The sequence below is a fragment of the Sceloporus occidentalis genome, unplaced genomic scaffold (assembly GCF_023333645.1).
Source record: "Sceloporus occidentalis isolate IW3139 unplaced genomic scaffold, rSceOcc1.0.p SCAF_32, whole genome shotgun sequence".
Taxonomy (NCBI): domain Eukaryota; kingdom Metazoa; phylum Chordata; class Lepidosauria; order Squamata; family Phrynosomatidae; genus Sceloporus; species Sceloporus occidentalis.
Window position 1 is genome coordinate 3,082,171 of NW_028317012.1, and position 144,179 is coordinate 3,226,349.

The 144,179-nt window shown below is 41.0% G+C and overlaps 4 protein-coding genes across 5 annotated transcripts; 1 reads left to right on the forward strand and 3 right to left on the reverse strand.

Annotated features, from left to right (window-relative positions):
• Positions 1 to 1,174: 1,174 nt before the first annotated feature.
• On the reverse strand, positions 1,175 to 44,476 carry LOC149298476 (uncharacterized). Its single transcript, XM_089487297.1, has 11 exons — positions 44,418 to 44,476; positions 43,563 to 43,595; positions 43,398 to 43,472; positions 42,876 to 42,958; positions 42,323 to 42,449; positions 39,688 to 39,887; positions 37,553 to 37,905; positions 36,583 to 36,591; positions 36,111 to 36,216; positions 35,076 to 35,213; positions 1,175 to 1,338 (listed from the first exon to the last, which is right to left on the reverse strand). Exons 1-11 carry the CDS (start codon positions 44,474 to 44,476, stop codon positions 1,175 to 1,177), a joined length of 1,347 nt encoding a protein of 448 aa, XP_089343423.1.
• Positions 44,477 to 47,827: 3,351 nt separating this feature from the next.
• LOC149298477 (TIP41-like protein) lies at positions 47,828 to 48,649 on the reverse strand. Its single transcript, XM_089487298.1, has one exon. The coding sequence runs from the start codon at positions 48,647 to 48,649 to the stop codon at positions 47,828 to 47,830; it is 822 nt and encodes a 273-aa protein (XP_089343424.1).
• Positions 48,650 to 49,875: 1,226 nt separating this feature from the next.
• LOC149298478 (nuclear envelope phosphatase-regulatory subunit 1) lies at positions 49,876 to 53,059 on the forward strand. Its single transcript, XM_089487389.1, has 6 exons — positions 49,876 to 49,900; positions 50,558 to 50,629; positions 51,266 to 51,339; positions 52,246 to 52,355; positions 52,478 to 52,532; positions 53,018 to 53,059. Exons 1-6 carry the CDS (start codon positions 49,876 to 49,878, stop codon positions 53,057 to 53,059), a joined length of 378 nt encoding a protein of 125 aa, XP_089343515.1.
• A 17,454-nt stretch (positions 53,060 to 70,513) lies between these two features.
• On the reverse strand, positions 70,514 to 123,445 carry LOC149298479 (low-density lipoprotein receptor-related protein 5-like). 2 transcript variants are annotated; one of them, XM_089487267.1, is made up of 23 exons: positions 123,439 to 123,445; positions 122,133 to 122,526; positions 120,189 to 120,386; positions 116,297 to 116,493; positions 114,403 to 114,534; positions 109,246 to 109,642; positions 108,298 to 108,469; positions 93,864 to 94,080; positions 91,980 to 92,269; positions 91,657 to 91,883; positions 91,148 to 91,332; positions 86,899 to 87,222; positions 86,452 to 86,654; positions 84,045 to 84,256; positions 80,350 to 80,540; positions 77,048 to 77,257; positions 76,565 to 76,690; positions 75,109 to 75,345; positions 74,191 to 74,311; positions 73,879 to 74,159; positions 71,695 to 71,834; positions 71,261 to 71,358; positions 70,514 to 70,775 (listed from the first exon to the last, which is right to left on the reverse strand). In XM_089487267.1, the coding sequence occupies exons 3-23, from the start codon at positions 120,380 to 120,382 to the stop codon at positions 70,514 to 70,516; spliced, it is 4,416 nt and encodes a 1,471-aa protein (XP_089343393.1). In that variant the 5' UTR covers positions 120,383 to 120,386; positions 122,133 to 122,526; positions 123,439 to 123,445. The 2 variants fall into 2 exon arrangements, with proteins under 2 accessions (XP_089343393.1, XP_089343394.1); XM_089487268.1 differs by lacking the exon at positions 123,439 to 123,445 and having other exon boundaries at positions 73,879 to 74,128; positions 74,196 to 74,311; positions 122,133 to 122,518.
• Between the last annotated feature and the right edge of the window lie 20,734 nt (positions 123,446 to 144,179).

The following is a 144,179-nucleotide window of genomic DNA, read 5'->3' on the forward strand; positions in this document are numbered from 1 at the left end:
TACAAGTGCAGAATGTTAGCATGTGTGTTAATGTAGTGTGTTATTGTTTGTAAGCATAAGATGTTACCATGTGCCTCTTACTGTATGGTGTTAGAGAGTGTAAATGTATGTTAGTGCATGCCAAGGCTTGACAAACCCCGGGTGCTAGGTCGGGTAATATATAAAAATAAAAACATGATTGGGGAAGAAAAGTTTCGTATTACCAGTATATTCTGGCCTTTGTCGACTTGGCCTAAGACAGCAGGTTAGGGAGGCAGCAACTCTGTAGCGCCCCTGTTCAATCTGCCAGTTAAAAGGGAGATCTCCCCAACCAGCCTACTAATATCATGTAGGACTGTGCCGTGTCAGCAGAGCCTCCATAGTTCATTTCCAACCAGGACTGCACATCCATAAAATGGGGAGCGCCGTGATATGACATCATAAGCCAGTGCTCAGAAGTAAGCATGGCAGCACAGAGGCGGCAGCCGGTGGTACTGCCCTGGCTTAGCCAAGGGTAAATATGTCAAAGTTTTTTTTGTTCCTATCAAACAACAAAAATCGATTAGGATGGCATCTAGTACACTTTCCTGTTTCTGTTTGCTGTCCCTGTACATTCTCCTAACATAGGCTTTCCCAGGTATAATAGGCACCCATGGGTAATACTCAGGGTTAATTTGGGACTAAAGTAGCAGAGAAAAAAATTAAGCCAATTGAATGGTTATTTAACAAAACCAGAATCTTAAACACAATATGTGGAAACTTTTTACATGCTAAACTAATTTTTATGAGTTCTGGTTGTGAGGCTGTTAAATCAACCCTCAAAACTGCCGGTAAATTGTTTTCTTCTGTTCTGTTGGCAACGTACGGTAATTATGCAGCCACGATTAGACAGATACACAGAGCAGTTGTTGATTCAGACTAGAAGAATGATCCTGTTTCATAACATAATGTAAAATTAGCATTACACATTTAGCTACCCCACAGGACAAAAAAGGGTTGCCCAAGGCCAAAGTTATGATACTTGATATATCTATGTTTTGTTCGTGCACAAAAGGAAAACGCAGTCCACATCTGCTCTAGAAAGCAGTACAGAATTCTCCAACTGATTCTTTGAAAGTCATTGTTGCAAATGAAAATGTGCTGCTCACAAATCTTAATATAGAAGGAATTTCGATCATATAACATATACATTTTATTATTTGGAACACCCATCGTGGTAGTGAACCTCAGTAGCAATAAGGCCATCTACTAAATGTCCCTCTTTGGACATCAGACCCTTTAGAAGGTAAGGGGTGAAGATGATACCTGTCTGGCTCACGGCAGACTCCCAGTTCAGGCCAAAGTCTTCAGAATCTTCCACTGTAAAACAGAGATGGAAAAGGGCATTAGAATTTTCTTCCATTTACAACATATAGTAGGTTTCCTGGTTGCAAAGACATTCTATAGGTTTGAAAGACAACCCTGGCCATCTATGAACTTTAAAGGTTGGTTTTCAAAACTTTCAACCCTATATGGGCAGTACAAAGCAACATCACTATTATCTTAAATCGGTTGTAATAGTTTCCATATGTTTTGGAGGTTAACCTTCAGACTCTGCAAGTCAATTTCAGTAATATCTTATAAACTATTGAGGGAGAACCCCTTTCCAGTTACATGGATGGTCTGGCTTCCGGTTCCCTTGTTTCATGTTCCAGAATACAACAGTTTTTTGACGTACACAGATTTACATATGGAAACAAATACCCAAGGATCACGTTATGTGGAAAGTGTTGCTATGCTACGGCGTGTGCGCGCGCATGTTTCCATTTAATTGCCTATTCCATTCTGATTATAAGGATATCAGACTCATTATTACAGCAGGCATGCGTAAGCCTTATAGGACTAAAGTCTATTCCCAGAGATACAATAATCTAATATATTTTCTTTCTTTTTAATGCAGTCTACAGGATACATTAGTGTAACCATAGTGGCGGGCAACATGTGGTCCAGAGGCCAGATGTGACCTGTTTTGACGCATATTCCTTTGTAGATCCTGCAAAGTCTGAATACTCATATATATATATATACTGGAGTCGGATAGACTATCATATCTGCGTTTACTAGTGACATGTTTACACCTTGCAGTTTTGTTCTGGTTGTTAGGCAAGGACCGCTAACCAGTTACCAAAACCCTAATAAATATGAGCTATGGAACAGTTGGTAATTTTATGTGCAAAGTTATTTATTAGTATAAATCCATGAAACACTCTTATGCCTCAATGATTAAACTTTCATACATTGTTTCTAATGAAATACACATTATGGAGTAATTACTAAATATATTTCAGTATCATTTATTTGACAAACGAGTTCAGACATTTGTTAACACTGTTATTTTTTTAAACAGAATAATACTGAACATGTAAAAATAATAGTTTTCTGGATAAGCAAAATAATTCCGAAATATGTAAAAGCAGACAGATAACTAAATTCTAAAAAAACACTGTCTACTACTCAACCTCTGTGATAAAAGGAAGTTTAGAAAAACCGACTTTGTCTACTGTTCTGCTCAAGAGCTTCTTGCAAACTTAAAAGGGTTAAGGTTTGCGACGGCGTGTTGCGGTGGATGTGAATTTCTGCATTGCAAACATAATGGACAACAGCTCTAATTGACCAGAGTGAAGAAGCGGACTCTTCCATGCACATGGACTAATTGCGGTAATAATACAAGAACAGAAATCAAGTCTATTGCTGTTGGGGAGCAGCAGGAAGCAGCGCATAATCAACCAGAGATATCGGAAAAACAATGTCCTAGAGTGCAGAGGAGCAGCTGGACCTCAACTGAGAAATTAAATGGCCGGAGGGGTGAAGCCTACGGATTTTTCTGAACCCCCCTTTTTATGTTCTTTGCTTCCCTTAGAGATGTAAAGAGTGAGAACATGGTCAATGGACACAATCTATTTCTCCTTGTGGACACCCTAAACATTACAAATAGTCATTCTCAGCAAGCTTCTTCTGCACAAAGGTATGGGTGGCCCTATACAATGCCTCAATATATTAGTGAGGTTCCTAATAATGTTATCTCACAGCTTCGACTATGAATTATCCCAGGCAAGCTCAAACATTCTTGAAGGAGAAACAACCATGAAATTTACACGTTTCAACTCCCGCTTTATTGAATAAACCCCATACATGTTGGTAGATTGAAAGTATGCCCGACACTGCTGCCATCATATATAATACTCCCAATTGGTGCTTTTGCTACCAGCATTTTATGGCTGATATCCCTGCTTGAATGACTTTGCCTCAATTAAGTGAATCTTTAAATAATGACAAGTCAACATTTCCATAAGGAACAGTATGAGAGTAGTTTGGTCAACACATCTGGCGAGTCGCCACATAGAATCTTTACGATGGGCTACTAAAGGGTAAATAAAAGTATCATAAAAGACTCCATAATATTTTACTTCTAAAACAAACTTTTCGGAGTGTTTAATGCATAGCTCTATGGATGAACGTCTCGTCTAGGTGGTAGATATGGATACGCGGCTCCTAAAACCCTACGACCATTCTGTAAATGTCCTTTTAGAAACAGATACCTTCCCTTCTATCCTGAGAATGAGAGCGGCCCATTCATGCTAAAGGTGGCTGATAATCCAAGCCTTACTTTCCCTAGAGTATTGTGGACTATACATAGACTGCTTCTAAGCAGCTTAAGGTCTGAGCGTCAATAAGGTGCCTTGTTCTCCATTAAGATAGTTTCAGTCCCAAAGTGTTAATAGTTAATGGTTATCTTTATCTTACAGGAGAAACGGCCGAAAGACCGAATGGAATAGTACTAACCCACATCTTATTCCGGAGATATGTGAAATCGATGTTTATTTTCATTTATATTATACTTTGTGTGAGGTTGCCCCCTCCGCAAGGATTACTTGGAACACTAAAGGGTTAACTGCCATTACTGTAAGCACAAGCAGCTATAGCGTTCCAGGCAAGGCTTCAAAGCCAAAGGGACAGTCTGCGTGTAACCAGAAAAAGTTAGATCAAGGAAACTCGCCACATCCTGCACTACATCCTGATAGAGTGTCACCGAGCCTCACTGAACTGCTGTCATACTCCAAATTTCCCTGTACCCCCCCACACGCAGACACGCACGCAGACACACACACACGCAGACACACACACCCAGACACGCAGACACACGCGCAGACACACACGCAGACACACACGCAGACACAGACACACACTCTCACAGACACACACACAATTGCCTTTGGTGAACTCACGTGGTCGTACCTTTTCATAAAGGAATTTGTTTCCTTAAGAATAAAGGTTCAGACTGGAATTTGTACTGTTAAAGACAAGATTATTGAAGACTTTTGTAACTAAGGAAAAAACATCTCGCAGAGCTGCGCGCTTCCCTGGGGATAAACAGCCTGCGTAGGACCAGAGTACCTGGGGAACATAATCTTTGGGGACAGATTTATAAATAGGAACAATAACACATTAAAGTGTATGATTCAGACACCAGAACAAGGACATGGCAGAGAACACGTGGTAGTGATGGTCATGGAAATATGGAATAAACATGGAGAATGCATTCTACTTCCTCTTAAACGGGTTCCAGGGAAAGCTACAGATTTTTTTAAAAACTTTACTTTTCTAGGACTCCGAAAATACTAGGTTAAAAAAATATATAAAAAAAGGGGAGCACACAACCTAAAAAGCATAAGGGGCATACACATTCAGATTCCAGGGCTGCTGCTAGAATAATAATAATCAACAGATCATTGTTAGGACAAGAGCTCATAGTTTAAAACTAGACGGTCAGAGGTTTGACTTGTTTAAGGAAGTTTACTTTACTGAGAAGGTGGTAGATAAATGGAACGACCTCCCAGTACAAGTGGCAGAGGCTAATACAGTAAGGGAATTTAAACATGCTTGGGACAGGCATCTGGATATCCTGAATACAAGACCAATGACTGATTAAGGTCTGAGTCTCTACATGGGGGGAAATGGGCAGACTAAATGGGCCAAATGGGTCTTATCTGCGGCCAGATTCTGGAATTACCCACATGTGTCTATCTTTGAGACAAAACAACGCAAAACACAGGGAAAAAGAATTGGGGGAAAAAAAACCATACACATTTAGTTACTAAATATAAAACCTCTTTGGAACTGTATCTCCCTTCCTGGGGTTTCATTATCTGAGCTGGAAAAACAATATCATGAAATATTTACATCGCCTAAATATTTACAGCTCATATTAGTGGGGATCGATCCGGCTAAATGAAGAGCTCCGGTGGAACAGGGACAACGGGATCAATTCTGCACGGAGCCGCAAGCCGAGGTGTACTGCGCAGAACTAGAGGCTACTACATGTGCATTACATACATAAAGCAATAACGGTATAGAGTTGTGCTGTGTTGTGCTGTGCTGTGTTAAATATGTAACGTAATAAAAACCCACCTCAAGTGTCTACCCTGGGGTCCACTAACCCCTCATTCTATAGATCTGCATGATGACGTCGCCCTGTTTCGTTATCTTTGCCCTATTCTGAAGTTGCTGATTGGTGTTGATTGGTTGGGGCAGCCCTTGTAAAGGGTAGGGTGACGAAAACTAGAGAAATGCATTTACTGTACACATGCTCGCCAACTTTTGCTCTGGGTGTCTAGGGGCATAAAGGCGGCGTTCCCTAAAGTAGGCAGTGTTATGTGGCGCTGGCTGACTCCACCTATGCTGCGTGACTCCACCCACTTTGGGTGTCTGGATCTCATTTACCAGCGTTTAGGCTCTGATGCAGTATTTTTAACCCAGGACAGACCATAATTTGATGGGACAGGACCCCAAAAAACAGGACTGCCCCGGCAGATTTTTATCATATAATGTCTGCAAATGTTTTTGTTTGTTTTTTTCCTGTTATAGGGACAGGTGGTTTAGGGCCGACTCTTAAATCCGGCTTTTTAATGTCAATATGAAGCTTTATTTTAATGGTACTCTCCAAGCAGTCACGTTAATAACCCGGAGCGAAGGCCTCACAAGCTGTTCATGTGCTGAGTCCAGCAACATTACTGAAATGATCCGTAAATATGTGTCTAATGCCGCCAGAGCTGCGTGCAGGTGGAGGGACAAGGCGTTTGCCAGATGCTGTCCAAAGACGAGACCCAAGAAAAGTGTTCCAGTGGGCTCAACGTTAAAACAATACTTAGAAATGGAAATAAGGTCAAATCACACATCCGAATAGATTTTGGGTAGAACAGTCATATTTAAAGATAAAACTGAATGTTTCCTAAGAGGGTGGTAGATAAATGGAACCGCCTCACATCAGAAGTGGTAGACTGAGGGAATTTAAACACTGGTCACTGACGACAAAGTACAGGACAGAAGTTTACTTTAAAGTTGGAGAAGTGTTAGAACAGGAGGTCATAATCTAAAACTAGGGGATCAGAGACAGTAATGTAAGTTGGTAATTTTAGGAAAATTGTACGAAAACAACAGAAAAAGCAAACAGAAAACATTCTTTAAAAATGTTATTTTCTTCAATAAAGCATGAGAAATAGTCATCCTATCCGGAATCTGTGGGTTTATATAAAATCCCGCACCACATCGTTGCTAACACATCCTCCTTCCAGAATATGAAAAAAATATTAATGTTTTCGCTGTGTCAAAGGTGCCGTCTACTCTTCTGAGTTTAACACTTTTTTAAAATAAATGCATTATTAGAAAATTCATTCCTATTACTACCAAAAGCCTCTTTCCAAAAATAGTTCTTTGATCATCAAAATTTTTGACAGCAACACTTAATCATCATGTGACAAAAACTATCCTGAATCTAAGACGAGATCAAGTAGTGATTAAGGCGTCTCTAGGTCATGAAAAATACGGGCAGACTAGATAGGCCGAGTGGTTCTTATCTGCCGTAAACTTCTATGTTTCCGCAGCGGTAGGATGACCAGATCTTCGTAAATGAAATCCGAGGCGATATATATATAGTATAACAATAATTGACATCATGAAGGGGCAACACTTATATGAGGCTAGCGAGGAAGAGAGAGAGCAAAAATATGCAAATATTATAATGTAACATTCTTTCGCAATGGTGCTCATTATTCACATGCATCTAACAAAGCCAGAGGTGTGAATGACACAAATTAAGCCCGCATTCTACCGCTGAAACTTCAATCTGCTTGTGACATCAAGGGGGTGACGGGACAGTTAACGATTAAAGCTCGATATCAAATCACAGCTTAATTAGTTGGGTTTTTTTACTTCATTCATTTACAGAGGATTCTGTTTACTACACGCTCCGTCCCACATTCTGACAGCAATTCATGCAGCTGTCATACATAATGTCTCCGCATGTCTAGGCTGTAGATTCTAGCCTTCTTTAAGCTGTAATTAAATTAATTCTTCCTTGATAATAGACAAAAGTTGTTTTTGCATTATGTACCTTTAAATGTTGTTACTGCTATATTAACAGGTGTTCTAGAAATTTTACTTTTTTTTATTTTTATTTTTTTTATTATTGTTATTGATTCGGCGTCCCTGTTTGTAGAGTCTCGGGTTATCTCTGTAAGTGCTTGCGTCTGACTCACTCACATGAAAGCATCACAATAGGAAACTGATCCACCAACTGAATCCAGCCTGGAATGTCACTTGGAGATCCATGAAATTAAAGCACACAATAGGCTAATTAGCAATATTGCCACCTTTTATCAAGGCACGCTAAAATAAACCTAAAGAGAGGTTTATCGAGGGGCGCAGCGGAGATAGGAATTGGAAACCCAGTGATGGGGAAAACGATTATAGTTAAAAAAAAAAAAAATAGGTATGTTAGCAAACTGCCCCTTGAATGAAGCAGAAAATTAACTAATTAACCTAAAGCTACAGGTAAACTACCAAAATAGGATAGCAATGTTCTAGATTGTAAGCTTACTTGCCAGGCCCTCTCTACCTAATGTATCGGTTTGTCTTAGTCTGCCAGTTCTAGTTCTTATACCCTTTGAATGTATATATTGTACGAAATTGATTATAATAATATCAATAACAATAGTAACTATAATTTGGGGAATTTAATACAAATATCTGTGCATTAAAAGAAGACAAAATTTTTTTAAATTTGCTGTTTTTATTTGCTATCAAGATAAGAGAAATTCATTTATACTGAATATTACAAATTGATGTTTAGATGAAATAAATATATTTTAGAACTATAAACGGAAGAAAACCCCAGGTCATTTTATGTTTATTACGGTGGGAGGTTACCAGCCCATTTATAAAAATATAGGTATTGTAAATAAGGACATATAATTATATCATAATTCTGTAGATATTAAGTATAAAATAGGTAAAGTATATAACTGCAATATTATTAATCTCTAGCAAAATGTTTGCAAAAACTATGAATATTATTATTATTATTATATTTAAATTATATACTGGCAACAGTTTCTGCAGCGCTTCTTTTGGTCCATACATTTAAAGGGTCTGACAAAACTAGGACTGACATTAGGTAATGAGGGCCCTGCTTTAAGGTTAAAGAATAAGATTAATATGAATTATCTGAGCTCTGGGTAACCACAGGCGGTCTGTTGTTGAGCAATCTGTTGCAAATATTAAACAGTGAAACAAAAATGTCAATATTTACGATTATAACATAAACAGCATCTATTTCCTTACTTCACTGCAATATTTTCACATCAAGAGCGAGGTCTTGTTGAAAATCCAGATATGCTAGCAAATTTTTTTTACCCCAACCCCCCTCTTCCCCATATAAACTGGACTGATTTACTAAAAAAAAGTAGAAATTCCATCAATTAACTTCAGGCAATAAAGACTTAAAAAACACACATGCGTTCAGAGCTGAAAACAAACACTGCAATTAGCTCACGCTGCCTTCCCCTGTAAAAGTGCCTTTGTGGAGTAAAATGATTCCTCTTTCATCTTCTGATGATTTAAGGAGTACCCTGTATCAATATAATGGATATCAAGACTCCTAAAGTATAATGGGTGCAATGCCTAAAACCGCACTTATTTCATGAGGACATATAAAAGAACTATCAGCCAACACACACACACACTATCCTTCAAAAGTTTGGGGTCATTTATAAATGTCCTTGGTTTTGAAAGAAAAGCAAATTGTGTCCATTAAAATGACATGAAATGGATCAGAAATACAGCGCAGACGTTAATGTTGTAAATGACTATTGTAGGTGGCTGATGGAATATCTTCATAGGTGTACAGAAGCCTTTTATCACTCCCCATCACTCCTGTGTTCCATCACTCCTGCAATCCAATGGCTCGTTGGGTTCCCTAATCCAAGTTTAAATTTAAAAGGCTCATTGATTGCTTTTGCAATTATGTTACAGCTATAAATTTCCATTTTCCATGAAAACAGCTAAGGGACCCCAAACTTTTGAAGGTAGTGTACGAATTTCTGTTATGGATGCAATACCGTCACATTTACGTGGATATGGAGGTTCATTTTGTCTACCAAAAATCTACATTCCGTAAAAATATGGTACTTAATTATTTAATTGGCGGAATTACTGCTTTATATACATTTTTTTCAGTTCTATTATATCTCAAACGCCTTTACCAAACGCCACCAGCCTTTGGCATTTATTGGAAAGGAGAATGAATTGGGATGAAACTTGGTTCTCTGCAGAATGACCCTGTTCTTTTTTTTTCAACGGTTCATAAGGAGTCGAACTTCAGCAACATCACAGTGTATATTCCACCATAAAAAATAAAATATGGTTACAAGTCCAGTACCACCACACTTCCTGCAGTATTTCTTTCTCTCATCAGAGCCCCTATAGCAAAGATAGTGCTAAAATAAATAATTCTTGCTCCTCGGGCAATAGAACATTCACAATCATATATTCTAAGATCAAAATATATAGGTTTTTTTTTTTTATTACTTCTCTTGCTAACATCAGACACACAAACAATTCAAAACCTCAGTGTGGGCCCTATGGTTTAAATCTTGCCATCACCATGGCAACTAGATGCTACCCTGGCACGACAACAGGCAGCATTTGAATTTACAAGCTTAGGATGGACAGAAGGAAAACCACGTAGGCCAGCCATCTTATACCATGCATTCGTCACCAGAATACCACGTCCAGAATCCATGCGAGAATTGTAGACATATGTTGCCACGTATTCACGTGATTCTGCAACGGCCATGGTTAGTGAAACTGCATAACTTCAGCTTTTCTTAATCACGTAAGACTCTTCCTGATTTATCATCTTTGAACGTTTAATTGTGATGTTATACAAATGCGAGCTCTGATAGATTGTTGCTGTTGAATGTTGTGTTTATGTAATCAAACCTTCAGACGGAAGAATACAACAACAGATTGACCAAGGTTCATACAAGAAAGTACAGTGAATGTTGTGTCTAAGTGGAATAGCGTCTTTAAAGATAAATACTATCATCAACAACCTTCAACCAGACAAACATAGCGACACAGATGTCTCGCTGACTGATCATGGGCTGAAGATTGAGGTCGGTAGGAAAGAATTCTAAAACGGTCTTCATTATGTCATGTCTGCTATTATGGAGGACACTTCTAGATGTCATGCCCCTTATCTCCAGAATGGCTTATGTACACTTTTGTTGAATAAGGTTGTGCTTCATAAATAAAAAGGATGGAAAGATCATTTAAAACTTCTCCTCCTTTTCTCTGAGATAATTTTTTTGTCCTTTTTGCCATAATTTCCAGTTGATAGTCATTGAACAAATTCACTACCAGCTAAGGAGTCCTACCAAGGTGAAAGCAACCGCTGTCAAAGAGACCTTGCCTTTCATACTATTTCAACTACTGTGCCGTATGAGTGGGCTTCAAGTGTCTGCTCTCCAAAGGATTGGCATTAAATTTGGCAAGATCCATCCTACAGAACGATGTGGCCAGAGGGCACCAAAACTGTTACCGAATTTACATTTGTGAATACACAAAAGCACCAACGCAATGTGGTTCCATAAGGCCAGATGATTATTCACTATGGCGAAAATTCACAAGTCAGGACTGAATTACTATTATTATTATTTGGGGTCATAGCATAGCCTCATTATGTTTGGTCATGAGATGTATTTCCTGCTTGTACGTAGCTATCCAATATTTGAATGCGTCTTATAGGTTTTTCATGTACATATGCTAATGAAAACCTCCCTTGTAATAATGTGCAGCATTTCTTAGGTACTGGATTTTGGGGAACAGTCTTAGGGGCTTCATGGGCTCAATAACTAATCATGACCCTAACAAAGAAGCTCGCGATGGGTCTGCGGAACAGAGGACTACAGGTAAGTGTATAGAGATACCAGGGGCAACATGACAAAGACACACCCGAGCAGAAGGAGCCTAAATACAGCTTTCAAAACGAGCTGTCAACATGGTGAAGCCAACCTCAGCTACAGTGAAAACAGTATGAATGTGGTATAGACCGGGAAAGGTGTTTATACTTCAGTATAGCTTCAAATAGAAAGAATGGCAATCATGATTAGTTAATACAGTCATTGTCACAGCACAGCTCAGAATTTCCTACAACATGGAAGATGCCAGACAAGAGAAATCTAGACTACAATACAGCTTGCTAGTGCACATTTTTTTCAGGATCATGTGTGGATAGAGACTAAATAATAATACACTTTCAGATAAACCGGGGAGATCAGAATGCCGCTAAACCCAGCGTCACGTTTGACGTTAGGCACGGAAACCCACAGAGGCGTACTGTAGCCAGACAGAGCCAACCGCTGGGCAGCCATGCAGAAAAGACATCATATATACTGAAAAGAAAACACAACAAAAGATTCCACCTGTAACATACATATATGTATACACTACTGTTTAAAAGTTTGGGGTCACAAAGCTGTTTTCATGGAAAACAAGGACCTTTCTAGCTGTAACATAATTGCAAAAGCGTTTTCTAAAGATCAGTAAGCCTTTTAAACTTAAACTTGGATCAGCTAACACATTGAAACACAGGAGTGATGGGAGTGATAAAGGGCCTCTGCTCGCCTATGAAGATATTACAGCTACAATAGTCATTTACAACATTAGCAGGTCTGCATTGTATTTATTTGAATGGAAAAAAATATGCTTTCTAAGTGACCCCAAACTTTTGAATGGTAGTGTGTGGATTAGGGATTCTCTTTAAGACTAACCTGGTAGAAAATCATATAAATATATGTATATATGTCCTAAACATACATCCCCTAAATATTTATGAAGGCACTTTATAGAATGATGTTCCAATGGCTTATCTGCCCATCAGCTTCCTTAGGAACATTTGATCGTATTTTCACAATATTTGGGGGGAGAAACAGTAGTGTTGAAAATGTGCAACTACTTATACTCTACAACATGCTGTTCTCTGCTATCAGGATGGATGGAGAGAAGGAGGGATGAGTGAACAGAGAGAGACACATGATGTGTAAATCCAGAACTGTTACTTTTGTACCATTAATAATCCCAGTAATTATGAGTAACTGCAGCCATTTTACCTTCCCAGCTGCAGTCAACGTGTCCACTTACAGCCTACACTGTGGACTTTTAACCATGTGAAGGAGGTTGTGTTTATGATCCACAGGTTTACACGCAGACTGTTTCCAACCCACGTGTCTAGCCGCAGCGCTGGATGCAGAGGAAGGCTACAGGCCGGGACTACGGTTCCAACGTCCGTCTAGGTCTTCCTCAGAGCACAGCGCTAGAGACAACGCTTCTATGTTTCAACCCAGTAAAGAAATCCTAGCGCCACAAAAGCCCAGAGAGACAGTGACCAGGAAACCATTCTATAGCAGAACAGCATGGCAGAGAGAGATTCCAATGCATTCCATAGTGTAATTATTAGCTCATATTTATACATCATATAGGAGATCGCTGATAAAGAAACTCGTGTAACAATGTATCTATCCACAATGTAACCCTGTGAGATGAATAAACTAAGGTTACAATGTGTTACAGGGGCTGATTGCAATGCATAGAACTGGCTGACTTTCCATCACTGAAAGCGTTACCGGGGTAGTTGGCATTACCAGGGCAGATCTATAGGTGATAATTTTATGCTTGGATATCAAGGATTTGAGGAGGCATAGAGAGCCCCTTACCTTTCACCGAGCGTGGCTTGGCCTGTTTCCTCCTGGACATCTCCACAGCTCCTTGAAACTGCCCTCTCTTGACTTTCAAACAACCCCCCTCCCCAAAATAAAGCCCCTCCAAGTGTGCAGATTGTGTGCTGAGGTTGAGCAGTTTGGGCTCCTCTCGCTGATACCTGCTGCTGATCCCTCTTGCAAACTCTCCCCCCTTTTTCTTTTCACTTATTGTGTTAAAGTTCCTATTGTGTGGGATTCTGGCTCCCTTGGGTGCAGAGGGGGTTGGGAAGAGGAGGGAGGAGCAGTAATGCCCCCCACCCCAAGCCCTAGGGGTAGCTACACAAAAAAAGAGTGCTGCAGGAAAAAAAATAGGCTAAATTCTATAGCCTGGGGAAGAGTGCTAATTAAATTAGTCCCTTTAATAAATAGTGTGTGTGTCGGGGGTCTTTGGACAGGGGGTCTGCAGGGCAGCCTTATCTCCCCCTGGTAATATGGGTGATACCCCTACTTTCTGCACTACTCAAAAAATATGACTTCTTCCGAAATGTTGGGATATCTTTCTAGATCCAGCGATCCCAATACTAGATAGGGGTTGTTTCTGGATCTGATACTATACGGTCCTACCCTATGATCTCTTTGGGAATGATGCTTCAGGATGTCTGTGACCTCCTTTTGCACTCTCTTTGCTAATACTTCAGGTAAATACTCTTTAACACCTAGATATCTGGGGGTCAGTCCCTGCCTTCTCTTAAATGACTATCCTTGCACAAGTAAATTTTCTGCCCCACTAGCCCTCTATTGGCAATGATCTCGCAGGGGCAATTGCTGGGCTGTGCTGTCCCTTGTCTCTCCTGACCTGCCCCTTCTCTTCCCCGCTCCCCGCTGTATACGCTGTATTAATGCCCCTACCCCTGGGTGCTATTCGATCCAGTGTAACTCCTTGTTTACGGGGGTATTAATCTCCTGCCTGACACTCTTGGGGTAGTATTTCTGCCTCTCCCGTTCTTTGTAGGGTACTATTCTTACCCCCTTCTTTTTGCCTCGGGTATTACTCCTGACCCTCTTCTCCTGCTAGGGGTAGATGTTCACCCCCTCCTCCTGTCCGGAGTAAGACTTCTCACCCCCTGTACTGTTTGGGGTAATAATCTCTTACCCCTTCCCCCCGGTGCGGGGTAGTATTCTGCCCCGGGGTAGTACTTGTGCCCCCTTCCTCTATCTGTCCTGCTCGGGGTCAGATCCCTGCTCCCGGTCGGGGTGAGGATGGTCAGTCTCCCTTCGATCGGTTCCCGGTACAGCTGTTCCCGGTGTGTCCCGTGCTCCGGCGCCGCTAGCTGCCCCCATGCGCCGCGGTGAAGCCGCCGCAGCCGCCCCGATTCCCTATCTCATGCCGCCCGGCCGGCTCGCTGCTCTTTGTCCCGGCTCTCTCCCCTCCTGCTCTCGCTGCTGCTGCTGCTGGGGCTGCACTGCAGACACACATAATAAAGCCAGGCTGGGCTGGGGATGGAGCGGAGTCCCAGCAGGGGGATGTGAGGAGTGGAGTCCCGGCGGGGGAGCGCTCTGATCCCGCAGGGAGCCCCCGCACAGCCTGGGCTCAATCAGACGGTGAGAGAGACAACAGCACCGAGCCCTGGACAGCGCTGGAAATACAGGCAGCGGGAGGAGGGGAGGAGGAGCCGGAGAGGGAGAGGGGGGCACGTACAGACGAGATCGGGGTGAAAGAAGGGGTAGGACGGCGAATACATGAAATCGGTGACGGTAAAACGTGGAAGGGAGGGAGAGATGAGGTCGGAGAGGAGGGATACGGAGATGCAGATGAGGAAAATGGTACAGAGAATAGAGATGGAGGGTAAGGAGCCAGGCACGGGGTGGAAGTTCACTACGGGGTTCATAGGGATGCAGTGATGGGGAGGAGAGGGACTGGAAGAAGATAGCAAGGTGGAGGTGGCGAGGCAAGGAGAAATAATGGGGACGGAGGAGAGCAGGGAGGGAAGGACTGGGGTAAAGGGGCAGCAGCTTGTGTGTGAAGCAGCATTACTGGAGTAGATGGAGGGACACAAAGTGAATGATGAGTGATGGAGGGGGCAATAGAATGACATAGGTTTCAGTCCCCCCTTTAACCTATACATTATGCAGGGCCAGCTCAGCCCTGGAGAAACTTGCCCGTATAATGAAAAGTAAAGTGAGGGAGCCGAAGCCACAGCTCTCCTGCCAGCTCTCCCTTTGGAGAATAAACCCCCCTTTTGCCTGATTTTGTGCTTAGCCCCCATACCCTTATTTTGGATCACTGGCTGCATATGTGGGAAAAGAGAAATAAAAGTAGGGGATGAAAGAGAAGTCGAGTGGATCTGTGTTGCGTCTCTAGATGTCTAAAAATTTTTACACAATAGAACAAAATAAATTGTATCTTTTGTAAAAACAACAACAAGACCTGGCAGCGTAAGAAAACAGGGTTAGAGTGTGTGTGAGTGCATGCGAATGCCTTCAGTGTCCTATAGTTAATGTAATAAGATTAACTTACTGATCTTAGTTCCCAAACCATACCTCCCAAGTGTCCCTGTTCAGGAGAGCCAGTCCCTCATCGGGTCCCAAATCCCCCCCTGCCCCTCCTTCCTCCTCTCTTTTGTAGAATGTTTGCTGGGTATGAGTGTATCACAGAACTAAAATTCACAATAACGCGAATAGAAGCAGCAGAAAATAGGTTGATAAATCAAAGTAGAATAAAACTTTGTTTTTTTTACTTTCAAGAAAACGATTAAAGGGACAGTGCAGCCGTAATATGCACTTAAATGTGTATGCTGGCTGAGAGGTCCCTTTAAATGTCCATGTGGTCTCCATTGTAAATATATATATATATCCCCATTTCCCATTATTTGCCTTGTTACACGGTGTACTTACCAGCAGTCAGCTCCAGTGCTGGCTCGGAGAACGTTCTGGGGGGTTTAATGAGACCCCCACCCAATGCACATTTATTTGAAAGAGAGCTCCTTCTTGCTACTGATTGGCTGCTGCAGCTTCTCCTTATGGTAAGTCCATTTCTACCTGTAGTAAATGCAAATGAAAATACTTTAAAATTATTTAGTGAGACTCCTTTTGTCCCTGTAAGCGAACCTTCCATACCTTAAATATAAGGTTTGCGGAATTGTTTCCTTGAGAATATCTGGCCTGGCATAGCTCACCCCCACCTGTGCTGTCTGTGACTAGCTTTTGCGCCAAAAGACTACAGACTGAAGTGAGAGCTGCTGGGTAAAAAAAAAGCTGTGGAAGGTTTGCTTAATAGTTTTCCTGAGAGAAAAAAAAGTTTAATACTACTTAATATTGGGTTAAAATAATGCATTTAGCTGAATCCCAAAAACATTTTGGTCACATGTACACCGGTGACCCCTCCTGACCAAAAGTGTCTCCCATTTAAACATTTAAAAGCCATGCTCTTTAAAGGGGCAGCTATGCCCAAATGTTTCATGCATCAGAGAAGCACATCAGTAAGGAAACATTTTCACCCGACCTATCCAGTCTTTGGAGTGATGGCGGCCCATGTGTGCCACTAGCAGGCTAGCCTTCTGACAGCCTATGGTACTGGTGCATGCAGAGAGGAGAGGCTACGGTACAGAGCATAGTGTTTATACACTATGTGACCAAAAGTATTGGGACACCTGACCGTCACACCTATATGAGCTTGTTGGATATCCCATTCCAAAATCATGGCCATTAAGTCGCAAAACCACAACCCCCCCTCTTTAATGGTTATAACAGCTTCCACTCTTCTGGGAAGGCTTTCCACAAGGTTTTGGAGTGTTTCTGTGGTAATTTTTCATCCCAAAGGTGTTCCCTATGGATTCTGGTAGTTAGTTGTCACGTCGGCCGTCACCTGGAAGCACACACACCAAGAAGGTTCTTGGGCCCTGAAACACCTAACAAGGGGTTGAGCCCCAAGTTAAGAGGACAAGGACTTGGACAATAACAACAGTGACGGGGCTCAGGTGTAGCCAGGTAAAGTTCAGCACTGAGTATAGTAGGCAAAACACCAGAGAAGGTGGATACCTGTATAGGTATGCTGCAGAAAGATTTCCTGGGCAGGTAACACATGGTTCCCGGGGGTTAATGCAAGACAGATAGCCAGACACAGCCATGTTCAGTTCATCAAATGGGTAGTCATACAAACCAAAAGTCAAATCACAGAGCAGGTAGTTATTCAAGCCAGGTATGGTACACAGGTAGATCAAACAGGAGCAGAATCACTATGCAGGAGAGTAGTCAGGCAAGGTAAGGGTCAATATCCGAAATACACAATAAAAACGCAGCAAACAGAGCAGGTCCGGATTTTTAAATACAGCTCCCAGCCTACCATGTCTCCATCATCATAGGTGCATGTCACAGGCGTGCCTATAGACTGTACACCCGGAATCAATTGAGTGCACCCTGCTCAGGACTCTGGCAGCAGCCTGTTTGCCGGTAATGGGTTCGACAGTAGCCTGTTTGCCGGTAATGGGTTCCAGGACATGACAGTTGAGTTCTGGCATCTTCCAAACCCGGGTTTTAAAGATATCCTGACTTGGAGTGCCATAGGAAGTGTGTAGAAACCTGGTGTTGGAGTCAAACAAGTGACACACAGTGAACCATGTTCATAGTATAACAAAAACATGAACATGCTCTATGTGCTCTTCACAAAATGAGCCAGGGATAGGTAAAACAGTGCCTGAGAATTTGAAAGGGTTTAGGACCTAAATTATAAAGTGTCTTAAACTGCCCAGGTGGCTTCTTGAAACAGTAGTATGGTCTTTTGTTTCTACAAGGAGTTGAAGTGTTTGGGGAACTTTACATTCATTTCTTTCAAGGCATCAATGAGCCTTCACCACATTTCCTTCCTTAGACCACTTTTGTTAGGTAGTGACCACTGCAGACCGAGAACACCCCACAAGAACTGCAGTTTCGAAGATGTTCTGACCCAGTTATCTAGCCATCACAATTTGGCCCTCGTCAAAGTTGCTCAGATCTGGCTGATTGATGTATATCTATCTATCTATCTATCTATCTATCATATATATATATATGTTTTGCGCCTGCTCCGATAGATAAACTACGGTATTTTAATGACTGCTTTAGAATCTTCTCTGGAATGTATAGCATGACAAACAAATCGTTCCTCCATCAAACTCCATTCAGCTAGACTGATATCTCTGGGAGATGACTAGTTAATGCCACAACTACAGTTTATTATCTATTAATTCTTCAAGACACAGTATTTGATATGTGTTTCTGCAAACAAGTTAAAGTCTGATATGAAACACTTCATAAATACCAATTACAGAATTATTAGACCAACCTGATATAATTACCTTTTGCATAATTAAATCATTACAGACTCCTATCCTCATACATTCAGTCTGTTCTATTCCTGTCTCTTGTTTCTAGTTGCAAAGCAAACACTGATTGCAGTTGATTGTACAGAGGATGGAAAATTTAATTCATACATAATGCTTTCTTTGCAGCGTATTTCTTCCTACACACAGAGATGAAAAAAAGATTCAGGCAATCTTGTGAGTGAAAATATTTTTCTTTTTTTATTGTGTTACACAATTTTTGCAGTTTGTGGGGAAAAATCTAACTATTTGTTAAAATGATTAATAGTAAATCTAGGTAAAGAAGCTACATTAATTCTCAGACCAGGGGCGGACTACTGAGACCATCCAGGGTCCTGGGCAACAAAATGTCAGGGGCCTCCTGTGGTGATGCCCCTCCCATAGCTTAGAGACCATGCCTCTTATTTGTTAAGCCCCTCCCTTGTGCCCCCATATCTATTTTTCAGTATTTGTAGTAAGTAAAAAAAGCTTAAAAGCCTTTTTAAACAGTTTAAACTAATTTTAATTTGTTGTTTTCACATAAATATAATTATTATTAAATATATATATTAAATAATATTGGCAGCAATTGAAAAATACAAGTAATTCTAATCATAAATATATATAAATACAGAAAATCAAAATATTTTAAATTCAAAAAATATAAAAGTAAATATATTTACTATAACATAACTGCCATCACTATTTACCGAGCCAAACATTGACGATGGTACAGAATAATTGCCATCACTATATATATTGTGTCAGACATTGACAGTGGTACAGCATAACTGCCATCACTATATATTGTCCCACACACTGAAGGTGGTACAGCATAAGGGCCATCCCTATTTAGTGAGCCAGACACTGGAACCACAATTAGTGCCTGGTCCAGTATATAGTGATAGGGTGGTTAAGGTGCTCCCATCACTTCATGCCGGGCCAGGCACTGATGATGGTATACAATAACTCCTATCAGTGATGGGAGTTACTGAGTACCACCATCAGATGGCCATCTGTCAGGAAACTGACGACTGTAATGACCCAGCGCGCCCAAAGATGGAGTTCAGGAGTTCGGCATGCAGTAGCGGAGTCTCAGGACAGGGCCTGGTGCAAGGCGACTGCACTCACCCGGGTGTTGAGCATCTAGGGTTATGCAGCCAGATACCAGTGCCCTAATATAGCAGCGGATGTAGATCAGAACGAAGATAAATCCTGCAGGCACCCTGGAACAGGCATGAGACATTGCACAAGACTCATGTGCGGGATGCTGCAGGCTGGGAGAGTGGAAGCTAAGCAGAGTTTATAGAAGAAACATAACAAGAAAGGGATAAGGGGACCAGGCAAGAAACATAACAGACAAGATATACATGATACAAGGCACAAGACAAGGAATAAACATAACCAGACAAGATATGCATAATACAGGGCACTACATGAAACAAGACATGAACAGGACAGGACACCCCTCTACCGGGGATACAGACAGGACAGGTCAGGACACCCCACAGGTTACATCACAGACTGACATACATAAATACAGAAACTAGCCTAGGACTGTTTGATAACTATTGGAGATTCCGTCACATCTTATGGCCATAGTATGCTTAGCCCACCACTACGCCAAAGTACTTCAATGATGGTGGGTCCTAACGCTAATCCCTGCTGACAGAGGTACGAAACAAACCAAACATGTAATCCAAACACATAGCACTGAGACATACCTTTAGACTGCAGACTGAGACAAACAGAACACAAGGGTGGGGTACACCTTATAAAGGAAACAGAGCTGAAGCAGAAACAAGGAATGGAAGATCAGAACAGAGCATAAGGAAATCCAGGAATGGATCGAAGGAAAACAGAGAAACTGAAGCAAGAGTGAGATATGCAGCTCCATAGCCTGGGTAGGACGTGACACCATCACACACATGTTTCAAGCTTTCTAACACTCACAATGTTTCCTTACCTTCCCTGTGTCTCTGTCTCATTTCCTGCAGCTCCTCTTTCTCTTTCTCCACCTTTTCTTCCTCCGTCAGTCTGTTTTGCCTTCTTCTCCTCCTCATCTTTTCCTTAGTAGTTTTCTATCTTCTTTAAGAAACGGCCTTCTGGTCTGGCAGTCAGCGTGGCTTGAGTGCTGGTCCCTCGGCATATGACATCAAATCCCGGCTCACATGCACTTATATATAGACATTCATTCACAAATACACTTATACAGGGACATTCATGCACAAATACACTTATACAGGGACATTCATGCACAAATACACTTATACAGGGACATTCATGCTCACACACACTTATACATAGACATTCATGCTCACACGCACTTATACAAAGACATTCATTCCCACATGCACTTATAAAAAGTCACTTATGCTCACACATACTTATACATAGATATTCATGCTCACACACACACTGATACATAGACATTCATGCTTACTTGCACTTCAACACAGATATCCATGATTACATACACATTAATGCTCACATGCATTTAAACATACATGCACTCAAACATACAAGTCTACCTCACCATTGCCAGTACGCCCCTGAATGGAACTACACTAATATTAGTTTATTACATTGTATTTTATTATAGTATATTGATTTTATGTAAATATACACTTCCTTGTAATGTGTCATCATTTCATTTATTAAACTACCTTAACAATTTTTCCAGCAGGTGCAAAACAGGCAGAAAAGGGTGGCATTATCTCTCTTGCTCCTTACTGATGATATGTACAAAATCACACTTGTGGCAAAATACTATGTATAAAGAGAAGTATCTGGTGTATCCACTTAAGTCATGTCAATGGTTTTCCAACCCTGACTTATTGGTACACATAGCAAATATATATTACATTAAAATGCACAATGGGCACCCATTCATCTGGACTAGTCTAGGGTAGGACATGTTTTTGTGGCAACAGAAGAAACATCCATACAAGATGTATGTATGTGTGCAGATATATCACATTCTAGTCTTAATTGTATGCCATCACCGGTATTATCTCGCTTGGTCCTCATTTATAAGAGATGTAACCATAGTGGACAATAGCTAGGCTGAGTTTTCATCATATATAGCGTAGTATCTGCTTTATACAACATACACCTCTATGTACCATTAAAGTCACAATTATTTCTAAGCAATTCTCGCACTACACTATTCTATTTGCCATGAAATTAAATCCACCTTACTCTATAACGATGTGGCCCATATCATTTCGTTATTACTCTTTTAATAGGCTTTCTGCAGTTTATTTTTCATTAACATCTTCTTGCCTCCTACCTGGCCGCCCTGCAGTGATTCACTGATCGGACATACCCTCTCCGTACGATGGTATAATTTTCCCCCATCCAGGTGCCACCTTAAAGTCCACACGCCTTGGAGCAAAGTGATCACCTAATATTTAGATTTTCCATTCCATGAATTTGGCAATAAAAGGCATCTGATAGAACATTAACCCTTCACTATCACATCTGTTAGCACTCAGCTGTATGTTACAGTACATTTCCAGATAAAAGGGTTGATCAGCAATTCATTTAATTGTAGCCACAAACCCAAAGCAGATAAATTATTTAAGCAATATGGTCTGACCCCTGGAATCAGAGTGTCTAATTTTTGGGATGCTACAATTAGCAAAACTTTACACAAGAAGATGCAACTAAGTATATATATATATATATATATATATATATATATATATATATATATATATATATATATATATATATATATATATATATATATATACATATATATATATATATATATATATTGATATACATATATCAATAAGTATAAAATGTCCAACATCTAAGCAGGGTATGGGCCACAATATTCAGTAAAGGGACAAACTTAGACAAAGTTTGTAATAAATTATCCTAACGCTCTTTTATTTTTTTAGGCGGAGAGCTGGGATATGATGTCATATCCCAGCGCTCAATAATAAGGAAGGCAGCATGGAGGGTGTGGGAGGTGGTGCAGCCCTGTTTAGGTTTACGGCACCACCAAAGATAGATAATCCACTGCAGAAGAAAATGGGTCCTTACGAGGAACTGTCCATTCGCAAGAGGGACACTTGGAAGAATTGCAGGCCAATGCAGCCCACTTAGGGTTCATGTTTGTAATTTGTATGTGATCGTTGGCATACAGATTTAAGCTAAAACCTTATCCCTATGATAAGAAAGTAATATAATTCACTAGTACATTTTCTGTCACCATGTAGACATTATATTCTGTCCTACTAAATGCCTCTTTTTTCGTGGACGCATGACAGGTGAATTTAAATACCTAAGTGCCGGAGGGATGAGTCTACACCTTCCTGTCAGTCAAAGATTTTAACCCATCTCATCTAGTGTTCAAACATAAATCCTCGGCTGGAGATTCAGGTGAACGGATTAAGAAACTGGCAGGGTTCATTTTTACAAGAAGCTCTCATCATAAATCTAGTCTAAAAAAATCAAACAAAACAGAAGAAGAAGAGGGCAAAATCTATATTTTGTGTAATATATGTGATGGTCTGTCTCACAAAATCACCCATTTCCATTCAATCGCTTGTTTAACTTTGTCAGGCCTGTAGCCGGGAGCAGTTTATGGAATCCTAACTCCCTTTTCCTACCATCGGCATTCCCTCGAGACGGGAAGCTATACAAGCTCCGAGGCATCTCTTCAAATCTGACAGATACAATTAGCAAATCAATCTTAGGGGACTTTTTGCCAGTCTCCAAACTGGTGATTGAGCAGTTTATTGTGAGCCATTTCACACAGCAAGTGTGTGTTAATTGTTGTATCAAAAACACCTTTTAAGTGTAAAGGACAGAAGGAAGTGTTGTCAGTAGGTGGTGATGGGAAAAATATTGACAAAGCCGTTAATAATAATAATCTGTAGCTCATCCATATGTCTAGATATTAAGAACCTAACTCATTTAAATTGTCCATTCCCATTGCATTGTCACTATGATATATACCATAGTCTAGAAAAAAACTTGCCTCTGGCTGCATTTAGCTTGACCAGAAATGTAAGTCCAGATAGAAAGTTTAGTTTGCCCATACCTGTGTAACCCATGTGTAACCCATTGTGGAAAACCCATGAAGGAGCAGAGAAAGGGTCAAGTGAGGGTATAATGCCTGCCTAAACTCCTTGGTATTCTAGATACCCTAATGGCTAAATGTAGAATTGCAAGTGACACACATGTAGTGGCTCAAAAACGTTATATCAGCTGTGACAGTTCCATTTGGCACGCTATGTTGCTAAATAGGTTAATGTCCCAAGTCATTAAAAGTAAAAGGGGTTTGGTGGTCATCACAGTGTTTCATCACAATTAAACTTTCTACAGCATGTGGAAAAAGCCAGGTGGACTTGAACAATAGCTGGAGCAGTCATGTTTCTAAACAATAATGAGATAACTGTCCCAGTGGCATTTTCTGACCTTGGGGGACATCTCCAGGAGGGCAGCAGCACCTGGGCCGCTTTAATAGGTGCCGATCATCCCTTTTGAGCGAATGGCTTCCTGACTCTCAATGAGATCATAGTTCTCCATTGAAACCACCCCATACCGCAGAGGTCTTTGCAGACCTCAGTAATATGTTTTCCACCATACCTGGGGTGCATAACAGGCATATGATGTCATATCTCACTGCTCTGCATGATGAAGCCCAGCATCTGCTCTGGGTCAGGCATAGACCACCATAAATACATCACTGACTGTTCCTTTAAAATTACATCTCAAAAGCTATTTAAATCTTAGCAAATGACTTTGTTCTATAAGTTCCCAATCGACCCAAAAGAATTAAAAAAACAAAACATAGAAACAATCTATAAAATTAGACCAAGAAGTAGTATTAGTAGAGAAAAGCAGTATAAAAAAGGAACATAATTATTTACATTATAAACAATTTATAATGTGAACAAAACATACATTTTATAACAGTTAATAATGTGAACAAAACATTCATTTTTTTAACTTTAAGCTACTCTATGCATCATAAAGATTTATTAAAATAGAAGTATTGAAGATTGTACATGAAAACATTACAAAGAAATTTGTCAATTTGCTAAATTCACTTACAACTACACATTAACCGTGTCATTTCCATAGCGGTAAACAGTGCAGCGCTGTTCTAGCAATTAAATGGGTAATAAATAATAATAACTTTAACCGCATTAACACATTGGGTGCTGAACACTAATTGCACAAATGGCAATACTTCCATTGCCCATATAGACCCTAAGGGGTTACAAAGTACGTTTAATAATCTAAAACCAGGAAAACGTATATAGCGTGTTTTAAATACCTTTTTTGTGCACCTGCCGAGCATGAGTGCTGAGAAAAGGAAGCAGAAGACAAGTTAATAATCCCCGTTGTGATAGTTCTAGTCTCCTAGGTATAAAATATAAAAAATAGGTGAAAATCAGTGATATAAAACAGGTCAAACACTATTTCACAAAATGTTAAATATATTTTCTCACTTTTCTATATGGTGCTAATTTATTCTTAAATATGTGGATGGTACACTTTTCAATGCAGCTCAGTGGAATATTGTTTCCAAAATATTTAACCTTTTAAGCATATTTATTATATAAAGCATTTAGCTTTTTAAAAGAAACATAAGTGGTTACAAGAAATGTGGTATTTATTGTAAGTTAGCCAAAGGTGTACGTGTTTGTGTTCAGGTTATTGAAGAATTTCATATATTCGGTATTCTGCGTAAAGCCCATAATACAGAGCGGTGATGTTTGGTTGGGTAGCAGCAGGTTGATACACAGACGCGTTTTTGTGGTAGGAAAGCAATAAACATCAATGAATCTCCTTGAAACCCGCTAGGAATCATATTTCACCGTCATGCGTTAGTCTTGTGTGTGAGAGTGAAGGCGCAACATTTGACCTCCTAAAAATGTAACCCGGTCTCCCTTTGCAAGAGGCATCATGACATCATGGATCATCCACTCAGTGGCTCTGCTCCTTTCCTTGCTTGTGAGGTTGTTTGTGCGTTTGTCAGCCATCCCAAAAAGCAGGACAATCTGGGAGACAAATAAATAAGCAAAGTATGATATATACTTCAAATATGTAATCTTGAGCCATAATGATGTTTGCAGTGCTAGAGTAAGAGTACTGGGGTCACTTAGACACATACTTCCTCCAGATGGTCCCCCCCCCCATTCTCCCTAATGAGAGAACGCCATATAATATCGTATACTGTTGTCACAAAGTGTGCATGAGAACCACAAGGGAATCAGAGCTGTAGAGATTGAAATGCTTCTGATTGCCTCTAGGTGTATGTCGCCCTCTCTGAGCTTAGGACCCCTAGAAGTATGTCTACTGTGTACAAAATAACTGTACACAGGCATTATGGCCAAGGTAAGCCTTACAATATAGCCAAACTGGATGGCAGCCTAGCAGACTGAGGTGGTTCCCCGCCATAAATAAAACTATATGGGAGCAGATCCTTAATAGGCTATAAAGTCCAATGTACCATCCACGGTATCAGGCTTGTCTTGGTGTGCATCCTCAGACAGCTGCTCTAATGAACATCTGCAAAGAAGGAAAGAAAGGAACAGCACTCTTGTAGCGATTAAGTGGCATAGGACGTGAAACGTGTCGAGCGTAATGTCTGTCTTACATTCCTTCATGCATTTTAAGCAAATGGAACAATAACGCTTGTGGTTTCTCAGAGCCTGGACCTGTCTCTGAGAGGGCCATCACTTTCTTTTCCTTCTCTGCGTTCTCTGGACCTCCAAGTTTCCCCTACACTACCAAGCTAGAGGATTCCAGGTGGCACCAGAGACTTGAAGGGCCTAGAAACTCTAGAGCTCAGGCCTGCTTAGATCCAAAGTATGCTAATAAATATATGTAAAGATCTGCTAGACTGTTTATTCAGAAACAAATGGAATATTAGTGTGGATGAAGGGGAATGTAGGATGAAGTCTCAATAACAGAGATTCACCTTCATATAAACGACAAACTGGTGTGTGTTGAGAACATAGACTGCTAATAACAACATGTCTCATCATATAAAATTTGCTGAGGCGTAAGATGAGAAAAGGTGATCCTACGAAAATTGTTTCTTAACAGAGGAAGAACTCACAGGGGACAATCAGGATGGTGACGAACAAACTAAAGGAGGCTACGTTCTGGGAAGAAAGGTCCCACAGGAGCACAGAGGTTTTAAGTCCATACTACACACGCTTTGTCGACCTTTGTTGTGACCGCCAGGGTCATCTTGCTAGGAGACGTGTGACATGATGAAGAAAAAAAAATCAGGTTATGTTTTCCAAGGCTCTGGATATTCTCAAGAGAATGGATCTCAAAAGCTTTTTATATTTGTTACAAATCTAAAAGAATGTTGAAAACTATCAGTATTAGTCTGAAAAGTCAGCTCAAGAATTCCATCAGTCTGTTTGTGAGAAATTCCCAGTGCGTCCTGTGCAGTTTTCAGAAAATTTCACAATCATTTTACATTTGCAATGTGAATCATGCCATTTGGAAAAAACACTGCTTTATTAATTGTACACCTAAGATCAGTGTAAGACTGAAAAAGAATAAATAATTAGTGTCTTTGTTCTCAAAGAGTACTTCAAATAATAGTATTTTCTTACCCAATGATGTCATGTCAATGGACCAGTTATGGCAAACATGTTTTCTACAATGATGAACCAACATAAATGAATACCATTAAATGTAGTCTTCTGAATTAAAGATTCTGTTCAGGCAAAAACCTCTTCCTCTCACAAACCCATCGTGCAGGGACATCACTGCCATGGGCATCTGCAGCAAAGGGCATTTGTTCCTCCATGAAATTTTGCCCTCAAGCTATTCTTGAGCCCCTCCTGCTCTTATCCTACAGTAGGTTGGAGGGGTAGAGTCAGCCTAAGGAGGAATCAGATGTGGATGTTCCTCTTTCTCCCACAATTCCTAAAAGCCAACACCAGTATTACTACATAATATAAAGAGATGCTTGGTGAACACATGTGTTGCTTCATCTTAGGTCTCCATTTTAAAAGTTTTATCAATGTAAAGAATACTTATGCTTATACTAAGAAACATGATATGTGTGATGGCAAGTTTGTTTTGAACAAAAATACATTACTTCTGGCTTGAAGAATATGTGCAAGAGGGCCCTTATGGTGAACATTCAGATTCCTGGGTTGCTGCTAAAGTAATATCCAATGTGTACAAAACAGAGCAAGAATTCAACTGATACTCAGCAAATGCCATCCAGAAACACCTATGTAAGGCATAAGTATTGTGGATTCCATCACACTATATGGCCATATATTGCTCAGCCCACCACCACGCCAATGACCCCCAAATTTGCTATCCTGACTAATTTTTCATGGCTACATTGCTTACCAAGTTGCTGAATCAGTGAGATTGGACTGCCTTTTAACCCACGGAGACTCCTGATTTGTATCAAATCTTAAGGTTCAGCACCTCACCTGCTACACCTGTGCCTCATTAATGGAGTACAGAGAGGTCTTTAAGTTCTTGGTAAGCAATATGGCTGTTAAAAATTAGCTAGAACTTGCCAAACTTGGGGTAATTTGAGGTAGTGACGGGCTAAGCAATAAATGGCCATATAGTTGGACGGAATCCCCAATATTTACCCCTTAGATAGGTACACCTGAATGGTATTTGCTGGGTGTGCGCTGAATTCTTGCTCTGTTAATCTGTATATTAGTACCACCCTGCAGGCAAGTTTTAAGGGGATTCATGTCTACATGGGGGCATTGTGAGGTCATGAAATCATAGACAGAGGAGTTTTTCAATAGCTAAAAGCTAATTTTTAACATTTTAAATGCTGAAAATTATCTGTGGAAAAAAAAATCTGTGATTTGAGGGGACTGGGAGATATCATAGTTTATCAATTTGAGAATAATTTAATTAAGAGTGTATTTTCTCCACTGGATGTAAAACAAATATGATAGTAAAGGCAGAAGTCTTTATATTTTAATGCATGTAGGTGATTACATGGCAGCTAATTAAAGCAGTTGCACCAAGAAATTATATACCAGATGCATGTGAAAATGTATGCAGAATGTTAAAATTCTGCATTAGATCATTAGCTACGAGAGATACATAATGGCAGATATGTGCCATGTTTTACTCAGCAGGAGCACAGTCTGAGCAAACACGTATTACCAAAAATAATTAGTGCAATCAAATATATTTAACAAGAAAAGGAAAATGAGTGGAACATATGCTTACTCTCCTCCAACCAGCTTGCTGACGATGAACATTAACCATTTCCCTGACCGCACACAATATAGCTTTGTTGTGGGTTAGTGCGGACGGATGCCATTTCAAAAAACCAATATTTCAATAAACAAATGAGCCCAATGCATTATATTACATACAAGATGTGGACAAAAGTTTTGGGACACCTGACCATTACACCAACAGGGACTCTTATGACATCCCATTCTAAATACATTCATTTATATGCAGTTGGTCCCCCCTTTGCAGTTATAACAGCTTCCACTCTTCTGTGAAGGCTTTCCACAAAATTCTGGAGTGTTTCTGTAGGAAATTTTGCAACATTTAGTATACCCCCAAAAATGATATATGGTTCTTAAGAAATTCTTATTTGCCCAAAAAACTGCATGTTTTGTGTAATGTTTCCAACTTTGCTTAGGTTTTTTCTGCTGGATAGGTGCAGTGGTTGGTGTTTCTATAAGATTAGGCACACCGGCATACCCCCTTCCCAACATTTTTTGGGGGATGGGGTGAGGAAAGAGACAGAGATGGGCATGACTGGTGCCAGAAGTGGCGGGCTACCTTGCACAGCGTGGTGAGGTGGCCACGTAGAAGCTCTAATAGATGTATTTGCCACAATAGTGAGACAAGCTACTCGGGACAGTACCTGAAAACCGGGGGCCATTGGGGGGTATATAATTAATGACATACCCTACTCTTCCCAGTATGTTTCTAAACATTTTTTAAATAAAGGTTGACATCGTTCCTCCCAAATGTCCCTCTTTAAGACCCGATATCTTCTGTCACTTTTTCCTGCTGTGATAGCCTTGCTTTCTAGGAGCTCAGAATGCTTGCTTCAAATGAGTGTATGACAGCATTATAAATGTAAATAAAATGTATTATCATTCTAGTAACATTAATGGTAGTCAATAGATCACGAATCCCAATAACAAAATCCCAACGAAGCCCTACACTATGGAGCGACAGATCGGGTGCCTATTGAGTGACGTTGGGCATTGGCCTGGTGCGCCCGATGGTCGGTCCGGGTCTGCCATTGGAAATGCCGGCAGATCATTACAATGCCAACTGAAGCCTTATCCGGACTTGCAAGGGTTATTTGCTAGGTTTCCAAATACCACAGCTGGTACTTTATAAATTCACAAACGGATATTTCTATGCGAGACGTGGGACATAGAGTTACAACAGGTTTTCTGAGGCAGATGCGCCACAGACCTGCACAAAGAAATTGCCTCGGGCACTTTTTTTTTTTATAGTAGGGAGAGGAGTCACATCTGAGCTAAGCCCTGAAAAGGAACGAATAGCCGAATTTGGAAGCATCGGGAATCTTAATAAGACGAGAAGGCAGAAGCTGGCGGTGACTGTGCTCCGGTGTTAGGTGCAGTCAGGGAAGATTGTAGTCTAATATTTAGTGTGGGATTTATGTATCCAGGGTGCACAGAGTGAGATAGGAGGATTAAGGAATTGTGTTTACGCTGAAACAGTTTCTGAATGTAATTAGCATCAATACCTGTCCTTGTATGAAACCGCTGAAGGAATATTATATGGAACTTTTAGGGGTAGAGCATTTAAGGGGCAATTACATAGGTTCTGTAAAAGCCCATAGAGGGAAATTAGAGAAACACAAACCCCCATCATTTAAGGTGTACAAACTGGAACATGTACGTCAGGATGTGTGGCAAGATGAGAGAGATTGCCTGATCAGTAACTCATGTACTATACAAAAAGGGCAGAAGTGAACATAAATACACCTCTGTACAAATCCATACATGAACTGAAACACAGCAGTGATTAATGCACAACTTGTAAAATAAGCAGATAGATAGATAGATAGATAGATAGATCACACAAACAGAAATATAAAAAGGGAAGCACACATGCTCAAAAGCATACAGATTTTGGGTGTTGCTGAAATGACCAATAGCGCACCCAATAAATACTACATAAAAGCAAATGCGGTATAAATATTTGGATTCCTGCCATATGTATACATATACACTCACTGGCCCCTTTATTAATTGCTTAACACAAAAAGCTAATCAGCCAATCACATGGCAGCAGGTCAATGCATTTAGGCATGTACATGTAGTCAGGACAACCTGCTGAAGTTCAAACCGAGCATCAGAATGAGGAAGAAAGGGGGTTTAAGTGGCTTTAAACGTGGCATGGTTGTTGGTGCCAGACGGGGTGGTCTGAATAGTTCATAAACTGCTGATCTACTGGGATTTTCATAGACAACCATATCTAGGGTTTACAGAGAATGGTCCGAAAAATAGAAAATATCCAGTGAGCGGCAGTTGTGTGGACAAAAATGCCTTGTTGATGTCAGAGGTCAGAGGAGAATGGGTTTGAGATGACAGAAAGGCAACAGTAACCCAAATAGCCACTCTTTACAACCAAGGTATGCAGAATACCATCTCACATTGAACCTTGAAGCAGGTGGGCTACAGCAGCAGAAGACCACACCGGGTGCCGCTCCTGTCAGCTAAGAACAGGAAACTGAGGCTACAATTCGCCCAGGCTCACTAAAATTGGACAATGGAAGACTGGAAGAACGTTGCCTGCTCTGATGAGTCTCGATTCCAGCTGCGACATTCAGATGGCAGGGTCAGACTTTGGCATAAGCATGGATCCATCCTGTTCAGGGTGGTGGTGTAATGGTGTGGGGAGCAATTGAGCATCATTTAAATTTCGACAGCCTACCTGAGTATTGTTGCTGACCATGTCCATCCCTTTACGACCACTGTGTACCCATCTTCTGATACTTCCAGCAGGATAATGCACCAGGTCACAAAGCTCACATCATCTCAAACATGACAATGAGTTCACTGAACTCCAACGGCCTCCACTGTCAATCAAATAGAGCACCTTTGGGATGTGGTGGAACGGGAAATTCGCATCATGGATGTGCAGCCGACAAATCTGCAGCAACTGCGTGATGCCATCATGTCCATATGGACCACAATCTCTGAGGAATGTTTTCAGCACCTTGTAGAAAGTATGCCACAAAGAATGAAGGCAGCTCTGAAGGCAAAAGGGGGTCCAACCTGGTACTAGCAAGGTGTACCTAATAAAGTGGCCAGCGAGTGTATATATATATACACACACACACAGTACGCTTTAAAATTTCTGTATATCAACCATTCTAAAAAAAATATCGGCCTACTTAATGATTCATTGGAATTAATACTAAGTGCCGATTGAGAAAATGCGTACGTCCTCCCTTTTCTGGCACCATAATGTTGACAGACAAGAGCCATCAAGTGCCAATACTGCGTCATGGGAACATGTAGAATAAGCATGACTTTCACTTAATCCATTGGCATCGTCAGGAGAATCCACTGCATTGCTGGCCTCATGTGACAGCGAAGTGTTTAATAAGAATCAGAGTACCGTCAATAAATAGGCTTTCTTCATAAACTACGGCTGTGGGAATGAGATTCTGAAAACACAACTATACAATCAAGAATATTGTCCCTAATCAGCATCCCTTTACTTTATCGAGCTCTGCTGCTCATACAAAAGGAGCAGAGCCAAGGCTCCCTCTGGAGGCAACAAAAAGGTTGTATTAGCATGAAACACTACACACATTTCTAACAGTATGTTCATTGGGAACACGTCACAATAAAAGATTAAACTAATGGAATAAACCAGTAAGTAAGATGAGATGGTCGTTCTGCGAAAGAATCTTTATCTGCCACGAATAAGAATTTCTAAAAAATCTCATTTGAAGTCAGATACTCCAAGCTTGGTTTCTATAGAAAGAAAAGAAAGTGGAAGAGCCATTCACCTCTATTCTAAATATTCACAGCAGCAACAGATTTATTGCTAAAATACTATCGCTAAAATACTTGTGTCAAAGGTGATCCACGGACAAATCTGGTTCACAGTATACAGAATGCGTAGTGACTGTATAGCTTCTTAAATAAGTTCCCTTTTGCTTGGGCCCCCTAAGAGCATTAAACAAAAGGTTTATATTTCATCATTTTTATATTTCTATATTTTGTAATAATCAGGCATGGCTTAGACAGCAATACAACAGACTAGAATAAAAATTAGTGCTATCTTACTCAATCCTATAATTATTTTATTGACATAAAAACCAGATTTTACAATGTGGCAGTGCAAGAGCATTATTCTGCACTAGCATTTTCTCTAAAGAAGCTGAAATATTAATTGAGTAAATCTGATATATAATATATATATGAATATTCTGAACAAAAAGAAAATTTATTGCATTCTATCTTTTAATTTTGAATGTGAAATATATTCAAGCATTTACCCATGTTACATTTTTTAAAAAGTCTAATTCTCTGTAGGTTGAGAAAACTTTTTTCTATGAATCTGCCTGTTTAAATGGCCAAGCATATTGGACGAGAAAAAACAGAGGCATGTAAAACAAAATGTTTATTCTCTTCTGAGAAAATAATATGACAAGAAAAGAAAAAAAAAACCTCAATATTTTGTCAGAGGGTTCACAACATCCCGAAGCTTGATTTGTCATTTCAATGAAATAGGAGATACTAATCAATGACTATTAAAAAAAAAATAAATACAAGTGTCTATGGGAATGTGGAGGGTTTCTCTTAGTTGTTGAAGTTTTGTTGCTCTGTTCTACGACAGGAACAACAAATATAATGAAAGCCGGCTGGGCGAAGCTGCTGTCCTTAACTGAGCAACGGTTTGGGCTTTGGGGGCCTTTGGTGTGCAGTGGGATTCGCAGAACCAGCTGTAATAAAGAAACAGAAATAATATTTGTAGAGCATTAAACAATATAATACACCGTATTTGCTTGTTTATAAGACGAGGTTTTTTCCAGAGTCTTATAATCGGGGTCCTCAAATAGGTCTGACTGTGAGACGACTAAGATCCAGATCCCCCGCAGCTGCAGGGGACCTGGATCCTCATGTCCCCCCCCCCCGCCCGCCCCACTTACCGGTGCTTCTGAATCCCCGGTGTGTAGCTGGGGCATCGTGTAGTTGTCTATGCGATTCCCGTAGACAACTTACGCTGCAGCCGGAAGGAGGTGTTGCTAGCAGCGGGGGTTGTCTGCGTCCGTCGCGCAGAGCTTCCCTGGCTGTCAGAGATCAGAGTTCCCCCCACCGGTACCGGTGTTAAATGGGGGGCATAAGGCATTTCTGGAGGCAGAGTGTTCTATGAAATGCCTTTTAACCCCCTTAACGCCACTCTGCCTCCTGAAATGTCTTAAACCTCCCTATATGTCACTCTGCCCCATAATATGCCTTTAAACTTCCTTAATACCAGAGTGGCATATAGGGGTATAAGGCATTTCTGGAGGCAGAGTGGCAAATAGGGGGTCAAAAGGCATATCATGGGGCACAGTGCATTTAGAGGATTAAAAGGCATTTCATGGGGCACCGTGGCATTTAGAGGGTTAAAAGGCATATCATGGGGCACAGTGGCATATAGGGGGTATAAGGCATTTCTGGGGCAGATGTGCATAACTGGGGGGCAGGTTGGAAAATAGAAGGAAATAAAACCAAAAAAATTTTCTCAATCATAGCTTTTATTAAAAAAAATATTTTACATGAATTTACTGGTAAAACTTTTTTCCTATAGGGTCGTCTTATATTCAGGCTTTTTCTTTTTTTTTTCCTAAATTAATATTCAGATTTGGGGGGTCGTCTTATAATCGAGCAAATACCGTATTATATGAAATTTTTTTAACATTCAATAAGCAGATCCAGAGTATTAAAAACAATGGATTTAAAAAAAATAATGTAACAAGTATTCGTAAATGTCCGCTTCACCTGTCTAGAAACCGGATGATGGATTGTGGAATTGCACTGAGCTCTACCCCATCTCACCCTCTCTCCTACTGGGAAGAAAGTCTGGCTCCCTCCACATCTCACCACTTACCTCCGGATTCAATGGCTGATCGTGGGAGATGTAGCACATGGTACAGTGTAGGGGATTGCCAGGTGAATGAAAATCACTCACTTTATACGTCATGTTCCTGGCTGTATGTTAGGGCATTGACACCGTACTACCGTTTTCATCTGTGATATTGCAACAGCTTGAAACCGATAGCACAGAGACATACAGATATGTACAGACTGGCTAGATGCCTGTTAGCGCCACCCATGTTGCTTTATGGCCATTCGGCAGCCGATTCAATGCTTAAGCGCGCGGCCGCCTATCTGATACACGCAAAAGTGTATGAATGTAGCACGCAACCAACTTTTTCTAGCAGGAGGTCACATGCGTATCACCTGTAGTTTGCTTCCCTTAAAGCCCACGGGCCGATTTTCATTCTCAGTATGTTGATGTGTGATGCAAAGCCTATAATCCCTACCATCTCACACGTGGAGAAACCATTTGTTTAAGAGAGAAACCATTTCCCAACTTATTCTACGGCTGACAAGATACTGAGCCACGAATCAAGAAACAATTGTCACAAATTACACATTAACATTCCCCACAAGCTTTAAGTTACAACACTTACCTGGAGTTGGAAGGAGACCAGGCTTTTCTCCAAGCAGCGGACGTTTCGCCTGCAGGTGTGGTGAAAACCCAAGCAGACCTGGTCTTTTGGAGGTCATGGCCAAAAGTGGGGGAGGTTTGCCTTTAGGGCCTATTGCTCCTATATATAGAAAAAAAAGAACACTTAAAAAAGCATTTTAGAATTTTATGTGCCCACATATTACAATTTTCAAAGAGCCAGAAGTGAATGGCAGCTCAGAGTGAGCCGTAGCTAAAAGATTAAAATTCAGATTGTTAAGGGATTACATACGTTGGCGATTTGCATTACGCTTTCAGTACAAATTGATGTTAAATAAGGTATTTGTTGCGATACCGCTACTATCACCACCTATATACTTGAGCAGTAGAGGATATTTTTATTTTCGTAAACCATGTACGTACCTGGGATGGGCAGTAATCCAATCAACGGTCTCTCACGGAGGAGAGGTGGTTTTCCGTGGCCCATTAACGGTGTCCTTCCAGGCGTTGGAAGAAGTGGGGGCGGTTTTGCCAGAATATCTGATGCAGGGCCACTGTTTTGAATACCAGGTTCATACAAAGCATTCACACCACCTTCAGCGAGGTCTGCCATTAGAAGAAGAAAAAAATATAAAAATATATATTTAATTTAAATTACGTCTACGTAAACAAACAAAAAAAATGATGCTACGATGATTAAAGCTGTGAACAACTCTCAGAGGGGGACAGATAAGTGGAACGGTAAAGGCGAAAACCGTGCATATGGATCCTGAATCTGAAACAAGACCAAGGACTGATCTTTACATCAGGAAAAAAGGGGAAGACTACACAGGCAAAAACAAGGAAAGCACTGGTAAAACGGTAGCTTCCCCTTCCTAGTAGCATTAAGGTGAAACGTAGTGCTACCGGGAAATGGACAAGAAGAGGGAATTCCCAGGTAAGCATTCTAGCTTTTCGGAGGATGGGGAGTAAATAGGACATGCTACACAAATAATAAGACACTGAAATTGAGAACTACATATAAATAATCTCAGCTAACCTGGCGTTGGGAGGAGACCGGCTGAAGGTCTGTCTCCAAGGAGGGAAGGCTTGGATTGTCCAAGAAAAGGATTCCTGCTGGGAGTCGGAAGAAGAGGGGGAGGCTTCTCCAGGTGCGTGGAAGAGGAACTAGCGTGAGTTTCGTATCGATTGCTAGGCTCCTCTGTGGTATCGGCTTCCTCAAACCCTGGTGTTCAAGATCGTTATAGGTTACACAAAAACAAAAATACAACAATACTTGTTTCGTCCACGTAAGACAGGACAACGTATACATTCCTGGCTGCTGGTTAGACCCAAGATGGCAGAGGACTATGGAAAATCTCCCAACTGGAGAGCACCTGGTTTTCCTATAAGCAAAATCAGATCCTTTTCAAACAACCCTGAGATGTCACACTTAAAATTAAAAACAAAATGCAAGAACACCTGATAATATACACAAAAATGTGCGTTGGAATGGAATGTTAGTTTTGGACTAAAAGGGTCTGAAATAAAAGAATGCAGACTTCATTTAATAGTACAAAAAATATTCTGTGCAGCGACAATAGTCATTCAAACAAGGTTTCACTATTGTCGTCACAAACAATTATGGTTCGCTTCTAGTGCAGATGAACCTGGATGTTTAAATGTATTAAAAGATGAATTTGTGCACTCGGTTAGTAATGCTATTTAACAATGTGACTAAGTCAAGTAAGTAAGGTATATTCTTTAAAATGTTTTATATAGGCTTGTAGAATGGAATTATACTGTTTTCATGTTCTACAATGTTTCTAAAAGCAAGATTTTACATTGTTGTTTACGGTTTCATTATTCTACAAAATAACTTTTTTTTTTTTTTTTTTTAATATGTTCATTTAAAAAAAGATCCATTATGTCTAAAACCATGGCTTGGGATACCATAAAAAAAGGATTTTGTTTAAATATTTCCTGAACTTGTCCCTATTCCATGAGCTTGAATAGGATCACATTTATTAAACTTAGATTCGGCTATGACAAAACTTTATTCTTTATCACAGTTCCATAGGACAAGTATTACGATTTTGCTGTAGGATACAGAGTTTAATCTAAGACGCACCTGACGGCCATCATTTAAACATGGGGATTTATGGGGAGGTTGAATGGAGATGTTTCAGTTTTGTTTAAATGTGTTGTTGGCTCAATATTTTACATTGAAACCTATGACGTCGATTAATAACACTTAAGAAGGATGGATGAATTCATGCATCAGTCTTGAGAATCAAGAAGGCTGGCAAAGAGTGGTCTAGGGCACAACAACCGGGCAGCTTTGAATGATAGCGTTTCCCTAATTTTGTGGAGACACGACATGAAAAGGTTATTGTGTAATGTACATGGAGAATTTGGGCAATTTTTGGGTTTGTTTTATGTAACATCAAGTACAGACAGTGAGAAAAGTATTACATTTGTTAAGTTGTAAAGTCACTGGACACGAGGAGACGGTTGGGTGGTGGGGGAGAGTAGGGACGTGTGTGTAGTGGGGTTGTGATGGCAAATATCAATTATACCTTCCAGCTCAGTTATCCTGGTCTTCAGGTAGACACTGATTGCATTCAGCTCTTCGGAGTATAAATATTTGCCTTCGCTTAAGAGGAAGAGAAGATGCCTAATGTCCAGAGGGACAGAGTAAGACTCATAGAGCTCCCTCTCCAGGTAGTCATCCGCCAGATCAGCTGCTTTGTGTGAAATCTCATTACGTTCCTGCTGTTCACGCTCGCCAAAAATTTTCCCGAATGCTTTAACTACCAGAGCCAGCGCGTCCTCCATGGGCATATTACGGTGTACTACAGAGGAGAGACATAACTTGTGTGTCAGTCAGGAGCTCACATTGTTAAAATCATCGAAAATAATGAAGGGTAAAGAGTGAACAGAGCGAGGGTGCAAAAAGTGAAATGTGTTTATACAGTGTTAAAACAGGGTGACCCCTGCTGCAGCTCTCTAATGGACATGCCCTCGGCTTCTGGAGACTTATAACGAGAAGGGGAATCGTTACAGATATATGTTGCATGCGATGCTGGAGAAGACAATTTTGGTCAAGTACCAATCCCTAACGAAGTACCATGCTGGCATGATTTGTAGGTTACATTAAACCGACCATGACGGCATGGTGAGCATCCTTGGGCAGTGCTACCAGCTGGTTCCTGGTGCAGACCCTTGTCACGTGATTCCTGTGATTAGGGAAAAAACCCTACCCCGTACATTATATTTCACTTGATCAGTTATGATCACGTAACTAATTACTGAAGCTTTTGCACTGATCTTTGATGCATTGTATTGGTGAAAGTGTTTTCTATGTCCATTTATTCGTTTATTTTTATACTAAATAATGTGTCAAAATATAAAATATGCAAACGAGCCTCTTCTGTTCTGGAAAACAATATATGGTATCAGTGTGTAATATATGGTTAAAGTGTGTAAGCACACAAAGTTTTTTCTTAAATCATTTCTATATGCATGTGATGTGTGCTCAGTTCTTCCTAAGGGTTTTTATACAGACTTTACCTTGGTGAAAGTGTAAATGCGATACCACAACACGCTCCCTAGCTGTGCATCGTAATTCTGGTAATTAATCCTTTTTCTATTTTTAATCTGTGTCTGTTTATGACCTAACGGTTGGACCTTTTCCCCAAGGCAGGTACAGTCGCCAGATACAAGTCAGTATCAAAAGAGTGGCACGTCCAGTAAAAATCTGCAGCAGGAGGAGGAAAAATTAAGGTGGTAAGCTTCCCCCCCAGCCCCAAGAAATGTAGGTGACCTACAGACAAGTAATTATAAATACAATGTATTGGGATACTTGACTCTTATACTGTGTGATTTTAGAGCTGCGATGTGCTTCTCTCTTTAATTAGCTAAAATGTTCAATCATTCCAAAAGCATGACATTAAAATTTGAGCATTTAAGGAACATTATATATGGGGCGTATCCACTAAACCAGTACTTCACTACGTATTATGAAGGCAGAACTCCATTGAGCTTCTGCTGTGAGTGCCGCCATGCTGACGCTGCATGATAACGCCTAGTTAACGTGGGAAGAATTGAAAATCAGCACACCAATATGATATACATTATCAGGGCCAGCTCAGACATTCATACAGGGATGCTCCCGGGGGTTATCCCTTAATACACAGGCAGCGAATTGAAAAGATCATTGCCCAGTAATAAAACTCTAAGCATGCCATGCACAAATGCTATCGGAAGCATAGATAAGTCTGGGAAGTGACTGGGTCCTTCGTGTGCATTTTTATTTAGTTTAAATGGGAGAATAAAATGTGAGGGTAAGTGATTACTTTGTGAGTAGGTGTCTGACTATGAGTAAAATCTTACTCATATCACTCAAATATTATGTTTGGTTGCAGGCTGTGCCACCTGGAAACAGATCGGCACTTCCCATTCAAAATATATAATGTTGTCTCTAATGTCCGCACGGAGTGTAAGGCCAGTAAAGACTACAATTGGCTAGGATGACACGTTTACAAGTGGTTTTGTACGAGCGTCTGCGTGTGGGTTTTCTCCAAGTAGAGTGAGTGTGTGTGTGTGTGTGTGTGTGTGTGTGTGTCTACACTTACTTTTGATAGAATCATGAAGAATGATAGCGGTGCAAGAGGACAGAGCTACATTTGATTGCTCAACTAGTATGCAAAACGGGGAACCATCATTTTTAACCTCTTGGAGAGCGCGCGTGAGACCAGATTCTGACGTCAAGTAAATCATCTCCACCACAAGGCCATGATCCTGTAATCGATGGCCTATGGCGGTGGCGTACTCCCTTTAAAAAAAGAAAATGACTGTTATTGGCAATGGAAAGACGATAATTTCGTTGCATTAGGAGGCATTCCGAGGGCCAAGTGGGAATACAGTAAGGAAATGTCAGCGTTAAACCGGTTCACAGGTCAGGCTGCGATCATATTCAGAAATGCAGGTGTGTAACTGAAATGTGAAATCGGAAGACTACGGTGTGAGTTCGAGATGCAACCTCAGGACTGGTTTCAGAGAAGCGGGTGTTATAATAGAATCGGCATTTTAAGGGGCTTTTTAATCAACTGGACAACCAACGGTGGGATGCGTAATTCAAACAGGCTGGGATGTAAGAGTGAACGGTGCCATGATGTGTCTACACGGTGAGAAAACGTTGGAAGATCATTGGCTTCGAAAGGTTTTAAATGTCTTTTATGTGTAGAGTAAGCGGTATTTATGAGAAACCATGAAATTAAATCTACTGTTAAATGTCGGGGTGAGACTGGAAACATTATAGCAAACTAATTCAAACAATCACTAAAAAGCAAGAGATCCCACAGCGCTGCGGTATATGATGGCACTATATAAAGTTAATATTTTTCTATTACACCCCCCCAATCTCACCACATCAGCAGACACGTCCGAAAGGAAGCACCACAGATGATCACATATTTCACTTTGCAAACACAAAACGTGTTTAATATCTCCTGTAGTTATTTTTGTGAACCTGTCCTACTTAATTGCAAAATGTAATAGATCTGAATGGTAATGCACTGCTATAAGCAGAGACGTATCTTGGCGGGGCGCTGGCCTACGCCTAACCCTGGGCATCGCCCCAGCCCTTACCTCTGCGGCCGCTGTCCTCTATGCTAAGCTCCAGGCTATGATGTCTTATACCGTTGCGCTATATGCGCGGCACATAGTAAGCCGACAATGGAGGTTAGGCCGTAGCGTACATGGGCCGGACACAAGGGAGATCTCTGATCTACTCAACTGGCGCGTGGGACAGTAGTGCTCTGGGGATCGCTCAGTGGGGCAAACTGGTTACGCGGTTGGTTTTAACTGCAAAGGCAAATCACTAACACTGGGCCATTTGTCAATGACCAGAATCCATGTCTGCCTTTATGTTTAAGTTATACAGCCTGACTGCATAGTGCCAGTTCCAAGACTACTTCAGGTATTCACTACTATTGATATCAGGGAGCCAGAGGTGGGAAAGAAACAGCCATCTGGAGGCATAAACGCAGATCCTGCATGAGAGGCAGACAGTAATCTTTTATACAACATACTGACTCCCATGGCAGGGCTGCCGGAATCGTCAAAGTATTGTGGGGTTGTTACCGCGCCGGGATAAGAGCTATCTGGAAAGACAGGCTTCCTTTTAAATGTCTATTTCCTGTAAAGGCTTTACCATAAAGTATTGTCTTAAAGTATTCAATACTTATGAAGTAATACATCTAAATTCATACATTTTAACACTCAATAGTCTGCCCTGGGGTAGTAAAAACATTTGGAAGATCAGGAGTTACAGGCCTGATGAGATTGCCAAATGTAATGAGAGTTGTCGAAAGACCTGCATCGGCCACTGAGGGCTGGAGAGGGGCAAAGAACGTACGCAGTGTGTATATACGATACAGCACAACAGACAGTTCCCCAGGGACATGCTGTCCCAAAGCGGCTGTTAAGTCTCACATAATACAGATAGCCACATGAAATACTAATACGCGATCGTTACAAGGTTTATAACCGCATGCTGCGTAAAGTATAAAGCAATAGAGAATGCATATCACAACAAGAGACACATTTACGGGTCGATTCATACATCTACAAAGTAAGAAAGTTAAATAGTTGTCGAAAGATTTAGTTCCAACAATAACTCTTTGAATACCAGATCTCCGGGATTCAAGCGTTATGGAATTAAGGTGCTCTGGCACCAGATCATGGTCCGTCATGGTTTAAAATGTTTCCCCCATTACAACATACAAGGGGTTTTCTGGAACAAATCTTAAATATATTCTAATTTGTAAGCCGAAACCGAGGACAGCTAATTTAATTATAATGATACCGATTATTATAATATAATTATAAGACTTGTTCTTACCAACTTACCAGAGGATCAAAGAAAACGCACAAAAAATGGGCACTAGTAATTAGTGTTTGAATAATTTAAGTGGATCTGTCATCAGTTATGAAACAAATTATTTGGTTTAAAAATAATACACAAAATGTAGCCCATCATGATAAATATTTAGCCTAGTTAACCGTAAACATGACAGACCTTGTTTAATCTTGTAATGAATACAAGAGCATAATGACAATATCATCCATCCTCGGTGAGAATGAGGGCTGTCTAACCGTAACAAAAGACAGTACTATTAAACTTTCCAAATTAAGCTAATCTTAGATATTAGAGCAAAGGCTAAATGGCTCCAGGGTCTGCCATGCACTACATTCCCATAAGCTTACATCTGATCCTTGCTGATGGCCACAATCACGCAGTCCGACGGCCTCTCCTTGTGATATTCATTCTGAATCTGTTGGTAGAACTGCAGGTACAGTTTTTCTCGGCGGTCGTCAGAGTTGTACTTGGTGTCTGCAGAGGGGAAAAAGAGAAAGATGGAAGGCAATTAGACGTACACCTCACCTCAAACATACTCTGTCCATCAACGTCTCTGATCTCCACAGCTGGAAAACCGGCTGCTATGTCTCAAAACCCTGACTACGGATTATACTGTCTACATCTGGAAACACCCAAGTAAAGTCTATATATATGATTTGCAGAAAGGGAGGCATGTTACGAGGTGTGTGTGTTTTCATATTTATTCCAAATTCTGGCTATTTTGAAAAAGTTTTTTCCCCCTCTTTCTTTACTTAATAGGATAAATACCCCCGTCAACAAAACAACAAATAAGCACCATGCCCAATAACAAATAATAAAAAAAAATACTACATCACGGCCCTGTCAGAAGCTTCCTTTATATTTATGACTTTGAGCGTTATGATACGTCATCACTCTCACCATTTTGGGAATATTGATATCTCTCGCAGTACTCCTCTGTTCCGGCAGGATAATGGTACTGTTGTCCAAAGAGTTCTTCAAAGCTGCAGAGTTAATATTGTTAGTCTGTATTATATCTTTCACACCTTATAAACACAAGAATCGGAAAAAGGAAGATACATAAACTTGTAGATGCCGAATCCCCCAGCCCACCTTAATCATTAAACGCACACCATTAATGCACAGATGTGTGATTCTCTCTCTACATGACAGCAGCCCTTTAATAGTTTGTAATCCTCTGACGACTCGAGACTATCGAGCTTAAAAGGAATGGGCAAAATATAGTTTGGCAGTAAAGCCCCGATTCAGATACGGTGGCATCAACTAAGCTAAAATTGTTTATTAACCTCTTAGGAGCCACCAAGAGCAAGACATGCCCCAAACACAGGTAGTGTGTCTAGTTGTCCTCTGTTGTGCTCTCACCTCAATAAATGTGCCACATTTTGCAATATTCTTAACAAACAGATGAAAAATAGGTGTTACCTGTTCTGTTCCTCTAAGTCTCGTGGGTACTTGTCAGAGAATGCGGCCTTCTGGCTGGGTTTATACGGATTTATGCTATAAAACCAAAACATTAACATATACTGTTTAAGATCATAAAGAAATTGCATGCAAGCACAGATATGTATGTGTGTGAACAATACTTACTCTAAAAGGCGTGGTATCCAACTTGGCTTGTTCCTGAAGAAGAAGAAAAACTTTTGGTTTTTTTTGTCCTCAAACGTCATTAGAATGGCTTGATTCTAATATAGTATGTGCAAAGTTTGACATTTTTTGCTAGATTTTTTTTTTTTTTAAATCAAAGTTTCTTGTAGAAATTAATATAAAGCATGCAGTAATAATGATTCAATGATCAAGCGCGATATCGACCAGGTTCGTTTGCTGGCACATGTGATATCTGGAGGAGTTAAGGGTTTGAGTATATTGCGCCATAGAATTGTTTCTTCTAGCATGTACCGGTTACCTGTGCATGATGGGAGTGTGATTGCTGTGTGTATATATATTTATATATATTTAGTATTGTTGGGTTTTTTTTGGTCCAATTTTGGTGTGTTAACCACACTTTTATAAAAGTAAGTAACACATCAAAATTGTACAGAAAAATTCAATAACAGTATTAATACATTTATATATGATTGTTAACAGCAATCACACTCCTATAATGCCCAGGCAACCAGTACATGCTAGAACCTGGGCATGGTATGAGTGTGATTGCTATTAATCATATATATATTAATGTTATTGAATTTGTTTTGCCCAATTTTGATGTGTTACTTACTTTTGATAAAAGTGTGGGGGTTTTTGTTGTTTTTTTATGGGGGGGGGGTCATTTTCGGTTTCGGTCCAGACTTTTAATTTCAGTGCATCCCTCATATGAACTGGAATCTATTTCATGTATAACCGCCATACACACTCTACCTGTACATAATAACGCACAGGCTCTTCCCAACATGTGTCTATTTCAGTGTGTAGCAAATGATTTGCGATGTGTTAAGCGCTTACCTTTTCCCACCGGCGGGTTTCTGCGGCTGTCCCCTGGATACCTTAACCCAAGATGACATATTAACCTGAAATCAGAGTTAGAGATGTTTAGCAGCGCCCGACTCTAGTTGCGCAAACACGCTTTATTACGTTACGCAGCACTCCGCAGTATTCATGTTGTTGAAATGGCCATTTAAGCAATTACCCTCCCAAGATAAATACGCCCTAAGAAAACCAACTGAATGATTATCATATAAATGGCTCCCTAACCCTATATGTAAATAGGCTGTCTACCCGAGCAGCAAGAAACCGGGGGAGAGAACCGATAGTAACCAAGTTCTAAATGCCCCATCTATTGTGAGTCTGTTCCTCCCTCACTAAAATATATCAATGATTATTGCAGGCAAGTGGACTGAAACTAATGCACCAGTGGGCGGATAGCAGGATGATGAAGGGTTAATGCACAACGACTCTTTTAGGACACATTCAATAAAGACATGTAATAACAGATACACTGTCAGAGATCGCAGCTACAACTGTCTTTTGGGGATTAGAAATCAACGGCAACCGTAGCTAGCGGCCAATAAGCAGAGTTTTTCTTTACCGAGAGTGTGGTAGATAAGCGGAACAGCCTCCTGGCAGACAAGGTGGAGGGTAATGATGTCAGGAAAGGTAAACATTCATGGGATAGACATAAAGCGCCGGTGAAGCTTATACCGTGGACTGATTACGGTCCGAGTCTTTACATTAGGAGAAACGAGCAGACTAGATGGGTCTGATCTGCCGTCAAATTCCTATTTTTTTTATTTTTTTGGAACCTCACCGCAATAGCTGGGGCAGCTGGCAATAAAATGACCCAAAACTAGATATAGAAGTAAACAGATTTCATTTAACATTTAAAAAATATATATAATCTTATCCTATTCTGATATTTATCAAGCTGCACAAGGATTCAGGCTTTCTTACAAGTGGGACACTTTAAATGCAGGCCAAACAAAGAGATATCTAATCAAGTGGAAGCCTCCTTCTGTACCAGCATGTTATATATATATATATATATATATATATATATATATATATATAAAAAATATACGTTGTCGCTGTTAATATGCTGTATACACATATATATTATATTGTTAATTTGAGGTATATACATACAGTATTTAGTCAATTTGAAATGTTATATATATATTAGTATATTGGCATTTTCTAATATTAACTGCCCCTATTGTAACAGCGCTACAGTATAAATAAATGTAATATTCACACCTTGCAGGCTCCACAGGTCTAAAGCCCAACAGAAATACCAAATAAATACCCCTAAACACCTCAGTTTAGAGAAAAAGTATCACAAATTCAAAATATTATTGAGATTATTGTAACAAAAGCACAGGTTTTGTGAATGAGGGAGAGATAAGACGAAGACATTGCGTTGTATTCTTACGGGGATAACTAAGCCCATGCATTGTACTCTGCGCTGTACTAAAGCTGTAAATGCATTCCGGGGCCTAAAGGGTGTAACGTTAAATGTATCGTAAACGGAAGACACCATAACAGTCTCGCTATGTAACGCCTATAGACACGGGGGCCATAGAAAGGCGGTGTGCATACTGTACAAATCCCGGCGGTGCCGCCAAATACTTATCGCGTTATACCTTCTGTGCTGACGTCTCTTCGCCGCTTTCACGGAAAAACATATACCGGGACACAGACAAATGAACGAGTTGAGACGGAAAGCGAGACGGTGCGAGAGCCCAGAAGGACTAAACCGAGGCCTGGAGGATTAGCGACCCCATGCGGCCAGGAGGGGAAGAGCAGCGTTGGTTGGTTGGTGTGTTTGGATCGCTATGACATACGGTATATAAATGAGGGGGGGGGGGGGGCACATGATTACTATACATACAAGCATCCATTTGTCCTCTGTCCCTCTTTCCTCCCCCCTGATGTCCCAACTTTCCTACTGTCCCAAAAGCCACATTAATGTGTATAGAAACAGCATAATTGTATAAAAAATATATTTTCTGAATGCATTACTCTTTTACATAAATAGGTACCCGGCCCCAACAAGTCACAAACATGGAAGCCCTGTCTCCTACACCCTTGGCCTCTAATCACAATCCTAAAAGCGCCCTCTTCCATCTGAGGCGTTGAGATGTTTGAATTATGTCTATGGTGGTCAGACGAAGGTCAGACCTACAGCCACAGAGGGTCCTCGGTTACAGAAGCGTAGGCAGTAACCCCACCATGGGCTGCTAACACAGGGGTATTCATCGCCACTTCCAGTTCCTTGTGAGTTGTTACACTCCTTTATGAATAACCTTATATGAAGATTTTTGCATTGGGGTTACTGTCAGGTCATCGTTGCCCCGATGCATACCTCCCAAGTGTCCTTTTCTGGGAGCCAAATCTCTCTTTCCCATTGAGCGAACCAGCCATAGAGCTTCATTTAGCAAGTCGGGGCTAAACGAGACTCTTAAGGCCCATAGTATGGAAGGGACTCGCATGGCATTCCAGATACAGGCAGATGCCCATAGGGGCACGGATTTAGCTGGCACTACCGAGGCTCCTGCTTCTTCTCTGACAAATAGAGAGAATCCAAATTGGAAACACAAAAGTAAAGAAATAGCTTAATGAAGAGGAATTGTCTTGCACACCCTGAGAATGGGAAGATATGTCCCCAATGGTATACACATAAGACACGGATACATATTGTTTTTAATTTCTAAACACAATGACACGGGTTAATGTAGTGTGCTAGAGCGAGCCTAGCGTTAGTGGCGTCTAGGTGCGGTATTTCTTCAGGCTTCCCCTGTAACTACACACGGACACATACTAACACGCAACCTCACTGTAACACCATGCATATTCTGAGAACCATACACGAAAAAAATTCCAGACCAAAAAAAAAAAAGCTGATTTTGTTTTTTTATTACCACAATATTTTACCGACAGAACCTAGAAATCCACAATAAAGTGAGATTCTGGTTTATATGAAGCTGATCACGAATCCAGGATGATTTACTGATATGATCTCAATGTAAATATTCATCTCCAGACAGAAAAATGAAAACAACTTTGGCAAAAAGTTGTTGTTTTCCCAATAAAATGGACACGTGTAGTAAAGGGTCAATCTCCGAAACCGATATTATTTGTCGTCATCCAACCGGTTGCAGCTTAACAGCTCTTTTGTTTAACACCTCTTAAATTCTGTCCATTAAATCATATATTGGTCCTGCAATTAAAACATCATGTTGCCCACACTTTGGAACATCTTTGCCGATCGTCACTAAAAAGAATAAGGACATATCTAGTAGTGAAATCCCGGTGGGATATGTCGGGGACACTGGTCATTTTGTGTTCCATTGGGCTACTAGACACACTTTCCCCCCTACGATGAAATGGTTGTCTTTCCTCTAGTGTCCACTTGGATTTTAGGCATTTGGTACACTTGTTGACACGGGCGCTGCATTTTCTGACCCAGGTAACGCTGGGAATTCCAACTTTTCATAAGTGGTTTCCAAAACCGGCAGGTACTGAGAGATCTCGTTTGGTTCAGTGTAGAGGGGAGGAGGAACATGACTTAGGTTGCCAATTTTGTCCTCTCGAGACGTGTACTCGCGTATCATAAAGGACTTGTCGGCTTCGTGATACAGCCGGGTGTCATTCATGCGAATAAGCACACCGTCTACTCTCAAGAAGAATCTGAGGAGGAGGAAGAAACCGGAAGGCATCACTCTTATCTTGACGCTGAGACTGGACACGCCATGATCATGAAGCTCATCTTCAAACAGTAGAACCTCCTCGAAGAACATGATCTGCTCTCTGGCCTTCAGTTTCTCGGTGTTAATTCTCTCCGCCGTGGAGACCACGTTGAACGTCTCCTTGTCTCCAAGCAATGTTCCTTTGTAATCGGTGGTATACGTCCAATCGTACGGCTTCACGATTTCCTTGCTGTGCTCGCTATCCGATCTGCTCTCCTGCCACTCCTCGGCACAGGCCACTTTAACTACCCCCTGGTGTTTGTTCACCCTTTTTAGGGCATCCTTAGCATTGAATTCAATTCCGAAACCGGAAGAGTGCTGGATCCTTAACACATTATCCCCGAACATCATTTCCGGGAGACATGGCATGTGCATCTCTTCAGCTAACTTTTCCACGTCGGACGATTTCATGATATGGGTCTTGATTGCCGTAACCTTCCATGGTCCAAAATTGAAGTCTTGGTTACTGCTCTTGAAACCGTGTATCATCATAGCAATAGCCGTCGGTGATCTGACGCGAGAAAAGCACACAATACATAAACTAGAAACAGAGAATGTGAAACATACAATTAGACGCCACATAAGAACCCTTTGGTTCGTCTAGTCTGCCCAACTTCCCTGATATAGAGACTCAGACCTTAATCAGTCGTTGTTCTTAGATTCAGGAGCCATAAGCCTATCTGGGATGTTTCCCCCCCCCCCAGTATATTCCCCCAAATCCCTAGAGATATTAGCAGAAGACGCATCACGTGACAGATCAGTACAAATAATAAACATATTAAACTACTTATATAATAACTAATAATCACAATAACATTGTACATATATACTGTTAGATGCTTTCTCTGCGTGTAGAATGGCAGCACAAAGGCTTACGCTCTAAATCCCTTCTGCTTAAATAACTAAAGATCAGCAATAGATAAACCCGGCCCTAGATCTAGTAAATGGCGCATGCTTTTCATTCATTGCGTATAAAGGGGTATACATTCTAATGACATCCTATAAATCTAGCAGCACTTTTTAAGGTCCAAGTTCGTGAAATATAGAATTTGACGGCAGATAAAGTCAGCCCATCTAGATGTGGAGATTCGGATCTTAAATCAGTCCTTGGTCTCGTCTTAGATTCAGGAGCCATATGCCTATCCCATGCATGGTTAAATTGGGTCTACCTTATAATGAATTAGGGCGAATTTCCCTGGAAGGATGTTCAGTGCTACAGAGACTGCACTTCACATGGTATAGCTGGGGGTTACGGTCTGGCTCCTTCTATATAAACCACAACCGGTGGGTGAACTCCCTGCTAACGGAGATCATGCAAAATAATAAATACAGACAGTCATGCTTTACGGTACACTTAACACTTTACTAACTAGGCCCTAAGCACAAGAATACTGACCAGCCACAGCATCAACCTCTTGTCTCGGTTCCTAAATCCCACCTCCACAATCGAGCTTACCAACCGCGTCTCGCAGCTAGCAAACTGACAGGCGTGCAAACCAATCATGTGCCAGAGCGCGCGAGCGTGCGTGAGAAAGTTACGCTGACCAATGAGATCCAGAAAAGGGGGAGGTGAAGAAACCGAGCCAATCGGTAGAGGGAGTTGTGATTGCCAACCAATGCGCTTAGAGTTCTGTGATTCGGCCTCTGTAGGAGGAAGTAGCTGTTCGGGGACGGGAAGTGTATTGTGGTGCAGCAGGAGAATAGTATAGTGTGCAGGAATGAATTCCTTGGAGCAGGCAGAAGGTGGGTTGGGACGTCTGCAGAGTGTGTTATAATTCATGTATAGTAAGCGTGCTATATACATACTTATTTGCTTTATTTACATGGCATGTATGAAGCGGAGGCTTTGCTTCTGGTGTTATTTGCAGCTACCTGGATACAGTACTGTTCTGCTGCAACCCCATGACATGATATTTTATTTATACAGAGCTATGGAGTATGCAGCATTAATAATACAAAATATTACCTTCTAGAGGGTAAGCTCAGGGGCCTGTTGTTTTGTCTTAGTCTGTCCGCTCTAGTTTGATCATATGCTTTCAATGTATGGACTGTTTAAAGGTTTGGGGTAACTTAGCTGTCATGGAAAACAATGACATTTCTAGCTGTCACAATCACAAAAGGGGTTTCTAACGATCAATGTGGTTCGTGTGATTGTCATTGTTTAGTGGAACTATCGCTCGAGCATGCATAAAATTATATAGGGTTGCATAACTTTGAAAATTACATTTTAAGCACAAAAGCCCCAAATTTGCTTGTGTAAACATCCTGAAATGTCAGGTTGCTATGTTGGCGAAAAATGCAAATATTCATTTAATACCTAATTTCTTTTAATCTTTTCAATAGGTCTTATATATATATATATATATATATATATAAATTTCTTTCATTTTCTCCATTCAGACCTGAAAGCTTTTGAGAGAAGACTGACTGAATATGTTTCATGTTTGCAGCCGGCGACCGGGCGTTGGAGAAGTAAGTTTCACTTGCCTAGCATTGCCTATCTTTATCAGGTTGCTATTCTTTCTTTTGGCCAATATGATAGTGATTAAGGGGTTAACAAAACCGTTTCAGTAGCTTAGGCATCATCTGGAACGCAGAGCAGCTTTTAATAAACCATCATTCTAACTTGGAAGACATTATTATTGATTATATAGTGCCATCAAATTCCGTAGCGCTGTACAATGGGTTGACAGGACATAACAAGTAGTATGTGACATAACAGTTTGACTTATAGAGACAACAGGTGAGGAGGGCCCTGCTTACAAGACATGGAGAATATATATTTTTTTTATGAAGTTTCATGAACACGTCTATAAAGATGAGACTGAAGCCTCCAGAAGCTGAGATTTTGCCAGCCTTAGCATTTTAGGTTTCGGAAAGGATTGACAGATGAAGTATACACAAGAGTTTTTTTCACTAGTGTGTATATGGAGTCAGTTTGTTGGAATCGTCTCTGATGACATTCTGTCTGTGCACTTCTACATAAATGTTTAATTTATTGGTTGTTTTTCCTTCCAGGCCATTATTTTACCATTAATATAATGTGAAGACTTTCGTGTTATAGTGTAATAAAGGATTTAAATGTTCTCTTGTGCTTCTTATCCCTAGTGATTCTCATAGTAGTGTCTGTGTGCACAGCAACCGGAGCCTGGAACTGGCTGATAGACCCAGAGACCCAAAAGGTTGGAATTTGACTTTATTAAGACCCAAGCAATCGCACTTTGTGTGAATAATTAATGTTGATTTGTTAGCTCCTTTTTTTTACATTTAAACTGTCACTGGTCATGAAACATCATAAAATCACAATCTCCGCAGAGCACAGTTTAAGATACTCTGAATCACAAAACGACACAAATGTATTAAACTAACCCCAGTTGTAGAGGTGCGATGATATGACATAAAGGAAGCCATCTATGTCTACATAGTATGATGCATTTATATATCTTCTACCTGCACTGCTGTAATCAAACAGGCACAATGAAAAAGACAGGGTCCATGTGTATATTATATTGTGGATTATTAGTTTGTAGAGGGAACATGCATGCCTGGGGATTTAGTTCTTTTGAATCAGGTTTCCTGTGATAAGAGATACTGTCTCCTCTTATTTTCTGTGAGAAAATAAAAATTAGCGGCACAAGACAGCTAAAATCTAAGATGCTCCCAAGCTGTTCTTGGTGAGCATCTCATAATCATCTTGTATGGCAAATTCACCCTTCGGGGATCTCTTGGGGTTCCAGACACGGACCTCCTTGCTCTTTTGTGCCTAGAGATACCAACCGTACCCCGCTGACAGGGCCAGTGGAGGCCGAAGCGCACAAATGTGGTTGTAGATTCCCTCGTGCAGAGGAACTTTGCCTCTCGGTTCGGTTGTGGACTGCCCTTTTGCCCATTAGATGACTATGCCGTACATATATGCTACTTAGCAGGCTCTTTATGTACTGAGTTTCAGTTGCATGTTTTCATTGGATCTAAATATTCTGCATTTTTTGTACTATTACTAATAACTATGAAGTTGTTTTGTGAGACGCTTTTGTTGTATTATTCCCAACAAAACGCCTGAAATTCTTTTTTTCTTCTTTGTTTTTCAGGTGTCGTTCTTCACATCTCTCTGGAATCATCCTTTCTTCACAATTAGCTGCATCACTTTGATAGCCTTGTTCTTTGCTGGTATACACAAAAGAGTGGTGGCTCCTTCAATGTATCCTTTAAATATCAGATTTGTTTTTGCCACATACATTACACTGATTTAGTATTTATATATATATATATATGTGTATATGTATATATATGTATGTTTTTTTTCTTGACCAAATTCACCAGAATAGCAGCACGATGTCGAACAGTGTTAGCGGAATACAACATGTCCTGCGACGATGTACGTATTACACTTTTTAATATTAGGTCTACCCGTGTGAGCCTCTGCCAGGTTCTAAAGTGGTCTTTCTGTAAACCTCGCATTGAAGCAAAATATTGTATCAATTGTAAGTAGCGATATAGCTAATACGCTATACCTTCTGCTACAAAAATAACGTCTATAAGCCTTTAGAAAGTATATTTAAATGTATTTAGTCACCTCTCTGATTGAACCAATCCGTATGCAGGGCCAGCTCTGCCATATGTACAAAAAACTAATTATAAATAGCAAGGGTTTGGCCCTGGATAATGCATTGGGAATTCAGTGAGTCTACACACTGATCCTCCTCCATAGTGTCCTGCTAACTCCTGCTTGTGTCCCCCATCACATCAGTATTCAGGTCAGAGTATATGGTCAGGTCAGTGACATTACACCTATGCGTTATGCACGTCCAGCTGTGCCTTTGGAACTTACGTTTGTATGTTTTGTTTTTTTAATTTTTACAGACGGGGAAATTAATCTTGAAACCGAGACCTCACGTCCAGTGACACTTTGTTTTATGTTAATGCAAAAAGCAAGAATTGCCAGAAGAAATGAATACATTGGAAGCCATTGCAAAGTTGGAGACTTGTAAACAGTGTATGGTTTCCCTGCGAGCAAGTGTGGTTTTTTTTTTTCCTCTTTCTTTCTTTATTTTGTTCCGGGTGGTCGTTGAAGGTATTTTTTTACCGGACATAACTACAAAAAGCCATTGGATTGTTTGGATTGGAAACACAACTATCGTAAAATACTGCAGGGCATCAGAATCGTAAACATTTTGGGTTTCATGCTGCCCTTGAAGCTCACACACCTGAATCTACCATGATACGCAATACCATTTATTTAACGAACACAGAAGGATAAAGCATGTGTATGCACCAAGCGTCATGGTGCTATACAAGCCGACATGTATTTTGCCTGTAGGTGCCCAACATTTCAAGGACATACTATGGTAGATGCCGACAAAATGTAAATCATAGTTTGGACAGCAGAAGGCAGCTTGTATTAGGATGATTTGGGTTGATAAGTGCCGGTGTTTTCCAGTAGCTGCAAAAGTTGTTTGAGGGGCCTCTAGTCGGCTAACTTTTCACCACACGGTAAATAGATGGACAGCAATTAACTTCAAGATGGGGAAAAGCGGCACAGACACAGATGCCCTGCAATAACGTCCCCTCTTTAAGCACGGGCAGCCAGGTCAGTTTAGGATCCCGCTGGATTATTAGAGCCGTTCGTAAACTGGAGATAGGTCTGCTTGAAACAGTTTTTGGGTTTTTTTTTTTTTGGCGACCTACTGACAGCTTTTCTCATCCAGCGTTAAACATTTGATCTATTGAAGAAGAAGAGGCTTAATTTGTGTTTAATGGACACAAGTCGGTGATGGTTGCCATCACGTTCCTGCAAATTATCCATTTAACCTTTTAATTCTTGTGTTGATCATTTCAAATGCTCTATGTTTCCAGGAAGATGATATATTTCCAGGAAATACATGCTTATGATCACTTTTATAGAAGCCAATCCAGTAACTTCCCCAAAAGCACAACATGCGCCCTGGCACCCTTATGCACCCTGTCAGTGCCTTCCATTAATTCTCTTCGTGCATCTTTTATACGAACGGTGGCAATGAGCATATGAATTTAGGGACAATTTTCTGCTTTGTGTCCTCCTTACACATGACCATTTGAGCCAACATATAATAATAAATGAATTGACTACATTTAAGCGAATATAATACTCCGTATCTAAAATGTATTTCTGGACCATCCTTATGGTTCAAGTTCTTATTGGCGTCAGTGTAGGTATGTTGTGTAAATGGGTTTTAAATGATAGCAACGTGGATAGAAATTAAGCGTTCTTGGATAAATATAGGCGATGCATTCTTCTGTGCAGAATACATGGAAATACATGATTAGACGGCCTCTGAGACTTTTTTTATATTTGAGTTGAAAGTACAGGATATCTACATTTTTCAGTGTGTGCGATATCCTAGTTAATGTATCATCCCGAAGTGCAGGGGCGGGCTGGGCCGGGGGGCAATTGCCCCCCAGGCCGCCCAAAATATAATCTAAACGGCCGCTGGGTGCTGATGCCTCCGGCCGGCGCTACTTTAATACTTTTTTTTTTTTAATTTAATATGGCAAGCCGGATCGGCTATTAAATGAAAAAAAAAAATAGTATTAAAGCAGCGCCGGCCGGCGGCATCACCACCCAGCGGCCGTGTGCGATGGCCGCCAAGTGATGGGAGCAGCGTGAGGGGTGAAAGTCTCGCCCCCTCGCACTCGCCTTTCACCCCTCACGCTGCTCCCATCACTATGCGGCCATCAGATTGTTGGAAATCGAATCTAAACGGCCGCTGGGTGCTGATGCTGCCGGCCGGCGCTACTTTAATACTTTATTTATTTTTAATATGGCAACCCGATCCGGCATATTAAATAAATAAAAGGATTAAAGTAACTCCGGCCGGTGTTAGATAAGTTTTCCAGCAGTCTGATGGCCGCATAGTGATGGGAGCAGCGTGAGGGGTGAAAGGTGAGTGCGAGGGGGCGGAGCCACTTCACTTGACTTGCCCCTTAGGCTGCCAGCCCTCCCCTGCCGAAGTGCTTTTGGAAGTTTGGCACAATTCTGTACTGGTGTATATTCCTTTTTTAGAAGTAAGGGTTTTATTAGAACCCTGTAATTTGGGCAGAGGCCTGGGAACCCTACCCATGTCTCCTCTGATCTAGAACACACACACAATCCCCAGGCAGTAATGTGTTGCCTTGTAACAGACTAAGGGAGATCTTAAAATGATGTAACTAACTACCCATCATTAATAATTCACCCAACAATTTTCCACAACGCATTTGCTAATGTTTTGACACCATGGTGGATGTTTTATAAAACTCTGGCCTAGGCTGGCAGGTCTTACTTTATCTTGGGAGGGGTGAAAGGTTTATTGGCTAAAGTGGAGTTTGCAGGGGAGCTGCAGTTGAATCTCTTTACCTTCACTACCCATCCCATACATTTCTTATGCAAGAAGAGTTTAGCATTCACTGTATGATAAATTAAATCATCACTCATTAAATAAACAGCTGGCTCGGCTCATCTTGCTGAAGAAAGCTTAAGGATTCCAACTGAAGTTGGTGAATTTCGAATGCAGCTTTCCTGCAAACCCACAGATAAACTCTAGCGACCGAACTTCGATTATCATACGTGGGCACTTCTAGGGATGGTGGCATGGCATATGGCGGGCAGCCCTAAAGACTAGAAATGGATGACATCTATATATAGACACAAACTGGTAATGTCCTATATCAAAATTATTTATATATTAACAAAAGACAAGGACGAATATTTGTTTTTTTTGCCTCAGTCTGACTTTTTGTCTGATCGTTTTCAAAACCCAATATATTGTACTGTCTGATATTTCTATGGAAGTGTCATTGAAGTACGCTGATACTGCATTCTTGTATGTATATTTCTTGATTCAAACATTGGCTTCCATACTTGTAAAGTTTAGTTTTTAATTAAAAAAGTGTTTTATACATAAAAAAATCCTATACAGTGATTTGTGTTTTGTCTTTTATTCCTGAATTGCATGGTTATACATTAAAGATATTTAGTTTGCTTCTTGACACTTAACCCATTGGAAGTAAACCACATTGGGATTAATTTATATATAATATATATAATATATATCTAATTTATTTTAGTTTATGGTTACTGTTGGAGTTAATATATTCTATTTTTCACAGCCTGTGGCGGAGGGCCCCGTAGTTGACGGTTCAACATACAAGAAGCAATACAGAGAAGTGAATATTCTCATTTGTATGCATTTGTTTTCTCTTTAAGAGCCAGGAGAATTGGTCGACTGGAATCCTCTTGAGTTGACAATTACATCTGGGACCGGCACATCTATTGTCACAATATTCAGGGTGTTTCTTAAGACTCACACCTCACCCGCCGAGCGGTGAACCTCCTGCCTCGCTCGTCCCACCATTTTAACGCTCGGTCAAGTGAGTAGGGAGCCTGAATTATCAGAGGACGCCAACAATGTCGGGTTGCTGCCCAACAGAGCTGTAAAAATGCACGTTTGCGAAAATAGTATGTAGCTTAATGAAAATATGCATATATACTTTACTTATTTTTATTTTATTTTTAGGAAAATATATACCGTAATCCTTAATGGAACAATTATTTCTTTAATGTTCTAACTTATATTTAGTAATAAAAAAAACAAACATCAAACATATGATTGTTTTAAATGCAGTAGTGGAATTCACCCTGGTGAAAAGACGATCGGGGCATGACTATTGTATATATTATGCCAAAGGAGGTAATTGATGTTATAGGAATGACCAATCTAGCTAGAACTCTTGTCTAATTTAGTAATGCCAGGCTGTAATAAATCTGTATGACCCAAAACCACACAAAATTGAATGCAATTACCCAAGAACGCTGGGCAACTGCAAGACCGGGCTCCAGTTGGGACCTCTGAACACTATTACATACCTATACCAGGGTCTGTTGCTCAAGTAGATGACTAAGTTGGCCCTAAATAACTCAATGATTTAACTATACATTATGCAGGGCCAGCTTACAAGAGGTGGACCTTCATAATGTATAGGAGTTGACCTTCTCCCTTTAGCGAATAGACTCCAGGACCTGGTCCACTGAGGTATTGTAGAGATATTACCCTGTTAGCCTTTCACTCAGGAGCTTGCACAGATCTCTTATCTAAAGTGACCAGGTTTCTTTGCAGGACACAAACACATACCTTACAACCAGCCTGGTTTTTTCGCAAGACAGTCATGATTTGGTGGTGTAAATCCTGAGCCGAGCTGCAAGGGAAGAATACGTTAAGCGCGTGAAGAAGACCTGCAGCATTTTGAGATAGCAACAACTGGGAAAATAAGTGTCCATTAAACCATGTGATATATTCTAGTTTCCCCATGCATAGTTCCGAACCGTCCCTGTTTTCACAGGACAGTACTGATTTTTGGCACTGTCCTGCTTTTGCAGGCAGTAGGGATTATGAATTGGTTGGGTAGATCCACTGATCTACCCTGATGGATTTAAAATCAATGGTGGATTGTGTTGTTGCACCACAGACCTCCATTGTAGCTGCCATGGTGAAGGCCACAAGGTGGCTATTCGGGTAAGGCAGGCGGGTGGCAGAGCTCACCCACTTCCACTCCCCACCCCCTGATTTGGACTCCTGGAATGTTAGGAGGATACATCATGCAATAAGGGCCTAATCTGCCCTGCATTATGCATAGTTCAAAGAGGACTTTAGAAATCTTGCTGATTCAACTATACATCATATAGGGCCAGCCAAGCTCTTCAGTAGTTCAATGGGGTTGCACCTTAATAATGTAGAACGAAGTCAATGAGTTGAACCTGCAGCTCCTTTTACAACCCTCTCTTTAGTAAATAAGCCCCCAAACCTCCAACTTCACCTAAAGTGTCAGACCACCATGCTTTGGATTCTGTTGGCTATGCTGTTCTGTGGCTGTGTAGCATTTCTGCCACTTCCACTTTTTGGCACCATAGGAACCCTAATGTTTGTCCCTGCTGCTGGGGGGCGGGCCTTAAACGGACCGGAAGTGAGGCACCAAGAAGCAGTTTCCACAGCTATGTATTTCCTCTTTGTAGCGTGTCCCAGTTAATGGTGAGTTATACAAGCAGCTGCCTGTTCGTATGCACCTATATATGTGTATATTGAGAAAGGTGTGCTATGTAATGAAACATGTATGAAGGTATACAGCATCCCTGTGGTACTGTTACACTGGCAACGAGTCATGGCTTTGCAGGCCCTGGTTTTTTTTTGTTACATTGTGACCTATTAATGGCGTTTTATATAACTTGAGTAATGTGTTTTATAAATTAAATTTTAAAAATAAATTTTTTTATAAACACCACTCCTGCTGGTTACATAACAAGTTAAATGTTGTGATTTGGGCACTGGGTGGAGGGGTGTGCAGGTACCAGCGTCTCCACTGACACCGCATTCGTGTCTTGAGCCTTTTTTGCCGCTTGGCGCTGGGATAGGACGTCATCCTGGCTGTCTCCAACAGCCATATGATGCCATATGCACAGTCCGTAAGGATGTTCTGCGCTGTCTGAGCCACTGGAGCAGTTCTGGTGTTAATGAAAATAAAGAGCAATGCAGAAGCACTTAACGTGGCAGGACTAGTAGTCTCCTGCATCCCAAGAGTCCCTATTTAGGAGCCGCATCCCTCTGTCCCTCTTTCCTCCCTGTTTTCTACAAGGTCAATATGTTTGCTTTTTTGAGAATGCACTTATCACGGCCTAAGAGCTACGCAATAGCGGAAATTGCCAAGGGGATTTAGAATGGGGATGGCAACCTGGGTGGGGATGGATTGCATGTAATGGAAATACTGTTTTGACTAGACGAAAAATTGCAAATCCAAAAAACATCTGTTCTAGTTCCACTAAAAAAAGGTCTCAGTTCACAGTAAAATAAAAGATGGAGGGCAATCTTTGTCAAGTCAGTCAGGGGTTTGCGTGGGTGCTATTGTAAGGGACAAATTTTCTATAAGCAATGGTCCCAAAGAATGACACTACTTGTTTCTTGGTTTGGGCACCGACCATTCTAGGATGACAGTGCTGTAAAGTAAGAATCCCTTCAAGAATAGACACATTAATCGTTTTTATTATTATTTAACAAAATGCAAAGTGAGTGAACAGTAGAAGGGGACCGTGACGGATTTATGGAGTGACTCCTTACCTGCCTGCCCCACCCCCTCTTATGTCTGTCACCCTGTGCTTATTGGGGGGCACAAGGTGACTGGAAAAACCTGTCTGTTCTGCCCAAACCAGACTCCCATGGACTGGCCGGCTATGGGGGTCTCTACATGGCCAGAAACACTCCATGCGCCTTACCAGGACCTAGCCGCAAATCCATGGAACCGTACGACAACAATTGAGATTGCGTCGCTTTGGACACCCACTGTCCCACCACGTTGGTCTTTTGGGGTTACACCTTGCTCGTGGTGGGCAACACTCGGAGGTGGTTACGGAGATAGAGCTTATTTGGGAACCTTGCTTTTATTACCCATGTTTAGGACCAGGCTTTACCCAGATGGGGTTATGGAACTCTGGCCCGGCTGCCGTGCAAATTATTCCCGGGGACACGTCCGATCAAGTCGCTTCTTGGAACATAACGTCTATGGACCCTGAGCTCTCCGTTGGTCCTCCAGGATTGACTCCACTCCCTTGGGATCAACCCAAAATAGTGACTCTTTGTCGGGTGGGGACTGCTGGCCATAGAACTGCATGGAGGCGCTGGGCTGTCTGGTAGTTGAGGGGATTATACTCCTAGTCCAATTATGTTGCGTGTGTGTATAAATATCTGTGCTGTTCCCTATAAAGTTAGTTCCTGTTTTACCTCAATACAACTTCTGTCTATTGGGGTAAGTCTTGGTGCTGTCCTTGTCAAGATTACAGTGCTGCTATTCTACAGGGCCACCGAGGTTCCTGAGGACCAGTGTTTCCTGCTGGCTTGGACCCTAGTTTCCAGGAATACAGGACAGTTGAAGTCTTGTATTCCTGGGGGCTATGGGGAGAAGGAAGCTGTGTCTGGCGAGTGTACCCGGTTGGGGTATGGGTTGGTCTCATCACAGGGGCCATACCATCACTTCCAGGACTCCTCATAATTAATGCTGAAGATATTTTTAATGACTTTAGCTGTATGTCTAGGGTCGCTGTCAATAACGTTTTGGGCCAATCAGATGCCTTTCTGATGGTATTGCATGATGGATTAGTATCTGTACTTCTCAGCATCAAGGAGACCGTTAATTCTGTCCAAAGCCCCAACTCCATTTGCAGAAATGCAGCCCCCAAATTTCAAGGAGCCTCCAACGTGCTCCACTGCTGCCGGTAAACACCTATTCTTGCACCGTTCTCCCACTCCTTGGTAAACACACTGCTTTTCTCTACAGCCAGATATTTAAAATTGTGACTCATTAGTCCAGAGCACCTGCTGCCATTTTTCTGCACCCCAGTAAGCATGACGTGTCTAATCTGTTGCACTATTTACTTGGCTGACCACTAAGTTCACCAACATTGCCCTTTTCTTTGTACTTTGGACAGAACGCCTAGAAATCCCTGTCTGCTCTGATTTTTTGCCTGCGAGATACCTTGCAGAAGCAGTATAACTACCTTGTGTCTTGTTGCCGTGCTCAGTCCTGTTGTAGTGTATGCATTTTTTGACATTAACCTGTCTTCAGCAACCTTACCTTAGTGAGTTTGGCTGTTTCTCACAGTTTTATTCTTCCTACGCTGCTATCTATCTGTTTCTGTTAATGATTTTGTTTCATAAGATATATTATATTGATGATCATTAGCACCCATACCTCCCAACATTTAAAAATGTGAAAAAGGGGCACTGATACAAGCAATTGCACTTTACAATGTCGCACTTGCATCGCCACTTAAAACACACTTCTTTTTTGTCAGCAGTCATGCATATTAAAAATAACCAACACATTGAATTGAATTGAATTCCCATGAGGCTCAACCAGACATACTACTTCCATGATGCTGGCTGAGCGTCATGGGAAGTGCAGCAACAGTAAAGCTGCAGATGCTAGCTGTGAACAAAATTTCCCATGATTCTCAGCCATCATAATGCTGGCTGAGCATCATTGGAAGAGCAGTCCACAGCAGCAGAGATTTTTTTAAATGAAAAAAGGCTAATGTTAGCCTCCCTCCCAGGACCCTTACATACACCTGCCCATTAACACACGTGTACACACACTGCTCTTACACACACACAAATACACGCACACTGCCCTTACACACACTCGCACTGTCAGGAACAGGATCCATACAGACGTTTGTAAAGACCCAGAGCGCCCAAAGATTGTGTGCAGGAGTTACGGTGCAGTAGCGGAGTTGGACAGGGCCTGGTGCAGGGCAACAGCACTCTCCCGGTGGGCATCTAGGGTTGTGCAGCCACATACCAGCGCCCTGGCATAGCAGCCGATGATGACATTACAGAACATGGAGATATCCTGCAGGCACCCTGGAGCAGGCATGAGACATAGCACTGGAATCATGTGAAGGATGCTGCAGGCTGGGAGTTGGGAAGCTAAGCAGAGTATATAGCGGAAACATAACTAGCAAGGGACAGGGAGACCAAGCAAGAAACATAACCAGACAAGATATACATAGTACAGGGCACAACATGAACAGGACAGGACGCCCCTCTACGGGGGATTCAGATCAAGACGCCCCTCTACGGGGGATTCAAATCAAGACACCCCTCTACCGGCGATTCAAGACAGGACACCCCTCTACCGGCGATTCAAGACAGGACAGGATACACATAAATACAGGAACTAGCCTAGGACTGTTTGATAACTGTTGGAGATTCCGTCACATCTTATGGCCATAGTATGCTTAGCCCACCACTACGCCAAAGTACTCCAATGGCGGTGGGTCCTAACGCTAAACCCAGCATACAAAGGTACTAAACAAACCAAACATGAAATCCAACCACATATCAGAGAGACATACCTGTAGACTGCAGACTGAGACAAACAGAACACACGGGTGGGGCACTCCTTATAAAGGAAACAGAGCTGAAGCAAAGAGCAAGACTGGAATCAAGGAATCAGAGGTTCAGGACAGAACATACAGAAATCCAGAAATGGACCACAGCAAGACAGGGAATCAAAAGCCATGCAGCTCCGCAGCCTGGGTTGAGAGTGACACACACACATATACACGTACACTGCCCTTACACACACCTGCCCATAAAACCACACGTGTATACACTGCCTTTACATATACACATTCACTGCCCTTACACACACACATATACACGTACACTGCCCTCACACACATACATGTACACTGCCCTTACACACACACATATATATTTACACATACACTATTTATTACAACCTGATGTTTCCAATTGTACTAAACCCAATGTTTCTGTGTATAACCCATAGCTGGAACATATCTCTCAAGACTTCATATAGCCAAGTGGTGCTGTGGTTAGAGTACAAGGCCTGCTGATTCATAATTGATGTCCTCTGTATTTAACTTACTTAATAAACACTTTCTGATGTTGTGACGTTATTGTTACACACTACTGACAGAGGGCCATCAGGATATTTGGATCACTGTGAGAAACTGTACCTCCTAAAGAGGTATACGTGGAGGAACTAAGAAGCCATACAAAAGAAATGATATAATTCAGTAGCCCATTGGGGGAGTTTGACTGTAAAGTAAATACGGTACACCGTGGCTTGCTTTAGGCCTAGGAGCCACCCAGCAAGTATACAAGCCATTATTTCTTTCTTTTCTGAAGATGCTAATGTTGGATTGCCGCACTGTCTGGAAATTCCCCCACTTAAGACTTTAAGGTCCATCCCTCTGAAACCTTGTCTTAATCCCCACTGTTTTCAAGGTCAAGGAAGACGGTAAAATTACTATAAATGTTCTTTTGCGTTTGTTTGTGTGGAGCTACATAATTCTGTAACTTTTTCTGCAGGTATGGCATCACCGGTGCTTTTCCTGGAGCCTTGAAGTTTGATTGACTGTGGGCTGATGGTTCCCTCCGTTCCCGTTCATCCTAGGCGTCCACGTCTTGTAAGTCCTTTTTATTTAAGTTTGGAGTGAATTTATAGAGTACCTCAGGGTTCTGTCCTAGGCAAACTGATATTTAATTTCTGTATTAATTACCTTTTAGTTAGTATTGAAATACACATATCAGCGTTGCAGATGGCACAACATTAGGTAGGGTGATATATACTGTGTTAGAGGTTTCTTGCCTGCAAGGAGATTTGCTCAAATTTGACGACTGGGCAACGAAGTGGCAGACGGGATTTAATGTTGCCAAATGCAAAGTTATGCACATTGTGTATGTGGGAGGGGTACATGTGAAAATTATACCTTAAGTGGTGTGTTAAGGAAATCATTAAATGGGAAAGACTTGAGAATAAGTGTAGCCAATAAACTACAGTCGCCTGCTGACAGGGCCAGTAAATATGATTATTGACTCGCATATATAATATAATTTTGCTCTATAAATCAGTAGTAAGACCCCCACCTCAAATATGGAGTGCATGTCTGGACATCTGTCCTTTTTTTTTTTTTTTGAACATTATGGAACTTCAAATTAATTGGTTATTAATATGAGGATACAAAAAACAAGAGGTTGTCCATTCACACTTTAAGCAGCAAAAAATGACTCATTACAGTAAGAGCAATAAAGATGTGGACTTCACTACACTTAGATGTTGTGCTAAAATATTCATTTGACCCCTTTAAATATGTGCTGGATGAATTTATTATATTTTTTATAACAAAGAATATACATGGTCAATTATAGCTTGTTGATCCAGCAAGATCCCAGATTGGGGGGCTGGGAGGTTGCCTTCTTCTGGATCACCAATGAGGCTCAATGTCATGGGTGTGTGTCTTTTTTCAGTTTTGTTATTACTATTGTTTTATACAGCCAATATATTCAGCAGGGCTGTACAATGGGTAAACACATCATAACAAGTAGTAAATAACGTAACAATTTGACCTACCGAAACAAGAGGTAAGGAAGACTCTGCTCATATGAGCTTACAATCTAGAAACTAGTTGGGTTCTTTCTATGTACTAAGTGTGGTTGGAAAAGGGGTTTGACTGCTGCTGTAAACACATCCAGTAGATGAGATGCCCTAGCTATAAAAAATCAGCACAGAACAAGGAGCAAGCTAAACTAATGTTTCAGAAACCACTGCTGTTGTACCTCTCTTGAAATACAGTCAAGCGTCTGCAGTGAGTAATGCTCATTTCAACTCAAGAGCAGTTGAGGTCTAATTAAGTTCCCGTGTGTTGATCTTGCGAAAAGTCACACAATAGCAGCAGGAGCTGTGAGTGATTGTTGGCAGCTGGCTGAAATTTTGCAAGCAGACATTACTTGTCAGCCTGTGAAAGGAGCTTGTGACTACCATAAGCTACATTCTCTGAGTTTTAGCAGTATTGTTCTTAACGTACAGCGGCACTTTTATCTTGAACATCTGGTGGTCCTCGAAAATGTGTTCCAACAGATTTACACTAGCGTGTGTAATTTCAGCTGTATGACTATAAAAGATCCTCTCCCATCGCTTCACTAACACCTCTCCCCTATGTCAGTCTCTTCACTGGCTGCCTTTGATTCATTTCAAAATCCTCACTCTTACCGTCAAAGCCCTTCATGGTGGATCTCCTTCTGTCTCCTCTCTAGCTCTGATGCGCACTTGCAAGATTTCTCAAGGGCTGTCCCTATCCTCTGGAATGCTCTTCCCCAACCGATCCGTCTTTCCCCTGCCGTCGGCCTTTCAAAAAATCCCTCAAGACCTACTTCTTGAAGGACGCCTGCAACATTACACATTAATTCCCTTCCTCTCATGTTCCTTTAGCTCTCCTTTCCAATTTGATACAGGATGAGAATGGAAGTCAGAATACTTAGGGAGTAGTAGCATGTTTTTAGCACGTTCATTGGTTTACTCTACCCCACTTATTATTATCTTACCTTTTACCCCCTCAGTGTAGCCTGGATTGGTGCAATCATAATAGATGGGTGCAATAGCTCCTTTCTCAAGGTATTGGATCTCCTATGCCTCACCAATATCTTCATTCCATTGCATTTTGTGATTACAAATGATCTTTTAAGAGACTATTTGGTACGCACATAGTCAGATGCATCCATTAAGTCTTAAAATGTCAGTATTTTCTCTCTTTTATGCCTCTTCCTAGATTTGTCAGTCTCATGAATGTGGATTATGACCTTGCGGAGGCACTGTTGCTCTACTCATCGAATTACGTGTTTTCTAGGAATGGAAGAATACATTTTAGTTTAGTGTCCAACTTTTACACAATGGTGGCATTGTATACCAGTATATGATTCACTACCAGTCTGTTTTATTTTAATTTGAGAACTAAAGTTTGCAGTCGTCCCTTTTATTTTGTTTTTCTTTTTTTATCCCATGAGGATCTCCAGCATTCTTTATAGTTAATTAACATGAAGTCTGTGCATATATATGTATGTATATGTATAATATATATATGTATGTATATGTATTATATATATATTAGGGCTGCAACTAACGATTATTTTCATAATCGATTAGTTGGCCGATTATTTTTTCAATTAATCGATTAATCGGATAAAAAAAATGAATGTAAATTTTTCATTTATTTAAAATAATTTAATAAACAAATTGTTAAATACAAACATCAGAATAAAAAAAAACTTTGATAAACTACATTTCTTGTCCTTATTTCCCAACCAGCCCCCCCCAATTTATGCACGTTTGAGCCCAGGCTTGCCACGCTGCCCCCCACATATGCCACTCCACGCTGCCTCCCACATATGCCACTCCACGCTGCCTCCCACATATGCCACTCCACGCTGCCTCCCACATATACCACTCCACGCTGCCTCCCACATATGCCACTCCACGCTGCCTCCCACATATGCCACTCCCCGCTGCCTCTCACATATTCCACTCCACGCTGCCTCCCACATATACCACTCCACCCCCACATATGCCACTGTGCCTGATACGCCTTATACCCCCTGATACACCACTCCATCCTCCCCAGACATGCCACACTACCTCCCAGACATGCCACGCTGCCCTCCCCACATATGCCACTCCAGTCTACCCCCAGATATGCCACTGTGGCCCCAGATATGCCTTATACACCCTGATACACCACTCCGTCCTCCCCAGACATGCCACACTGCCCTCCCCACATATGCCTTATATACCGTATATGCCTTATACCCCCGGATATGTCTCTCCGTCCTCCCCTGATATGCCTTATACCCCCCAGATATCTCATGGTGCCCTCATAGAGTCACAGACCTGTTCACATCACACTGACATCATACTTTTTTAAATAAGTACTGGGTTAATCTTCACTGCCCCAGGATTTAGATTCCCCTTAGTTTGCCCCCCTTTATCTCTAACTGCACCTTAAGTTAACTTTATTAAATTAATCAAATTAACCCTCAGTCCTCATCATTAAATTAACCCTAAACACCCCATTAACCATAACTACCCCTAAATTAACCCTAAACACCCCATTAACCATAACTGCCCCTAAATTAACCCTAAACACCCCATTAACCATAACTGCCCCTAAATTAACCCTAAACACCCCATTAACCACAGCATCCCCTAAATTAACCCTAAAGACCCTGTCAACCACAACAGCCCCTAAATTAACCCTAAACATACCATTAACCACAACTGCCTCAAATTAACCCCAAACACCCCATTAACCACAGCTGCTCCTAAATTAACCCTAAACACCCCATTAACCATAGCTGCCCCTAAACACCCCATTAACCATAACTTCCCCTAAATTAACCCTAAACACCCCATTAACCATAACTGCCCCTAAATTAAACCCCACCTCCCCTAACTTTCAGCAGCCCAAATATTAATTTTATACTTACAGTTAGATGAGTGTCACAGCCATGTGGTTCTGGCCTTCTGGGAGAAGGAAGGGGGCGGGGCCAGTTGTCACAGTGATTACAGGGAGGGGCTGGTAAGTAGGAGCTGCTGCTGTGAGTCAGACTAAACGGATTATATGAGGGGTATTTTTCAGAGCGTTTGCTCTGAAAAAACCCTCATTTTATAATCGATAATAATCGATTCAACTAATCGATAATGAAATTCGTCGGCAACGAATTTCATTATCGATTTTATCGATTAGTTGTTGCAGCCCTAATATATATATGTATTATATATATATATATGTATAATATACACACACTCATGCTAATCTAACACTCACAAACGCATGTGGACACCAACTAATGTACACACTCATGTTATCACCATACACACACACTAACACCATATAGTCACACATGTACACACATGCTAACTGCATACCTTCACACACAAATACTAGCGCTATATACTCACATGCTAGCACCATACACTAACACACACACGCAGTAACACACTCAATCTAACACAATATACACACACACATATCTCGGGGGGGGGGGGGCAGAGTGGCAGCATGTCTATTAAAAAAACTTTTTCTTTTAAAAAAGCACCAAACTTTTTGGGTGCGGCCTATATCCGAGCCAATACGGTATATAAATTACACATACATACATACACTGATCATTCTACCTCACAGACTGGACCTCTGAAATATACGTTAGCCACCAGGTCCCAATCACTCATGACCTTTTGTAGAGGCAGCCGTCATGGCAGATACGTTCCTGGACCAGCTATTGACTGGAGCTTGGCCCAGAGGGATGCTAGTGAAGCAACATTAGTGGTTATAAAAAGCTTATATCGAACCTGGCTGTAAACTTGGAACTGTGTGCCAGAAAAATGAAATAAAACCAAGTTTTCTTACAACACTATATTTTATACTCCAGGAGATTTTATTTTCCAATTGAGACCGTTTGAGGATTAGTTGGAGAATATGATTAAATGCCCATTATTCTAACTACTCATAAGACTGACTTACACTTGTAGGCCATGCACCTTGTTGTCAACCTCTGCTGTAGACCGTGGCTTTTTACTGTACCTGCAGGTCATTGTATAGATGGTGCTCATCTTTGTGAACCCAACACTTCCCAAATGTTTGTCTTTAGAAGTGGCAGTGCCTATTTGGGAGATAAATCCCTCTTATGGCCTTTTCTGGGACCTCATGATGTTTGAGTGGTAAGAGTGTGTTGTAGTGTTTAACAGCCCTGAATGTTTACGTAAACCTGCAGTGTTTATGAGCCGTGTTTGTTTCTCCTGCAACCACGTGCCGTCTATAACCAATAGATCCCTACAATCAAGCTGTTCCTTTGGTTATTTGAAGTCATTAGTGAAAGATGATACCTTTTATATTAGACCAATGTATCCACATGACATTTTGTGACCTCAGAGGTCTCTTCCTCATATGTAAACCGTGTAAAACCAGAGGTTCTCGTCTTCACCGAAAGCTCTGAGGCATCAAAAGCTTATTATAGCTTAATATTCCTTAACTATCCCTTTCAGAACTTCTTAGCAATGTGCGTCAAAATGCAAAGACATAAACCTCTGCTATTTGGATAAAAAAAAACTATAAAGTCACCAATAACAAATAAATTGTAACATTTTTACATTTACACTTAATTTAAGATGTAAACTTAACGCGTAAAAAAGCTAATGACGACGCTATACTGCTTCCGACTTATGAGTCTCTAAAATATTCATATTAAATCTTATTTTAAACACAATTCTTATTCGCTCTTCCTCTGTGATGTGTGCTGAATATAAAATGCAAATGAAAACACGGGACTAAAGGATTACAGGAAAATAACTCTTTATGGTGCTTTTCTCCAGAAATGTAATAACTTCATTTTTTTCTTTAAAAAAAGAAAAAAAAGGCAGTCTTGATTTACCAAGTCATTTGTATGATTGATATGCGTTAGCAACGTGTGCACATTACGTTCGTTCGCTGTTACACGACATGATACATCCCACAGGCTCACGCCAAACACAACAGAGGTAACAGAAGCTCTACTTACTAAAGGGTGCTAAGCACTGAGGGACATCACAAACCCACCGATTAACCGGCCACGAACGATGCAAACAAAGCTGTGCCTGCGGCCACTTACTGCGCTACAAACGTTAGCCTCTTACTTGCCATTAAAAAGGCAGGTGTTGGCAAGTAAAGTTGTACGGCAGTTTTCACTCACAGTTGTCGTTATATGTTGTGATTCTGCAAGGCGAGCTTGGTTGGCATAGCCAATTGGTTCAAGAAATTTTGCTGATTTTATGCATGATACAGGGCTGGCTCAACCCTCTTCATCGGAGGAAAATGCCAGGGATGGCCCTTCATCGAGCGTGATGAGTTTGATGAGTTGAAACACCAATCTGCGAACCCCCACTTTAGTGAATATCCCCTTTGTGCAGGTAAATACAATATATTTATATATATTTTTTCCTAAAACCAGATGTTTAATAACTGGCCTGCCATTATGCCTGTGTGATATTCATTTATAGCATTATTTAACCCCAAAATAATTAGGAATTTGGAGCATCAGTGAGGGTCTCATGAACAGAGCCTTAGTCCGATGATATATGTAGTTTATCTAATGAGGAACAATAACATTTCATAACTCCCCAGAGTATGAGAGTCTATATGTTTTATAACTTTTATCGGGGTACCTAAACTTTTATCTCAAGAAGACCATGTGGAGGTTCTCCTCCTGGTCTGTCTGGAGATTATATATATATCATTTGCACAAAGGTGCAGTTAGGAAGCCAAGGTCATGTCCATTCTAAACAAGTAAGACAGGTTTATATCCGTGTGGATCTATCGCTAAAAATATATCAGGGCTTTTTTTAAACAGGCTACCATATTGTTTAATCAGCGACCGGTTTCTGATGTAAATATCTCTGTGACAGTTCCTCTATCATTTAAAGAATTATTTTAATATATGTTCTAGTTCAAGGATTAATGCCCAAAACATGCTTTGGAGTGAATTAACGGCACAACGAGCGGCAATACACCAAAAAGTGAGGGTTCAGCAGCAGCACTTACTCTCATCATACCGAGCCATGCTTAAGATATTTCTACCTCGTGGCTTAGCACCAATTAGGAAACATGGTCCAAAGTCACATCTGCTTAAAAAATAAACATATCTTTGTAGGTTCTATTACATGACATTAAATTAAAAATAAAGCAAATTAAATGCAAATTATAAATATTTTTCCACTGTACAATTTTTCACAGTCCCTCCCAAATCCCATATATTCACATTTTTATTATTATTTTTTCCTTTTCCAATTTCTTTTCGATTTGGTGTTTTGTTTTTTTTTCTTTTATTTTCTTCTTTTTTTTTTTTTTTAGAAAAAAGGATCTTGTTTATCTTTAAAATCATAAAATATATTTATATATATTTGTTCTTTTGTTCATATTTAAAATTATTTACAGTTACGGGAGAAGGGTTCCTTCTTTGAGGGTCATGATGAGTCCGTGCATGGGGAGGGTGGTGGTGGATACAGGTGGGAGTAACTCCGTTCTGTTGTAGGAGACGGGGGGCAGCTCTCCTCTGCCGACATGTACTGACTCCTGGGCGTCGGAGGAGGTGGGTAAGGGTCTGAATCTGAATTTAAATCCATGTAGTATTTATTAGCTTTCCATCTGCTTGTTGTGTAGTCGCTGTCGCAAACATCAGTGCTACATGGCGTTGTTGGTGGAGCAATCCCTCTTGTGAAATAGGGTCTTTAAAAAAAAAAATAAAAAAAAATTGTAGTATCAGTGTTAAATATTGATGAACCATTAACCCCCCGACGTTATGGGTGTTCAGGAGCAAGAAATACCTTACCCAGAGGAGATTTTATAGGCTTAAGGGCAAAAATATTTTACATGGAATTTAATTTTAAAGCTCACCTTACAAAACATTGAGTTTGTAGTGGTTGTTGGTAGCTTTATGAATACGAGGATAAAATAGACCCCGGCTTGGTTGCAGCCGCCGTTAGCCAGTAATTCTGGAGCCCAGTCATAAACTGGATTATATCACGTGTAATATGAATCCAGCACTATGAACAACTGAAACTGACCTAATTTCATTGAAACGTATAACACATCGCTGTGGTTATCCATTTTATACATTACACAAAATGTGTAAATTGCTGAATAACTTTAATATGGTACTTGAATACTGCTATTGATTAGACCGATTCAAGAAAACAAACCAAATGTCTTACCTGTAAGATCTGGTAGTGGACGGACTGTTGGAGGAGTAGAAGACTTCCGTATTGTATAAAGAACGGTCTGTTGCTGGTGATGGAGGGGGGTTCAAGATCTTAAAAAAACAAAAACATAAAACACGTTTACACTTGCTGTGCTATGAACTTCTCAACACACAATATCCTGCGCGGCAACTGAACGGTGAATATCTGTTCCAGTGGCGCTGCTGGACCGTGGTAATCTTGTGTATCGGAGATATTTTGGAACATTTAAGCAGTGGGGTTACAAACCATCTAACAAGAAACAAACATTCAAGAATTTCAACCAGCCAACTCGTCACTGCGGTAAAACCGCATCTAAAGGATTCTAGCGAAGATACGGTTTGTGTTACGGGAGTTGCCACCTACTTGTCGATACTCAGCGAAGTTGTGTCTTTTTGTCGTCTTCTTACCTGAGGGTAGAGTGTGGCCTTGGTGCTGGAGGAGCTGCTGGAAGAGGCTCCGGTTACATGGTTCCTGTCATAGAGCGGGACTCCGCTGCTGCCTCCCATGATACTCATTGAGCTGATCATCGGCTTTCCGCACGAAATACCTGAGCAGCAAAACACACAAACAGTTTGTATTTTCACTTGGAAGAACCGTCTTCAGCCTACTATCACACTATAAAAGGTTTGATTAGATGCCGCTCGTTCGGTTTGTGTTACTGGATGGCATGGAGAGAGAAGAGCTTCATTTCTGGAGGAAATACTGAAGGACAAAAAACATCAACTTTAATGGAAAGCATCCTCTAGTGCCATCCAGACGACATCAAAGCTGCTGACTCGCCTTTTCACAATAATGTTCGTGTGAAACACAACGTGCCTACAGAAAGCTGCATGCCTTAACGATGCTTTCCATGCGAGGAGATCGGTGCTTGTGGAAGTGACCAATACATCTTATGGACTCGCAAGTGGATGGTGTGAGAAACCATCAGTATTTGGAAAAGAGAGATAATGGAAAAAAATGCATTGTTTGGACTGGGATTATTGGGCCACCCTCTACCCAGGCAGACTAGTAGATTATATTCTGGATAATCTGCTTTTTTGTATTTGTATTCTGACAAAATAAACATCCTTTTCATGAGCCCCAAGGCATTGATTTGTATGAACACAGATGCTGATCTGCATGACTATACTAGTGTTATCAGTTTCTTACACTACAGATGGGTTGACCCATTAAATCATAGGTTGCTTTTTGTTTATATTATTAATCAGTTCCAATAAAGTGTTGGAGTATTTAAGATGGCTCTTTTAGGTTTAATTGAATAAGAAGCACCGGCACTCTCTGTATGCTAGAAGCCTGGAAAAGACAACGGACCGCTAGCAGGCCACAAATGCTGTATAAAGCAGACCTGTCACTTTTATAGGCTATGTAACAATGTATACGATTAAAATACTCCTATACATCCTATACACACATATAACATGTATTACAAACCAACAGTATGTGTATCATAAGAGCAGCTTCCAAACTGTTCTGATCTGGCCTTTTATAACTATTTATAAGGTAGTCAGCAGCAACTACAGCAGAACTAAGGAAACGGCCCGGCCTCGGAAAGTATCACAATCCGGCAAACGATTAAAAGGGCCGGCCATAGACACCCCGTCACCAACACGCTGGAGACCGCTAATCGAAAAGCTGGTCTCTTATTTCATTTAGTTGTGTGATCGCATTATCAGACCTACACGTTTGAACCTCATTCTCCCAGCGTTTAAAGGGCAATTAAAGGGTCCCCATTTTAGTTATCAGCGAGTCTGTGTAGTCCTAACATAAGGTGTAATTTGATGAGAAAATATTAAAATGAACGTCTTAAGTTTGTGTCTAACAGCGTACATGAACCCGAGTCCCAGGAAGTGTTTAAAGCTTAATGCTGTAATCCATATGACTCAATGAGATTTTATCGGATCGCGTTTCAGCTGATCCCATATTTCGGTTTTCCAGCTGCCGCGGAGGATTCTTGGGTAGCTGCACAAGCAGAACCCCCGTGAGCCCACAATTACAAGAGCTGCTACGTGGAGATCTGCTTGTTTGCTACAGAAGACCTGTTATTAACGTAACCCTGCGTTAAAAGCTGTAATCTGAAGCAGGTCCCCAGCACCAGATGCTTCATAAACAAACAGTAAATTAGTATTTGGATACCAGAACCTAAGGGTGCGGAGCTAAACGAAGCCATCCCAGCTGGTTTGTTGTTTAACACCATACAGAAGTAACGCATTTTGCTTGCATTTAAGAAAGTCTTAAGGGGTTAATGATAATGAGCCTGATCTGCATGTAAAATAGAACATTGATTCTAGAATTCAAAATTCTGTTCTTACGTTTTATACAGGAAAACTACACTCATATTACTATTTTTTTTTTCCCCTGAACAATGTATGTACGTATGGATCAGCATGATAGTAATATATTAATTTTAATTAATTTTGGGAGTTTAAAAAAAAATAATAATTAAATTGAAATATGCTCAAGAAAAAAAGGGCAACATAGTTTAAAATATTCTAACACAAAAAAGAACTGAAAAGATGTAAAACTTGGCAGGTTCTTTACTAAAAGAAAAAAACCCAGATTTGTAATAAAAGTTTTCTCTGACTTGTACTGACCTGTGTAAGTGCCAGACTGGGAACTTCTAGTTGTTAGGAAGTTGAGAGGGACGTGAGGGGTTCCGCTGATGTATTCGTGCGGGAAAGGTCCGTTTGGTCCCGTATATCTCTGACACACAAACCTTTGGCATACGAAGTACACTACTGCCACAATACACCCCGACAGGATAATGCTAATCACAGGCACAATGGCACTACTGTGAGACGCTCCGTCGTCTAATGGAGCCGGAGCCGTGTCTGTGAACAAAACATACAGATTACAACCCAGCTTTTCGGGAATCCTGTTTATTATAATGCTAGTCAAAGTGTGACGTGCACTCACCACATAGGAGCTCGTCAGAGCCATCATTGCAGTTTGGGAAGGAATCACATCTTTGACTGGCCAAGATACACTGACCATCGGCACAAGCGATATAGTTGGGCAGGCAGTTTGCTGAAAGACAAAACGAAGACATTTAAGCAAAGGACAGCGTTATTACTTAGTAGTGAAAAGGTTTAATTAAAAAATGCAAAATACTTTTGCAAACAGTCCTTGAAGCTGATGGGTAAATTCACACACAGTGCAGTTAGAGAACGTTACCGTTTGATACATGATGGCCAATCAAATATTTATTTTACATTCATTAGGTCTATAAAATTATAAACCGCGTCAGCCAATGAATGAATGCAATGAATGAATGCAGATTGTCTTGTGTTCCACGAGACAACCTAAACAATGTATATGAGAGTCATTGAAGTACTGTGATACGTATTGTTCTCTGTTCGGAGAACACTGAAGCTGCAGGATAGCGCTTTGTGCAAACGAGACCTTGCGGCTATCGTATGTCTTAAGGTGCAAAGGATGACTGGAGGGTCCTCTTAATACTTAGAGGCAAGACCACTGATTGTAACTGTCAAAGGTGTGAGGTGTGAAGTTAGCGGGATAAATGTGGATAAAAGGAATCCTTTCTTGTAGATTGAAGATTCAGCGCAGTTGGTTATAATATAGGGGAAATGCTAGAAAGATTATTCTGAAGTATTTGGGAGTAAATGAATAATTTGTTTTAATGTATTTTATTTAGCGGACTGCAGCTATAGAGCATTTACCTGGGCTGCCTTATAACAAAGAGATGAATGAATTTAATTTTGGTCTAGCTCAGAAAAAAATACCGCTAAGGCACATCCCCATCCACATGGTTCTTTGCATTAGTTTTTTCTGCAATTTGTATTACAGCCAAAAGTGTAACTCACAGTCGCATCCGGTTTCGTCGGACTTGTCCTGGCAGTCAGCGTTTCCGTTGCACTTCAGGTGAGCGTCGATGCACTGGCCTTTCGCACACTGGAACTGGCTGGCAGAGCAAACCGGGCAGTTCTTCTCATCGCTCTGGTCTTCACACTCAAAAAAGCCGTCACATCGCCAAGATAAGGGAATGCAGTCGATTTCCCCCGTAGCGCAGGTGAAATGGTCTGGGGGACACGTTGGAGGCTCTATAGAAAAGAAAAAAAATAAAGCATTTATTTAGAGGTTAATATTCACAAGCGTGCTGAGCTTTTTAAACTGGTTTAATGTGTAAATACTATTTGTGGCGATTTAATGCATTTTATTAGTTCTTGGCCAGACATCCAGCAGAGAGAAAAAAAAAAATGACAGTGCAACGTGTGCTGCTTAAAAGAAGTAACGTTCTTAGAAAACAAATCGTTCTGTTCCCAGGGAAATGCAGTCTGGAAATAAACAATAACTTTAGGTAATAGCAGGTTGGTTTCGCCAGTGCACCTTGAGTGCTGCATTAATGTAAAATACAATTTTACAGACTTATTATTATTGTGTGTGTGTGTATATATATATATATATATATATATATATATATATACATACACACACACATTCATAATTATGGATAATAATAATAATAAAAAAAAAATCATGTGGCCAAGAAGCAGCTGTCTTCCTCAACAAGATAATCAGCATCATGAAAGTGATTGGAAGTGATGGGGCGAAAATCTGCATCTGGCCACAGAGAGAGTCTGATCGGGGGTTAAAGCTTAGTCTAGTTGTGCATTTATTCATGGAACGAGAGTGGGTTAGGATGGTTAGTAGAACTGCTATGTAAGAACAACAAGGAGGTGAAGGTCTCTTGACTTATTGGGTATTGCAAGACATCCAGTGTAAACACTGTGTAAACCTCTGTTGGATCTGTACACGAATTGGGAATAATTCAACATATTTAAACATAATCAACTCTGAGAAACCTAATGGGCACCAGAGAAAAAGATTCCTGCACATGATCACGAGAGAGAGCATGCGGCTCCCAGAATACTGCAGATAATCTTCATACTGACAGCTGCACCCGAGCGCATGTCACCGGAGACTATCTGACTTCCCTTCTTCATCTATCCAAATTAATCCAATGTGGATGTAGACCCCTTTTCAACTATTTATTTTAATGTATTCAGTAGGATGTTGAGATGGTCATTCATCATGTAAGACTACAAACTCATGGCACAAGAACATGATCCCTTCCCACATCCAGCCCAGGACCACAGCTGGAGAAACATTTGTGGGAACAAAGACATGATTACAAGACCCAAGGTCCCTAAATGGCTCCAAAGAATGAAGTCGGCACATTTCACTTCAGCCCCTCTATAGGCATTTACCATTCTTTGCAACAATGCATCCAAATACTAAGGGACGATACCAGCAACTTACCTCCACATGTTAAGAGATCCTGTAAAAGGACCAGGTGGACAGGGCAGGAACATCTAGAGGTACCGTCTCCTTTGGCAATACAAATATGGGAGCAACCACCATTATCCCGAGAACACGGGTTAGCCGCTGGAAAACACAAAAAAATTATTTCAATAACCTAAAAACTCTTCTGCCATTAGTTTTCAAGCTACACATTCACACATCTGACACCCTCTTCATGAAAATGTCAGTTTTTTGGTGTTGGACGTGACAGATGCCCTGTAAAAATTGCAGGTTTCAACTACACAGGACTGACGCGTCTCTCCTTCACCCGGGAAAGAAATAGAACTGCATTCAGTGTCCCATCATTCACATCTCTTCAAAATCATCTGCATTAATGCTTAATGAGACATGAGGTACTGAGGAACTTATCATTGAGACTTAAACCAGAAGTGTTTAATATCTATCTTAATTAGCTGGAATAATCAAGGCTTCCAAACTCACCAAACTCATTCAGGTCAACAGCCTCCACCGCGTGGATACCGGTGGGGTGGGCAATGCGACCTTGAATTCTTGTTCTTCTCAATCCATTTGTCTTGTCAACTCTCTCAATCATCTGTTGCTGTCGATCAATCCAGTATAGGTGATCCCCAAGTACTGTGATTCCCATGGGCTGCAGGATATTGGAGTCTTCCAAAATGATTCGATTGGCTCCTGCAAACGGCAATTAGTAAATCGTAAATAAATCAGACGGGTATTTCAAAAAGGAGCTCTTTTCCTGCAAACGATTGGCTGCTAAAGCTGCCAATCAATGGCAACAAACATCCCTGGGACTTAAAATAGACGATGCTTACATTGGTTTATAGAGAAAGTCCAAAAATAAAAACCTAATTAGGCATTCATGTTAAATATAACAATGTTCGGTATGAACAATTTAAGGATTATTCCTTAACATACCATATCTTTCATGCTAGCCCAGATACCTTACATAATGCCGCCGATTTACAGCACTGGTATAGCCCGGTATAAAACAGATTGTCTATTGCCATGTTAAATATTTGCTCTGGCAGTACATGTGAAGCATGTTCCAGAATCGGCATAAAAGGTTTATGAAGTAAAGCCCTCAACAGACGCATTCATCCATCCCCGATACCGACATCTGCTGAAAACCTCGGCGCTGTGAGCTCCTTGGCAATGTTTGCTTTTCTTTAAAATATGAATTCCATTAGCCTATTCTGGCCGAGGGGAAAAATAATAGACACCGGTTTGATAAACAGTAAAAAGGTCACTGCTTCCTAGAGCCAAACTTTAATATCACGCGTTTTTAAAGTGACATTTCCCCTCTAGGACTAAAACTTACTAGGTAGGACGAGGAGTTATCTGCTTTTTTCGGTGATTATCCTCTACCTTGTGTCTCCGAGGCGCGCGCGCACACACACACGCACGCACGCACACACACACGCACGCACGCACGCACACTCTGACACTATAGACGTACACATTACACTTTGCAGCTCTCACACGTCCCCCTCCCTCTTGCATTTTTAGCACCATTTTTTTATATGTAAAGGTTAAGCATACTTCCTACTGGTTCAATCCCCCATGATTCCTGACTTACAGTTATATATACATACACAGCCACCCCAACACATAGACTTACACCTACATATGTACCCACTCTAACACATACATACAGACACAGCCACGCTTGTCACCTGTCAGGAGTCACAGAAAGCAAATATAACACTATATACATGACACACAGCCACACTGTACACTTACACTGTCAGGAGTCATGGGGGTTTGAACCAGAAACCCTACACGCCTTACCTTTATGCCACCCGGTGACTGGACTCTCTACCTCATACGATGCCTGTCTGCTCATATAAACTCACTAACACTATATTATATACCGTCACTCTAACACTATAGACTTACACACACACACACACACACACACACACACACAACTATAACACTGTACACTTACACAGATAGACACAAATACAGCGACTATAATATTACACACACAGCCAAACCAGTCAGTAGTCTGCACCATGTCACCTGTCTGCCTCCTGCCAAGTTTTAAGCCCAATACTGCCCCTGACTCCTACTGACCTGGCACTCGTGAACCTGACATACACTATATTTCTGCACATACATACACACACACACACTCACTCTAACACCATACACATTCATGATAATGCATCTTTAGCGCAGTTTTTGTGCTGCGAAAGTAATGTATTTGTTTTAAATAACTTTTCAGTAATTCATTTAAATGCCATACTTAAAATGCGTTTTTGCATTATTCAAACTATACCAGTGCTCTCTGTTGGTCCAAACCCATTACATGATGTCATGGGCCACAGTGATATTAGGAACTATATATTTCCATATGTGTTTTCTTTATGACTAATGTGTTTTTCAAATATACTTTTAAAATGCATTGTTTGCCCCTATTCTGAACAAAAAATAATGGAGCTAGAACCATGCATGACATGTGCGGTTAGTTTCCATCACACTTACATTCCGTGCCTAATGCGGACCCCTAGAACCTAAAGTATATCTGTCCCTTTTCCCAGATTTTGTACTTTTAACATTAACATACTCAAAAGTTCTAGTGCTTGTCTATAGAGATAATCCCGCAGAGTATCATACATGAAATAGACATGAAGTAGAGTTGCTAATACATATTGAATTATTGCTTATTTAAATATATATGTGGTTTTAGTAAACTGTAAGATTCCAGAAGGTGACCAATTCTCTTTATAAGTAAGGAGCGGGTACGTCGTGTTTCTTATTTTGTTACATACATTGTTTGTATTTTGTGCGTTGAAGACACATTCCGGGTCTAAGCTCCCCTTGGCAGCCGACTCTTGTCTTGTTCTTGGCACTGTACAGTTACTTAATAAACTCATATTCATTATTCACTAAATAGAATGGATTACCAAACTAGCGTGAACGGATCAAACAAAAACATACATCGCTTCATGAGAGAGTGATGTTTTTTCATCTTGTGCCGATCATCCATCTTTCATCTTATTTTCAGACATTTGCACATGTGGGATTAGAGAAATGTGTTCTGTCACACATAGTTGGACCCCTTTAACTGTTTCCTGCCCTTTTTGAGTCATGAAATAGAAGCTCCAATCAACCAGTTAATTTATATAAACGCTAAATATAAAGTCATATCACCAAACCTCAGTAGTCGGCCACATTACGGCTGTCCCTAGCAAGTTTCTCTACCAAGAATTGCTGAGGTAGCCCTCCCCGTATAATGCATAATTCAATGTGTGAGGGTTCTTTAAAGAAACCTCTGATTTATCTATATATCACACAGGGCCCACCAAGCTCTATCTACAGCACAAACTCACTGGATTGGCCCTAAACCACAAGTCCGACTGACTTCACATAGATATGGCAGTCATCACAGTTATTATTTCATTGTTATTTGTAGGGACGAGCTACGTTTACACTCAAACTACCTGAACAACCATCTTCCCAGGTTCTCTTTCTGCATTTTAAACCACTTATAAAGCCAGTAAACTAAAAATGTAAGGTTTCCACAATCTGTCTCTTACCCTACGTACAATCACTCCTGGTGGATCAGACACTATATGGCGTCCACACTGTTGGCAAGTGAGGTAGGGACTGATTGTCAGGATGATAAGCAAATATTCTTTCCTACCCACTTAAGATTAAGCCTTAACGGTCACACAGTAAATGCTTCGCTGTTATCACTGTTACCCCTTTCGTGGGATTCGGATTCCGTAGGTAGTTGTGCTCGTTGACATTAAACTTACCGGACAGGTCACTGCTCTCTATACGTTTCAAATCTGCATCCACCCAGAAGAGTTTTCCTAATTTGTTGTCGACGACCAGGGCCACCGGTCGTATCAGCCCCATGGTGAAGAGCACTTCCCGCTCCGTCCCATCTAACGCTGCCCGCTCAATCTTCGGGGACCGTTCCTGTAAGTTTGTGAAGTACATATATCTGGGAGGGGGAATCAAGACAAACTTAATAATGGCACCTTTTCACCAATACAAGAAACCTTGTCTTCTAAGGAAACTAATATATTCAGATAACACAACAACTATACAACATAGCAAAAAACATTCAACTGAGTTTCAAGAGATCCCAATGAGTGCCCAATATTTTAAAAACAACAAAAAACAACTTGTTTTCTAACATGCAGAAGCAAAACATGTACATGGAATGTCAATTCATATACATTAGATTTATTTGAAAAAACCTGGTATTAGGTCATTTGCACTTTTGATGAATAAAGAATGGGTGGTGACGTGTTGTGATGGCTCGGTATGTTGTGTTGAGATACGAGTTACAGATAAATCCAATATTTAGATTGGAACTGACCACAGTCTACAGATATTCCTGTGAAGTCGGACGCTGCATTCACAGCAGCACTGCTTTCATAAACCAGAGACGGCACATCTGGGAGAGCAAGGTTAACGCCGCCGGCACCGAGACAGCTGGCTCTCCAAAACAAAGTCCTACATAGCATTCAGATACCGCATGCTCAGAAAGGCCACCCCAAAACTAGTCTCTGGCCATATAAATATAATCAGCACCTTTTTATTTGTAATAATACGTATGCTAGCTACCCAAAATTCCTTCTAAAGCAGAGTTTTGTAACGAGGGCTGTATGATCCACCTCCAAACATTGACATGTCGGGCTCCCTGGACAACTCCCACCACCAACGCTTCAAAAACTACCTCCAAACCCTCATTTAGGTGTCACTATTAATTTGTGTTGACAGCACACGCTTATGATGTAATGAACATGCAGAAAATTAAGTATAAATTGTTGCGAATTGTAGAAAAGGGTCTACTCTGTGCTTTAGTAATTCCCAGGCAATGCGTTTGTGATAACAGAACACAAAGGGACTGCTGTTCAGTTGTAAGTCTGTATAACCTCTTTCGTCTAGATGGTATTTGGGGCATGGTACATGTGTGAACCCAGCGTGTAGTTACTGACTCCAGGGGTCCTTTATTTTCTGGGAAGGGTCTGGGCATCCACCAGCACTAAGACTAGGGGACGGCAAGGTGTCCGTCCGTGTGCCGGAGGAGCAGAGCCGATTGGGGAGCGGACTGATCGTCTTAAGCGACACAAAACAACGGGAGCACAAGGTCTTTTCCTATAGGGTTCTAATACAGAGCTCCCTTGCGCTGGACGCCCTCTATAGATGCTGAGAGCAGAGATAGGATCTCCTACAACAACACTGAATCTACCGATACCACTGGAGGGAGCACCGAAACAGAGGGTCCTGGCAGGGAAAGCAAGGAAAGGGAGCAGGAGAAAAAACAGGGAAGATATCATGAGAAAGGAGAGAAAAAGGAGAAAAGCGAAGGAGTGTGGAAGATATAGTGTGTTTGTGAGTGGAATGTATGAGGGAAAGCATGAATACATGCGTATCTTGACAATCTATCCATTACTATTTCTGTTTTGGACCGAAAAGCAATAGAATGCTTCCCTCCATCATAGTTTTAACCTAGAAAGATTACCTAGAACAAACAGTTTCAGTAGCTTTAAATATGTTCGCCATGACCAATGTCTGTATCTATCCCTGTCTAAGAATGAGAAATACATTTATTGTATCACATTCAGGATCACGTAAATTGGCTGGTGGGGATTTATAAAGGCATTCACTATGGTAAATTATATATATATATACTGTAATATAATATCTTATCTTTCGCACTTCTCCCCACTGTTACAAACGCTGCCTGAACCAACCAATCAGCAGCAATCAGCAGCTTCAGGGGCAGAGATACCTCAATAGGCAGAAGCTGAGATGGCTGCTCCCACGGTGAACCCGTTGAGTAGGTTCTTAATACGTACTTAATGCCTATTTTACAACTATTACAAGTCTGTTTATGTAGAATAAAGTGACAGATCCACCTTACGAGGGTTTCAGGGACAGACGTTTCGGTCACATGGTATAGGTTATATAACATTTTTTTGTCAGTCTCGTGTGTTTTTCGGACAGTAATGTCCTCTTTACTGTCCACTTGTAAAAATAAAATTTGTAAAAATCCAAAGCAAATAGTATTTTTTTTTAATCTGGTGACTAATCCTTTTTTCAAAACAATTCAATTTTAATTTTTTTCTTCTTTTTTAGACTTTTATTAAAGTACAACAAGATGTGGAGAACTACAAAGCTCACGCCGAGCACGATTAAGTTGTCTTAAATAAAGCCAATTATTAGTGAGTAATTACCATCTCTTTTCCATCATCTGCTCATTATTACTTATTGCTGTCAAACTTATTACTCCAAGCTTCAAACCCCCATTTGTTTAACACATGCCTCACAAACCCTTTCTGCAGCCTCTAACCGGTTGGTCCGCACATGGTTTTCATTTTGTCTGCTTGTTGATTTGACTTCAGGGAATATAGTGGCGTAAAATATTTAAGAAAATACTGTAAATTCCTCTTGTTAGACATCCTTGCTATTCCTCCAAATATCGTGGAGATAATCAGACACCGTATGGAATAGCAACCAGGTCAAAATAATACATGTTTTAATTCAGTATAACTGAAGAGTCATCGTGAATAATGACATGGTGTATAAAGATACTGAGGGCGCAACTCATTTAATAAAGGGACAGTCTGCCGATCGGAGCGAAAACTGGACCATGGAAAGGGGTATTGTACCTCTGAAGCTGCAGCTTCTTCTAAAGATAAGCCCCCCTTTTCTTTTCTACAGTTTATAAAGTCTTTGAAGTGTCATGCAGAGTATTCTTCATTTTTGAGACTGTCCCTTTAATACTAAGAGTAACAGAGGGTAATACACTGCAAAAGTAGTCATGTACTTCTACCAAAAACGTTTGAGTAGATAAAACATTGATGAAACAAGTTAAGTAGAAATACAGGTTCCTGTCCTAATTGTCTTTACATAAGTGCAATACCCATAACTTCAGGTGGGAGTCGGAGCAAGCCATTAGAGGGTGTGAGTAGTCCTAGGTGGGGGACAGCATAATGCCTCACTGGCCCACACAGAGATCAAAGGATTAACACTTCCAAGGCCCAGATATGGCAGCTGGTTTCTAGATCTACAGACATAGGTATGGTGACATATGGTCCCCTCTATTACACTGGCTGTTGTCAAGCACCCTCCACAGGACACTCAAGGATGTACAGCCAGGCCTCGTTATTAATAGACGTTCCTAATACTGTAGAGATAACCCATCATCAAGGTGCCAGATACGTGACCCAATAATATAACTGCCATATACCGTAGTATACACTGACTACAGGGGCCAAAACCAACTTATTAAAAGTCTGCGGTTATGGTCACTGATGGTACAAGACACAAGAAATAGACAAAATTTGAGAGTTTTACACTTATGTGAAATGCTGCAGGATATTAATCTCGAGTGCTGTGCTTCTGAATGCTGTTGTATTTTTCATTGTTTTTCGTAAACATTGCATTCATAGAACTTTAGCGCAAATATAAAACGTGCAAAAGCAGATCTTACCCTCGCTCTGCATTCACAGCGATGGCCCTCGGTTTGTCGTGGTCACCACGGAGGACAACACCGACTGTTCCCCCGGTCAGCTTGTGGATATTGATGGTGTTGGTAGCCTCGCAGGTCCAGTACAGGCTGTGGCTGTATATGTCTATGCTGAAGTCATGGGGCTGTCTTTCTTGGGTTTGGCTTTGGTTTGGATTTGACATGACCACAAAAGACTAAGAGGAAGAGCGGAGATTTCTTAGAATACATTAAACATAAGCACCAAAAATTTGGCATGTAAGGAAGTGTCTTGCAGATCAAATCACTGGTTATTTCCACACCTAATGAATGCTTGATGTGTTGTGTGCAGTCTTTATGTATATTCTTCCAGCCTCACCAACCCTTACGAGATGGGTTTATCCCTATCCTATCTGATGTAGGAGAGGCTCGTATTTCCTATACACAGTGTTCGGCTTTCGCATATATAGGAAGCACGAGCCTCTATTCCATCCGGAGGACGGCCGGCATTCTGCCACAAAAAGTCAGCGGTGACGTCACTAAAGATTTTTTTTCAGGTGCAAGCATCTCTGTTATTCTGCCACACTACTTAGTCAGACACCGCTACTTGGGCCAAGGGAAGTTGAGTGTGTGTGTATATATATTATATAATATATGTAGTCATGGCCAAGTGGACTAGAGTCTCCCCGTGATGACTGGAAATCTAACAAATATCTTATTAATTATAAAAAAAAACACACATGGTTACTAAATCTCCCTGCATTACTTTCTGAAACACCCTGCATATCACCCTTAAATCTCTGGAGCAAAAGCTGAGACATAGGTACACTCACACTCCATCTCCCTCCTAAAACTCCGATTGTACCTAATATTGGGGCGTTCATCCTCTCTAAATCGACTCTTGACATGAGCTCCTAAGCAAGGCTAAAAAGTACCCCCCCCCCCCCCCATCGGTAATGATTGTACGCAGTACCTTACTAAATCCATTTTTTGCTATAAAACTGTAACGTTATGGTAATATCAGTTTGTGGCATTAATCTGTTTATGGCATGGCACAGTTTATTGCTGCAGTTTTCTACTGGAATCGTGAAAGATGTTTATGATATCTCAGACCTTAAATATAAAAAACCATGCTGGAGGCATTTCTACATTTATAATAGCTACAGAACACAAATGTTCACACTCTACGGGGAAATAATATACCTCTGCCGTGGTCTGCTGACAAACTGCATGAATCAGAATTTATAACATCAGTCCGACCCCACTTCTAACAGATTACAGGGTTCCAATGAAGCCGACAGATTGACAGAGAAAGCTAACACCATTCATGCAGAAAGCTCGGCATATGCTCCCTTAATTAAACAGTAACCGTTTCACGTATTTGTAGAAGAATTCTAATAACAAATGAAAGTTACGGCTACTTCCCTGGCAACGCACCCGCGTTATCAAGGGACATTTACTAACAATACCAAAGGAATTGGAGGAGAAGGTTGTAACAGAATCTATCAATCATTTTCACAGGCTACGGACTAAACATGCAGCGTTAATAAGCATTAATATTTTCAAGGTAGGAAGGGTCAGTGTGCTGGGAGATGTAAAGTTCCTTAAAGTATTTGTTACGCAGAATCTAGATTCCGATTTGTCACGTCTGCATGCCTTGTAAGATTGCCCCATTAAAGGCCAATTTATCTCATTAAAGACGTTACTGACAGCTGTAAGGCTGTATGTTTATACGTTGCACATAGATGACCTGCAGGAATCGAGGTTATAGCCGATGCGCACAATACGGGTTCCTTCCCCCAATGTGTCCCTGGAGATCCATCTGTTCTCTGGCTTATACCCATAAAAACTGGCATCCTTTCAACCCGGATTCATTTCAATTGCAATACTATTCTAATGATGGCATGTTCCTTTTTAGAGTGTGTGAAACACCAGGCATGCAAAACTAATAGCTTCAGTGCTGGCCAAAATACCTCTGCATGGGAATGGCCTTTGATCTTTTCCCACTGGGACCTATGGCTATACCTTAAAGGGTAGGCAAAATGCAGCATGACAGGGATTGTACACAAGCAATGTGTTGGCACAATATACCGCACACAGTCCTGGCAGTAAACATAAAAGTCACCATAACAAACATGTGTATCCAATGCAAGAGCTCTAAACACCAGTATACCTGCCCGCTTTGACCCCTAGTTATACTCTATTTATGTACCAAAAGCTGCCATGATTATTTAAACACCAGGAGGGCCAATAAAAGTAAATAAAAGTGTGCATACATAGTTGTCCCGCTATGTCGCTGTCCCAAGAGTCTGGTGGACAGCCTTATCACCTACTTACAGGCACACATGCTTCAAAGCACACTTACTCCATCAACCCAAAGATGAACGGTAAACTAGGAACATATTATACATACCTGACTGCCGTCATCTTTTGCTCGTTTGACGACGTTCTGCCGTCCATCTACCCAGTAGATGAGTTTATCTAGAGGATCGTATCCGATCGCCTTGACGTTTCTCAGACCATGGATAGGAAGTATGAGGTCCGGACTCTGCTGCTCATCTAATACCATCCGATTGATGGCGGTCTTCTGGCTAAACAGCAGGAAACTGGATGGCACTGCAACAGAGTCATACCGAATTACTCCAAAGGCACGCAGATTATACAGAAAAATACATTCCCAAATAAATATCTATATATTAATAACCCTATAAATTCACATTTGTTGTGAGTGCCCGTTTCAAGTTGTATCACAATTATTAGATGATTTTACATACTTGTGCTTTTTCATCGCCTAAACCGTGGTTTGCCTTACAGTTTCCCTCACATTTACACATAAAATGACAATAAAGCCATTACGTACAGCTGCAGTTGCGGTTGTTGGCATCCAGGGTATAATGAGAGGAGCAGCTACATCTGTATCTGTTGGGCACAGCGAGGCATAGCTGGCTGCAGTGTCCATTGTTCTGCACGCAGTCATTCACGCCATCCTGCCGAGAGGAGTGGAAGACAAGGATGTCCATCACAAAGTCCAGATGACCCTGGATCAGGGTGCGGTTCTTTCCGGTGACTTTATCTGCTCTTTCGATGCTGCGCACGTTCCAGTCTGTCCAGTAGATGAAGTCGCTGTACTGCGTCAGGCCAAAGGGATGAGGAAGATCATCAGCAATGATTACCCGATCCTGACCTGTTACAAAAAGGATGTTCAAGAGAAGTGTCAAAAACTGCTAGCTGAAGCATTTTAGATCAGGCTTCGTATTTCCTGGGCAATCCTAACATTTTTTCCCATAGCTCATATAAAACATACTCAACCTTTCTAAACTTCAACAAGTGAACATTTTAGACATCGGTTTAAAGAAAATACAAGACGTTCTTGCATTCTTTATATAAGTTTAATCACATCCTGAAATATTTAATGCGTCTGGAGCTTGTCTTCTGATACATTTTATGCATTTGCCACACGTTATGTCCATTTGTTTCGGATCCCATTAGAGACTAGCGAGTCTGTCTGCGAAAAGCATTCACAGGGAAGATGTCATGGAAATTAATGATGGAAAAGTTTATTAGATTAAAACAAAAGGTCATCGTCTTGAATGAAACATAACCCTGGTTTTGTTTCAATACTTCTTCACTCTTACATTAACAGTAAATCCCTAAAATTCTACTTACCATAAAATGAACTATTTTTGATTAATTTCTTAGTTTTCATAGATTTACATAAGATTTAATTGGGTTTGTGATACACCCCTTCACCTGTGGCCACACCTCATCCCGTTACACAGTTATATGCTGTTGGCATCTTAGGTGTCCTGTGACTTTATTTTGTAACTTAAGTATTCAATCGCTTAACTCAAGGAAATGTAATGGTACAGACAATGGCGCCATAGTATCATGCGCAACCTCCAACTCCATCCTGTACAGACCAATTTCATTCGTTACACTTTTACGGCAGAGAGGTTGGAAGCCAAGTACTAATGTCTCAATGAAATCTTGATACAATTTCAAGGAAATGTAGGTAAAGTAAATCATTACTGGAGGAGTAAAACATCCATTTGTCAAATTAAATCCTCACTCATAATTTAGGCATACCGCCTGGCAAACACAAAACACATAAATTTATTTCCAAGAGAAGAAAAGGACCCAGGTTTATGGCTTTATTTAAATTTGACCAGCAATAACTATAATATCAACCCACCACCAGCGGGCAGTTCAATCACCAAGTCTGGGACACCATTAGCCACGCACCGGACATTTCCCTAAACCCATTTGGACAGAATTTGCAAGGTATTTGCAGGCTCAGAGCTGGCTGGGGTCGGAAGAAGGATTAGGGTCACTACAGAACAGATAAGACAAAAACCACAAAGGCAGCAGCGAAGAGACAATATAAAACAGCGCGAGGTGGGCGCTTGACATCCTTCACCTCTACAGACAAGCCGGAAAAAGTCCCTTCCTTGGCCTTCGCTTAAGCCTCGCGTTTGGTAACATTGGTGCACGTAACAAAGCCGTAGAGAAATCTCTGGCGGGGCAGAAGCACCTTTCATGCGGAATCCATGCAAGATGTATGCGTATCTGCTGTCTCAGCATTACGGCAATCTCATTTTAATGGTAGGAAGCCACAGTCTTCAATCACAAAATCCATAACCTTTTGCTCTTCATTCATGCACAACGGAAACACATTGTCTACAGCTGGGAATTATGAGGACACCCTGAAGTCTCATACCCAAAACACGGAGTCCTGCACAGACATCTACACAATTCCTCTAGGCTTGCAGCCAAGGCCCTCACTTCCTTTCCCAGAATTCCCATCTACTCATTTTACGGATTTTTCTAACTGGTGCAAGGAAACCGAGCACCGCAACTCAACAAATGTTTTCTTTCATAATTTGTTTTGGGCTTTTGCTTCCCATAACACTGAGCGTTCCATAATAAAAACATATTTATAAAATCATAGCATGAAATATACACTTCTAAAATATTTTAACAATTCTCAGTAACGGATGCTGGACAGGATTCAGCCCGTCCCTGCATTTGGGTTAACCGAAGATGGTGTAAGCGGCACACGAACGAATAAACCTGGCACGTGATAAGGAATGAATGGGAAGTGGGTAAAGTCATAAATAATATGCTTCTAGTAGACATTAGGTGAGCGGGCAAGATACTTTGACACAGTGGGCACTGTCATATTGTCGCTGTTTAGGAGATTACAGTCCCACTTTGTGACCGATCCACTTGAAAAAGGTTAGGTTCACGTGAGGGGATGACTGTATAAAATACTAGTATAAACTTTAAGGGTATAGAAATCAGTTAAGACTTGGGAAAATGAGTCAATATAGGAAATAAATTAGTTTTCTAACCCCATGGGTAGCCAGTCTAAGGATGTAGTAGATATCACCATTATGATCTTTACTTCACACTAGCCTAAGCACGGTTGGTTGGGTACACAGAATTACGACAAACTGATCTGGAATTTAGGGCTGGGAGATTTGGAAGAGAGATATGCACATATTCAACAAGTAATAAGATACGGAATACTCTTAATACCCATTCATCGCACTTTTTTTTTTTTTTTTTTTTTAATTGTCCAGAGGACAAATAATCCTCGGCGCGGAAAGTTCACAGTGTGGATGTTTCAGAAAGGTCAATATGTCTTTCACTTAATTAATGGGCTCAGAGCCCAAAGTGCTATAAACGTTTGGCTAGCTGGAAGTGGCACCATAACAACTGCTCGGGATTTCAAGGACAACGCGCATGGGGCGGAAGGGTATCGAAGTTCCCTCTCTAGAGTATAAAACAGCACTGTAAGAATGCAATCCAGAAGACGAGACGGAGCAAGTCCACTTCGGCACAGGTGTAAGTTTGCTAATAATGGTCAATGCTAATATTTTACTAAAATGACCATGCATTTACCAATAGCTGCCTGTGTGTGCATGGATGGCAGATTATACTCCTTTAAGGAGATATGTTTTTTTTCTTTTTTTTTTTTTGTATGAAATAGGTTAAAGGCGCACGTCTAACATAGTAACCTGGACACTGGCGTCCATTTCCACAGCCTGCTTCTGGTGAAGCTTAAAGATGTTGCTTGCGCGGTACCAATATGTCCGCTTAACTTGCAGCTGTTCCAGGTGAACTTCCAAGTTGAAGATGAGTTAGTGTGAAATGCACTGGAGTCCAAGCAAAATGGACTACAGTGTGTTACAAAAACAAGGATAGTAATTCACTGAAACGTCCTTAAATTTCATGAATGTCTGGGGAATTTCTACTAACCTTACCCCAGGAGTATTTCCCTGGAGAAGGTGGAGTGGGGCTTTTGTATTGTGTGCATCCTAGTGAAAACTTGAATCCAGCGCCACAAACACCCATGGTCTTAAAAGTGTTTGGCCTAAAATATATACTTACTAGCAGTACAACTTATGTTTGGGGAACACTTTACCATTTAGTTAAACTGAAACATCCATGGTTCAAGTGGCAAAAACAGACCTCTTAAAACTAAAAAAAGACTTCTGTAGTAAGAGGAGGAGTACTGTTTGCTTCCTAAAGATCAACAGAATAAAAGTGAAACAAGCTTTGACATTTAGTAGCCTTTGGTGTAATTATTTGTGTTAAGAAGTTAATAACAGGTATCACAACGGGTATATTAACACCTGTCACGTAACTCATGGAGGATGTTTAATGGGTTGCAGTTGACCTGCGCGGGTTTCACCTACATTGGTGAATAATTGTAAAATATTTTATTTCCAACTCCGCTCTTAGTAAATAATCCTAACTGCTGGTATAAATATGGATGCCAGAATAGCATCAGACACAATATGAATTTGTACCGACATTAAAAACATGACTGGAATACAAAACGGGCACATTGATGGTGCTGGGCTGATGAAAAGCACTGCGTCCAGCAAGTACCCTTTTTAGTTGGACAAAGTATAGTTTGAATCGCACCCCTCCCTTGTCAGTTTGCAACAAAGACGCAAAAAAACCCCCAAACATTGCAATTAAAAAAATATATGGGACATACAATGAAGCTTTCCCTTTAATAAAGCCCTCTTAACCAGACTTGGGTTACTTATTACAATAAACTCTAATGGGGTATTAAAGCATATCCCTGAAGACATTACCTAGCATGTTGGAGGACTGAATCATGTTTGTATCCAAATCTGTCCAGTACAGTCTTTGGTCTGCATAGTCAATGGTTAAATCATTGGCACGGCCCAGTTTGTCAATCAACGTGTTGCTGTTGGCTCCATCCATATGAGCTCGGACAATCCGGGGCTTCCCTCCCCATTCTGTCCAGTACATATAGCTGAAAAGGAACAACAATATTTGTAGTAGGTAGTGAAATAAGATTTAAAACAACATCATAATATGTTTGATAAGGCTTTGGTGACAAGCAGATAATAACTATAAATAGTAATAAATACAATGTATGCCCCGACCTTCCATGAAGAATCTGTGCATCTAACTGCTGGCTGTGTATTTATTGTTCCCAGTTCAGATATTTTTTTTCTGACGTCCTAGGCGTAGATCAGCTGAATAGAATAGGTAATTGCTGTTTCTACAAGACAGAGCCCCTCCAACGTTCACCGTTACATACGGATCAGTAGAATATTATTTTCGAAGTACTCACCCTTTAGCAGGGTCCAGAGCCAAAGACCTAGGGTTGTCCAAATCTTTCCAGATTAAAACTTGTCTGAATAGCCCATCCAGACGTGCCACCTCAATCCGATTGGTTCCAGTGTCTGCCCAATAAATGTTCTTCCCCATCCAGTCTACTGCCATGCCTTCTGGGTAATCTAAGCCAAACTCAATCACATGCTCTACCGAGCTGCCATTTAAAAAAGCTCTGCTTATTGTCTGGAGAAGGAAGAGGAAGAAATGTGGTAACTCAGTGGCATCCTAGCCAAAAGGAGTCAGTTAATCACTGGAAACAAGAAGGTAACATTACAGTACCTTTAAGGTGATGTCCGTCCAATAGATTCTGTTATCAGACACATCGAAGTCCAGGGCAGATGCCTCTTTGACTCCGGTGAGCGGGATTGTCACACCGTTATTGTTCGTTTCCAAGGAGATCCTGTGAATTGTGGCCCTGCTTGTGAAAACTAAGAAGGCTTCAGGAATGATGCATGTCCTCAGGTCGCTGAGTAACTCCAGCCCCATAGGGCACGAGCACTGCACACCTCGAGGGGTAAAGAAGCACAGATGGCTGCAGCCACCATTATTGTCGGCGCATGGATTGGTACCTGTAAGAAACGATCACAAAACTAATCTCAAATGTTTCCAAGAGACAAGCAGTAGGCTAATGTTTCTTTTAAAATTGTCAAATGTGGATACACAGTTCTCGCGCATTTTCATATTACCAAGTAAAAAATATGAATGATGGTTTTATCTATTAGCATATTAATAAGATTGAAATCAGCGAGGTTATACCCATGAACACACATCTCTCTATCCACATATAATGACGCTGGGCTGGTTGAGCAAAACCATGGTGCACCTTTTAATGGATATTTTCACAATGACTGTTCTACTTTATAAGGGGCTTGGAGTAGGGAGCCCCCGAGTTCAGGTATAATGATGGCCCGACACTCAGAGTGTGTGATCTATTTTTTAATATTAAGTAATTTATCCTTTGCTTTCAATTTTTGAAAAATATTAAACATTTAGCGGTCCACAATTAAAAGCTCGAAGCCAGGGTGTACCTATTCCATAAAGCTGCAGGTGTCAGGAAGGTTAGGTACGTGGATATTTCCTCCTATGCTGGATGCCACATTCATAAAACTCGCAAGCACAAAGTTTGCTAGTAAAATGGTCTCTGTATTGTGTACCGCAAAGCAGCAGATTCCTTAACATTATATATTAGTCTTTATAACCCAGAAGGGCATTTCGCTAAAGAATGCCTTTTGGGAAAGACTTTGCTGCACCAGCTCAGTCAATGACCGTTTGAGCTGCGTTCTCTGCTCCAAGATTAGAGTCTTCGTAAAAAAACGAGGCTTCCATGCAAACAGGAAGTCTTACATCAACACATAATCACGCAAAACTTTTTGACGTGGGGGCTCGGTACCGGTTTCCTCAGATTGCCTTGATTGTGAGGAAGTCCTCTGCAAAGGCAACCACAGGATTCCGCGCAGCGGATGAAGATTACAGATGGAGTCTATCATGGGATTCCATCATGTATGATTTGTGTGTCGGGGGTCAGGACACGTTGTTTGCCTCATGGGAGGCCGGGCCAATTTTCATATTTCAGCTATAATTACATAGGCGACAGCCGTATACCCAGCCTAGCCTAGACTAGGCTTTAACTAGGGAAACCTTTTTTTTTTTTTGCCAGGAAAAGTTAAGCTATTCACAGACCACGTAAACATACGCAGGTAGGTGATAGTACACAAAATATCATAGGGTAGGCACACAACAAAATGGCACCCCATTTTAGCACTGCAACTCACATCATGCCAATTCTATATTCATATGTTTATCTACATTTGTGTCACCTTACATTTTACATTTTTAACTTTTTTTATTCTCAGAGAAAAGGTCTTTTACTCATTTTTAAAAATAAACAAAAGTCTCAAGTAGCCTTAAACACATTTCTGCTGGGGAGGGGGTAGATGAAATGCATAGCTAGACTACTGTGCCAGCTACATATCTTCAGCATACCAGGCATTCAAGGAGTTAAGGCTCATTACTTTCATGATGGCTTGATATGTCATAAACTCTAGAGCATATTGTTGTAAACACACATTTGCAAACACTCTGCATTCTGCGTGTTTTTTGGCCCCTGTTTAAGAATGTATGGCATGTTTTATTTTCCATGTTGTGCACAGTTCACATACATACCAAATGTATTGGTTACGCTGGCAGCTTTAAGCCCCATTAGATCCGGCAGTTGGTCTATGATGATTTCTCGACTTGCCCTCACTTTGTGAACCCTTTCAATGCTTCGTCTCTGCCAGTCAGTCCAATAAATGTAATCTCCAAGTAGAGTAAACCCAAATATATGGGGAAGCTTATCTTCTAGAAGGGTTTTCCTCATGGTGCCGTCAACATTGATAACCTGTTGGGCAAAACAGATAATATAAACTGGACTTCAAACTTTACTGGGCTCAAGAACACGCAAGATGCACATATACACGCGTATGTAACTGCCCTGAACATGAAAAAACAATTCACTATTAATTCACTAATGAGTTTGCTTTCCAGGGATAAAAGGTAATATGCTGTCCCTTTTACGGACCCGCCTGTCACATTTCAGCTATCCCTTGATTGATTTCATTCCTCCTCTCAATTTGACCACTTTGTTTCTTCACGCTTGCTCTTTCCAACTACTGCTCCTCCTGCATCCCAAGGTGTGAGATTAGGAAGGAGGATCTCTAGTAAGAACATCAAACACCACGGTAGCTGCTTAGCCGTTGCTGTTTTGCCTTCAATGTAGCACCCCTTCAATTTGGGGTGCTCTGTATGACCCCAGCTATAGTGCATCTCCCGGTCTTCATCCTTGGAACCAGTTAACTTCTAATCTTTTGTTCTGTCTAACCAAACTATTATCTCAGCTGCCCCTGAACGCAGGACACTGAGACATCTTGGCCCAAAATGTATGACTGTCCTGACAAAACCAGGAGATATGATTATGCTCTAAACACGAGACACATGTACTGAATGAGTGGGCCCTTAAAAGTCATAAAAAAATGTCATAAAGTTAGAACTTTCTTAAAATCTGCTGGTTAACGTAACTTTTTTCCAGTCATCAGTATTTCCATAAAATAATGAACGTATTACATTGCATGCCTGGCCTTGCAGCAAAAGGTTAAAACAAGTCCTATGTAGATACAATGCGCTTTGGATCATTATGTGGCAAACTCATTTTTCACATCACTGTAACAGGGATTACAACCTTTTAAAGTCAGCAATCGAAGATTCTAGAGTGATTAAGAGTCTCACAACAAAGGAAAACCAGTGTGCACCAACATATTCCTTAATCCTGTTTAGCCCTGGATGAAATAAGTACGTTAATCTTCTAAGTAATTTTTTGCCACACCTTCCTTACATGGTAAAAAATGTAATTGTAATGTTTGTGAGCTGCCCGTCATAAATCTGGTAATCGACAGCCATAACCCTAAGGTTATAAAAGCGAAAAATAAAAGGGATTTCAGGCAGAAATGGGTGGGAGTGGTTAATAGTAAATTGAGCATGTCTACTTATAAATGCTACAGCTTGGAAACAAACAGGAAACCATCCAGATGTCAACAATGGAGGTTACTAAATGAAAAGAATCTGGTAACAATCTCTTCCAGAAGAATAGGATGGCAACACAGCTGGTAATGAATCGTGGCAATAGAAGAACCTAAAGAATAACCTATGGAATCTTAGATGTGTATATCGACAGCTGTGCCAGATGATGGCCCCTACTGTGACTTCTGTGTACTGCTCGCTGTACCCATTGCTAGTGCCAGGCTGAGACAAGAGTAACTAAATAACCAGGTGTGTAGCTATAGAGGTGGCAGAAGGTCCATGCGCATGGGCTGTCCTAGTGCCAAAGTACTGAACTGAATGTTTTCCAATGAGATCATTTAAGATAATCGCCCCTGGACACCCTATATCCAGTTTTACATGACAAAAAAATTTAAGCAAAATAGTTGGCCACAGCACAATAGCCCCAGACAACCAACCTAAAATCGCTCTTCATATTATATCTTTCGAAACAAGCTACTTGGCTCAGAGAACATGCAGAACTATAGATACATTAATGGGTCTCGCAAGTCTTCGAACTTTCCACCTTTCATTTTATTTCCTAATGGCAACCACAAGTTCACGTGTGAGCTACTCCAAGAGACCAAGCTGTGCAGTTTAATGGTTCTACTCTAGTAAATAGTGCGAACCATGACTAGACTGAACAGCCTTTACTGGAAAAGAAAATACTTTACACTCACGCAACTGCCTCTCCCAAACCTCAGTAATGCAATCAAAGTGTCTTTGCCAAAAACCCAACGTAGCTGCTAGGGTGCTACGTAAAAATACATTTCGAGCAAAATGACCTTGGGGTACATGTTTTTCTAAAATCAGCCAGACACCCGTCCTCTACCCCTTAATATTGCACTACAACGTTTGCACAGTCTATAGGGAGAGATCAATATGACCCAAACAATGCTGAGTGTGATCAGAAGATGGGCCCTAGGAAGACAATTCCGCAAAATAAAGTTCTCATTAGATTCATATTTGCTTCATGAACTATAACCCGATTGACAAACAGGACATGGGACAGATGAGGGTTCAAACTAGTCCTGGCCAAAACAAGCAAGAGCAGACTGGCATTACAAAATTATATCTAAAACCTTTAAACCAAACATAAGAGGGACCTTTACGGGATTATCGTCAGTAGCTCACAAAGAAGCCATTGGTACATTTCGTGCTCTGATTAAACATCCATGTTACACGGGCCACTTATTCCTTAATTGCAGTGATTAAACGTAGCTTCAAGTGTATTCAATCTTATCCTCCATTCAATGTGCCTCCTCCTCATGCCTAACCAATGAATCAACCTTCTACAGGATAAAGAAACTCTCATTTACGCTCACCAGCCTGGAAAATCAAGCCAGGTTCATTTGTATCAATATTTAGTTAATAAGGAGGACGTTTACTCCTCAGCACTAGTTTGGTCCAACCATCAAAGGTGCGGTTTCACCAACGCAAAATATTAATTCTCTCATCTCTTAGACTTTCGGGTTTGTTTTTTTAAGAAGCCTGTTCCGTTTATAGGCAAGAGCCTATTAAAGAAATTATTTCTGGAACAGGCTCGGGGATCCAACAGTACTAGAAATTATGTTTCTAATATTTTGTTAATGTTTATTTGCAGGCGACGGATTTGCTTTGCCAAGCAATTGTTACATTTACAAATAAAGAAATCTAATTGCCAAGTGGACAGAGCTCGTTTTGAGTCCAGGTTTTGTTTTTGTGCGAATGTGGACACAGTTTGTGCAGACTGGATTCTAAACAGCTGCCAGGAGCCTCGCAACAGCTGCCCAGCTTCGCACCAAATGTTTTCCTTCCCTTAACCCAGTGAAACATTGCGTGCCTCTTCTAATACCTCATGGCACAGGACGTGTGCAGAGAGTCTGGTGAGAGCCTGCGCCGGATCATATAACTCTCCCCTAGTAAATGGCTGTTGATGGCAGATTAACCATTTCGGAACACCGCGACGCGGACAGAACGTCGATCCTACAATCGCAAGACACTGAGATCAGCGCTATAGAAACCGAGGCACAGAAGATACACGCGAGGACGCACCTCGAAAGATATCCTGCTATTCAGCAAATCCTAAAATGAATTGAAATCCTCATAAAAAGGCATAAAACAATGAGATCTTATAAACAAACACAGCATCAAGGCTGCTTCCATACGATTTCTACGTCTATTTCTTTTACGTTCTATTTCTACCTCCTCATCAGTGCAATCGCAAAATATGAACCCAAAAATGTGTGGGGAGATGCAATGTATTGCTCTATTGCTGAAGGCTGTTCAATATGTCCTAATACAAGTATTCACTGAAAGGAAGGGCAATCCATGAAGACAAATACTCAGTTCAACCCTCCCAACAAAAGAATATCTCTACGAAATGATTGAAAAGGATAGGAGCTTTGGGGTTACAGATTGGAAACATTCAGACTGCGATGGAGGTTTTGTAGCTGCAGTCCTTGCCCAGCGCCCGCGGATCACAATACGGGGCGTGTTATGTGGCTTTTCTTATTTCATGCGGCAGAGAAAAAGAAAAATTGCTACCACAATCCGTGGCTACAGATTCAGGATCTGGAAAGCATACAGCACCGAAGGCCAGCCACGTACCACATGATCTGATGTTTCCATAGCACTATTAAATAATTACTCCCTGCATACATATTTCTTCAGTACTGGACAACTGCAGAGCAAATTTTATAGTCAAGTTTTACTTTGTTTTGTATGCAATTTCCAGTGAAATACCGGAGCAGAACCTTTTAGCCTCCCAGGTTTCAGAAGGTTTCCCCAGGGTGCAGCACACATTCATTAAAAGCGACTTTAAGGAATGGCAAAATCGACTCTAAAGACTGTGTTGGTAAAATATACTCTCCGGGCCCCAGAAATGGATCCATATAGTGGAAAACCGCTGGCCGCACTTAATTGGCTATTATAATGTTTTCCCTTGGAAGAGCCAGCAACACATTTCTCCGTAGCGTCCTTCAGACAAGGTGGAGGAGAAGGGTGTTAACAACTCAATGCAGTTTTTGGAGTTACCAAAAAACGTTGTCAACTTTATCCTCATATTCTGAAGCCTCATCATGATCTAAAAAATCCTTTTAGTTTCATATTATACGTTGTACGTTACCTAACAAACATGAGAACAACAAATAACCTTAAGAGAGTTAATTTCCATTCACCTGTTTTAAAGCAGGGATTTCATACATGTTATACTAGCGAGAAAGGCGACAGCCGGGAAGCTCAGATATTGTTAAATGAGAACAGAATATAGATTTAGCCCCAGGTTGTGTGGCCAGGCATGTGGCTGCTTCTTTGTACACTGTTTTGAGCATTGCATAGTAGGCTATTATTTCATATTAAGTTATTTCTCACCCCTTTGTGAGGTTGGCAATTGTTGATTGGTTCTGGCACCCTTTATAAGGGTGGGGGTAGGAGGAAATTGGTTATTTAAACACCAGGTCTGCCATTTATTGGTTAAATATCCATTAATTACACTAATTCTCAAACAAAAAGCACATGATATAGATAGATTTAGATAACGTGGTTGCATCTATTCCTTGGAACTCTCTAGGTTTAACCCGGAGTGCCAGGTGACACCTTGCTTCCCTTGGGTCAGCTTCTTCTGTTGGGGCAGGGAGGTGGCATTTGGCCACACCCACTCAGCTCCTACATTCCCCTAAATTCACATAGCCACACCCCTTCATGAAGAGACCTCCTCTTGGATGTTCCAAAGTACGACCATTGATGGTCACTTGCTTGGTCTGTAAATTAAAATTATATGACCTAATCCAACAGGTATTCCTGTGTTGTACAACATTCTTGCTCGGAGCTCAATCTAAACCTAACGCCATTTAAAAACCTGTGCGCCTTATCAAGGTACTGAAGCCGTCACGTTCGTTAATGTTTTTAGAGTTTAGTCATACTACTTTTTAGGGTAAACATGAACGATGATTCCATATGCAAATTCAGAAAGCTCCGACAATCCAAAACCTAATTCAGATATCGGACTAATCTGCAAGAGGATTGCTAGGGAGGGGAACTTGTGTTATACAGGCAGAGGTTGGTTATGTTTGTGGCTTATTTACATAACTGAAGCAGAACTGGGATTGGGTTTTTTCCTGTCGTACACTAATGTTGCGGTTGGAGGCAGCTGACACAGCTGCTGAGAAATCTATTATACAACACTTTCCATGTGTGAGCCAGATTCTCATGGAGAATGGCACAAGGCAGTGATAAAATAGCTCACGAATAGTTTGAATGCATCCAGTTCCCCAAATCTATGCTTAGCAGATGAATATAAAAGGCTTGGAATGTAACCTTTAACCCAAACTCTACTAATGTCTCAGATTTCTACGTTACAGGAACACGCAAGTAAAAAGGATGGTGCATGTTCAGAGGCTTCTATAGCGTTGGGGACCAGCTCAGGTAACAAAAGGAATTCCCGTTCTCATCATTACCAAACACACCTGTATGCAAAACTCTAATGGTGCATCTCGACAACATAAACAAAATACTGGTTCAGTAAATAATCATTGGAGTCACAATAGGCTGGAATTCCCTTCTGTAGCTTTAATCACTCTTCATTTATACCATTATTATCTGCGACAGGCTCGGGGCGATGTTTTACGTGGACTTTGTGCACAGCTGCTGTACATGGACCCCTATGGTCGAGCAGCTGGAGAACAAGGCGGGCCAACGCTCTATCCTCCCTCACTTTGCAACAGACTGGAAATCTATGCTGGGTTTTGAAGACTCTGTTTGATGAGACCTGCAACAGGTGCAGGAGATGGACTTTTAAACCCATAGGCATCAGGGAGCCTGTTAAGGGGGCGACAAAGTTCCTCGATGCTCCCAGAGGCGGTGAAACAAGTTCTCTGAACCAAGTAGGCCGTTATCTGTCTGGCCTGGTGTGTGCCGTCTGGGGATGTTTCCTTAGACTAGCTTAGCTAAGTCTAATAGGAAGGATTAAGTAAATGAATATTTAGTCTGATCCGTCAGGGCCAGCACAGTATGGGCCACACACTGCTCCAATTCAGAGGTAGGCTTTTATTTCATTTTGCTTTGGTTCACTTAAATAAATACAATAAGCCAGAAATACTGATGTCCCTGAGCCTTATTGCCATTAAGAACCAAAATAAGTGACTTTAGTGGTCCTTGGTTAAGGTGATTTGTAACAATTACATTATATTTATTGAACACCACATTACGGCCCTATTAGAATGAGGGGAGGATGCTTATAATACAAAGTTTATAATCTCGTAGATCCATGTTTTTAATCAGTCGTATAAGCAAAGTGTTGGTGGTCACAGCTTCTAATCATCCATAGCCTGGTGGCAGCAGCCAAAAATAATACTCCTTGTACTAAGACATTTTAGTTTCCCTTTCCCATGCATTCAAACAGAAAAAGCTCCGAAGTGACACACAATAAAAATAATAAGTTACTTTATCAGAACTTAAAGGTGGCTCTTCACCTCCAACTTGGCCAAGGATGCATTATCACAGCAATAACAGAGGCAAGCAGCTAATTCTGCCTTTTGGCAGCATTTTTCACTTCACCCTCCTTCACTTGGGTTCCTCCACCATCACGTCCTCCTTCTCCTGACAGTCATCTATCCAGGGGTGGGAAGAAACAATGCCAGCTGCTATTATTCAAAGCTGGCTGCGCCATATTAGCATCAAAGGATATTACTCAATCTCTAGTCAAAGCACATTTCAGACAGTAAACGCACTGTTGTTAACAGCTCTCACTTTGCTCTTGCTAAAACCAGTTTTAAAACATGAAAACAAAGCCTCTCAATAAAAAAAAAAAAAAAGAGTCTGGCTGCATATTTTAGCAACCTCCTGCCTACACTCTTAGCGAGACATGCTTGTAACATCTGAAGCCACAACAACAGAGAACAGTGTGGGAACCTCAAACCGGTGAGCTTCACCAATCTACGTGGAAATGAAACAGCATCACATACCGCTTGGGGTGTACAAGCTTACCCACAGGAAAATGATTTAGACTTTTGGTGGGTAGGTCACCATTTGGATTCCCCCCCCCCCCAATAGTAAAGGTTTCATTTATAATAATCATCTGTACTTATGTACTTCAAACAGCCTTTGGTGGGAGTACAGCTGTTTAGCCGTACTCCTACATTCATACAATAACCTACTCTGTGAGATTGAAAGAATTTTTTTGAAAGGAAGAGGCACATTGCATTTCGCAAGTAGGATGTATACTGTATTTAGAATTGCAGGTGAGTGAAAGAAAGAGGGGTTGGAAACCAATTGGAAAGATCCAATTGAGTGGGCACGACACAGAAGACTGGGACCAAGGAAGGTAGCTTGATGAAGCCAGGGACAATAGAACCAACAACTAGTAGGCTACGCTGATAAGTAAATATGTGAATTCCAAATGAATTAATTTACATATTATTGGCAAATATAGCCAACCCTGTACTATAGGGGGAAAAGATGCAATGTACATACATAAAAAGCTCTCGCAGCTAGATGGTTACGCAGATGGTATCTTGCCAAGTCAGCTCTTTATATTCGAACTCCCAAGGCAGAACTTCTGCTAGTCGTTTCTTTCATTTCCTGATTCTGATGTTATTTCAGCTCTTTTCCTCTGCTTTCTTTCAATTTAAACAGCAGTTTTATTTTTTTTAGTTTACTATAACCTGGACAATTAATCCTTTAATGTGCGATTATTTGGACCACTTTCTAAAGTAACAACCACCCAATCAAATCTACTTTAGTTGGAGCTATTTTTACAGATGCAGACATGTCTTCCCAGCCAGGTACCTGTCACTCACTAGTGTCTTAAAGGATAAACATCATTAAATTTATCTTTTAAAACTAAGCGTGTGACCAGCTGCCCAAATTCTAGATTTCAAGAGGCATTTACTTTGTATTCAGCTCTCGCTAGCCGATTATAAACTGATCCCCCAAAATCTTACGTGCTTTAGAACATACGACACAAACAGGAGAGTTCTCAAAACGCCTAATGACAAAATCAAGAAGCATTTAGGACTTGCAACAGTGAGTTATTAGGTTCCAACAAAGAGCAAAGAGTGGAATCCTCTCTAACAAATACACATTCCTGCTCAATCTACGGGTCCTCCCAAAGCCAACTGCCACTAATTTAGCCGGCTTTCAGGAGACTGAATGCAGAGATTAAAGAAGCCGGCGAGTGAAGCAGAGCCAAAGGCAAAGCTTTCAGTGTTTAAGGCAAAGAGCCATATCTGCCATGTTGCTGCCATTGAAACATTTTGCATTCAGCCTTGTATAATGAAATAGCTTTTCACATCCTTAAAGCCTAAAATCTCAAGGAGGTTAAAAAAAACCTCGGCCACTGACCCGCAACAAATACAAAACTAGGGGTGACCAGTGAGATGAAAGGCGGACTGCTGTTCAGAGTCCTCTTGGGAAGCAGAGCTGTCAATCGCCTCTGGGCTATCTAAAGTTTCCTGGCAAGGGACAATTGAAAAAACTACAGGGCATCACTTCAAGTAACACAGAAGTTAATGGCTGCTTCTACTCCAAAGAAGCTCTGTAAGATCTTTTATCCACTAAAATCATGGCCTCAGTTTTAACCTCTAGCGCTTATCTGCAACTGAAGATGGGGGACACTTTTCCAGTTAACAAGACTTTGCGTTCTCGATCCAGGCCACATGCTTCAAATTAAAATTCCCAAATTATTAGCATTTCTTGTGTGTTGTAAAGAATGTGGAACTGAAGTTACTTTGTTTTGTTGCCTCTTCTCTAACCTTCCAGAACACCTACATAGCACTTGTGAAAGAGAAACAGTTTAAAATAAATACAAGCAGTGCTTATGAACATTAACAATTTAAGTACACAAATCTGTTCTGTATTAGATTGATAAAAACTCTACAAGGGGAATTCCCACCAAATTGTTCTATTTGTACAGATTGTATCAGATTAAAAATGCATTTTCAAGAATTTTATGCTGTTTTTCTTTTTGTAAAGGCTTGGCCGACATATCATGCATAATGTTTTTAGGTAGTCATTTGTACGTGTTATAGCTGCAATTAGCCAAATCTACTTAAACACCTTGACTCCTTATACTGGCTCTGGAAAGCAATGTATTGGCCCTAATCACCCAAACACTAAGACTAATGTAAGTCTATGGAGGAACAGACTTCATTGCACTGCCATTAAAAATCAGCTTAGTGTGTTGCGTGAGCAGGGAAAGTCACCTAAGATATCACATGACTGCAGGTAAAGGAAGTTTATTGAGTCAAAATGAGATAAAACCAAATATTTGTCAGCGTTAACTAGCATTACTGTGTACAGAAGTGCATGCTCAAAATAAATATGAGACTTCTATGGGAGCTGATACGGGAGAAGCAGATGATTAAAGAAGAGAGAAGAACAAGAAGAGGAAAGATAGGGAGACATTAAGAGAGGGTGAATGAGAGTGTAAGAGAGGGTGAATGAGAGTGTAAGAGAGGGTGAATGAGAGTGTAAGAGAGGGTGAATGAGAGTGTAAGAGAGGGTGAAAGAGTGTAAGAGGGTGAATGAGAGTGTAAGAGAGGGTGAATGAGAGCGTAAGAGAGGGTGACAACAAATGTAGTTTCCAAATGGAAAAAGGCCTCCAAATTTTATCTAAACTGAAAAGGCAGGAATCTAATTTAGTTGTCTGACAACAAATGGTCCAAAAATAAAGTGAAACATTTTAATAATTTTTTGGTCCATTTGAGCAAATCTAATGATCTTTTATTAATATAGTGCCAAAAATGTACACCGTGCTTCGTTCAAAGGGTATGGTAAAACTAGAATGTACACACTAGGACAAACAGATATACTAAATAAAGAGGGCCCTGCTCGTGAGCTTACATGTTTGTTTGATATTATATATACATATACGTGTCAAATGTTGCATCCTAGTTTACAAAAAATATTATATCATGTCAGTTTTTGTTATCTGTTATATGCATATTCAGCTCTTTCATTTATAACTTGAAATGTAATATACCGCTAAACAGAGTTGAAATATAATTATCGAAGGGTTATGCATGCCTTTCATTGTCTTGGGCATAGTGGTGGGGGAGAGGTGTGGGCCCTTAACCCTTTTGCTGCCAAAAGGTGACAATATTAGAAGGAGGGCAAGAGCTGATGACTGAGACGGCAATTGAAAAAAAAAAAAGTTGGCTTTGAAGAGTTGGTCTCAATAGAGCAAAGAGAAAGTACTTGTCAATTGCAAGTTGAAGTGAAAGCCACTTTTGCTAGTGAAGTGTACAGATGGCGGGGAGAGGGGGCGTAATGAATTCTAGCCGAATTCTCTATTGTGCTTTTATTGCGCACTAAAAAGCCCTGGCTGTTCCTGGCCCAGAAAAAGGTTGATTTTTCTCACAGTAGGGAACTCCTCAATCAAATAACAGAATGATTTACTTTGAATTTGGTACGCTTAGTAGAGGGTGCTTTAAGACATACATGGAATGATGTATCCAGCTTTCCAACAGCGCAATACACGGACTATGACATTTTGTTTTCCGCATCTATGAAACTGGGACCTCATAAATCGCTGGTAAATTAAATTCTTAAAAATCTATTGAACACAAATGAAGCCATTTCCATCAAATAGTTTTCAGGCAGTGTAATGTGAATTATGTAAAGTGTTACATCAGATGATTTTCTAAACCCTTAATGTTTTTTTTCCTAAGCAAATCACTTTTCCAAACTATATGTAAGCAGACTGGAATGGAGGAATGTAGAAATAAACTACTATCCAAAAGAGGTACTTATGACAGAGCGTCTATCTGTGTGTCGTCATACAAACAGAACCAGCTGCCAGAGGACCCAAACATGTATGAATTAGGGAATGAAAAAGGCATCCAGGAGAATCCAAATATGATAGCTGATTGTCTATTTATGGGACAAAATATACGTGTTGGAATCTGGAAACCACTTATTCCCTCAAATATATCCTATTTCCGAAACTACTTACATCTGGAATTCATTTTAATTATTCACATTTTCACATTATGAATATTCCTGGAACAAAATAATAATAGTAATAATAATTACTTAAGCAAAACCAAAAACCTAGAGGATCAATGTCTATTTGTCAAAGAGTCTGTGCAATCACCATTTATGGTGTATCTAACCACGCAAATCATGCTTTACAGCAAACCTACCACCATATGCATCTCCTAGGGTGCCAATAACAATACCTCTCCGATACCAACACATGCACAGTATTTTTCATATTGAAGGTATCAGTGGCCCATACCAACGTTCACAACGCATAAGAAAACGCAGCTGTAACCAGGCACCAAGAAGGTCAAAGGTATGAAGAAAAATGGGCTGCAATTTGTGGGAGAAAAAGATTAGTTTAGAGAACGAAAGGGCCCAATAACTTGATTCTGATGACATCTCAGCAGCTGCAGAAAGTTGCCAATGAGAATTTTTACACAGACAGCTGGAAACACACTAAACACTCTCTGCCTCGCTCTCCTCTTTGAAAGATAAGTAGATAAATGTTTCTCCCTAGAGAGACATGGAGAAAACGAAGGCAGTGTAAGGGGCTAAAAGACATCGAGGTCTATTCATTAATCCCACAGTTTATTGAAAGCTAAGATCGGTGATAACTCATAACTCATCTAAATGGGTCAACAACTTGTAAGGTGCATGTTGTATACTCCCTAATATCAATACCCCCTTAGAAAAGGCTTCAGCTCCTCTTGCAAGATAAGATGACTGGGATGGACTCCTAATATTCTGCAGCAATAACAGGAACCCGAAACATTTAACTCACGTAAAGACTCATGAGTTAGTAAATATACCCAAAAATGAGGCATAACAACGAGCCATTCATCATGTGGCCTCCACCAGGCAGAGCTATGGCTGTGCAAGACAGAGGAATTCCAAGAGGTGATAGGGATTCACGAGAAGATGTAAAATTCTGAACCTGCTTTAGAAAATATTTAACGTGCTTAGCCAATTATTTGGATACTGGGTAACATCCATCATGTAAATATTGTGAAGATGGAGTAATAGCGTGACAAAAACAACTTCCTCCATTAATGATAAACAGATTACTAAACAAATCTACGAAGAATACGGCATCAACAATAAAACATTACATCAACGCATCATGATTGAGAAAAGCCTGTGTGTAGTATACGCAAAGGGATGTGAAAAATCCACAGTCCTCAGATGCATCACTTAAAACCTAAATTGGCCCAGGGCATTCCTATAGCCATCGTATGCTTGCTTATATTCTCTCCCTGGGTGAATCTATACGTCTGTGGTCTTATCAGACAGTTCTTACCAGCAATGAGTGAGTTTAAAGGCAAACAGGCTATACAAAAAAGAAAATGTGTATCTGTCACCTTAAGAATCTAATAAAACACAGTAAGTATGTGGATGCGCCGCACGTGCGTATCGCTAGCTGTTTGCTTCCCTCTCTGCTGGATTCTTGTAATCCCCACTAATCTACAGTGTGTCCATGAAAGTGTCTCGAAGCATAAATGTGATCTCCAGTCTCTTTTCACGCATGTTGTTCTCACGCTGGGGTTTGAGAGCACATGAATCTCTGCCAATTAACGTATAGATCTATAAATCTCCGCCCGCACAGAGTAAAACCATATGCTGAAGAAACTGGCTCATTTTTCCAACTGTCTGCCAACGATACAAGAAAGACATCTAGGAGGAGGGAACAATGTTGCCACGGGGAGCCAAATTTGCAGGAGAAAACCCTATAGGCTGCTGTCACACAAACGTTTGACGAGTCTCGCCAAATGGCTTTGTAGGCTGCAGTGACTGGGCCCTTTGTGTTCTAGTAGAACGCTGCAGATGGAAAGGATGCTGCCAGAATACGGGGAAAAATGTAACCGCTGGTTTCTCTGCATGAAATTTTACATACGCAAGAACTCAGCCTTCTCCCCATCTACAACATGACAGATTCAGGGATTTAAAACAACTTGGAAGCTAAAGATGAGACAGAAGAATATTGCATTCTAAGATCTGGTGTAAACATTATATATAAACACACTAATGATCACGTAAGATAGCATAGAACATGGTGGTTTACTGTTTCCATATTTTTCCCCATTATGAGAACATTCATATGTATTTATGCTTCAACGCTTCATATAATGGAGAGTAGCACACAGTTTTATTTTGGGGCATAGAAGAGTACGAAACAAAACCCCTCTGTCCTTTTTAATTTGACACCGCAACAAGGCCTGTGGCTTTTAGTGAGATGTCCACATGGCGCACGTTAGGAGCTGCCACTGGCACGATAGGTTCATTGTTGGGCCCCTAACGCAGGATCTTAGTCACATACCCTGCACCTTTCCCAGACGGATCTTTGCCAAGCAGGGAACACCTTTAAACCTGCACCCTACAGATGGGCTCTACCCCTAACTTCCAGAGCTCTTTGTGTCCTAGAAGGCATTACATGATGACTCTGGAGGTAAAGCTCCCAAATACCCTCATCTTATGACTGCTATCAACCCAACTCCGCAAACAGATTATCGGTGCAAACCTTCAGCATATAAAAAATGGAACACTCACAAACTCAATTACCTTCGAATAGTGGGTTGTGACATTGCTGGAACGTACAAATACTCTACAGGAAAGCCGAAATAAGGGACAATAATAATAAGAGTATACTAGCAAAAGTAAGGACATTTCCCCCCACAATAAATGGAACACCTGATGGGATGGCATGGAAACTGCCATAACTAATGACAGCACCTGCCAATGTATAAAAAAATGTAAAAGTAGGAGGAATATAAAAAGCCATAGTATCATATAGAGACTATAGAGCTACCACCAAGTAGACTTTTACCTTGTAAAAAGTTAATGATTATAAGTTATAATTCTTATATGTAAATGTTTTTAGATGATTTGTCAACTTTAAAAGGACACTGGCTCCACATTCAGCTAGAATACACATGGCTGGCTAAACTAACCCCATTGATTGCAAAAACTGAAGTACAACATGGCCCCATATGCATTTCACTTAAAGCTGGAGTGTTCCTGTAACAACTGCCCCTTCTCTGGAATATCTGGAAACAGCTATTCTCCTTACCTCAATCTTGTCCGTCTTGGCATCCCCCCAGTAGAGTTTACCCTCCTGTAGGTCCAAGGCAAGACCATTGGGCCAGCCTAAGGAAGAGTTTATGAGAACTGTCCTTTCTGTACCATCCAAGTAAGCAGATTCAATCTTAGGGTTTTCTCCCCAATCTGTCCAATACATGTATCTAAAAAAAATAAAAACAAATCTTTACATTACCAATTATAACATTTTAATGAAATACTAGGCAGCACAATTACTTTTCTGTTACTTCAAAGGCTGTCTTACAGATTACAAACACAGTTATTAACTAATTAACATTACAAGATTTCGTTTTCTCTCATAACAACACTTGGATCACTATTTAATGCACAATGTAACAACAGAATTGGCCGCCCATATAGAATAATTCACCCACCACTGCTGGTAAAAATAAAATAAACATAATAGACCACTAACCTGTTACAGTTAGACAATATGGATGCTTAAGGGCTACATAGGTGGCAGAAACTACAAGTGAGTAATAACTTATTGGGAAAAAAATCATACATCCATTGTGTACAAATAAGGTGGGCATCTAATACACGTATCTAACTTGTCAGAACCCATACGTAATTACATGCATAGTAGAGGGATAAGAGGCAATGGTCGGATGAGCCCCCAAACCATTGTAAAACGGGAGTCCCTTTGGTACACACCTTAGGCTAGCTATGTCATGCATCTCGCTTGTGTTACTGGAGAACAAAATACAGCATTTAACCTTCAACCCTACAGAATCATTGCCAGAAAACAATTACCAAAACGATAAAATATCCAATTGCTTTGACGTGATCATTGCAGACGTGTGAATGGAGAAAGAATTCCATCTCACGAGACCACCCATTTTGCTGTTGAGTTTGGCTAAGCCTTGGATGCTGATGCCAGAATAATCAAGACAAGTAATCCTGATTGGAGTAAACTTACCCAGACAGTGGGTTCAACACTATGGCCCTTGGTTCATCCAGGTTTTCAGATATCAAAATCTTCCGAGATGTGCCATTTAACCTCGTAACCTCAATACGATCTGTCCCTGTGTCCGTCCAGTACAGATTACCAGCCACCCAATCCACTGCTATTCCATCTGGATGCTTGATCTCTGTAGTCACCAATGTTTGTGCTCCTGAGCCGTCCAGGAAGGCACGACGAATAGCCCTGACTTCATCATCCGTCCAATAGATGTAGTTTCCAACTGGGTCGTAGTCTATAGCGATGGCATGCTTGATATCATCTATCTGAAGGACAATATCAGTGAAGTCTGGCATGTCTAAGGAGATCCTCCTCAGGTCTGTCCTCCGTGCCAACAGAAGGACATCATCAGCACCTGGAACCAAGAAAACATTTACACGTGAAAAATACGGACATTGAGTCTATGCTTGGTGTAGATAAGAACATCAGCAAAGTTATTTTTTTGTTTTTTATGGAAAAACCAAAGTCAAGGCGTTAATTGCTCATGTGTGATATCTATTATCTAAGGACATTAAAGTTATGTAACATCACAAGCCTCTAATAGTGTACCAGATTCTAAAAGGGGTAGGGAGATACAAATGAATCCCAGATTCTTTTCACATTCTTCTTCTTTAAACAAAAAACGTGCTTAAAAAAAGTAAAAACTTAGAGATTTCTACTTGAAGCATATTAATGAAAATAATCTCCTTGGCACTTATATAATACTGGAGGAGGAGGAGGTAGCGTCTAGACGTTATATCACTGAGCAAGGAAAACACAAGAGCCTGCTTAAGACGTGCAATGGATGGACCGGCTTCTAGCTTTTCAACGGCTAGAAGGAGCTGGAATTTATTTATATGCATTAACCTTTGCACAGCAGGATGGCCCGCAACACGATTCCATATTCAGGAGGCACAAGAGCGACGGAATGTCTGGATGCGAAAGCTTATGCCCATCAAATCTTCTCCTGACAGCTGCTTATAATGGCCTGTCTGGGAAGATGTTTCTTCAACTCATGGCGACATGAACAAAATACAACATAACACAGCAACAGGCCAGACACCTCCGGCAGCCCAATACGTATTTAACGATTTCTAGGTGTACCATTAAAAAGGTTATTAATATTCCACAGGCTTTACTATTCATAGGAATCATTTTTATACACAGGGTTTTGAAGGTGCTGTTTTATTCCAGACTACTGAATGATGCCCCAGCCATTCCAAGAAACAAATTCTTTTTGTATCCTGTAAAAGTTTGTCACAGAAACTTAATTTAAACAATTAAATCTTAAGAGGAAAGAATACAATGACATATAGGCGAGGGTTTTTTTAGCGTAACATGTTAGAGCACGCTATTAGGTGGAACAGCACCGTTATCCTTTAATATAATTGAGAAAAAGAAAAGAAATGACATTCCTCTGAATAATCTCTACAGTATTAAAGAAAACCAACGGGTTTGTGGAAAAAGTGAATTCTTTGGAATTCTCCAAAGGGAAAAAAAGAAAAGGAAATTTGGAACAAGGTGAGGGCCAAATAATAAAATGTTTTCACGTATAGAAGAACTGCAAATTTATATCCGACATTGAAGTTCCAAAGAAAAGAAAGTGTGCAATCATCTACGAGGGAACACAGTATTCTAATCCACTTGACGTCTTTACTGATGATTCTACTGATTTAAAGGGGAACCCTCAGATTTAGGTTTTTTTCATTAATTGTCTCATGGTTAATTAATGTGCAGGCCAATCACAAAAATATAGGTTACGGACAATAACTGACCGAGGTCAGGTCAATGAGAGAGCTGATCAGCAGTCCTCAGGTCTCATCATAAGATTAACAAAGCGATCTGTTTTTCCGATGGAGTCAGATGCGTGATCCAGGAAAAGTGATATCAGACTAACATGAAATATACATGTCTGGGGAGGGAGGGGGGAAATCGTTTTTAGAGGTGTGAGGATTAATTACATTTCAAGATACACAAAGCGCTGATCAAAGACTAAATTTACACATCGCATTTCCTGTCGGTGGCCACATAAAGAGGAGCACTGAATAAAATTGAATAGGATCTTTCCTAGCTGGATTATTAATTGCTAAATCTGGTGTTTAAACATAATGAATACATGAAAGAGTCAACAGAATGATTGACCAACATCAAAATGCTTGTGTAGATTTCACAAAGGCTCCCAAAATGTAATTCCCAAACGCATACAATTAAAATGCATATCAGTCACCTGGAGATTAACAATCGTTATTAGAGGAAAACTATACTACCAAACATATTAACAAAAAAAACACATCCGCCTCTACTTTTCCAAAAATAAAAAGTTTAAATATGTCCTATTTTATATTTTTTTACACATCTGGAATCTATCATGATACATGTACAGCGTAATATTATAATTGCATTTATATAATGCCAAGATAATCTTAAATAAACTTTAAAAAATAAAGAGGATTACAGAAAATGGTCGAGAAACCTATAAATATATTAAAACTGACTAAGGAAAGAAACTAACTCTCTAGAACAATGTAGAGTTTAATTTGATGCCCCCAAAACACAATTAAGTTCACTATATCTTCCATCAAAAGTGGCAAATAGAGATTACAGTCATAATTAGAAAGGCATTTTCAGGGGTAAACATTGTCAACTTATTTTTAGGCAAGGGTCTTGCTCACAGCACCCGTCTTCAATGACCCTGCGGCCAACGGGTCCGCACAGACAAAATGGCTGCCAGCCAAACCGCTCCTGCACAGTGCAGAGAAGACCTGCTCCCCCTGGCACAATAATGTGTACATTAAACAAGCTGTGAGAAAAACGCAGCACGTTTAGTGACTGAAACCAAACTACACGGAGAAGGAAGTAAATCGGGATCTCAGACAGTAAACATGTGCCTGAAACCAAACTACATGGAGAAAGAAGTAAATCGGGATCTCAGACAGTAAACATGTGCCTGAAACCAAACTACACGGAGAAGGAAGTAAATCGGGATCTCAGACAGTAAACATGTGCCTGAAACCAAACTACATGGAGAAGGAAGTAAATCGGGATCTCAGACAGTAAACATGTGCCTGTTTACAAACTCCATTCCAACCGCGTGAAGTCAATTAATACAGTTATTCAATGTAGGCTGTAACCATAGAATACAGTACAGACTGTAGAATACAGCAAGCATGCAACTATAAAAGGTCAATAGCCTTAGAGAGATCATTCCGGAATCTAACTTTTTTTGCCCGTTTCTGAGAGACCCCGATAAATTCAATCTGAATGAAGCCTTGTTTCAAAGCAAATCAAACACTGTCGCACCAAAGCGAAATGGATTACTTCCCAAAACCCAAATGGCCGGGAAGGCCATACGATTGGAACATGGCTGAACATTTTGTATCGGTTCTGAATGCTGCAGCCCAGACTCTCTTGCTTTAAGAAGATAGCACCAAATACTCACGAATAACTTTGCATAAGAACCTCCAAGAAGTATTGAGAGACCTGGAATTTGTGCTGTGGAGGAATGAAGCAACAATGCCACTTTGAAGGTGTTGCACTGCTTTGCTGGTCTGACCCTGGCTGATACATTTGCAAGGCTTGATTCTCAATAAGAGATCAGCCTAGAGAGTCGCATTAGTTGGCAAAAGAACTTATCCTTTCAGTTCTTCCCTTGATAAACCTTCTCCATTCTTGATACCAGGAGAATAATGGAATGGAAAAGCCATCAGCGTTGTGTGACCAGAAAGATGTGTATGATTTCACAAACACGCATGTGTAACAGTTTAGGAAGATAATCTTGGTGCCGGACTGTGAGAAAGTTGAAAAAGTTAAGCACTCTTTTAAAATGTCACTCTTGTCCCCAATTAAAAACTCAAAAACAAAGCGTTTGAGGGAAAACACTTGCTTTAGAGAAGGAATGCATAAATTCTCCATGACAAAAAAAAACCAAACTATTCTAACATGTTCCCGTTTTGCTTGTAAATTCTAAGAGGGTAGCCACGGACAACTGTGGGGATAAAAGGGAGCGCTGGAGTAATTATACGCCCTGACAAATGGTTGTAAGCCTCCCCATTCCACAATAACTCTGTTCATTTGTAAATGAGTGGCCCATGTTCTCGATCAAGGAGCCCTGATGGGCCAGGCATGGAAATTAGCGGTTTGATTTCTAAAGCAAATGTTTACTGCCCACAGACACCCTTAATAATGGCTTTGTGCCTCTCGGTGACCAAAGGCCTCGTATGAAAAGAGGGGTTTCAACGCAAGAGTCTTATTTCATTTGGGATCACTTCATGGCTATTCACGTATTGTAGCTTATTACTAAGCCATTTATTGGTGAAGCAAGATGAAACTTACGTGCAGGAATAATAGGCATAGGTATGACTTTAAATCAGAATGACACGTCCATAAAAGAGACAGAGACTGGGCATTCCATGGGCTGAGTGGGACTGCAATGTCCGAGCGCTGTGAGAGAACTCACACGTGACATCAAGTGCTCTTTGGAGTGTTAGAAAGCACAATGACCATAAAATGCACTCAGCGTGGGTTACGGCGGTGTCGCTGCGCCTCCGGATCAGTCACATTACAGAATGCAACAAAAACGCCTAGAGAGGTTCAGGGGGTCTCTGGAATTCAACCCCAATATCAGAGGTATTATACAAACATCCATCCAGTCTCTGGTCATCCAGTCTCTGGTCATCCAGTCTCTGGTCATCCAGTCTCTGGTCATCCAGTCTCTGGTCATCCCACATTTTTCTTAGGCAATTCAACACACTGGCTTTTATCTTATAGGATCAGCTGATTTGTTCTAATGATGTGTCTTCAGGTCTCTGGAAGGTTTGTTTGGATGACCGTCCCTGCATAGGGTCTATTCACCGTCTCTTTCCTTCTTGTCTCTGCTCCAGGCTAAAGGAATTAGGATCTTTTCTGATAAGCGGAGATGCCAGGATTGAACCCGGGGCCTCGTACATGCGCTCTACCACTGATCTACATCCCCCAATCCTTCATGCACCCTCCTCCATGCTAATCTTATGTGCATTCTTCCAGTTTTAGTACTAGTGATGCTGAAGCAGCAATGTGCCGCACAATCCGCTACCCAGTGCCTGTGCAGTAAGTCTGCAGAAATCCAGAGTCGAGAATAATAAAATACCATTGCTTTACCTGTCTTGCAAGTTTTGCCATCCTGAGTCAGCTGCACTCCAGTGGGACAAGCACAGGCGTAAAAAGGTTCTCGTGGGGACAAAAGGCAAAGGTGGGAGCAGCCGCCATTACCATCATCACATGGTGAATAGACTAAGGGGGAAAAAAACAAGAATAAAGGTTTGAGTAACACCGTAGATTTACAAGCCAACAGCAATAAATGGAGAGCACTGCCCATTTGATAATCTTAAAGAATCAGGTGTAACCCCTTGTCACTGTTCGCTCTCCGTGTCTACATTCAGGGGTGGAGGTGACCAGGAGCCTGTATAAATAATGGTCCAGCAGAGCAGCAGGTAACGCCGCCATTGCTGGCCCAGGTCCCTCTACTCCCCTGACGTCCATAGGTATAGAGGCTCACATTGGTGGTCATTCCTATTACCTTGTTTATATAGCATCAACAATTTACACAACGCTTCTTACAATATTTAAATTCAAAGGGAACGGCAAAACAGGAATTGTCAGACTAATAGGTAAAGAGGGCCCGGCTCGCAAGCTTACGATCTAGAGGGAATGGCGCATGTAGAGGCTCAAGGTATAGTTAAAGATGGTGCCATAGAGGACTGAGGGTGCGTTAGCAGCAGATAAGATAAGAAGGTTCTAACTAAAAAGATTGCAAACTTCTCTGAACTGGGTTTTGACTTTCTTCTTGACTGCTAGTAAAAGATTAATTTAAATAATGCTACCATCGTGTTTTTCAACCCAATTCTGTATGCTGGAGAAATAGTTTTCACATTCTTATTTTAAAGCAGGTCACACTTATTAAATGCAGGATAAACACACAGTGGAAATTCGCTTTTATTAAATTCTTTAAAAAAAATGTTAGTGTAGTTGAACAAAAACAAACGCTTTCACTTGGTTTATTTCATGAAGGTTCCGTAATTAAGTTGTAAAACTTCAAGAAAATGCAAACGATTTTCTCCTTTGTCATGGGAAAATGAAAAGAATATGAAAGGGGGAAATGAGAACATTAAGAAAAAAGAAAATGAAAATAAACATAATAAAGGCTCATTTAAATGGCAAATTAAATTTTCAGAATTGTGAACCAGGACATGAAGTTTATATAAAGATTCCAGTAGTATATAATGTAACAAGGAAAAGAGTATTTAAATATTAGGCTATTCTTATTTGTGAATACAGAGAGAACTTCTAAGGAGGTAAAGGCCAGTGATTTGGTTGAATTTTTTGGATGGTTGGCATAAAAACCAGGAACAAAATTACTTGTTTGTTATGATTTCTGCTGAACGTGTGCCAAATATTTCCCCATAAGGCAAGGGCACTGATAGGCAGACTTTGGCTCGTATGAGGTCCACTTGTTGACCAGCCCTGTCAAGCATGTTTCTATAATATTCTCAAAGCTGGCCCTTGGAAACGTCCATATCGACTGCCGTGGTCAAACAGCTAAGAGCTTCCAGACAGAAACCCCATATCATCATATGTATAGAGCCATTTTTTGCTTGCCAGCTCAGCCACGGGGGGTATATATATATATATGCGCAGAAGGCACTCCCATTCAACGGCTGCTCCTCAATATCTTTATAAGTTTAACAAATTCATATGAAGTACCTACAAAGTAAGTTAAGCTGTATGGGACACTATACTTTCCCCTTAATGAATGATCCACCACTGTAAGATTACATTTATTACACTGAAGTAGCCATAAGTAAACTGTAATGAAGAAAAAGTCGTAGTCATAGGATTGTTTGAGTTTTATGACATAAAAAGAAATAAAGATTTTGAAACCAGATATAAGTGTGATCTGCTCCGCAGCCCTTGACCCGAAATACTATAATGCAGACTTGCCAGTTTTAATTCAGTCTACAACTCCAACAACAGAAATGAGTACGCATTTACTCACAATGCGGCTGGCGCTCCTGGCTGAACACTTGTATGTCCATGGGAGAGTAGAGCGAGCTGAGGATTTCTCTGCCTTTATCTCCGCTGTGTTTATTGCAGGCATGGATGGAGCGTGTCTGCCAGTCCGTCCAGTATAGGGTGTCACCCGCCACCGTCAGAGCAAACGGATGCGTGAGGCTTCCTTCAACCACCTTTTGCCTACATGGGGTAATACCAAAGAGGTCAATACAGAATCCCCCGGTGACCCAAACAAGTTTGATCGGCACATAAAAGTAAAAGCATACGGTGACGCAGAGGGACAGTGCGGCAAATTAGATCTGCACCCATGTCACTAAAACCACAAACTGAAACAATAAGAAAGAAAGGCTGTGCTCGTAAAATCTCAGGACGTAAAGTGAGAAGATGTTCTACGTGGAATGTACTTTTGAGTCTCATATTCTGGAACTTGGAGCCACAATCCATCAGCACACATGTTGGTTGTAACCGATGATCCACGGCTCCAGACATCCGACATAACTATAAAGAAACCATACCCCGCATATAAATGCAGCGTCGTTTAGAATTTCCCAGTTTACGTCATAGTGATAAAACATTAATAAAACATGCCAGTGCACGGATTACTAGAAATAATTGTGCAAAACGCCATTTTCCGTATAGGTCCTGTATAAAGGATGCTCAATTGTCTTAATATGGATTAAAAAAAAAGATGAAAACAAGCAATTACTTTTAAATCATGGTTAGCCTTTTAATCTCATACTGATGTCTATTGTTATTTATTGCTTTATATAGCGCCATTTTATTAGAGATCGCTGCTAATAATGTTGCTTTAACACGGGAAACGTCTCTCTCAGCCGACGCTAAACACGAGATGTTCTCTTTGGCACCGTTTTGCTTTTTGAAAGTGGAAAAATATCTTGCGAAATTCCACACTTTCGCAAACTAAACAAGCATGTTGACAATCGCTGGGAAAAGGTTACAGTCTGACCTCGTATGTAGACTAACAGTATATTTGGTTCTTTCATTTAAAGTCTCTTTTTTTTTTTTTTTTTAAACAAAGTCTTCTAAATTGAACTACCCAAAACCCAGACATCGCTTTTTGGTTGTTGCTCTCTCTAGAATGTGTGTGAATTTAAAATTCTGCTAGAATTACTTTTAGGTCTTTGATAAAAGCCGCTTGCACATTTCAAATGACGGGTCTCTCCCATCAGCCAGCAACGTATGTCTAAAAAATTGCACCTGATCTGCGGTCACTTACAAGCGAGATGGAAATCACTCGAATTTACCCCAAGATAGTAAGTGTAGATCTAAACTAGATTTCCCCTAAAAGAAAAGCCCCATTCATTCACTTTCCTGATCATCAGGAGGTATGTGGTTATACTCCATGTATGAAAATGTTCCATGGGTTTGAAATGTCATTGTAATATGGTCAGAATACCTGAAGAATAACTATAAATTATTAAAATAAATGGTGGGGTACTTTAATACTGCAACCACAAGCTTATGTACATAGCGATACCTGGCAAGGTAGATTCAAAGGGACTAAATACATTCACTTCATTAATAGAATTTAATAATTCTCAGACTTAGTGCTTTTGTCACTAGAACATTATAAGCAAAATCACTGCTTGAATAGATTTGGCAGGGATATTTCCAATGGGCTTCCATTAATGTAAAGTCATCAAGCGCTCCCAAGAAGTTAAAGTGATAACACTTACTTATTGCTAGGGAAATGAATGTACTCATTCTGTCACACCATTATCCAATGTAAACTGAAATTGGACCATACCAACCAAAAAATGAGTATTGAGCTGTCGTGTAGAGCGATTTGGAATGAGGTGATATATACAGTACAAGGGCATATGATGCGCCCCTGCTGCACAGTGCCCCCCCCTCAGGCTTCTTGGGGCAAAAGTGGACACTGATGCCCCAATGACGTCTGCTGCTAATATAATTTACAATAGGCATCAGCAGGATATTTATAACCATTTATTTTATTTGTAAAACTGGCACCTGGCCTTGATTGGCTCTATAGTACGACCATATATATTATTATTAATACATAAAAATAAATAATAAAGGTATTGATATCCCACATGCACATTGATAGAAAACGGGATACAAATATGAAGGTTGGTCCAGCATTTTGTTAGCGAAGCTGTGTCATCGTCATATTTATAACTAACTTATCTTTTGGGCTTATTTGACTTTTCTTAACTTATTTCTAAACTGTTTTAGTATGTTAGAGAACTGGGTGTAACATAGGACCATTACTCATCTATTTAATGAGTAAAGTATATAATTAATCACTCTTCTGAGATAACATCACTATGCTCGTCACCTGGTGGTGCACACTATTGTTAAAGAAATTAAATAATTCCAGCATTACGCCTGCATACTATAAAACTTTTTGTATGTGCAGAGAGAACTACACCCAAGCTGGTGGTCCACAAGATAAGAAGACTAGCTTCACACCCAATCTGCTGGTCCATGAGACTTGCTTCACTATATTCAAATTTGTGCTTTCTGTGTGTGATGGGTGTTGACATGATTAAGACTATAAAAAGTCCCTGTTTATCTTGATGAACAGAGCGCTCTCTTGGGTTACACTAAGTGTATGTCTATTTGTATATCACTCCGTTGTAAGCCCTTTGAATAAAATAAGTCTCACTTAATTTGGACCAACTGTTTCACGCTGATTCTTCCACAACACTATGCAAACAAATGGACATCTCTACAAGGAAGCAAACACTTTTAGAAGGAAGCAGAAAGAGAAGATTGCAACATAAAGACAATATACCACGATAAAGACAATAGATATGAGTGTGGTAGACATCTTATTTCAAAACTATGGCCATTAACATGGAGTTGGCAAGGCTTTCCACAAGATTCTGGAGAGTTTCTGTGGGAACTTTTGCCCATTGATCCCGATGAGGTCAGACACTGATGTTGGATGAGAAGGTCTGGCTCGCAATCTCTGTTCCAGTTCATCGTAAAGGTGTTGGATGGGGTTGAGGTCAGGGCTGTGTGCGACCGGTCAAGTTCTTCCACACCAAACTCGTACAACCATGTCTTTATGGACCTTGCTTTGTGCACTGGGGTATATTCATGCTGGTATAGAAAAGAGCTTCCCCAAACAGTTCCCACAAAGTTGGACACATAGCATTGTCCAAAATGTCTTGGTATGCAATAGGATGAATTACTCTTCACTGGATCTAAGGGTCCTAAACACAGACTTTACAGCAGGCGCTATGCATTCCGGTAAGTAGTGTTCTCCTAATATCGGTCAAACCCTGGTTCATCCACCAGACTTCCAAATAGTGAAATGTCATCCATCACTACAGAGAACACATTTCCAGTGCTCCAGAGTCCAGCGGAGGTGGCTTTACGGCACTCCAGACGACACTTGGCGTTGTGTATAGTGATCTTCGACTTGTGTGCAGCTGCTCCACCATTAAACTCCGGGCACATAGGGTTTGTGCTGATGTTGCTTCCAGAGGCACTTTGTAACTCTGTAGTGAGCGAGGTTAGAGAGGACTTCGGTCAGCGGCCCTGCTCTGTGAGCGTGAGTGCTCTATCACTCCAGGGCTGAGCTATTACTCCTGGACACTTTCACTTCACAATAATAGCAGGGAACACGGGCTGAAATTTCATGGCTTTCCATGACAGTGCCATGCTTAAAGTCAGTGAACTCTTCAGTACAACCCATTCTACTGCCGATGTTTGTCCGTGGAGATGGCTGCCTTGATTTTATACACATTTGTGGTGTGACTGAAACACCAAAATGCAATTAGGAGGGTGCCCACGTACTTTTGGTCAGAGTGTATATACTTGACTGTTAATAATCAAGTTTGTACATTAACGCAAAACCAAAAAGGAAACAGCAAAACACATACCTGTAAGAACCATCCAGATTGGCTCTGTGAATGAAACTCAGTTTGGCATCGGCCCAGTAAAGCTTTAGCTCTTCCAGGTCAATAGTTAGCCCATTGGGCCAATAAATATTGCTATCGACGATAATTTTACGGCTGCCCCCATCCATTCCAGCACGCTCAATCCGTGGTGTTTCTCCCCAATCTGTCCAGTACATGTACCTGCAAAGAGAAAAGAAACCCATTCCTAAATCTCAATCACAATTAGATCAGTGTTTTTGTGTGTGTGTGTGTAAATATCATAAATATTTTATATTATGATCGTTTTTAAGTAAGACAGTTATACATACATTAATATTCTACCACTTTTTGAAAGAAAGACAAAGGAATGTTAATGACAATTAGTATGTTGATCATTTGGCTCATTTCATTTTTTTTTTTTAATTATTATTATAAATGTCCTTAGCTATATAAACACTGAAAGAAAAAAATGTGGCAAGGAGATAGGGTCATGGGAACATTTTTCTTTAATTATTATTATTAATGGGGGATTTAGTCATACTTGCCAATTTTCTATACTCCCACCGCAAGACACCATGAGTTGATGCATCTCCTTATGCACAAATCAATGGCCGTTGCGGACAATATTTATGTGACAACTTGCAACAAACAGGACATTGGCTGGGACAGCAACACATGGAACATAAGCCTGCTTCTGGAGAGTGACCGGGAAGTTTCAGGGACGCTGGCAGCTATGTTTCTACTTACGTTGGCACAAATGGGTGATGTGAATGGGGAAGTATGGAATACTGAATCAACACCTTGAGAGCTCACAGATCCCTCAAGCTGAAACACCCCACTTCAATTCTTGTTCAAATGACTTTTTTTTTCCTGGAGTTGCAGTATTTCCTGAAGGTAAGTGCCTATTATTTTTTTTCCCCTAGGTTTGAAGAATGTACATTAAAGTATGTATAAAATATTCTTCCCCACACACTGGAGAAGACTCTTTGATCTGCCGTGGCTCTATCATAAAAGCCCGGACAGCCAGAAGTGTCAGTACCCCAAGGCTGCCTTTTATAAAGGGATACCACAGCGACAGCAACCCAGTGAACGCCGACCAAACAGACATGAAAGCGCAGAGGACAAAACAAATATTTACTTTAAATAGTAATTGAGTTGCATTACACAACAGAAAAGTAATCAAAGACAAGCTGGTAAACACAACAGCAGCAGCTTGTTACGGTCAAGATCACAAAGTACAAGAGGAGGAACCACAAAGACGATGGTGTAATGTGAAGGTAGGTGGTGTTCAGGACGACAATCGTTCCGATGGCTTTGTTTTTGCAAGGTTTCACAACACAAAACAACACAAAACAACATCTTCATAAAAAAATAAAAAAACTTCTAAAGAGCAGTTTAGACAATCTGTTATAGCGTGACTACTGGTCCCCAACTTAAAGGGTCGATTTACTGCCCCTGACACAAAAGGTTGCATTATTAAAGTACCTTCTCTAGAAACAAAGCACTTGCCCAAAGGTACAAGCTGCAGCTTCATAACTGCAGCCTCCCTTCTCCTCTGGGGTCTAACAGTTCTCAATTGCATCTTCTCTCGCTTCAGTCCGCACCTACAAAAAGGTGCCTCAACCACTCTACATATACATCGACTTAACGTTAGGGGAAAGATTATCCAGCAGATCCCGAGAACGGGAATTTAAGACAGCCACCCCATGGTATACACATAAGGAAAGTTTGTATATATATATATATATATATATATATATATATATATATATATACATATACACACACCGCTTACAAAACTTGACAACTATTTGAAAAGTGGCAGTATGGCTACCAGATGAGTATGGTGACAGAACAGGAAGGAAAATTAAACATATAAAAACTATATGTATAAAAAGAAACTCGATGATAATCTTGAACATAGAGGCATTAAAGCCAACAACGTACCCATGTGCAGGATCGAGAGCTATGGCTCTTGGTTGATCGAGATCTTGCCAAAAGAGGACTTTTCTGTATGTCCCATTGAGGTTGGCAACTTCTATTCTGTTGGTTTCGGAGTCTGTCCAGTATAGTTTTTTGCCAATCCAGTCACAAGCCAGACCATCTGGAGAAACCAACCCAGATATGATGACATTCTGCAAGCTCCCGCTGTGATTATAAAGAGTTTGTTTGATAGACTCTTCACTGACGTCTGTCCAGTAAATAATTCCTTTGGAGTAGTAGAAGTCCACAGCAGCAGCATCCTCCAAGCCGCTTACCACAACAGTAGACTCCAGCTTTGATCCTCCTGCATCAACCAATCTGACATCCCGACGGTTGGCGAAAAGCAATAAAGGGGCCGCTGGAATAAAGAGGGAGAAAAAATTATGTATCAATAACAGATATTCTTTAACAACGATTCAACAAAATTGCAGACCAATCCAGTTCATCCCTCCAACACATATGGTGAAGTCCCATACAAATGTTACACAGGATTTACGTGAGCAGGGCAGTCAACACACATGTAATCTGCAGGCATTCTGAAACATTGCTAACATTCTAATAAAAGAAAGTACATCCTTCAAGCCCCGGCAGGAAAGAATACTATCAGGATATCCTCAAGTGACCGTGAGGGAGCCGGTAGCTGTCACACTGACAGGTTCATCACAACTCTGGAAAGAATTTCAACAAAAAGTTGGCCTGGGGGCACCCGAGTGTTTTCACAGAACAGTTCAATCTCAGGACGACATATCAAGTCGTAAGAATACAGTGTCTTGGGAGAGACTTCTATCCCTATTCACCATTATACTGGTATTATCAGGCGCGGACTGGCCAAACTCTCACCCAACCTGCCACTCCAGCGGCAGAGCGGGTGTCGTGGCGTGCGGCCAGCGGATGGATACGCTCGGCCACATGATTTGGCGGCATCAAAACTTAACATGCGGCCCCTAAAAGTGCCAGGGCCGTCCCCTCGTCGCCAGTCCATCCGCGGATTTTTAACCCTTATATTGATTTAAATCTGTGAATTTACATTAAACTAGGATTTGCAGCCTCTTATGGTCATCCACTCTGTAATTATGGTTGAGTTTTGCATAAGGTCCCTGGCCTTACGCCATCATGTCAGTAGGTTTCCGAAGTATTAATAAAGCAGGCAAAGGAAGATACACAATGAGGTGTCTGAACTATCTGTTTTCATAAACCTTCGGCAAACGAAGCCGACACACGGAAATGCAAATAAATGAACAAGTATCGCCACCCACTTCAAAGCAAACACATTGAGAAAGGGTGCCTTGCATGGGCTCCTTCATGAACGTATTGTTTACCCAGCCGGCCGGCAGCAAAAGAAACAAAGTTCATGCAGAGACTGAAAAATATTGGTCATGGACTAAACTACATTAAAAATGGAACTGGTGAGTGTACCTCAGTCGTGCTCTGAATCTGGATTTTTAACCTCAGAAATAATATATTTATCATTAATAGAGGTTCCTAACACCCTCTAAAATCACCTCCCGTTCTATCATTTCTTCACCTAGACTAATATACGATCAAAACGTAACTTCTAACAAAAATTATTATTTGTTAACTTTGCAAACAAAACCCTTTAGCGGCTCCCTTAAAAAAAAAAGCACAAAATAATTTGCCAATGTGATCCTTTTTGTTAAGATTAAGCCTTAGGGTCATTTCTGAACAAAAAAAATAGCCTGCAATTTGTGTTTGTGCAATTAATAACAATTAGACATGTTTCACAGACAAATAAATGGCATCAGTGCAACGATCAAAACTGACATTTAAGTAGAAAAAAAAGGGATCCAGAATATAAATTTAGAAAAAAAAGAATCTCCTGCTGATGTTAACTCCATGGGAGACTCGCTGCTTCCTAATGCTTTAGAACAGGCGCGTCTAGTCTGCGGCCCTCCAGCTGCTGCAGGACTACATCTCCCATAATGTTCAGTTAAGGTGCTGGCTGAGGAGGATGGGAGATGTAGTCCTACAGCAGCTGAAGGGCCGCAGTTTGGACGCCCCTGCTTTAGAAACACAGAACTACTGGCTCTAAGTCCCGTTAAAAGTAATAGCTTGAAGCTTGTAAGAACTTGGGGGGGGGTGATTGCTCCCTTCTGATTCAGTCCATAGGGGCTTCAAAGTTTTTAGTCCCATGCCAAATTCATACTTCCAATTATCTGCACTTTTCGTGATCTCAGAAAATAAAAATCAAACAATTGTGAAACAGTCCCTTTAAAAGCAAAAAAATCTAAGCTTTGATGAAAAGCCATTGGCAAAAAGCGCTGTCTCCGGTACGCCAAGAAAACAAGAGCGTGATCAAAGTCAATGCGCGCACGTGAGCGAGGTAGTGTGCCAGTCCGTTGCTACACGAACCAAACATCTGGATCCGCCGAGCGAATAAAGCAAAAGCACAGCCTTATCTTTACTTTCATTAAAACATTTTACATTCTAAAACAGAAAAGTAGGTAGAGTTCCAGCAGAACACACACACACTCATACATACACACTCACAAAAAAACCACCTTAAACATTTCAAGCAATGTACAGAATACACAAGCGTTCAGCATACTGATCTCCATTGTTCTATAGCTTCCTACAAGCACAGGTGGGTGACCGGATTCCTTGTAAGACACGCAACCTGGAAACAGCACATTTCACTTGAATGCCTCCTCCAAAGGCTTCTGGGAGAAAGACTTCTTCAAAGTCGCAGAACAAACAAAAGTATCAAAACGCGTGTTCTCTTTTCAGGAACACAACGTGGAAAGGTTTATATAACAAACTAAAAACATGCCGGCCCTAAAAAGCGAGCTCTATACGACAGCTTTATGCATAGATTAGCACCTACGTATTTGCACACACAACGTTTGTAATATTACCTGCTGATACTTGTCAAAATATACCGGTTACGGTTGGAGTGTTAATAGTAACAAGACCGGCAATCAGTTTGATACATAAACTAAATGCCTTCAAAGAAATAAGGTTAAAAAAAAAAAAGAAAAAAGTGCAGTAATCCTAAAGTATCCTTAACTTAAACTACCTAAAGCTTGTGCTTTTTGTTTAGCATTCAGTGCAATTGTTTTCAGCTACATGTTTAACCCCGCGGAAGCCAAGATCAGAGTCTGAGAGTGGAAAGGACAGCATTCCCGAACCTGAAGTTCTCTCTTCTCTCCTCTTATAAAGGCTGCCTGAGGCCATCATCATCATCATCAACTTTACAAGAAAGCAGAGATAACTTAATGGAATAATCCGGGGAAAGGGAAGCTATGATACGTCCGCACCCTTGGTATATACATATGGCGGGTTTTAATTCCATATATCATGGGGTGGAGATCTTCGGATACGGCACTTATTGTGTCTAGTAACCGGTCACTATACCTAGAGCCCCGGCAGCCCATTGTAAAGGGAGACTTTAATGCATACGATAGCTGTGTGGCGCCTTTACATTTCCACGCCGTTTGTATGCGAATGTTTAAAGAGCAGAGGATATGCTACAGTAAATGCCAAGGCGTGAACGAGGTGGTGATTTACAGAGGTAAATGTATTGACAGATACAGGAAAAAGGTTTCAAAAATAGACATGAGTAAATAATCATCTGAGAAGGTTATCAGGTTACCAGTTTATATATTGAGCTGACATCCGGAGATAAGGGAAAGGATTGTGTAACTAAATAAATGTATAGAAACTACCTATACCTAAAGCTTGTGTTTCGTTGTTGTTTTTTTTTTTTTATCAATCCGTGCTATCGCTATGGCAATATCTAGAATTATAGTTCACAGAACAGAAGACTGGCAGCAGTCGGTGGCAAAGTCAGCATTATCTACATAATTTCCCATCCTTGGGGTTCTCTCGCTTCATCTCGCCCCCCAAACTCACATGCAAAGGCAGAGATAAATGAATCAAAGATGTTAATATGCCTTTCCCCGCATTAAGGGGGGGAGGGGGGGTAAATGTACCGTATATATTGCACATACATGGACAAGTCTGCCTTAATTATCAAGAGCTACAAAATATTTTTAACAGAGCATAGATTATCTGTGCTAAATGACACTGCCACTTATTATATATAATATATATATATTATATATACACACACATATTCACATACATATAAAATATATAATATATTACACACAGAAAGAGAACATCCAGCTTCTTAGGTTACTTAAGTGGCTTTTCAGCCTGAGCCTCCGCATTCAGAAGCGAGAAACGGGCCCCAGCTGTTATTTATGCATATGGAATGAAAGACTTGCCTAAATAAATATTTTCACAGCCCACATTAAGTCCCGATCCGATTATTCACCAAATACACACCAACTATGCCAGCATGCTCTGGAATACTCGGCACCATACCGGGTGCGTGATTCAGTCAGGGGCAAAGACATTGATGCATATACCATTCGTTAGTTGACTGCTAAAGGAGTGTATTCACTAATATTATTGCAGACCTCTCTGTATGCATGACAAACACCCCGACTCCATTATTATACCGCCTGAGATAACCAATAGAACATCTCAGTTTTAACTGCCCAGGGACCCAACAATATGAAGTCTGTAAAGCATTCGCAAACTTTCCAAACAATATGCTAAGTGTAATTGTAATCTGCGCTTATTGACACTGGTGTCTGCACTTTGTGAAAGAGGCTATTGTTCTAGACGGAGTTCAGAGCAGGTGAGAAGTGTCTATTGGAATCGCACATTCATCATTTCCCAAATCAGCCGTCTCCTGAATGCTTGTTCCGTGACCCAGACGGCCGGCCACAGGTGAAGCTTCACGAGGACGTGCCCAGAGTCTGCTAGGGGAATCAAGAACCGAGTGCTGTTGTGTTTTGGCATCCTCATGCAGCACACAATATCTATTACTCCAAATCATGGCGTTAGAACTGAATGCCTGCCTTAAGACAGAAGACATCTACCGGTCGCAAAGGCTTGAGGGGGGGGGATACATCTTCATACACACCTGAGTAAAAGGTACCTTGACACATGTTGTCAGCTAATTGATGGCAAATGGGAACCAGATGATCTAGTTTACCTTCACTTTAATGATCTAGGCTGAACCTCGAGTACAGGGTTAAGAGTATCCCGAGACCTTTTTGCGTCTTTTGAATAGACTATTCCTAGATATATAGAGCCAGTCAACACAATACAAATCAACTACACGCAGATGGTGGCTATAATCATATAGGTCCGTGGGGGAAACCGCGGGCTTGTAAAGGGGACATCGTCACGGCCCCAATTTGTTCTTAATGAAATCTGCAATATTTTATCATCAAGCATACACAAAGGACATATTATTGCACTATAATACAATCAAAGTTAACCTGGAATGGTTAAAATATTACACATAGTCTTAAAGACAAAGGCAACTCCATAAAGGCATAAAGGAGAAAAGCGACACTTTGTAAAAATCAGCTGCTTCCCAACACGGATTCCGGCGCGCACGCCTAAAGGGGACAAAGCGCAATATCTGAGTCCATTAACAAATAGATCTATTAAAAGAAACGTCTGTGTCCCAGAAAGTAAAACAGGATACCGCATTGTCTAAAAATACGGCAGGACTCCGCAATGCCGCTGTGTTTATGCGCTTGTTAAATTAAACGGAGACAGGCTTTGTGCGTTGACACGCTGCCCATCCTAAATATGTGCTAGAATCCTCCCTGAGGAAACTTTGGTTCTTATTAGAACGCGCGTCGTAAGCCAGCAGAGGAATTCAGGGGTTTTTTTTCTTTTTAGGCTGAAGCTGAAGACTGTAATGGAGTGTAAGAGCCCTCGTCTCCTTCTGTGCCAGTATATCGCAATGTTATTATCCTTGTTGTTCATTTTCACCGGTCCCTATTGTATGGAATCGGCTGGCGCTCTAGGAATCAAATCTCATTTAAAATACTACACTGAGAAGAGGAAAAAAAAAATGAGAGCGGAATACAGTCCATTGTGAATGAACTAGCGACATTGTGAATGAACTAGAAACAATCTAAAACGGAACAGGCATTTCTGTAGATAAAAAGTAAGGAAAAGAATGTTAAAGAAGTTATACAAAGATCTCTGTTGCTTTTGGAAACCTAGGACCAGACTGCTAAGAACAAGGCGGCTCTGACACTTTTAAGGTCAGTGGCCGACTATGACATAAGGTGCCGCACGCTATGTGGCCGAGCGTACCTGCCTAGCGGCCACATACTGTAGTACCCAATCTGCCGTTTATGGAGTGATGACTGGCAGCGACCCAGAGGGCATTTCCTCGGAGTGCCAGATGGACTACCCAGAACCATACAAACCTGTGAAGGCATAGGATGCTCAATGCACTTTAGCTGGCTTATTCCCATGTTTGTTGCCCTTATACAAGTCTATAAAATGTCCCACTCGGTTCTTAAGGCATAAAAATACAAAAAATACGGTTAAAAATAAATATACCCTGTCCAGTCTGTCCGTTATAAAAATGTCTAGAAGGTAAAAGTGATTTTTAAAAAGTTTCATATGTCTCTAAATGGCTAATGTTCACATCCACAGACAAAAGAAGGTATGCTGAAACTATATGCAACAAAACCTCACACATGCGATATAACTTTGTATTTAATGCCCAAAGAAAAATATTTTTCTTCCTCTTTAAAAACGATACACAGAAATGATCACTTGACTTCTGCTTAGCCAAGCTTATAAACACAGACAAGGATAATGCCAGCAGTAATTAAATCGTCGGATAACACGAGAGAAGAATTTATATAAAAAGAAAATATGTGTTCTAATAACGAGAAAGGGAACTAATCTCCGCTAGAACCGCGGGTATCGATGTTTAATTAACTGAATCAGCCGCTTAAGGTAGTTTTCACATTATAAAAGAGCGGTGAGATTTTCGACACACAACTAAATCAGTTAGTAATATATATATATATATATATATATATATAAATGATATTTAGAAGTGAAATTCACTGTTGGAAGTGGTGGTTACAGGATGAGGAAAAAGTATCCGAATGTCGCTCGTATCTGCATGATTATTCCTCCCCATTGTTTCTATACATATAAAAGCCTTGTCACGGTCAGTGACGTATACCCGGCATAAGTCCCCCTGGTACCTTTGAAACTATTAAAGTTTCTGATCATTGTTGAGGCTCAGGTAGCCGCTGTAAGGGGAGATGGAAATAACACAAAGCCTTACAATCTGTGAAATAACTGACAAGCGCCGCAGCAACATAGTACTGAGGAGCGTTTGATGCGCTTCACACTTCAGGGAAATAGTTGAAAGGACCAGGCCCCTGAAAGGCCGTATGAGGCCACCGGCCAGCAGCGCTCCAAGCCCCTAAGAGTCAATGTGGGTACCTGTATGCTCCCGAGCAGATAACTAATAATAGGCATCTGGGAAAGCCTGTCGAAGGCGATAGTGCTAGGCTCAGACACGTATTAATATACTGCTATTAATATATACATTCCAGTTGAAACAAACAGTACTTTGCTGCGCAGGAGAACATGATTGATGCAGCTCAGTTCTTTTTGACAGGCGACACAGAAGGTGCAGAATTGAAATTCACGCATCACTGGAAATGAAATCGGTGTTTGAGACGGTAAAATAAACAGCTCTTTCATGGAAGAGATTTCTGGAGGTGCCTGCGAACAGAACAAGAGACCAGCAACGCATCCCCGGCACAGCTTTTCCTGCCCAAACCTGCTTCCCATAAAGCGGACTCGCCGGCCGAGCATTTCTGTTCACATAAAGTGACTTCCTCCTAAAAATAAATAAAAAGCCCCGGAGATGACACCAATAACCGCCCCCCCCCCCCCCCCAAGAAAATCCGGACTTTAATAATAAAGCCCTTTATTGTCAATATACGGATTAGAGTCTTTTGGGACAAGTAGTGCGAAGAGAGGGACCGTTTCTCTCATCTGAATGATGGCTTGTAAGACAGTGACCCTGTAATCTGTACAAATAATAAAAACCTGATAGCTTTACAACATACAACGAATAATAAATATATATATAATAAAAATGTTTCAGCCTGTCTGTTTTCACCACATTGGCCGCCGAGCCATATATAGCGGTCACCCTATGTGTGGCGGTGTATGATTAACGTGCCCTTCTGTTCATAGGACTCTTATTACGTTCCTCATGGATCTAAGTGCAAATAACATGGTTTTGATCATTTGTTTTAAAGATGCCTGAGAAATTTGGAACAACCATAAGTTACAACCAAACATGTTCTAGGAACATACCGAATATAACACGGCCTCAGCTGATATGAATGAATTAGGCGGCCACGGAATCAACAAGGACATAGAGAGCGATGAAGACCGAAGACCGTCTCATTCCTATAAATCCAAGACTCACTGAAACAAGCCGAGAATCTCCCATCCTCCTTGAAACATTTTACAGTTCTTATAGAAAAAATGGAAGCTAAACATAACACAACATACAGATACTTTGTGTTAACACAATATGACACTTTGTAAGGTATTTGTGATAAGATATGTCTCCTCTACTGAGAAACACCACACAGATTTATAATCCTGGAGCAAACATTTAAAAAGGTATCTGCATGCTGATTGGACCAAACCCAGGGTTGCTATGGTGATAAAACCACTATTGCACCTGAACATCTCACGGTCTGCAATGGATCCCCCTTTCCAGATTCTACAGCTTTTAAAGTCTATATATATATGTTATTTTATACATGGCACAGGAAACAGGGCGCGCTCAGTGCCCATAGATAAACATAAAGGGATACAACAGGGTACAAGAATTATTTTAAAGAGGAAGAACAAGCAGTCGAAGACTAGAGAATTAATGTAAGGAAGCAAGAGGTAGACTTGCAATACGAAGACTTGACAGCCAGTCTTCGTATTTAATAAAACTGCCGATCGGCCTCGTATATAAAGCACAACAAAAACTTCAGAATGGAGAGAAAAAAAAAAAAGAGAGTTGGGTGCAGAGAATCTCTACCGTAAACTCGTCGCTCGTCACCTAACTGCTTACGCAATGTATTTAATAAAACCGCTTTGACAGATTTAAAGACTATATCTCTGCAACAAAAAATAGGAGAGGAACCTAATTAAAATACAGCACCTGACGATGAAGTACAAATCGCACACGGCACCGGAAGGCATTAGTAGGTATTAAGTGTGTATTTTATAAATAATAATTATAACATTAGAGTGGCTAATATGCACGCAAGTTCTTCCCATTCCGACACGTGTCCCCGAAAATGCAGGTTCTTCCTCTCGGGTAAGTTCATGGACTAGCCCTCCAGCAGAGGCGGTAGGCATTATGCACAAACAGTTAATAACAAGAAAATAAGCTAAATGCATCCATACCTATTCGGTATAAGGTTGTTTTACGTTGACAATCGCAATATCTTTGATCTGTGTTGTTATAATATATGTTATAAATTTGTGTTCTTAAAACCGTCTACTAAGTTCTTGACATTACTCTCTTGTCCTGAGCCGAGCTGGAGGCCGGAGCACTGCAAGGACATCAAGCGCCGACGGCTCATCAAGCTCATTAAAAGCTTCATTGCTTTCTCGAAGACCGTTGCGTGGTAAACTGCGTGAAGCTGCATCTAAGACCTGAATCGCATAAGGCTTTTGTGGGTATGGACCGCTTGGTGTCCAGCTAAAGGAATCAAGAGCTTTCTTCTTCCTTAGGAGGCCACATATTCTGTCACCAAGGTCACCGCAGTCTGACTCTTCATCCCGGTAAACCCCCGCGAACCGGTGTAAATATACTAAATGGAGACTGTACTGTAAGAGTTTCTGCCTAGACTTCCCGTGCATAAATAATGTAAATGATGTGAAAGGGCAAGATGTAGATTTAGGAACCCTTGTGCAGAATCCCATCTTGGGGGAAACTACGTTTTTAGCTCCTGGTCCACACAGTAAAGCTGAATGACCTTTCTCCCATTGAGTCAACAGTTTGACTGAGCATGTGTTTGATGTAAAATCTGGATAATGCTAAAGTCCGACTACTATTCTCAATGTCAGGCAGATGTCACCCTCCCTCCTACTCACTGACCTTCGCGCATAAACATGGTCGAGTCTCCCCGCTTTCAAAACGACAGCTCTTCTAATTACAGGTCATGTCTGGAAACTGGGTGGCCCAATGTGAAAGAAAACAGACCTTCTGGCAATGTTCTGAAAACATCGGTCGAAGAAGCAAATAGAAGTGGAATCCCGAGGTATTCGAAACATTTGCTATTTGAGGAACACACAAAATGTTCATTGAAGAATTGCGTACAGGGGAAAAGCGACATGCTAATATGCCAAACTACATCTCCCATGATGCTTGGCGAGTCACACAAGGGCCCTCGTTACCAAATGTATTGGTTTGCCTTAGTCTGTGAATTCGAGTTTTGTTATACGCTGTATGAAGAGCTGCATGAATTGTTCTCGCTAAATCATAAATAATAATAATAATAATGTTGTTGTGCTACAATAGCACAAAACCAAATAAAAATGGCATATCAGAAGAAATCATATTATTGAGGAATTACTTCTCAGTGGTAGAGTAGTACGAGGGCCTGTCAGCCGCCCAGAAACTCTCTGCTTCGAGTTTTTTTAATGATAAATCTCAAGAACAAGGGAAAAAAGGAATCGCAAAGTCCCCTTTATAATAACACTACATCAGGAATCATAAAAAGAAAGGCAACATCAGAAATATGTGAACCTAAAATGCAACATTATTACAAAAAAAACCGTAGCAAAAATAAGAAGTTCTCCCAAGCCTGAACAGATTGATGCAAAATCGAGGAGGCAAACATTTGAAATGGTAAACTAAGTTTATTTTATTAAACCAGCAAGGGCTGCGCTCCTAGAGATAAACAGCATAAAAATATGGCGGCGTTTCAGAATCCATGGAAAACCGGCTCGTCGGATTAGTCCACCGCTGTATAATTCTTCTTAAAAGGTAATCACCGTCGCAGATTTTTACATGAAGTCACTGATGTTGGGGTTTTTTTGGTTTCGCCCAATGAAAACAAAGACAGGAGGCAGCCTGTGGCAGAGCCAGCATTACCTCATCAATTTCCTTGGCCAAACTTATTACTCTTCTACTCGCCCACCCCTCCAGAAGGCTGTCTGTACAAGGGCCGATTGGGTCAACAGTTAAGAGATAGCTTGCTGGAAATGAACAGATACATTAACCCATGATATACACACAAGACAGATTTTATTAACACATCGGATTCCTTTATTTTGTGCAGAGAAATGCAAAATGTAGGCTTTGGGAAAAGTACAGGATTTAGTAGACATATCCACAGATTCCCAATTCCTGTGTGTCTTTTATTTATGGAAGAACAACCACCCTCCAGCTACCCGTAAGCATTTGATTGTGACGAGGGAGGAGTGACACGCGGTGCAAAGTGCTACAGGGAATTGGGAAAATAAATATAAAAAAAAAATAAAGAAGGACTTTTTTTTTCGGTGTGCACCATCCGCTAAAATTGTGCTTCTCCCGACTTGTCTTATAAAAAGGTAGTAGAAGTAAAAAAAAAAGTCAATGCACACGTAACACGACTCCGGCTATTCTCTCAATTCTTGCTTTATGATAGAAAAATAATTCCACATTATTTGTCCATTCAAAGCCCCATAAGAACTTCCATCCTTCCCTGCACAACGCGAGACACCATTAGAAGCACCAGTCTTTCTACGGCTCAAATAACGATCCCTGTCCGCGAGTTATTCATCTACTGGGTCAGAGTTTGCCACATTCAAACCCGCTCCGGGAATGCTTCATTCTACCCCGTAGCCCGGAATAGCTGCCAAAAGTCTCAAACTTGCCAAGACAGCCTTGGCTACTGGACGTACATCCCATCTGCCTCCCAACGTCGGGATCCGGGACGAGGAAGAGTCACGACGCTTTGGCCATCAAAACATCTCACATGGTGCATGGAGTGAAGTATGACATCATACATGCAGAGCGGGACCCTGGAGGGCCAGCCAGTGCAGTCAGATGTTGCACGGAAAGGCTTTGCATTTCCAGGGGAAGAATAAAGTATGCAATCTGCTTGTTCTAAAGGTTTGTTGAACCAAGTAGAGCTGCTTTCCTACCAACACTGTCTTTGGTTATATATATTTATTAAAGGTGCATGCAGACGTAAATAAGGTGCACCCCTATCTTCACCATTTGCTTATCTGCATGGTTTTTAGGGTTTTTTGTTGGATCGAGGCAGTCATTTCGTAAGTGCTGCTTACATTCTAAATCCTATATATAAACCAGACTACCAAAAATACGAAAGTGGAAACAGCTGCGCGTGTTCCCAAGCCACAAGAGCAGACCGGCTTCACCCGCTGTGAAAATCCAACACGTGCCCGGGTGTGCATGCATTCATCTAAAAAGGGGTACGCATATATTAAAGAGCATTAAACGCATACAATCACTCGGCGAAGAGCACAAGGACGGTGCATGGCTCAAATATAAAACATACGGAACAAATTCAGGACCTTGACGGCATTCCATAGCTGGGTAACTCACGTAGGTTGAGGAATCTCAAGGTTCAAAGGGATGCTTGAAAGGGTTTAGTAGAGTGAGAAACTTTGATTAATGCTGGAAAACAGAGGCCTCGTTTGCAAAAGTGTAAGAAAGAAATAAGAAAGAATAATCTCCAATGCCGCGCAGAATAAAACGCCACTAATCCAAGTATAATGTTACACGAATTCAATGGTGACAGACTGCAACTCTCAATGTGCCCAGCCGCCAGGTTCGAGAATTTGCTAAATCACTGAAATCTTCATCCTTTACATACAGTACGTTTTAAAAACTAGCAAAACGATGCCGATTAATTGTAGTTCTCATACATACATACCGTATACACACAGATATATATACCGTATACACACAGATATATATACCGTATACACACAGATATATATACCGTATACACACAGATATATATATACCGTATACACACAGATATATATATCTTCACAGGCCTACAGAGGCCCTTCACTCCTCTGTTCCAATGGCCTTTTATCACTCCCATCACTCCTGTGTCCCATCGGCCCTTTATCGCTCCCATCACTCTTGTGTACCAATGGCGTGTTGTGTTACTTAATCTGACTTTAAGTTGAAAGGGCTAATTGATCATTAGAAAACCTTTTGCAATCATGTTATATATATATATATATATATATATATATATATATATATATATATATAGTTAACAACGGTGAAAGCTGTGGACAGCCTCATTCATTTTTTGCCAGGAACACACAATTGTCATGTGACGAACGCAGGTACTGATAGGCTGTTGCTGTAGCCACAGGGAAGAATAAAATGGGAGCTGCTAATGATTTGCTAAACATGGTAGATACATTTACTGTTTTGTTGCTGCCACAATGAAGATTCCAACAACATGATCGCAGTAATACATTTTCAGAATACCATTCACTTTAGTACAAGTGCTTTAAAGGGTTTAACTACGCGGCATTGAAACAATAGTGCTGGTACAATATATAGTATGTATGTATAGTGTATAATCGCACTCTTATTACAGTGTAAAAAGATAGGCTTTAAATACAAATCTCTCCTTTTATGTCCATGCAGCTCAAGCACTTTGAAATCTTTACATCCCGGCCATTCGTCTTCCTTTATTTACCAAGCTTGTGTTCGCTCCAATTTCAAAGTAAGCTTCCTCGGGTTTCCAAACACTCCCTCTGCTGGGTCCCATCCTCCACGTGAGGCCGGCTCTGGAGTTTGTTTTGGCCGGCCATCCCTACAATGGGGAAGATCCCATGTATAGAACTATTGTTTGGGATTCCCCCCCCTCCAAAAAAGAAAAAAAAAAAAAAAAAAGAGGGGGATCTCCCTCTGACATCACAGATCCCCACAGGCATTGCCAGCCATGCAACACCATTGTACAGCGCGAAGGAATTTGATGGCGCTAATAAAATAAATAAATAAATAATAAAGCCCCGACTACATGTTTATGGGGCAAAAAGAGCGGGATGTATACATCAGCTGAGACTTAAAGGCCAGAGGACAAAAAATATTGAAAATATTTGCATTTCAAAGAAAAAAAGCCCCAAAACTCACATTCCATCCCCATAATGCCACCAATCAATTGTGAACAAGTTGTTATAGATCCAACGCTACACAGAAAGAACACATGTTATCATATATACACACACCTGGGAAAATGCTCAAAGATATCTTTCAATGCCGGAGGGGTGAGGGAATGAATACCCACCACAAGCCGACAGACATTACATTTATTTTTATAGCACCAGCAGATTCCGTAGCGCTGTTACAAGAGTTAATAAGACAATCTAAAATCACACACAACAACAAACTGGTAGAAGAGGAGAAGAGGGCCCTGCTCTTCCGGGCTTACAATCGAGACAAAAGAAAAGCCATCTCCACAAAGCCAGAAACCCATAGCTTCATAGCGTCTTTCTAAATAGCAATTAAAATGAGTACGTTTCGTTCTGTGCAACATACTATTTAAACCCCCGTCTTAATGGCTTCCCATACCATCCACACAAAATGCCCTCAGAAAAACAGTTAATTGGTCTCAGCAGAAATAGGGTTAATAGCAATGACTTCAATATAAACCCAGCCAGCCTCACCATTTAATAGCCCCGGGACAGGCCATGATTTCCAGGACACATATTCCAGTTTTTACATGATGCTGACCAGCCCAGATAACGTGCTGCCCTGCAGTATGGGTGACGTATAGGCTCATGGAAGGGAACCAATTAGTCAGATATACATCCTCCATACGGCAGGGCAGAATTTTATCTGGGCTGGTCAGCAATATAGAAAAATGATATGTGTCCTGGAAAACATGGCTGCTGCGGTCACCCTAGTGCCGGGGAGGCCGGTTATCGGAGCACAGAGGGTCAGGCTAAGAGCGATGAGAGCTTACAGGATTTAGTCCGGCGTGGGTTAAAGGACAAGCGACTGTTACTGTCGTGTGTATGCAGGGAATGCTAGAAGTTGTATTGTCCTGGGGAAGGTAGCCTTTGCGAGCTTGGGACACCTTTGAGACAACAGACCTCAAAGGTCCCTTATTCGGATAGTTAACCCCTTCAGCACCGGGACGTACCTGGTACTTCCTGGTTACTGGTCACCGGTAGACCGGGACGTACCAGGTACGTCTCCTCCAAAAAACGCCCCCACATCACCACGATCGCGGTGATCGTGGAGGCGCTGCTGCTACTGTCTGCCCAGGAGTCCTGGGCAGACAGCACAGCCTCTCTAAACCCGCCCCCAAGCCTACGATCACTCCCACGGAGTGATTCTCTAGGCAGAAACAGCGATTGCAGAAAGATCTGCAATCGCGGTTTCAGCTGCCACAGGCAGCTTCAGGGAAGGGTGGGGGGTGTTGAATGGGTCCCCACACAAGTGTGGGGACCTGATCCAACACCCCCCTGCTGCCTGATCGCTCCATGAGAGCGTCAGTGCAGCGTTAACCCCTTCAATGCCGCGATCGCGGCATTGAATGCCGCGATCGCGGCATTGAAGGGGTTAATTCCCGTTTTGTAGGGGGCTCTGCTGCTGGTGGTCTGCCTGGAAGCCCAGGCAGACCAGCAACAGCAAAAACGAGCCCCCAGAAGTCCTCTGATCAGTCCTGTAGGACTGATCAGAGAGACTCCTCCCCTACAATCTCCAGTCTGTTGGAGATTGTGTCCCAGCTGCCAGAGGCAGCTTCAGGGACAGGGAGACAGGGTTCTTTGGTCTCCACATGAGTGTGGAGACCAGCCCCCCCACCCTCACCCTTCCTCAGTTAACCCCTACCCCCCTCTTCCTCAATTAACCCCTTCAATGCTGCGATTGTGTATGACCCCCATCGCAGCATTGCAAGGGTTAATATTAGTCCCCACAATGCTGTGCTTCAATGGAGCATCAGCATTGAAAGAGTTAAAAAAAAAAATGTAAAAAATTATAATAATAAAAAAAAATTAAAAAATAAATTAATTTAAAAAAATTAATAAAATAATAATAATAATAAAAAAAATAACAGCACTGGCCTGAAAGTCCAGGGTGCTTCCAGGTCAAATGCTGGGCTGATCAGATCGCTCCTGGCCAATAGGAGTGATCGGATCATTATGGCAGCCCACGGATGACCCTGCTCTACAAAGAGAGAGGGGTCATCTAAGGTAATTATGAAAAAACAAATTATTAATAAATGAAAAAATCATAATTATTACCTGATCACTTGTCGGTGACATTTTAAGTCGCTGATTATTGATCGGTCTCCCTGATTGATGTCAGCGGCCTAAACCTGTCACTTACAAGCAATCTGATAAAAAAAAATATTTAAAAAAATGTAAATGCACATGTTCCAGTTTTGCCCTCATAGCTTCCTCAAATAATGCATGAACCATGCATGTGAGGCCTTGTTGGACTCATGGGATGTTGGTGAACAAAATGTGGTGCTTTCTTCCACTGTTGCACTTATGGTGTGCAAGAAATTCAGTACAACATTGAAATGTATGCCTTAAAAACGCAATAAAATAATTTCCCTGTGAAGTTTGGCAGACATCAGTGAAGAAATGGCTAACTGAAAACTGTCAAAACTACCCTAGTTGAACACCTTGACTTGTCTACTGTTCATAAATATATACTTTTATGGGGTAATTTACATTGGGGGGCTTCCAAAATCTCCCAAATGGGATATGGGCCCAGGAAACCAATTTCTGAAAATTCCAAATGTGAAAACGAAAATGCGCATGTTCCAGTTTTGCCCTCATAGCTTCCTCAAAAATTGCATGAACCATGCATGTGAGGCCTTGTTGGAACCGGGGGATGTTGGTGAACACAATTTGGTGTTTTTTTCTGCAGTTGCACATATTCTTTACAAAATATAATATAAAATCTAAAGCAACATTGCATCATATGCAAAAAAAACCAAAAAATATAAAAATACCTCAAAATTTGGCAGCAATTGGCGATAAAATCCCTGTTTGAAAAGTGTCAAAATGACCCTAGTTGTACACCTTGACTTATCTACTGTTCATAAACATATAATTTTGGGGGGATAATCAGTATCTGTGACAACTATTGCAGTTATTAGACTACCATGCCAAATTTGAAAAAAATTACATTTCAAAAACGTAATGCATGCCTTGCAATATTTTCCCCTATACTGGTCAAAATAGATAAAAATCCTGGCCATGTTGGGTGGTTTCCAAATCAGGACAACTTAATGAATATATTTGGGATAATTTTTTCCCATTGGTTCAATGTGTGTACAATTTGTATGTATACAAAACTGTAAAAAAATGCGTTTTTTTCATTTTTTCCCCACTTTTTCCAGTTTATTTCAAATAAAACAATGTACTACCCAGCTTAATATGATTTCAAATGAAAGCCCTACTTGTGCTGAAAAAAACAATATATGATTTGTGTGGGTGCACCACTTGATAAGAGAAAAATTACAGTTGAAGAAAGACATGGCAAAAACACAAAAACGGCTCCGGTCCTTTAGCGACACCCTAGCTTAAAAATCCCGGTCCTGAAGGGGTTAAACGGAGCGTTGCATTGAAGAACAAGCTGTGAACCCAACGGCACACAACTAGGAAGCAGACAATCTGCGTCACAGCGACCGGCAAACCTGGAGTAACTAGAAATGGCGTTTAACGTCAGATTCGGGTTTCTGATCATTAGCTGGTGGTTTTGCGTTGCTGTAGTAACCAGCGCTTAACCCTTTCTAGAACACCAGATGCGGGGTCTGTCTGTAATGAGGAAAGAGATGATATGTGGCGAGAAGCACCGAGTACACCCAAGTACGCAACGAGGGACTGTCAAAAGGACTCGGCTCTCAAATAAACCACAGAAACCAAGACGAGGTCTCTTCTCAGCCAGCTCTACAAGCCTGATATCTGCACGAGACGCTTTCCTCTTTCTATGCTTTACCCTGATAGACGCACCGAGGGGCTGGATTCAGATACATTTCGTTTTCTATCGGCTCTTCTGTCTTGATAATGTATATATAAACAGATATTTATTGATGACAGTGAGGTGTTAAAGACGTTAAACCGCCTGCGCAGGTCACAGCGACGTCCCTCGCCAATGCGCCACGTTTTAGCAAAAACTGCTATTTACAATATATTTACAACTTCCAAGGAACTCAGCCTGGTCCAAACTACCCAGAGTCCGGGGCTTGGTAAAAATGTGTTGCAAAGTTTTGGTGGGGTACGGAGCCGTATATCAAATCTCTTAATGTATGGACCCCTCACACCCTCATCGCTTCCAACTACTGCAGCCTATTCACAGAACACAAACACAGAATTTGATGGGCAGAGTCATTCGGCCCGTCTAGTCAGCTCGTTCTTCCCAATGTAGAGACTCGGACCAGTTCATGGTCTCGTCTTTGGTTTAGAAGCCATAGGCCTGTCCAATGCATGTTTAAATTCCCTCACTGTATGAGCCTCTACCGCTTCTGCTGGGAGGCTGTTCCATTTATCTACCACCCCCTCAATAAAACTTTACATTACATGTAAGCCCCTGACCCTCTAGCATTAGATCATTAGCTCTTGTAGAGAATTCCTAACATAACACCATTTATGGCACCAGCCAAATAGTTTGTGAACTTTGCATTTATTTGCATATTATCGCCGTCACCGCATCAGGGAAAGCGGGCGGACTAGACTTATCTGCCGTCATATTCTATGGGTACACGCAACCATTTGGTTGTCAAACTAAAACCTCAGCAAAAACATGGCGGACAGGGCTGAACAAAACACCATCGCCGAAATTCATCACCTAGAGAACGTACACATTAATGACGGTTTACTCCGTCTCGCTACGTCCTAATAAAAAGCCACTCCATAGGCGTGTCATTATATACCCATATATTATATATATATAGATGAGCATTTAAAATATATATATATATATATATATATATATATTGCATAGTATCTCTCTAAAGCACATCTTCTCATATGTAAACACAAAATATATCCATACGCTCCGTCTACAGTGTAAAAAAAAAAAAAAAAAAAAAAAAAAGTAGGCGCCAGAAGCGTAACGTTAGAAGCTGGGATTTCTCCAGCCCGTCTCAAAACATATACGATATACAGACCAAGGGGCCCTGCCGACTAAACAACGCGACAGCCGTCAACCCCAGGCTTGACACTTCAGCCATCACACTGTCCTGATAAAAGGCAGTAGACGACAGATAGACAGAAAGACAGACAGATACCAGACCGACTGACATCACAGCAAAAAAAAAAAAAAAATGTATTATAATACATGTATCAAAAATGGCCAATTTCAAAACAGACACTAGTTTCAAGCAAATGTTTTGATACAAAGAACAAAAACAACAACACAAAACCATCTGGACAACAGGCACTTCCATTAACCCTTTAACTGCCAGCATTTTAAAGAAGACAACGTCAGCTTTGGGAAGGTTTCTAGTAAATAAAATAAAATAAAAATAAAAGGAAAACAGCCGAGATTATACAAAGAGAAACAATTGCTGGGAGAAACCAAATCCTTACATTCAATACAGAAACGTCTTTAAACGCAAGAGAATAATCGTCAGAAACTGTGATCTCTTAATGCGGTGATTCAAAAAATAAAAAAATCTGTCCTATGAGCTTGCAATCTATTCGTCAACAGGAAAAATATAGGGAGCAGTTGCATATACGCTAAAAAAACTGCATCAGAGACTGTAAAACGGCTTTAAAATTGGGCTAATTTATAAGTATTTTATGGCTGACAGCCTCCTACAGGCAGGAAGAAGAAAACTGTGTGGTCCTCAGAGCTTGCACTCTAATTCTGGTGGAGGGTCTAATTGTCACTCAAACTGCTTGAACTTTATTTAGCCGACACTGAAGCACAAAGCATAACAGAGCAAAACAGCTGCCCCGGGCTTCACAGGGCTAAAGGGGCATAATATGACAGAGCTGTGCAGCGGAGAGCGGGGCGCAGACCCGGGACGGACCGGGTTTCAGGGAACACGGTGCAGAGGGAAGGATGGACATGGAGGAATATGGGGGAGTCGGTGGGATTCCGCAGCCCGTGCGCGGCGAACTTGTACAAAGTGACATTTTAGCACAATAGCCCCAGCTAATGCCCCGCGGGAGCAGCCTGGGAGACACGGATGCGCATAGTTTACTTTTTATGGCCCTGTGCAGACAGCCCCTCTCTCACACACAGCCGCCGCCGCCGCCGCCGCCGCCGCCGACATACCCCCGGCAGGCAGTCAGGGCAGGCAAAGTACACCCAGGCAGCAACTCGCGCGAGAGGGGTAACAAAACTCACCCTGACCGGACACCAAGCAGCAGCAGCAGAGCAACAGCGCGGCTCCAAGCGGAGCACCCATGTTCTTCTTCGCCGTGCGCTCCCCCCTGTCTACTCCGGGTCTCCTCTCAAGCAGCTCCCATGGCCTCGCACCCCCCTCCTCCTGTCCCGCCTTCCACTCCTTCGACTGCAACTCAGCCAGGACACGACACGCCCCTTCTCGCTGCACACCTTACCAGGCTCGCCCGCGTCCACACCTCTAGACACGCCCACGCCCTGGCAAACTCGCCGGACACGACTGCTGTCAATCAACCTAGACTACGCCCACTGGACGCTCTACATGTTCTCTTCTTGATACTGCCCCCATTGAGTGGCAGGCCCACCCACACTCCCAAGGATGCCTTTTTTCCCCCCTTGTAAAGTTATTGAGGGCGTGGCTATCGGCGTCAGAGCCAGTCCCTGGCAACATGGGGGCGGTGCTCTTCATTCTTGAATGAAAGGCAGCGATTATAACTCAGTTCAAAGACAAGGCGAACGACGTAACAGTTTACGTGATATATATCTTATGAAACGTCATAATTCGCTCAGACCATATTTTAAGACAAAATAATGCTGGGTTTCAATTTATTTCAACGTATTTGTATTTGTACAACAAAAATGGTGTCTGGAAAACTCCATGAATCACAAAAAAATCGGTTTCATAAAAGAAGCAATCGCATAACTCCCAAGTGTCTCTGTTCAGAAAGGACAGTCTTTGAGTCTTTGGGACTCAAACCTCCTCGATTCTGGGAAGTATAAACAGCATAAAATGAAGAAAACACATCCACGCACACATACACACACTAACACACAAACTTTCTCCAACACTCGCTCACTCTAACATCATAAACAATATCTTCCTTGCACCACTAACCCTGGGCTAACCCTAAGGGCTAGACAGGGATAAAAGAAATATCCCACTAGGGCGTCTGCCCTGGAGCTGGTCTTGCCCCCCAGGCTGCTACAAAGTTCTTAAAAAAGTCTGACTTGAACTGCCCCACTGCGAAGGCAATATTACACATAAGTGTGTCTTTAAGCATGAGTGTGTGTTATCATGAGTGGTACGCGTATGTGTGTTTGCATGAGTATGTATGTATTAGTGTGTTAACATGAGTGTAAATGTGTTTGTGTTGGAGTGTGTGTTAGTACAAGTGTGTAGAATGAGTGTATATGTATTAGCATGAGTGTATATGTGTTAGCATGAGTGTATATGTGTTAGCATGAGTCTGTGTTAGGGTTTGTGAGTATATATGCGTGTGTAAGTGTGAGAATGTGTATAGATATGTGTGCTATATGTGGTGCAATATGAAGTAATAATGGAAGGGGGTGGAAATTATGCCATCAAGAAATATGGTGGTTGGGAAATAAGAAATGTAAGGGGGGGGATTTGAATGAATTATGAATTACTTAATATACTTGTACATGCATACATACATGCACCCAATTTAACACCTTACACATACATATATACATATATACATATACACCCACTCTAACACTATATTTACACACACACATACAGACACACCCACCCAGCCGCTGTAACACCATACACTTATACATACATACACTCTAATACCATACACTTGCACATACTACATACGCACTCCCACTCAAAGATCATACACTTACACATATACTGTATACACAGTTTCTCTCTCGCTTATTAATGCAGCTCACATACTTCCCCCTCCCCATTTCATTTTTAGCTATAAAAGCTACAAGTTTTGAATTCAAACTGCTTATTATCTACCGTGAAAATGGTTAATTTCACACTTAAAATAAGTTTTCACATTATTCAT

Coding starts and splice junctions, on each gene's coding strand:
- LOC149298476 (XM_089487297.1), bottom strand. CDS start 44,476: ATGTCATCTTGGGTTAAGGTATCCAGGGGACAGCCGCAGAAACCCGCC. Junction 43,473..43,562: donor TGGATACCACGCCTTTTAGA/GTAAGTATTGTT, acceptor TTGGTTTTATAG/CATAAATCCGTATAAACCCA. Junction 42,959..43,397: donor GACTTAGAGGAACAGAACAG/GTAACACCTATT, acceptor TTAACTCTGCAG/CTTTGAAGAACTCTTTGGAC.
- LOC149298477 (XM_089487298.1), bottom strand. CDS start 48,649: ATGATGATACACGGTTTCAAGAGCAGTAACCAAGACTTCAATTTTGGA.
- LOC149298478 (XM_089487389.1), top strand. CDS start 49,876: ATGAATTCCTTGGAGCAGGCAGAAG. Junction 49,901..50,557: donor TTCCTTGGAGCAGGCAGAAG/GTGGGTTGGGAC, acceptor TTCTCCATTCAG/ACCTGAAAGCTTTTGAGAGA. Junction 52,533..53,017: donor ACAACATGTCCTGCGACGAT/GTACGTATTACA, acceptor TAATTTTTACAG/ACGGGGAAATTAATCTTGAA.
- LOC149298479 (XM_089487267.1), bottom strand. CDS start 120,382: ATGTACTGGACAGATTGGGGAGAAACACCACGGATTGAGCGTGCTGGA. Junction 94,081..108,297: donor CCAAGACGGACAAGATTGAG/GTAAGGAGAATA, acceptor TTTGCCCAACAG/GTTATCAATGTTGACGGCAC. Junction 76,691..77,047: donor TGTTGACCTGAATGAGTTTG/GTGAGTTTGGAA, acceptor TGTGTTTTCCAG/CGGCTAACCCGTGTTCTCGG.